Here is a 123,108-nt window from a genome sequence, read left to right on the forward strand (position 1 = left end):
GGTGGGGCCAGAGGAGTCATGCCAACTAACACTGTGGCAGACATGGCTGAGTTCATGTTGGGGTGCTTTACAACCGACAAGCGTATTGTCAAAATCATGGAGGACAACCAGTACTGGATCTTTGCTATCCTTGACCCCCGGTATAAAAACAACATCTCGTCTTTTATTCCGGTAGAGGGGAGGGCCAATCGCATCAATGCTTGCCACAGGCAATTGGTGCAGAATATGATGGAGATGTTTCCAGCATGTGACGTTGGCGGCAGGGAGGGCAGTTCCTCCAGTAGGCAACCAAGTTCTCACCGGTCCACACAAACGAGGGGCACACTGTCTAAGGTCTGGGACACCTTGATGGCACCCCCTCGCCAAAGTGCCGCCACGGAGGGTCCTAGTGTCACCAGGCGTGAGAAGTATAGGCGCATGTTGCGGGAATACCTTTCCGACCACAGCCCTGTCCTCTCCGACCCCTCTGCGCCCTACACGTATTGGGTGTCGAAGTTGGACCTGTGGCTTGAACTTGCCCTATATGCCTTGGAGGTGCTGTCCTGTCCTGCCGCCAGCGTCCTATCTGAGAGGGTGTTCAGTGCAGCCGGTGGCATCATCACTGACAAGCGCACCCGTCTGTCAGCTGAGAGTGCCGACCGGCTCACTTTGATAAAAATGAACCACCACTGGGTAGAGCCGTCATTTTTGTGCCCACCTGTGTAAAGCACCCCAACATGAAACTCCATGTCTGTACTCAACCTCTCCAATTCCTCCGCATCCTCATACTCATCCACCATAAGCGTTGCACAATTCTGCTAATACTAGGCTCCCTCCACCCTGATTTCCCCCAACTCTGCTGGTTAGAGGCTCCCTCCACCATGAATTTGCCCAAACTGGGCTGTTTAGAGGCTCCCTCCACCATGAATTGGTCCAAACTGGGGTGGTTAGAGGCTCCCTCCACCATGAATTGGTCCAAACTGGGGTGGTTAGAGGCTCCCTCCACCATTAATTGGTCCAAACTGGGCTGGTTAGAGGCTCCCTCCACAATTAATTGGTCCAAACTGGGCTAATTAGAGGCTCCCTCCACCATGAATTGGTCCAAACTGGGTTTTTTAGAGGCTCCCTCCACCATTAATTGGTCCAAACTGGGCTGGTTAGAGGCTCCCTCCACAATTAATTGGTCCAAACTGGGCTAATTAGAGGCTCCCTCCACCATGAATTGGTCCAAACTGGGTTTTTTAGAGGCTCCCTCCACCATTAATTGGTCCAAACTGGGCTGGTTAGAGGCTCCCTCCACAATTAATTGGTCCAAACTGGGCTAATTAGAGGCTCCCTCCACCATGAATTGGTCCAAACTGGGTTTTTTAGAGGCTCCCTCCACCATGAATTTGCCCAAACTGGGCTGTTTAGAGGCTCCCTCCACCATGAATTGGTCCAAACTGGGCTGGTTAGAGGCTCCCTCCACCATGAATTTCCCAAAACTTGGCTGTTTAGAGGCTCCCTCCACCATGAATTTGCCCAAACTGGGCTGTTTAGAGGCTCCCTCCACCATTAATTGGTCCAAACTGGGCTGGTTAGAGGCTCCCTCCACCATGAATTTGCCCAAACTGGGGTGGTTAGAGGCTCCCTCCACCATTAATTGGTCCAAACTGGGCTGGTTAGAGGCTCCCTCCACCATGAATTTCCCAAAACTTGGCTGTTTAGAGGCTCCCTCCACCATTAATTGGTCCAAACTGGGCTGGTTAGAGGCTCCCTCCACCATGAATTTGCCCAAACTGGGCTGTTTAGAGGCTCCCTCCACCATTAATTGGTCCAAACTGGGCTGGTTAGAGGCTCCCTCCACCATGAATTTGCCCAAACTGGGCTGTTTAGAGGCTCCCTCCACCATGAATTGGTCCAAACTGGGGTGGTTAGAGGCTCCCTCCACCATGAATTGGTCCAAACTGGGGTGGTTAGAGGCTCCCTCCACCATTAATTGGTCCAAACTGGGCTGGTTAGAGGCTCCCTCCACAATTAATTTGTCCAAACTGGGCTAATTAGAGGCTCCCTCCACCATGAATTGGTCCAAACTGGGTTTTTTAGAGGCTCCCTCCACCATTAATTGGTCCAAACTGGGCTGGTTAGAGGCTCCCTCCACAATTAATTGGTCCAAACTGGGCTAATTAGAGGCTCCCTCCACCATGAATTGGTCCAAACTGGGTTTTTTAGAGGCTCCCTCCACCATGAATTTGCCCAAACTGGGCTGTTTAGAGGCTCCCTCCACCATGAATTGGTCCAAACTGGGCTGGTTAGAGGCTCCCTCCACCATGAATTTCCCAAAACTTGGCTGTTTAGAGGCTCCCTCCACCATTAATTGGTCCAAACTGGGCTGGTTAGAGGCTCCCTCCACCATTAATTGGTCCAAACTGGGCTGGTTAGAGGCTCCCTCCACCATTAATTGGTCCAAACTGGGCTGGTTAGAGGCTCCCTCCACCATGAATTTCCCAAAACTTGGCTGTTTAGAGGCTCCCTCCACCATTAATTGGTCCAAACTGGGCTGGTTAGAGGCTCCCTCCACCATGAATTTGCCCAAACTGGGCTGTTTAGAGGCTCCCTCCACCATGAATTTGCCCAAACTGGGCTGTTTAGAGGCTCCCTCCACCATGAATTGGTCCAAACTGGGCTGGTTAGAGGCTCCCTCCACCATGAATTTCCCAAAACTTGGCTGTTTAGAGGCTCCCTCCACCATTAATTGGTCCAAACTGGGCTGGTTAGAGGCTCCCTCCACCATGAATTTGCCCAAACTGGGGTGGTTAGAGGCTCCCTCCACCATTAATTGGTCCAAACTGGGCTGGTTAGAGGCTCCCTCCACAATTAATTGGTCCAAACTGGGCTAATTAGAGGCTCCCTCCACCATGAATTGGTCCAAACTGGGTTTTTTAGAGGCTCCCTCCACCATGAATTTCCCAAAACTTGGCTGTTTAGAGGCTCCCTCCACCATGAATTGGTCCAAACTGGGCTGGTTAGAGGCTCCCTCCACCATGAATTTCCCAAAACTTGGCTGTTTAGAGGCTCCCTCCACCATTAATTGGTCCAAACTGGGCTGGTTAGAGGCTCCCTCCACCATGAATTTGCCCAAACTGGGCTGTTTAGAGGCTCCCTCCACCATGAATTGGTCCAAACTGGGCTGGTTAGAGGCTCCCTCCACCATGAATTTCCCAAAACTTGGCTGTTTAGAGGCTCCCTCCACCATTAATTGGTCCAAACTGGGCTGGTTAGAGGCTCCCTCCACCATGAATTGGTCCAAACTGGGGTGGTTAGAGGCTCCCTCCACCATTAATTGGTCCAAACTGGGCTGGTTAGAGGCTCCCTCCACCATTAATTGGTCCAAACTGGGCTGGTTAGAGGCTCCCTCCACCATTAATTGGTCCAAACTGGGCTGGTTAGAGGCTCCCTCCACCATGAATTTCCCAAAACTTGGCTGTTTAGAGGCTCCCTCCACCATTAATTGGTCCAAACTGGGCTGGTTAGAGGCTCCCTCCACCATGAATTTGCCCAAACTGGGCTGTTTAGAGGCTCCCTCCACCATGAATTTGCCCAAACTGGGCTGTTTAGAGGCTCCCTCCACCATGAATTGGTCCAAACTGGGCTGGTTAGAGGCTCCCTCCACCATGAATTTCCCAAAACTTGGCTGTTTAGAGGCTCCCTCCACCATTAATTGGTCCAAACTGGGCTGGTTAGAGGCTCCCTCCACCATGAATTTGCCCAAACTGGGGTGGTTAGAGGCTCCCTCCACCATTAATTGGTCCAAACTGGGCTGGTTAGAGGCTCCCTCCACAATTAATTGGTCCAAACTGGGCTAATTAGAGGCTCCCTCCACCATGAATTGGTCCAAACTGGGTTTTTTAGAGGCTCCCTCCACCATGAATTTCCCAAAACTTGGCTGTTTAGAGGCTCCCTCCACCATGAATTGGTCCAAACTGGGCTGGTTAGAGGCTCCCTCCACCATGAATTTCCCAAAACTTGGCTGTTTAGAGGCTCCCTCCACCATTAATTGGTCCAAACTGGGCTGGTTAGAGGCTCCCTCCACCATGAATTTGCCCAAACTGGGCTGTTTAGAGGCTCCCTCCACCATGAATTGGTCCAAACTGGGCTGGTTAGAGGCTCCCTCCACCATGAATTTCCCAAAACTTGGCTGTTTAGAGGCTCCCTCCACCATGAATTGGTCCAAACTGGGCTGGTTAGAGGCTCCCTCCACCATGAATTGGTCCAAACTGGGGTGGTTAGAGGCTCCCTCCACCATTAATTGGTCCAAACTGGGCTGGTTAGAGGCTCCCTCCACCATTAATTGGTCCAAACTGGGCTGGTTAGAGGCTCCCTCCACCATGAATTTGCCCAAACTGGGGTGGTTAGAGGCTCCCTCCACCATTAATTGGTCCAAACTGGGCTGGTTAGAGGCTCCCTCCACAATTAATTGGTCCAAACTGGGCTAATTAGAGGCTCCCTCCACCATGAATTGGTCCAAACTGGGTTTTTTAGAGGCTCCCTCCACCATGAATTTGCCCAAACTGGGCTGTTTAGAGGCTCCCTCCACCATGAATTGGTCCAAACTGGGCTGGTTAGAGGCTCCCTCCACCATGAATTTCCCAAAACTTGGCTGTTTAGAGGCTCCCTCCACCATTAATTGGTCCAAACTGGGCTGGTTAGAGGCTCCCTCCACCATTAATTGGTCCAAACTGGGCTGGTTAGAGGCTCCCTCCACCATTAATTGGTCCAAACTGGGCTGGTTAGAGGCTCCCTCCACCATTAATTGGTCCAAACTGGGCTGTTTAGAGGCTCCCTCCACCATTAATTGGTCCAAACTGGGCTGGTTAGAGGCTCCCTCCACCATGAATTTGCCCAAACTGGGCTGTTTAGAGGCTCCCTCCACCATGAATTGGTCCAAACTGGGCTGGTTAGAGGCTCCCTCCACCATGAATTTCCCAAAACTTGGCTGTTTAGAGGCTCCCTCCACCATTAATTGGTCCAAACTGGGCTGGTTAGAGGCTCCCTCCACCATGAATTGGTCCAAACTGGGGTTTTTAGAGGCTCCCTCCACCATGAATTGGTCCAAACTGGGGTTTTTAGAGTCTCCCTCCACCATGAATTGGTCCAAACTGGGGTTTTTAGAGTCTCCCTCCACCATGAATTGGTCCAAACTGGGGTTTTTAGAGGCTCCCTCCACCATGAATTTGCCCAAACTCTGCTGGTTAGAGGCTCAATCCACCCTGATTTTCAAAACAAATGTTGGTGCCAACCTCAACTTACTACAAGGGCCAAATTCACTGCTGGTGACAAGCTCTCCTCACTGCAAGTGCCAAATACACATGTTTCAAGGTGTTTTCCTACTGTCAGAGAGGTGGTATTGAGTGTGTAAAGTGTGTAGTTGTTAGGCTGTGATGTTGGGGTAATAGAGGGTCTTTGGTGTGTTAGATGCCCCCAGACATGCTTCCCCTGCTGTCCCAGTGTCATTCCAGAGGTGTTGGCATCATTTCCTGGGGTGTCATAGTGGACTTGGTGACCCTCCAGACACGGATTTGGGTTTCCCCCTTAACGAGTATCTGTTCCCCATAGACTATAATGGGGTTCGAAACCCGTTCGAACACACGAACATTGAGCGGCTGTTCGAATCGAATTTCGAACCTCGAACATTTTAGTGTTCGCTCATCTCTAATATTAATTAATTAATAGGATGTGGGGGCCACTGTGAAGCATATAATACTGTGTGAGGGCCACAGTGGAGTATATAATATTGTACTACTATTGTTACCTTGCTGGTCGCTATGCTGCTAACTCACCGTATTCTTGATAACTACAGTCGTGGGTACCTCTGTATCTTTTTCAAGTATCTGAGAAATACCGCTGCAGCACCTATAACCATCATTATCGAGAATTTGCTCTAAGGAGGGGGTAGGGCGCCCCGGACAAAAGTTTGCAACAGAACCCACAAGGCTTTAGTTACGCCACTGGTAACATGGTTGTGTGAATAAGGCCTAAGGAAGCAAGAATCTCTGGTTTACTTGTGTAGTTTATGGAAGGCATACTTCCATAATCTCCACCTACTATCTCAGGAAAAACTGAGACTTCTAGGATTTATTCAGTTTAAGCACATAAATGTTAGTACTTGTATAATGAAAAGTTTTACTATTTTCCAATATACTTAATGTATCAATTTCTCATAGTTTTCTAGATCTCTGCTTGCTGTCATTTACTCAGCTTACTTCCAGTGGATAAAAGTCAGTCCATAGCCATGACCATGGACTGATTTTTATCAACTGGAAGGAAATAGAATGAATGACAGCAAGCAGAGGTCTAGAAAACCGTTAGAAATTGATTCAGAAAGTATATTGGAAAATCGTATTCAGCTATCATTGTACAAACAATTACATTTATTTGCTATGACTGGACAAGCCCTTTAATGGGATCCTATCATTTAAAAACTTTTTTTTCTAGCTGACACATCGGAATAGCCTTAAGAAAGGCTATTCATCTCCTACCTTTATCAATCGCCTCCGGCCAGCTGTTCAGTAGAAATACCGGTTTTTACCAGTATGCAAATGAGTTCTTTCGCAGCACTGGGGGAGGGCCCCAGCGCTCAGACAGCACTGGGGGCGTCCCCAATGCTGCCAGAGAACTCTCTCCAGCGACGCCTCCATCTTCAACAGCAACCGCCTCTTCTGCGTCTTCTTCCGGCTGGGGTCACACTCGGGCAACTGCGCAGTTGGCTCTGCCATCGGGACGCAGGCAAGAGCCGACTGCACAGGCCAGCCGGCAGCCATTTTTTTTGGAGGCTGCTTATAGGCGAATACGCAGTACGCTCCTGTTCTCCATAGGACTACAGGAGCGTACTACACATGCGCGCTTAGCGTGCTCCAAAAAAAATGGCCACCGACCTGTGCACTCAGCTCTTGTTTTTAAATGATAGGATCCCTTTAAATTAGAGACAGAAAGTAATTACTACTATTACTATTATTACTAGAGATGAGCGAACAGTGTTCTATCGAACACATGTTCGATCGGATATCAGGGTGTTCGCCATGTTCGAATCGAATCGAACACCACGTGGTAAAGTGCGCCAAAATTCGATTCCCCTCCCACCTTCCCTGGCGCCTTTTTTGCACCAATAACAGCGCAGGGGAGGTGGGACAGGAACTACGACACTGGGGGCATTGAAAAAAATTGGAAAAAGTCATTGGCTGCCGAAATCAGGTGACCTCCATTTTAGACGAATAGTGGATTTCAAATCCGGGTCATATGAGAATGTGAACTTTGTGACTATGAGACAGGGATAGCTGTACAGGCAGGGATAGCTAGGGATAACCTTTATTTAGGGGGGAATGTTATTAAAAATAACTTTTTGGGGCTCTATCGGGTGTGTAATTGTGATTTTTGTGAGATAAACTTTTTCCCATAGGGATGCATTGGCCAGCGCTGATTGGCCGAATTCCGTACTCTGGCCAATCAGTGCTGGCCAATGCATTCTATTAGCTTGATGAAGCAGAGTGTGCACAAGGGTTCAAGCGCACCCTCGGCTCTGATGTAGCAGAGCCGAGGCTGCACAAGGGTTCAAGCGCACCCTCGGCTCTGATGTAGGAGAGCCGAGGGTGCACTTGAACCCTTGTGCACCCTCAGCTCTGCTACATCAGAGCCGAGGGTGCGCTTGAACCCTTGTGCACACTCTGCTTCATCAAGCTAATAGAATGCATTGGCCAGCGCTGATTGGCCAATGTATTCTATTAGCCTGATGAAGTAGAGCTGAATGTGTGTGCTAAGCACACACATTCAGCTCTACTTCATCGGGCTAATAGAATGCATTGGCCAGCGCTGATTGGCCAGAGTACGGAACTCGACCAATCAGCGCTGGCTCTGCTGGAGGAGGCGGAGTCTAAGATCGCTCCACACCAGTCTCCATTCAGGTCCGACCTTAGACTCCGCCTCCTCCGGCAGAGCCAGCGCTGATTGGCCGAAGGCTGGCCAATGCATTCCTATGCGAATGCAGAGACTTAGCAGTGCTGAGTCAGTTTTGCTCAACTACACATCTGATGCACACTCGGCACTGCTACATCAGATGTAGCAATCTGATGTAGCAGAGCCGAGGGTGCACTAGAACCCCTGTGCAAACTCAGTTCACGCTAATAGAATGCATTGGCCAGCGCTGATTGGCCAATGCATTCTATTAGCCCGATGAAGTAGAGCTGAATGTGTGTGCTAAGCACACACATTCAGCACTGCTTCATCACGCCAATACAATGCATTAGCCAGTGCTGATTGGCCAGAGTACGGAATTTGGCCAATCAGCGCTGGCTCTGCTGGAGGAGGCGGAGTCTAAGATCGCTCCACACCAGTCTCCATTCAGGTCCGACCTTAGACTCCGCCTCCTCCAGCAGAGCCAGCGCTGATTGGCCGAATTCCGTACTCTGGCCAATCAGCACTGGCTAATGCATTGTATTGGCTTGATGAAGCAGTGCTGAATGTGTGTGCTTAGCACACACATTCAGCTCTACTTCATCGGGCTAATAGAATGCATTGGCCAGCGCTGATTGGCCGAATTCCGTACTCTGGCCAATCAGCACTGGCTAATGCATTGTATTGGCTTGATGAAGCAGTGCTGAATGTGTGTGCTTAGCACACACATTCAGCTCTACTTCATCGGGCTAATAGAATGCATTGGCCAATCAGCGCTGGCCAATGCATTCTATTAGCGTGAACTGAGTTTGCACAGGGGTTCTAGTGCACCCTCGGCTCTGCTACATCAGATTGCTACATCTGATGTAGCAGTGCCGAGTGTGCATCAGATGTGTAGTTGAGCAAAACTGACTCAGCACTGCTAAGTCTGCATTCGCATAGGAATGCATTGGCCAGCCTTCGGCCAATCAGCGCTGGCTCTGCCGGAGGAGGCGGAGTCTAAGGTCGGACCTGAATGGAGACTGGTGTGGAGCGATCTTAGACTCCGCCTCCTCCAGCAGAGCCAGCGCTGATTGGCCGAGTTCCGTACTCTGGCCAATCAGCACTGGCTAATGCATTGTATTGGCTTGATGAAGCAGTGCTGAATGTGTGTGCTTAGCACACACATTCAGCTCTACTTCATCGGGCTAATAGAATGCATTGGCCAGCGCTGATTGGCCGAATTCCGTACTCTGGCCAATCAGCACTGGCTAATGCATTGTATTGGCGTGATGAAGCAGTGCTGAATGTGTGTGCTTAGCACACACATTCAGCTCTACTTCATCGGGCTAATAGAATGCATTGGCCAGCGCTGATTGGCCGAATTCCGTACTCTGGCCAATCAGCACTGGCTAATGCATTGTATTGGCGTGATGAAGCAGTGCTGAATGAGTGTGCTTAGCACACACATTCAGCTCTACTTCATCGGGCTAATAGAATGCATTGGCCAATCAGCGCTGGCCAATGCATTCTATTAGCGTGAACTGAGTTTGCACAGGGGTTCTAGTGCACCCTCGGCTCTGCTACATCAGATTGCTACATCTGATGTAGCAGTGCCGAGTGTGCATCAGATGTGTAGTTGAGCAAAACTGACTCAGCACTGCTAAGTCTGCATTCGCATAGGAATGCATTGGCCAGCCTTCGGCCAATCAGCGCTGGCTCTGCCGGAGGAGGCGGAGTCTAAGGTCGGACCTGAATGGAGACTGGTGTGGAGCTATCTTAGACTCCGCCTCCTCCAGCAGAGCCAGCGCTGATTGGTCGAGTTCCGTACTCTGGCCAATCAGCACTGGCCAATGCATTTCTATGGGGAAAAGTTAGCTTGCGAAAATCGCAAACTGACAGGGATTTCCATGAAATAAAGTGACTTTTATGCCCCCAGACATGCTTCCCCTGCTGTCCCAGTGTCATTCCAGGGTGTTGGTATCATTTCCTGGGGTGTCATAGTGGACTTGGTGACCCTCCAGACACGAATTTGGGTTTCCCCCTTAACGAGTTTATGTTCCCCATAGACTATAATGGGGTTCGAAACCCATTCGAACACTCGAACAGTGAGCGGCTGTTCGAATCGAATTTCGAACCTCGAACATTTTAGTGTTCGCTCATCTCTAATTATTACTAAGGATTACATTGTGCTGCATATTCTGAGTTTATTCTGCTAATCAGATGCAGAGAATTCCACGGGTCAGGGGGATTTGATGAATCTAACTTAACCTCTTTTTTTATTTTTGTAATGAATATGAATTGAACCACCCACTGGAGATACAGTTGAAAACATTTATTTTCTAATGGTTCTATGTGTTCTGTAGCAATGTAATATTATACAGTAGCTGAATTCTTGTCTGGCAACTTTGTTCTAGTGAACAGGGGTGCAGGTAGGGAGTAAGAACTGCCTGAATTCTCCAGAGAACATGAAATAAGAATAAAATCTATGTATGTAATACTACAGACAGTTACATAACATCATTGTATAGGAAATACATATAGAATCAGGCAGGGGAGAGGGACGTTTCATCACAAGACACCGGTATTCAAGGCTCTGACCATTAGACCAGAGCATAGCCCCTCCTATGTGGGATTGTATATAGAGTTGTGATGGTTAGTCAAGTGGCTCTGCTATTCAGTTTCTACTTGGGCATGTGGTTGTAAGGCAGCTCTTTACCTACTAGGATCATTATTGTCATGTCTCTTCCATACCCTAGAAGCAAAGCACGAAGAGGAAGCTATGATGGAATTCTACACAACAAAACCCAAGTGAGTACATCTAGTTTCTGTTATTTCTGTAGTCTCATTCAATTGTTATACTAAACTGTGTTAAGTTGTTTCTGTTGCTAAGTATAGGAACATTAGGTGAGAAGAAATGCCACCGTAGTATTGTGTATCTGCTCCATTATAGATCAAGTAGCCAGTTACTTATAAGTTGGCACAGAGGATACCTTTTATGCTTCGAGCAGAGCTGCTAGATATAATTGTTACATTATTACTTTGCTATTAAATTGGTTTTGATAATTTTTTGAGCTCTATTCTTCAGCATAATTATAATAAATGAATGCTCTAGCAATCCTTCAGGCTGTATTTCCTAATAGGACCAATATGTAATATCTGACAAGTAATAATTCTTATGTGCACTCATTTATAATTAATGTTTTACTTAGAAAGTATTCACTCAAAGTATTAAGTCCTTGAAAATGAACTTCCTAAAAGGTAATAAAGTTACAGTCGCTGGGAGCAATTGTGTGTATATAAATGAAATAAAGGTAAAATAAAATAAAAAATGTAAGTTTTGCTAATAATTTTACTGAATTTTTTCCCCCAAAATTTTCATCACGTCCTTTGCACATACACTATTGTTTAGCAGTACTTTCAGAGTGCTCTGAGATGTATACTATACATATTAGTGGAAATTGGGTTTTGTCTTACTATTATTATTTGTTTAATTGGTATGATTTTATACTCCAATAATATAATGATTAGAGATGAGCGAACAGTGTTCTATCGAACTCATGTTCGATCGGATATTAGGCTGTTCGGCATGTTCGAATCGAATCGAACACCGCGTGGTAAAGTGCGCCATTACTCGATTCCCCTCCCACCTTCCCTGGCGCCTTTTTTGCTCCAATAACAGCGCAGGGGAGGTGGGACAGGAACTACGACACCGGTGACGTTGAAAAAAGTAGGCAAAACCCATTGGCTGCCGAAAACATGTGACCTCTAATTTAAAAGAACAGCGACGCCCAGCTTCGCGTCATTCTGAGCTTGCAATTCACCGAGGACGGAGGTTTCCGTCCAGCTAGCTAGGGCTTAGATTCTGGGTAGGCAGGGACAGGCTAGGATAGGAAGGAGAAGACAACCAACAGCTCTTATAAGAGCTAAATTCCAGGGAGAAGCTTGTCAGTGTAACGTGGCACTGACGGGCTCAATCGCCGCAACCCAGCTTTCCCAGGATCCTGAATGGAATACACTGTCAGTGTATTCCCGTATACCCGATATATACCCCGATACCCGTTCCAACGGTGTGCCCCCCCACCTTCACCCCAGAAATACCCTGCAAGTCCCCTAGCAATAGAATTGGGGCTATATACACCCACAATTTTTACTACTGGTATACAGTGCCATTGTCTGACTGGGAATTCAAAGAATATATTGGGAATACAAATACCCTCATTTCTTGCTACTGCCATATAGTGCCAGTGTCTGACTGGGAATTCAAAGAATATATTGGGGTTACGTGCACCCACAATTTTTACTACTGGTATACAGTGCCATTGTCTGACTGGGAATTCAAAGAATATATTGGGAATACAAATACCCTCATTTCTTGCTACTGCCATATAGTGCCAGTGTCTGACTGGGAATTCAAAGAATATATTGGGGTTACGTGCACCCACAATTTTTACTACTGGTATACAGTGCCATTGTCTGACTGGGAATTCAAAGAATATATTGGGAATACAAATACCCTCATTTCTTGCTACTGCCATATAGTGCCAGTGTCTGACTGGGAATTCAAAGAATATATTGGGGTTACGTGCACCCACAATTTTTACTACTGGTATACAGTGCCATTGTCTGACTGGGAATTCAAAGAATATATTGGGGTTATAAATACCCTCATTTCTTGCTACTGCCATATAGTGCCAGTTTCTGACTGGTAATTCAAAGAATATATTGGGGTTACGTGCACCCACAATTTTTACTACTGGTATACAGTGCCATTGTCTGACTGGGAATTCAAAGAATATATTGGGGTTATAAATACCCTCATTTCTTGCTACTGCCATATAGTGCCAGTTTCTGACTGGTAATTCAAAGAATATATTGGGGTTACGTGCACCCACAATTTTTACTACTGGTATACAGTGCCATTGTCTGACTGGGAATTCAAAGAGTATATTGGGAATACAAATACCCTCATTTCTTGCTACTGCCATATAGTGCCAGTTTCTGACTGGGAATTCAAAGAATATATTGGGGTTACGTGCACCCACAATTTTTACTACTGGTATACAGTGCCATTGTCTGACTGGGAATTCAAAGAGTATATTGGGAATACAAATACCCTCATTTCTTGCTACTGCCATATAGTGCCAGTTTCTGACTGGTAATTCAAAGAATATATTGGGGTTACGTGCACCCACAATTTTTACTACTGGTATACAGTGCCATTGTCTGACTGGGAATTCAAAGAGTATATTGGGAATACAAATACCCTCATTTCTTGCTACTGCCATATAGTGCCAGTTTCTGACTGGGAATTCAAAGAATATATTGGGGTTACGTGCACCCACAATTTTTACTACTGGTATACAGTGCCATTGTCTGACTGGGAATTCAAAGAATATATTGGGGTTACGTGCACCCACAATTTTTACTACTGGTATACAGTGCCATTGTCTGACTGGGAATTCAAAGAGTATATTGGGAATACAAATACCCTCATTTCTTGCTACTGCCATATAGTGCCAGTGTCTGACTGGTAATTCAAAGAATATATTGGGGTTACGTGCACCCACAATTTTTACTACTGGTATACAGTGCCATTGTCTGACTGGGAATTCAAAGAGTATATTGGGAATACAAATACCCTCATTTCTTGCTACTGCCATATAGTGCCAGTTTCTGACTGGTAATTCAAAGAATATATTGGGGTTACGTGCACCCACAATTTTTACTACTGGTATACAGTGCCATTGTCTGACTGGGAATTCAAAGAATATATTGGGGTTATAAATACCCTCATTTCTTGCTACTGCCATATAGTGCCAGTTTCTGACTGGTAATTCAAAGAATATATTGGGGTTACGTGCACCCACAATTTTTACTACTGGTATACAGTGCCATTGTCTGACTGGGAATTCAAAGAATATATTGGGGTTATAAATACCCTCATTTCTTGCTACTGCCATATAGTGCCAGTTTCTGACTGGTAATTCAAAGAATATATTGGGGTTACGTGCACCCACAATTTTTACTACTGGTATACAGTGCCATTGTCTGACTGGGAATTCAAAGAGTATATTGGGAATACAAATACCCTCATTTCTTGCTACTGCCATATAGTGCCAGTTTCTGACTGGGAATTCAAAGAATATATTGGGGTTACGTGCACCCACAATTTTTACTACTGGTATACAGTGCCATTGTCTGACTGGGAATTCAAAGAGTATATTGGGAATACAAATACCCTCATTTCTTGCTACTGCCATATAGTGCCAGTTTCTGACTGGGAATTCAAAGAATATATTGGGGTTACGTGCACCCACAATTTTTACTACTGGTATACAGTGCCATTGTCTGACTGGGAATTCAAAGAATATATTGGGGTTACGTGCACCCACAATTTTTACTACTGGTATACAGTGCCATTGTCTGACTGGGAATTCAAAGAGTATATTGGGAATACAAATACCCTCATTTCTTGCTACTGCCATATAGTGCCAGTGTCTGACTGGTAATTCAAAGAATATATTGGGGTTACGTGCACCCACAATTTTTACTACTGGTATACAGTGCCATTGTCTGACTGGGAATTCAAAGAGTATATTGGGAATACAAATACCCTCATTTCTTGCTACTGCCATATAGTGCCAGTTTCTGACTGGTAATTCAAAGAATATATTGGGGTTACGTGCACCCACAATTTTTACTACTGGTATACAGTGCCATTGTCTGACTGGGAATTCAAAGAGTATATTGGGAATACAAATACCCTCATTTCTTGCTACTGCCATATAGTGCCAGTTTCTGACTGGGAATTCAAAGAATATATTGGGGTTACGTGCACCCACAATTTTTACTACTGGTATACAGTGCCATTGTCTGACTGGGAATTCAAAGAATATATTGGGGTTACGTGCACCCACAATTTTTACTACTGTTATACAGTGCCATTGTCTGACTGGGAATTCAAAGAGTATATTGGGAATACAAATACCCTCATTTCTTGCTACTGCCATATAGTGCCAGTGTCTGACTGGTAATTCAAAGAATATATTGGGGTTACGTGCACCCACAATTTTTACTACTGGTATACAGTGCCATTGTCTGACTGGGAATTCAAAGAGTATATTGGGAATACAAATACCCTCATTTCTTGCTACTGCCATATAGTGCCAGTTTCTGACTGGTAATTCAAAGAATATATTGGGGTTACGTGCACCCACAATTTTTACTACTGGTATACAGTGCCATTGTCTGACTGGGAATTCAAAGAATATATTGGGGTTATAAATACCCTCATTTCTTGCTACTGCCATATAGTGCCAGTTTCTGACTGGTAATTCAAAGAATATATTGGGGTTACGTGCACCCACAATTTTTACTACTGGTATACAGTGCCATTGTCTGACTGGGAATTCAAAGAATATATTGGGGTTACGTGCACCCACAATTTTTACTACTGGTATACAGTGCCATTGTCTGACTGGGAATTCAAAGAATATATTGGGGTTATAAATACCCTCATTTCTTGCTACTGCCATATAGTGCCAGTTTCTGACTGGTAATTCAAAGAATATATTGGGGTTACGTGCACCCACAATTTTTACTACTGGTATACAGTGCCATTGTCTGACTGGGAATTCAAAGAGTATATTGGGAATACAAATACCCTCATTTCTTGCTACTGCCATATAGTGCCAGTTTCTGACTGGGAATTCAAAGAATATATTGGGGTTACGTGCACCCACAATTTTTACTACTGGTATACAGTGCCATTGTCTGACTGGGAATTCAAAGAGTATATTGGGAATACAAATACCCTCATTTCTTGCTACTGCCATATAGTGCCAGTGTCTGACTGGGAATTCAAAGAATATATTGGGGTTACGTGCACCCACAATTTTTACTACTGGTATACAGTGCCAATTTCTAACTAGGAATTCAAAATGCGCAAGGCTCCCGGAAAGGGACGTGGACGAGGCCGTGGGCGAGGTCGGGGGAATGGTTCTGGGGAGCAAGGTAGCAGTGAAGCCACAGGGCGTCCCGTGCCTACTCCTGTGGGGCAGCAAGCATTGCGCCACTCCACAGTGCCAGGGTTGCTTGCCACATTAACTAAACTGCAGGGTACAAACCTTAGTAGGCCCGAGAACCAGGAACAGGTCTTGCAATGGCTGTCAGAGAACGCTTACAGCACATTGTCCAGCAGCCAGTCAGACTCTGCCTCCTCTCCTCCTATTACCCAACAGTCTTGTCTTCCTTCCTCCCAAAATTCCGAAGCTTTACAGAACAATAACCCAAACTGTCCCTGCTCCCCAGAGCTGTTCTCCGCTCCTTTCATTGTCCCTCAACCTGCCTCTCCACGTCACGATTCCACGAACCTAACAGAGGAGCATCTGTGTCCAGATGCTCAAACACTAGAGTCTCCTCCATCTCCGTTCGATTTGGTGGTGGATGACCAGCAACCCACCCTCATCGACGATGATGTGACGCAGTTGCCGTCAGGGCATCCAGTTGACCGGCGCATTGTGCGGGAGGAGGAGATGAGACAGGAGTTGGAAGAGGAAGTGGTGGATGATGAGGACACTGACCCGACCTGGACAGGGGGGATGTCAAGCGGGGAAAGTAGTGTGGATGTTGAGGCAGGTGCAGCACCAAAAAGGGTAGCTAGAGGCAGAGGCAGAGGTCAGCAGCTTAGGCGAAGCCAGGCCACACCCGGAATCTCCCAAGATGTTCCAGTTCGTACCCAGCCCCGAAAAACTCCCACCTCGAGGGCACGTTTCTCGAAGGTGTGGAGTTTTTTCAAGGAATGCGCCGAGGACAGATATAGTGTTGTCTGCACAATTTGCCTCTCGAAATTGATTAGGGGCTCTGAGAAGAGCAACCTGTCCACCACTTCAATGCGCCGTCATTTGGAATCCAAGCACTGGAATCAGTGGCAGGCAGCAACGGCAGGACAAAGGCCGCCTGCCGTTCACGCCACTGCCACTGCCTCTGCCACTGCCTCTGCCTCTGCCACTGCTGACTGTGCTGGCGATGCACTCCAGAGGACGAGCCAGGACACCACTTCATCTGCCTCCGCCACTTTGTTGACTTCTACCTCATCCTCCCCTGGTCCTGTCTTATCTCCTTCTCCTGCACCATCAAAGGCACCATCAGGCATTTCTTTACAACAACCCACCATCTCTCAGACATTGGAGCGGCGGCAGAAATACACTGCTAACCACCCACACGCGCAAGCCTTGAACGCCAACATCGCTAAACTGCTGGCCCAGGAGATGTTGGCGTTCCGGCTTGTTGAAACTCCCGCCTTCCTGGACCTGATGGCAACTGCGGCACCTCGCTATGCCGTCCCTAGCCGTCACTACTTCTCCCGGTGTGCCGTCCCCGCCTTGCACCAGCACGTGTCACTCAACATCAGGCGGGCCCTTAGTTCCGCGCTTTGCACAAAGGTCCACTTGACCACCGACGCGTGGACAAGTGCATGCGGACAGGGACGCTACATTTCACTGACGGCACACTGGGTGAATGTAGTTGAGGCTGGGACTGCTTCCCAAACTGGCCCAGTGTACCTCGTCTCCCCGCCTAACATTCCTGGCAGGGACACGAGAAGAACACCCCCCTCCTCCTCCTCCTCTACCGCCTCCTCCTCCACCACCGCCTCCTCCTCCGCCACCGCCTCCTCCTCCGCTGTTAGATTGACCCCAGCTACAAGTTGGAAACGTTGCAGCACTGGCGTTGGTAGACGTCAGCAGGCTGTGCTGAAGCTGATCAGCTTGGGGGACAGACAGCACACTGCCTCCGAGGTGAGGGATGCCCTCCTCGATGAGACGGCAATATGGTTTGAGCCGCTGCACCTGGGCCCAGGCATGGTCGTTTGTGATAACGGCCGGAACCTGGTAGCAGCTCTGGAGCTTGCCGGACTCCAACATGTTCCATGCCTGGCCCACGTCTTCAACCTAGTGGTGCAACGTTTCCTAAAGAGCTACCCCAATGTTCCAGAGCTACTGGTGAAAGTGCGGCGCATGTGCGCCCACTTTCGCAAGTCGACAGTAGCCGCTGCTAGCTTAAAATCTCTCCAGCAACGCCTGCATGTGCCACAACACCGGCTTTTGTGCGACGTCCCCACACGCTGGAACTCAACGTTTCAGATGTTGAATAGAGTGGTTGAGCAGCAGAGACCTTTGATGGAATACCAGCTACAAAACCCTAGGGTGCCACAAAGTCAGCTGCCTCAGTTTCACATCCATGAGTGGCCATGGATGAGAGACCTTTGTGACATCCTACGGGTCTTTGAGGAGTCCACAAGGAGGGTGAGCTCTGAGGATGCGATGGTGAGCCTTACAATCCCGCTCTTGTGTGTTCTGAGAGAATCCCTGATTGACATCAGGGATAACTCAGATCACACAGAGGAGTTAGGGATAGCATCCGATCCGTCACAGCTGGAGAGTAGGTCCACACATCTGTCCGCTTCACTGCGTTTAATGGAGGAGGAGGAGGAGGAGGAGGAGGAAGAAGAGTTGTCCGATGATGTGATGGTGATACAGGAGGCTTCCGGGCAACTTCGAATCGTCCCATTGTTGCAGCGCGGATGGGTAGACATGGAGGATGAGGAGGAAATGGAGATTGAACTTTCCGGTGGGGCCAGAGGAGTCATGCCAACTAACACTGTGGCAGACATGGCTGAGTTCATGTTGGGGTGCTTTACAACCGACAAGCGTATTGTCAAAATCATGGAGGACAACCAGTACTGGATCTTTGCTATCCTTGACCCCCGGTATAAAAACAACATCTCGTCTTTTATTCCGGTAGAGGGGAGGGCCAATCGCATCAATGCTTGCCACAGGCAATTGGTGCAGAATATGATGGAGATGTTTCCAGCATGTGACGTTGGCGGCAGGGAGGGCAGTTCCTCCAGTAGGCAACCAAGTTCTCACCGGTCCACACAAACGAGGGGCACACTGTCTAAGGTCTGGGACACCTTGATGGCACCCCCTCGCCAAAGTGCCGCCACGGAGGGTCCTAGTGTCACCAGGCGTGAGAAGTATAGGCGCATGTTGCGGGAATACCTTTCCGACCACAGCCCTGTCCTCTCCGACCCCTCTGCGCCCTACACGTATTGGGTGTCGAAGTTGGACCTGTGGCTTGAACTTGCCCTATATGCCTTGGAGGTGCTGTCCTGTCCTGCCGCCAGCGTCCTATCTGAGAGGGTGTTCAGTGCAGCCGGTGGCATCATCACTGACAAGCGCACCCGTCTGTCAGCTGAGAGTGCCGACCGGCTCACTTTGATAAAAATGAACCACCACTGGGTAGAGCCGTCATTTTTGTGCCCACCTGTGTAAAGCACCCCAACATGAAACTCCATGTCTGTACTCAACCTCTCCAATTCCTCCGCATCCTCATACTCATCCACCATAAGCGTTGCACAATTCTGCTAATACTAGGCTCCCTCCACCCTGATTTCCCCCAACTCTGCTGGTTAGAGGCTCCCTCCACCCTGATTTCCACCAACTCTGCTGGTTAGAGGCTCCCTCCACCATGAATTTGCCCAAACTGGGCTGTTTAGAGGCTCCCTCCACCATGAATTTGCCCAAACTGGGCTGTTTAGAGGCTCCCTCCACCATGAATTGGTCCAAACTGGGTTTTTTAGAGGCTCCCTCCACCATGAATTGGTCCAAACTGGGCTGGTTAGAGGCTCCCTCCACCATGAATTTGCCCAAACTGGGCTGTTTAGAGGCTCCCTCCACCATGAATTGGTCCAAACTGGGCTGGTTAGAGGCTCCCTCCACCATTAATTGGTCCAAACTGGGCTGGTTAGAGGCTCCCTCCACCATTAATTGGTCCAAACTGGGCTGGTTAGAGGCTCCCTCCACCATGAATTGGTCCAAACTGGGTTTTTTAGAGGCTCCCTCCACCATGAATTGGTCCAAACTTGGCTGTTTAGAGGCTCCCTCCACCATGAATTGGTCCAAACTGGGCTGGTTAGAGGCTCCCTCCACCATTAATTGGTCCAAACTGGGCTGGTTAGAGGCTCCCTCCACCATGAATTTGCCCAAACTGGGCTGTTTAGAGGCTCCCTCCACCATGAATTTGCCCAAACTGGGCTGTTTAGAGGCTCCCTCCACCATGAATTGGTCCAAACTGGGTTTTTTAGAGGCTCCCTCCACCATGAATTGGTCCAAACTGGGCTGGTTAGAGGCTCCCTCCACCATTAATTGGTCCAAACTGGGGTGGTTAGAGGCTCCCTCCACCATTAATTGGTCCAAACTGGGCTGGTTAGAGGCTCCCTCCACCATTAATTGGTCCAAACTGGGCTGGTTAGAGGCTCCCTCCACCATTAATTGGTCCAAACTGGGCTGTTTAGAGGCTCCCTCCACCATAATTGGTCCAAACTGGGCTGGTTAGAGGCTCCCTCCACCATGAATTTGCCCAAACTGGGCTGTTTAGAGGCTCCCTCCACCATGAATTGGTCCAAACTGGGTTTTTTAGAGGCTCCCTCCACCATGAATTTGCCCAAACTGGGCTGGTTAGAGGCTCCCTCCACCATGAATTGGTCCAAGCTGGGTTTTTTAGAGGCTCCCTCCACCATGAATTTGCCCAAACTGGGCTGGTTAGAGGCTCCCTCCACCATGAATTGGTCCAAACTGGGCTGGTTAGAGGCTCCCTCCACCCTGATTTCCACCAACTCTGCTGGTTAGAGGCTCCCTCCACCATGAATTTGCCCAAACTGGGCTGTTTAGAGGCTCCCTCCACCATGAATTTGCCCAAACTGGGCTGTTTAGAGGCTCCCTCCACCATGAATTGGTCCAAACTGGGTTTTTTAGAGGCTCCCTCCACCATGAATTGGTCCAAACTGGGCTGGTTAGAGGCTCCCTCCACCATGAATTTGCCCAAACTGGGCTGTTTAGAGGCTCCCTCCACCATGAATTGGTCCAAACTGGGCTGGTTAGAGGCTCCCTCCACCATTAATTGGTCCAAACTGGGCTGGTTAGAGGCTCCCTCCACCATTAATTGGTCCAAACTGGGCTGGTTAGAGGCTCCCTCCACCATGAATTGGTCCAAACTGGGTTTTTTAGAGGCTCCCTCCACCATGAATTGGTCCAAACTTGGCTGTTTAGAGGCTCCCTCCACCATGAATTGGTCCAAACTGGGCTGGTTAGAGGCTCCCTCCACCATTAATTGAGTCCAAACTGGGCTGGTTAGAGGCTCCCTCCACCATGAATTTGCCCAAACTGAGCTGTTTAGAGGCTCCCTCCACCATGAATTTGCCCAAACTGGGCTGTTTAGAGGCTCCCTCCACCATGAATTGGTCCAAACTGGGTTTTTTAGAGGCTCCCTCCACCATGAATTGGTCCAAACTGGGCTGGTTAGAGGCTCCCTCCACCATTAATTGGTCCAAACTGGGGTGGTTAGAGGCTCCCTCCACCATTAATTGGTCCAAACTGGGCTGGTTAGAGGCTCCCTCCACCATTAATTGGTCCAAACTGGGCTGGTTAGAGGCTCCCTCCACCATTAATTGGTCCAAACTGGGCTGTTTAGAGGCTCCCTCCACCATTAATTGGTCCAAACTGGGCTGGTTAGAGGCTCCCTCCACCATGAATTTGCCCAAACTGGGCTGTTTAGAGGCTCCCTCCACCATGAATTGGTCCAAACTGGGTTTTTTAGAGGCTCCCTCCACCATGAATTTGCCCAAACTGGGCTGGTTAGAGGCTCCCTCCACCATGAATTGGTCCAAACTGGGCTGGTTAGAGGCTCCCTCCACCCTGATTTCCACCAACTCTGCTGGTTAGAGGCTCCCTCCACCATGAATTTGCCCAAACTGGGCTGTTTAGAGGCTCCCTCCACCATGAATTTGCCCAAACTGGGCTGTTTAGAGGCTCCCTCCACCATGAATTTGCCCAAACTGGGCTGTTTAGAGGCTCCCTCCACCATGAATTGGTCCAAACTGGGCTGGTTAGAGGCTCCCTCCACCATGAATTTGCCCAAACTGGGCTGTTTAGAGGCTCCCTCCACCATGAATTGGTCCAAACTGGGCTGGTTAGAGGCTCCCTCCACCATTAATTGGTCCAAACTGGGCTGGTTAGAGGCTCCCTCCACCATTAATTGGTCCAAACTGGGCTGGTTAGAGGCTCCCTCCACCATGAATTGGTCCAAACTGGGTTTTTTAGAGGCTCCCTCCACCATGAATTGGTCCAAACTTGGCTGTTTAGAGGCTCCCTCCACCATGAATTGGTCCAAACTGGGCTGGTTAGAGGCTCCCTCCACCATTAATTGGTCCAAACTGGGCTGGTTAGAGGCTCCCTCCACCATGAATTTGCCCAAACTGGGCTGTTTAGAGGCTCCCTCCACCATGAATTTGCCCAAACTGGGCTGTTTAGAGGCTCCCTCCACCATGAATTGGTCCAAACTGGGTTTTTTAGAGGCTCCCTCCACCATGAATTGGTCCAAACTGGGCTGGTTAGAGGCTCCCTCCACCATTAATTGGTCCAAACTGGGGTGGTTAGAGGCTCCCTCCACCATTAATTGGTCCAAACTGGGCTGGTTAGAGGCTCCCTCCACCATTAATTGGTCCAAACTGGGCTGGTTAGAGGCTCCCTCCACCATTAATTGGTCCAAACTGGGCTGTTTAGAGGCTCCCTCCACCATTAATTGGTCCAAACTGGGCTGGTTAGAGGCTCCCTCCACCATGAATTTGCCCAAACTGGGCTGTTTAGAGGCTCCCTCCACCATGAATTGGTCCAAACTGGGTTTTTTAGAGGCTCCCTCCACCATGAATTTGCCCAAACTGGGCTGGTTAGAGGCTCCCTCCACCATGAATTGGTCCAAGCTGGGTTTTTTAGAGGCTCCCTCCACCATGAATTTGCCCAAACTGGGCTGGTTAGAGGCTCCCTCCACCATGAATTGGTCCAAACTGGGCTGGTTAGAGGCTCCCTCCACCATGAATTTGCCCAAACTGGGCTGTTTAGAGGCTCCCTCCACCATTAATTGGTCCAAACTGGGCTGGTTAGAGGCTTCCTCCACCATGAATTTGCCCAAACTGGGCTGTTTAGAGGCTCCCTCCACCATGAATTGGTCCAAACTGGGTTTTTTAGAGGCTCCCTCCACCATGAATTGGTCCAAACTGGGTTTTTTAGAGGCTCCCTCCACCATGAATTGGTCCAAATTGGGCTGGTTAGAGGCTCCCTCCACCATGAATTTCCCAAAACTTGGCTGTTTAGAGGCTCCCTCCACCATGAATTGGTCCAAACTGGGCTGGTTAGAGGCTCCCTCCACCATGAATTTCCCAAAACTTGGCTGTTTAGAGGCTCCCTCCACCATGAATTGGTCTAAACTGGGCTGGTTAGAGGCTCCCTCCACCATTAATTGGTCCAAACTGGGCTGGTTAGAGGCTCCCTCCACCATGAATTGGTCCAAACTGGGTTTTTTAGAGGCTCCCTCCACCATGAATTTGCCCAAACTGGGCTGTTTAGAGGCTCCCTCCACCATGAATTGGTCCAAACTGGGCTGGTTAGAGGCTCCCTCCACCATGAATTGGTCCAAACTGGGCTGGTTAGAGGCTCCCTCCACCATTAATTGGTCCAAACTGGGCTGGTTAGAGGCTCCCTCCACCATGAATTTCCCAAAACTTGGCTGTTTAGAGGCTCCCTCCACCATGAATTGGTCTAAACTGGGCTGGTTAGAGGCTCCCTCCACCATTAATTGGTCCAAACTGGGCTGGTTAGAGGCTCCCTCCACCATGAATTGGTCCAAACTGGGTTTTTTAGAGGCTCCCTCCACCATGAATTTGCCCAAACTGGGCTGTTTAGAGGCTCCCTCCACCATGAATTGGTCCAAACTGGGCTGGTTAGAGGCTCCCTCCACCATGAATTGGTCCAAACTGGGCTGGTTAGAGGCTCCCTCCACCATTAATTGGTCCAAACTGGGCTGGTTAGAGGCTCCCTCCACCATGAATTGGTCCAAACTGGGTTTTTTAGAGGCTCCCTCCACCATGAATTTGCCCAAACTGGGCTGTTTAGAGGCTCCCTCCACCATGAATTGGTCCAAACTGGGCTGGTTAGAGGCTCCCTCCACCATGAATTGGTCCAAACTGGGCTGGTTAGAGGCTCCCTCCACCATGAATTTGCCCAAACTGGGCTGTTTAGAGGCTCCCTCCACCATGAATTGGTCCAAACTGGGCTGTTTAGAGTCTCCCTCCACCATTAATTGGTCCAAACTGGGCTGGTTAGAGGCTCCCTCCACCATGAATTTGCCCAAACTGGGCTGTTTAGAGGCTCCCTCCACCATGAATTGGTCCAAACTGGGTTTTTTAGAGGCTCCCTCCACCATGAATTGGTCCAAACTGGGCTGGTTAGAGGCTCCCTCCACCATGAATTTCCCAAAACTTGGCTGTTTAGAGGCTCCCTCCACCATGAATTGGTCCAAACTGGGCTGGTTAGAGGCTCCCTCCACCATTAATTGGTCCAAACTGGGCTGGTTAGAGGCTCCCTCCACCATGAATTGGTCCAAACTGGGTTTTTTAGAGGCTCCCTCCACCATGAATTTGCCCAAACTGGGCTGTTTAGAGGCTCCCTCCACCATGAATTGGTCCAAACTGGGCTGGTTAGAGGCTCCCTCCACCATTAATTGGTCCAAACTGGGCTGGTTAGAGGCTCCCTCCACCATTAATTGGTCCAAACTGGGCTGGTTAGAGGCTCCCTCCACCATGAATTTGCCCAAACTGGGCTGGTTAGAGGCTCCCTCCACCATGAATTGGTCCAAACTGGGGTTTTTAGAGGCTCCCTCCACCATGAATTTGCCCAAACTGGGGTGTTTAGAGGCTCCCTCCACCATGAATTTGCCCAAACTCTGCTGGTTAGAGGCTCAATCCACCCTGATTTTCAAAACAAATGTTGGTGCCAACCTCAACTTACTACAAGGGCCAAATTCACTGCTGGTGACAAGCTCTCCTCACTGCAAGTGCCAAATACACATGTTTCAAGGTGTTTTCCTACTGTCAGAGAGGTGGTATTGAGTGTGTAAAGTGTGTAGTTGTTAGGCTGTGATGTTGGGGTAATAGAGGGTCTTTGGTGTGTTAGATGCCCCCAGACATGCTTCCCCTGCTGTCCCAGTGTCATTCCAGAGGTGTTGGCATCATTTCCTGGGGTGTCATAGTGGACTTGGTGACCCTCCAGACACGGATTTGGGTTTCCCCCTTAACGAGTATCTGTTCCCCATAGACTATAATGGGGTTCGAAACCCGTTCGAACACACGAACATTGAGCGGCTGTTCGAATCGAATTTCGAACCTCGAACATTTTAGTGTTCGCTCATCTCTAATAATGATATTTCTATCCACACAAATACTTAAAAATATAGAGACTTTTTTTTATTACACTTTTGTAGGAAGTACACGACCACCAAAATCTCTTAATAAACCACATATGTGGTAGGATGCCTAAAAAAAATCTACTTTAAGGCTAGAGGCCAACGTTACGGAAGAAGCACCAGTTTAAGGCAACGGCTGACGTAGCTATAGAAAAAACACTGCGAAAATGTGCTGAATTTTTCATTGAGTTTTTGTTTTGTTTAATTGAGTTTTTTTCTTCCTCTATTAAATGTATATGGTAACTGCTCACGATTCCACAGCTAAAATTACTATGCTGCATATTTCAAAACGATGTGTTATTGAAAAGCAGCTTTTCACATCTCTTTTTTTCCTGCAAGGTGTGGATGAGATTAATGAAATCTCATTTACTTTGCTGGTATTGTAAAATGCAATGTTTTTTTTTCTTTCCTGCTGCAGTTCAGCAGCAGCCAAAAACACTGCATTTCTGATAGCATGGGGCTTTACCCTTAATCTGATTATACAATTTTAACTATGCCTCTGTTATTTAGCTTTGGAGTCCCATTTTAATGTAAACTACCGTTGCATTCGCATGCAGAGGTGAGGAAAGTGCTTTGGAGATTTTGGACCGTGTCTTAACCCCTTCTCGACATTCACTGTGGATGTCGGGAAAGAGTTTGGCATTCATTTGTATGACCGGCTGCTCTATGCAGCCTGTCATACAAATTTTGCCAAGAATTAACATTTTAATGTTTTAATTGTATTAGTGATCAGACCCAGGGGGTTCAAGACCCCTGGGGGGGGGGTCTAATAATTACTATATATATATATATATATATATATATATATATATATATATATATATATATACTGAAAAAGAGTTAAAACTTCAAATCACCCCTCTCCCTAGCATTCATATTAAACTAAAAAATTACTATGAAAAACATACACATTAGACATCCCTGTGTCTGAAAATGCCTGATCTACAAAAGTATAAAAATATTTTCACCCTATAGTAAACACTGTAGTGGGGGAAAAAAAATCAATAGTGCCGAACCACCGTTTTTTTACTGCTTCACCTTTGATCAAAAATTTGAAAACAAAGTGAACAATCACATTCCCCATAATGGTTTAACTAAAAAGCGCACCTGCCCCCAAGAAAATGACACCCAAGTTATGGGGTTTGAAAGACTGAGAGTAAAAAAACAAAAATCAAAAAATACCTCTAGTGGGAAGGGGTTAAAGAGTGTTGTAGGGGACATTACAGTGATAAACAACATATCTTTGGTATGTATGTATGTATGTATGTATGCATGTATGTATGCATGTATATATGACACTTTTGTATATTTGGAGAAAAGCAACTTGAAGTTGTATGCAAATGAGGCAGTTGGTGAACTTGGGAGGAACGGTCTTTAGCCAGGGAAGCACTAATCTTGCTCTTCAAGTAGGATAGGAAATGTGGGAGGATCAACTCTCACTGTCTTGGGTTGTGCAGGTGGGAGATGGTACCTATCTCAGTTGCAAGATCAGTGCTCCCGATAGCTGAAGGTCCTTGCTTGGTGTACCAACTGCCTCATTTACATAAGACCTTAAATGTATTTTTCACAAAATCTGCAGAAGTGACATACATAACAAAGATATAAGGTTTATCACTGTAATGTGCTCTGTAACACGCAGGGGTGAACCTGCCCCTTTCGCCGCCCGAGGAGAAGTACAGAAAGCCCCCCCCCCCCCCGCCGGGGGAGGGGGCGGAACGGGGGCGTGTCTTAGCGTAGGGGCGTGGGAAATCAAAGGGGGCGGGGCTTAGCGCCGTTCGCCGGCAGAGAGCAGGCCTGGAAACTGCCTGCGCTCTGCCTGAGCGTGAGGGGAGGCTGCTGAAGCAGCGCTGCCCCAGTGGCCTCCCCAAACCACCGCTCCGTGCTAAGCCAGTCCAGGACAGCTTGTCCTGGACTGGCTTAGGTTAGCAAAAATGCCGCCCTCCCTGAGGCCCTGGCATAGTGCCGCCTGAAGCGTTCGCTTCAGGTCACCTCATGGGAGGTGCAGCGCTGGTAACATGATGGTGACAATTGACTATGCTTGGGAAGGTGACAAACTCCTTTTAACTTTGCTGGGCTTTGGCTCTACATTCTCAAGCAAGACCCTTTTTGTACCCTATTACATCTTTCACTGTATATTTTGTTTTATTGAAGTGCACAGTGAGCTGATATCTGTACACGACCCTGTATAGTAACTACTGTATATAGCAGCCATGTTGGGCTGCTGCTGCTCAGCTCTTTTCCAATTGACTAGAAGCTGAGCTCCAGTAACTAATCTCAGCCACTCTACAGTGTACAGAGCAGTGTATTTCTGGCTCTGTACGCTGTAGGGGAGATTTACTAAGCATGTAGCTTATCTAAAAAGCGCAGAGTTCAAGATGTGACACTATGCGCCAAAAAATAGATGAAAAAGATTTTGGCACATTTTTTGACCTAAACTAAGCCAACAAGAATGTGGTGTAATGGTCGACTAGACAGTCTGAACATATGCCATATTTATCAAACAGCATCTTTGACAGATCTGGAAGAGCATAAGACCATCTGGTTCAAGTTTGCATGGTCTAAAACTTAGACACCATAAGTAATTGTACTCCTGTATTTTTGCGGGGGACTGAAGCTGCTAATATCATCTGATTGGTGAGTTGTATTTCATTGATCTGATATTGTTAACCTAAGGATAGGTGATTATTATCAAGTCCTGAAAGATGTGAAAAGAAGTAACCAGGGCCGGCTCCAGGTTTTTATGGGCCCTTGGGGGACAGAGCCTCAGTGGGCCCCCTTGTTGAGGAGGCAGGAGTCGGGACACTGTGCGCCGCTGCAGGTGGACAAAGTGAGTGACGTCACGCAGGAGCGCAGCGTCACCTACGCCATACCTCCCAACTTTTGAAGAGTAGAAAGAGGGTCAAAGAGGGGCAAATTTAGCTCTGCCCACTTTTATGTTGACTCCGCCCATTCTCATTCATTTTTCATTTGTTCCCACACAGTATAATCCTCCTACAGTCACTCATAAATTATATGCCCCCCCTCCATCTCTCCCCCAGTTTCAAATACACCCTTCCTCTGCCCCCAGTTTCATGTCCCCCCCTCCATCTCTGTCCCCAGTTTCATGCCGTTCCCCCCTTCATCTGCCCCAGTCTCATGCCGTTCTCTCCCCCTTCGTCTGCCCCAGTGTCATGCCATTCTCCCCCCCCCTTCATCTGCCCCAATGTCATGGCGATTCCCCCCCCTTCATCTGCCCCAGTGTCATGCCATCCCCCCCCTTCATCTGCCCCAGTGTCATGCCGTTCTCCCCCCCTTTATCTGCCCCAGTGTCATGCCGTTCTCCCCCCCTTTATCTGCCCCAGTGTCATGCCGTTCTCCCCCACTTCATCTGCCCCAGTGTCATGCCATTCCCCCCCTTCATCTGCCCCAGTGTCATGTTGTTCTCCCCCCCCTTCATCTTCCCCAGTGTCATGCCGTTCTTCTCCCCCTTCATTTGCCCCCAGTTTCATAGGCCCCCTACATTATGTTCCACCTTAATATTTAACACAAACACTTACACTCTCCTTCCAACGCTCCCCCGCCACTCTCACTCCACTCGCATAGTTGTAGGCCCTATGTGCCTTCATCACATCGCGTCTACAAATGCAGAAGCCGGACCACAGCGTTAAAGCAGGAGCTGAGCTGTGACAGCTCCTGCTTTAATCGCCTATGTATTCAGCTCATCGGTGTCCGACGGACGCCGATGAGCTGAAAACGGGACAGGCAAGTGCTGGGGCGGGCACTTGCCCGACTATGCCATGCACTGACATCGGCCCTGGAAGTAACCCTTCCTCAAGTTGTAATGTACCAGGCTGCATATAAGATTCATGCTCAAGGGAGCATGTTGGGTTTTGCTGTCCGCTTGAAAAGTCGGACATCTTTGGGAACGGACAGTTAAGGACAGGCACAGATTGTAAAAGAACGCACCCGATCTCCATTTAAATGAATGAAAAATGTCACAGCTAGTATCCGCTGCTAATGTCTGCACAAGATTTTGAACAAACATTAGCAGCGGACACTAGCTGTCGGACACCGACGGTAGTGTGAACACCCCCTAAACAAATTATCTGAGAAACCAGTAACAATACAGTGCCACTATCACATCTTAGAAAGCAGGTAAATGGCACAAATCATGGAACAGTAACCATCCCAAAAAGTCCAAATAGCTAGAAACTTGCCTATGGCGCCATGTATGGAAGCTGTAAGATATTCCAATGAGTGCATATGTTTAATTCTAGAATATAGATCCATGGTAGGAGCTGTCCTTTTCTAAAAGAAAGCTATAAAGCATTTATTTGGAGTTAAAATATGGAGGATCAGCCTGGCAGCCACCCTTCTCATGGATTTAGGGAGGGGATTAAGAAGATATAACTTCAGGTGCAAGGGGAGATCTGTATTAAAAAGCTCCCAGGACAGGTAGCAGACTTCCATCCAGAACATGGTAATGAAAAGACGTGTCCAGTAAATGTGCTTTATGGAACCGGCACATCTCCAAATTAAATTCCATGGGGTTCAATCTGTGGAGGACTTCTGGGGTATGGACCACAGCATCAATAGTGACGAGATGATTGACCCTAGGGGAGGTGCAAATTCTCGTCCAGTCTATTGCTCTTACCTGGTCACATAAGCATGTTTAGGGGTGAGGGAGGTGAAATGTTTCAATAGGATACTGTGGATATCAGATTTGAGGCCCGGGTTACCCAGACCATTGATACAGAAACGTTCTAAGAGTGAAAGCCAGGTAGAAGGTCCATGCACAAAAGTGTAGGATTTGATATTAGCTATAGGCTGCTGTTAATGGTAAAAGTGAGAATGTGGTGAGTTATCGAATCTGCCATGTCCCCTAGATGGAAAAGGGTTCAGGTCCTCACCATACCCACTTGTGTGCATTAGGCTAATTTAAAATAACAGTGTCCAGACTAAGACAATCAGTGAACTGGCCTGATCATAGCTTGACTAAACTGAACTGACCTGCTAGGTATTTTTTGACCCAAACTTGAATGGTCCTTGAAGGGTATAATGGAAGGAAGATTTAAAAGCTGCTATACTGAGAGGTGACTATATTAGTCAATGGCTTTGTGAAGATTGGGAGAAGATCATTGGTGAATAAGGAGATTTGAAATTGTTTGTCTCTAACTGATATACTTATTTTCCCCTGATATTTGGGTGGCTGTGTTCTCTAGTCTTGTCTGAGTGCCAGCAGTGTAACATTGAGCTGACCTAAGTGGAGATTGTATTAGAAAATCCTGCAACATACACATGGATTTCTTCAGCTTTGAAGATCCCTTCAAGTCTCTAGCTTGTCATCACTAGTAATTGCACATGATAATCTGATAATTTAAGTGAAGTACAATCTAAGTAAATTAGTAGCCCAAAGACATTTGTACTGTTCATGTCTTTTATTGAGTAAACTCTTTAATTCAATAGCCTTTAGCAGAAGTCATTTCTACTAAATATTTCCTAAAACTATAAATAAAATTTATATAACCTCTTCATGTCACAATACCATTTCAATAGCGTTAAAATCAGGGTTCTGACTTTACCAGTCCACAGCACACTTTTTTTTCAGGCATTTCATGGCTTATTTACTCATGTGCTTTGAGTACTGAACAGAATTGAACGGAAACTAAAGGGTACAAGGCTCAGCTATTACAACTGTGTTACTATCATATGTCAAAGGTTTGTCAAAATAATGGGTTGTCCAGAATAAATACATTTTTATATAAGGCCAGGGAAGGTGAAAAAAAACCCAAACAAAACAAAAAAACCATACTCGTCTATGCCTGGTGCTCTGGTGTCTCCCAGTACGGTCCAGTACTGCTGCTTTGGTGTTTTATTCTGGAAGAAGTGATTGCTGAGGCCAGTCAGCAGCCTAAGGAAAGGACCCAGACTGACATAGGTAGTGACAGGTAGGGACTTTTGACAGGAGCAACAGGTCTGGATTGCTCTGGGAGACACCAGAGAACTAAGGACAGGAGAGTATGTTTTTTTTCCCCACTTTCCCCAGCCTCAATAGGGAAATAATAGTACAACAGTTGCTGCATCTTTAGATATGGTATCCATCAGGACTTGAGTCAGCACAATAGCTGTTGGGTCCCCATTGTTTTATACAAACATAAAGAAGAGCATTTTGGCCCCCTTTTGACCCATTTGTGCTATCCCCGTGCCTTCTGCTTTCTTTGATACGGCTGACTGGGAGACCTCAATAGTATGATCTAATTTTCACATAGTGATTTTCACATAGACTGTACATAAAAATACATATAAAAATAAACAAGCAAAAATAAATATGTGCATTAGACATCCCTGCATCGGTAACCCTGCGCTTTTTACAAGTCTATACAAAATACAGGAACGCAAGATTTCAGCGCCCAGCTACTTTAAGAGCTGTAGATAATGCAGCCCTGAAGATGGTGAAGGGCACGGATTCCAGCGATGGATGGATGCACTTGGCAATAACGCAGCTGTGCTCTGGGAGGAAAGTGAATGCTCCCTGTCCTCCTGGAACATCATTTTCATAATTGTATAAATGATTATTACGAGAAACCTGACAGGATAATCTGCTAATAAAAGGTATGCCTGGGCTTGTATTTTGAATGCCTACTTTACTGTGGCAGTAGTTTAAGATGGATGGCATAGGTGATAGACTCCCTTTAAGCAGCAGGGGGAGACATTTGCATGGCTCAGAGCTCACAGCACAGCTGTTACATCATAGCAGGGTATACGTTTTTGCTTTTTTTTTTTTTTTGCAATAACTACGCTATAAGGTCATTTCAAATAACTGTCCCAGTCCGGACACTATCTGTGAACTGGCCTGATTATGGATTGACTGAACTAAACTGACCTGCTAAGTTTTTTTTGACCCGGACATGACTGCCTTAAATGGTTCTTTTGAAATTGAAATATATGCTTGTCTTGTTTAGCAGTCTGTTCTATGACTATACAAGTCTATATATGATATCCTATCAGTTTATATGCTGCTAATAATCAAACTGTAGCTAGTACACAGCGCCACACCTCCCATGAGGCAACCTGAAGCGACCGCTTCAGGCGGCGCTATGCCAGGGCCCCAGGGAGGGCGGCATTTTTGCTTACCTAAGCCAGTCCAGGACAAGCTGTCCTGGACTGGCTTAGCACCGAGCGGTGGATTGGGAAGGCCGCTGGAGCAGCACTGCTCCAGCGGCCTCCCCTCACGCTCAGGCAGAGAGCAGGTCCTCTCCCTGCCTGCAAATGCTGCTAAGCCCCACTCCCTTCACTCCGCCCCACCCCCTTTGCTCCGCCACGCCCCCTCCGCTCTGCCCCCTCCTCCCGGGGGGGGGGGGCGACTTTCTGTCCTTCGCCTCGGGCGGCGAAAGGGGCAGGTTCACCCCTGCTAGTACACAGTTTAGATTTCTTTCTAAGGCTGTGGGCATGTACAATAAGGAGTAGGCTCCCCCATCCATTGCTGATAATGCTCTGCCACTCCGCCAGGAATAAATCCCAAGTGACCAATTTTTAGGAGATCTATGGACACTGAATTGTAAATAAAGGGCAAATACACACAACCAAGCAGGTAAAACATATGAGATATAAATCTATGAGTAAGTAAAGAAGCTTCTTTTCTGTGAATAGTATCCTATCTGTAATCACACAAGCAGCTAGAAGCGAGATAAGATAATCCTTTTATAGTATCACCATGGGGAAATTCAGTGTGTAACAGCAGCATGGATAATACAGTAATATATTGCAAGAAAAGAACACATACAAGATCAGAATAGCAGATAGAAAAAGATACTAGGAGTCATAGCAACTAAGAAGGAAAAACAGAAAGACTTCAGGATCATTTAGTTCTCGGTGCGGAGTGATCTTCGCTTAGCCTAATGTTGATTATACAGCCTGTCCGCGGTTGGGAGGAAGGACCTCTGAAAGCACTCCTTCTCACACTTGGGGTGAAGCAGTCAGTCACTGACAGTACTGCTCAGTGTTATCATGGTCTCTTACATGGGATGGGAGTTGTTCTCCAGCCTGGAGCTCACCACGAACAGTATCCTTCTGTGACAGGTAGAGACAGACTGCAGGTAGAGACAGACTGCAGGTAGAGACAGACTGCAGCCGTGATGTAAAATCATCCAGCACCTGTGGAGTTAAAGCTCTAACAAGAGACACAGGAAGTGGTCAGTGACACAGCAGGGTGTGCTGGGAGGGAGACAGTGATCCAGGGGAGTAATAGGAAAAGGGAAGAGAGACACCATGTTGGTCCTGAAGCAAAGCTAGAAACTCTGGACTGTAGAACAGAACAGTGAGAACAGAAGGGAGTTTAGCTGAGCAGCTGAAGGCCAGAACTGATTGAGACATCCATCTTTCCCCAGTGATAAGTACAACTGCCAGTATACAGTGATATCTGTTATGAAAGACTCATGCACTGTATGTGATAGCTGTGGAGACTGTGTGAAGAGAAGTAAAACCTTAACAACAACTGCTGTCTGGGATTGTCCCTTCGTCTAAGCTCTCTAATATCCAAGAACTCATATACACTATGTCCTACCTCGCCCCACTGTGAGACGGACATACGACATTGGTGGCCCGTACGGGGATATTTAGAGACAAGATCAGACTGCCAGCAGTGGGATTCTGGGTAAAGACTGCCACAACAATTAAAGACTCAGTATCAAACAGACAGCTATGGATGTTGAGACACGGCTTAACAGCATCAGTAAGTTGCTCCTTCAATTGACTTATGAGGAACTGGGTGCTGTAGCTGCACATGTGAAAGTGTCAGAAGAACAGGTCTCTAAGACATGCAACCACAGACAGCTCCTAACAGCCATCAACAAGCAGATGGATGAGCTAGGGGATAGTGAGGAGGAGGATGTCTTGTGCACATTCCTTAATGATTTAATGAAGTTCATCACCAGCTTGAGACCGGGGTATAAAGAGGCATTGCAGGACACTGAGAGGGAGAAATCCCTCCCACAGACTGAGCTGCAGGAATTGAAAGAGCAATTGGTAGCATTGAAGAGAGCTGTGCAAGAATCTACCAAAACCCCTGAACAAGCAGCAGAACCCAGCAGAACTTGTAGCCCACCCAGGTTAGGGAAGTCAAGACAACAGACCTCTCTAGCATCACAAATCACCATCAGGAAAGATTTCAAGATCCTGGGACAGATTGGAGAATGTGAACAAAAAGAGAAACTGTCTTACACAAACCTGATGCACCAGATAGAGGCAGGATTGCAGAAAGGCTATCTGCCGGAAGAAATTATCGAGGCAGTGGTAAAAGCTATCAGCCCAGGACTGAACTTGCGGAACATGCTAGAAATGAATAGTCACTTGACCTTACCACAACTGAAAATGATCTTAAAAGGGCACTACAAAGAAGAAAGCACCTCAGAGCTGTTCCATAGACTCATCAACATCTCTCAAGATACCAAGGAATCTCCTCAAAGCTTCTTGTTCAGAGCCATAGAACTCAAAGACAAGCTGTTGTTTGCATCCAGCGAAGTAGATGCAGAGGAAAGGTTTGATGCAGGACTAGTACAGAAGAAGTTTTTGAGATCTTTAGGAACCGGGTTAATAAGTAAAGACATAAAGTTGCAAATGAAGCAGTACCTGGAAGATCCTAACATTCCAGATGAAACCCTAATTGAGAAGATGAATGAGGCAGCTAGCTTGGAGTCTGAGAGTGAACAAAAATTAAAGAAGGGCTCTATAACTAAAATGACCAAGCTGGGCCAGCTGAAAATGAATATGCCTAGCGATCAGCCGGAAGGTAGGCGAGAAGATTCTCCTACACATCCACTTGCTGTGCACACCAAATCATCTTTGACAGAGAGAACAGCCGACACTAATTGGGAGAAAGCATTTGGGGAACTCCGAGCTGAATTAGCGGAAGTGAAAAAGTTGATTCGCGCTAAACCAGAGCCAAGACCAGTCAGATCTGGAGGGGGTTTTCAGAACAGAAGACGACCTGCTTGTGAAGCATGTCGAGTGTCAAATCGAAGTGCCGCCTGTGTCCATTGTTGGGGGTGTGGTGAAGAAGGGCATTATGCCAGTGGATGTCCAAAGTCACGACCCCAGAGTTTAAAAGACAAAAGGTTGCTGGTGCGGGGCGGCTGGTAACCTCTAAGCAGATGAAGTCCCAAACACAAACACCACCCCTCCCCAGAACAGCTTCAGATATACAGAAGTTGTATCAGTCTTATCCCCAGGTGTGTGATCGTCTTCAACAGTTACAGCAAGGCGGACAGGGGCATCAACCACTCGGCGATCAGTGTGATAGCCTGATCAAGCATCCCCAGGACCAAGGACATTTCTCAGGTAGTGAAGACAGACTCATTAGCCTAATTGGTGAGAAGTGCTTGATTCAATGTAAGCTAAATGGACTCCTAGTGAAAGCTTTGTGGGACACAGGAGCTCAAGCCAGCATTATAAATGAAGATTGGAGAAGGAGTCATTTGCCGCAAACTTGTCTTCATCCAGTTGCAGAACTCATGGGTCCGGTAGAACTCTGTGGTCGAGCCGTGAACCAAACTGAAATCCCTTTTCTAGGTTGGGTGGAAGTGATGTTTCAGCTGAAAGCTAAGAAGAACAACGCTATTGAGTTACTCGTACCCTTTCTAGTCACAAGTGATCCAAAGGTGGCTGAAGAACCGATCCTTGGGTACAATGTGATCAATGAGGTCATTCAGCGAACTAATTCCTTGACACCGTTAATAGATGCTATAGCCACCTCGTTTACCATATCTAGCAGGGAAGCGGAGAAGGTGGTCAGCAGGATAAAGGAAGCACAGAACACAGTGAGGTTGAAGGAAGTCAAGCTCGGCTCGCATCCAACCATCATTCCTGCGAATAGAACGGTGAGAGTGAAGTGTGGTGTACGAATGGAACCAGGAAGAAAACCACAAGAGAGACTGTTCGTACCGAAAGACTCTTCAGATCTTCCTGAGGGCATTATCCAAGGTGAGACTATACTGACTATACCTACTGGTGGTTTTGCTCGGGTGGCTGTGTTAGTGAGAAATGCGACAAAGCATGAAGTGAGGCTGAACCCCAAGACTGTGTTAGGCCATCTAGAAACCATTAAGACTGTGTATCCTGCCAATGTGAGACCAGTGAGACCAGCGCAGTTCTCTTCCATGAATTCGGTGGTACAACCCAGTAACAATGGTTGTCCAGTCAAAAGACCTGTACAAACTACACCGGAACTGTGGGAACCCCCAGTACCTCTGGAACAGCTGAGTGCTGAAGAACTGCTGGTAGTGAAACAGATGCTGAGGGAAGAATGCCATGCATTCTCTAAAGATGACTCTGACATAGGCTGTATACCCTCATTGAACCTGAAGATCAATTTGAGAGACACTACTCCAGTAACTAAAAGTTATATGTCTGTACCTAAACCATTACACCAAGAAGTGAAAGAATACCTGCAGGATCTAATCAACAGGGGATGGATCCAAAAGTCTAAATCATCCTATTCCTCCCCGATCGTATGTGTCAGGAAGAAAGATGGTACACTGAGACTCTGTTGTGACTACAGGGAACTGAATAGAAAGTCAATCCCTGACCGGCACCCAATCCCTAAAATTCAAGACATGCTGGATAATTTGTCAGGAAGTACCTGGTTCTCTGTTCTTGACCAAGGGAAGGCCTATCACCAAGGTTTTATGGAAGAATCCAGCCGACATTTAACAGCCTTCATAACACCATGGGGACTTACGAGTGGATCCGTATACCATTTGGACTTAGTTCTGCTCCTGCAGAATTCCAGAGAAGTATGGAAACATGTTTAGAAGGATTAAGAGATGACATTTGCCAGCCTTACTTAGACGATACGGTGGTACACAGCAAGACCTTTGCTGAACATGTCGAACATGTGAGATCAGTACTCCAACGTTACCAGCAACATGGAGTAAAGTTGACACCAAAGAAGTGTGAACTGTTCAAGAGACAGGTTCGATTTCTGGGAAAAATCGTGTCTGGAGATGGTTATACCATGGACCCAGCAGAGATCGCTCCAGTAATGTCATTGAAAGACAAGCCTCCATCTACAGTGGGGGAGTTGAGGAAGATCTTGGGATTCCTCTCCTACTACAGAACATATATCAAGAACTTTTCCCGGATTGCAGCTCCACTATATACCCTCTTGGGCACGCCAATCAGCTCACCCACATCAGTAAATAGGAAAAAGACCAGAGGCGGATCACACCCGAAGGAAAGAAACACTGTTTCTGCGCAGCAACCAATCAATTGGACTGCAGCACACCAGGAAGTACTAGAAGAACTAGTGAATTATCTTGTGAAACCGCCCATCATGGGATATCCAGATTTTAACCACCCTTTCGTCCTTCACTGTGATGCTTCTCAGGTGGGGCTTGGAGCTGCCCTGTATCAACGACAGAATGGCAAGCTAAGAGTCATCGGCTATGGTTCCAGAACACTGACAGCCGCAGAGAAAAACTATCATCTACATTCTGGGAAACTCGAGTTCCTTGCAATGAAGTGGGCTATCTGCGAACGATTTAGGGATTATCTGTATTACAGTCAAGAGTTTGAGGTCTACACTGATAATAATCCTTTGACCTATGTCCTCACGACAGCAAAACTGAACGCGACTAGTCAGAGGTGGGTAGCAGAACTGGCTGACTTCAACTTCAGTATTAAGTACAGGCCAGGAAGATGCAATGCTGACGCAGATGGATTGTCTAGGATGCCGTTAGAGCCTGAAGAATTTATGCAAGCTTGCTCAGAGGAAATCTGCCTGGGAACCATTAGGAGCACCACTCAGGCGATAGAAATTCAGAAGCAGGAATATACACCACTGTGGTGTCCATTGACAGTAGCAAGCGTTATGGAAGTGAGGGAACAAGATTATACCCCCATGTCCATCCAACAACTGTCAAAAGAATCTATCAGGAAAGCGCAACAAGAAGATGAAACAATTGGAAGAGTCCTCCAGTATATGGACCAGAACAGGGTTCCAGGAAGACGAGAGAGGGAGTCGGAATCACCAGAAGTAACTACTTTACTGAGAGAATGGTCAAAGTTATACTTCAGCTCAGACGATATCTTATACCGTCAGAGAGGACCGAACCAACAGTTAGTGTTACCCAGGGTATACCACAGATTGGTTTTCAAAGAACTCCATGAAGAGATGGGACACCTGGGGGTAGAAAGAACAGTGAACCTAATTCGTGAACGGTTCTTCTGGCCCTATATGCAAAGAGATATCGAAAGATATGTGACCAGAGAATGTGGGTGTTTGAAAGACAAACATCCTAACAAGGCGACCAGAGCGCCCATGGGCCACATCCAAACTACTTACCCGTTTGAAATGGTTTCAATAGACTTCCTACACCTGGAGCAGTGCAAGGGTGGATATGAATACATCCTAGTGGTAATGGACCATTTTACTCGATTTGCTCAAGCGTATGCCACTACTAATAAATCAGGCAGGACAGCAGCAGAAAAGATCTTCAATGATTTTGCTCTGAAGTTTGGATTTCCTACCAAGTTACATCATGACCAAGGAAGAGAGTTTGAGAACCAACTCTTTGCCAAGTTAGGGAAATACTGTAGAATCCAAAGATCGCACACTACGCCCTATCACCCAGAAGGAAACGGACAAGTAGAACGCTTCAATAGGACATTACTGTCAATGTTGAGGACTCTGACAACTGCTGAGAAAAGAGATTGGAAGAATTCCTTAACAAAAATGGTACATGCCTATAACTGCACCAAGAGTGAAGCAACAGGTTACTCGCCATTCTTCCTTTTGTTTGGTCGATCCCCAAGGCTACCCATTGATATTATGTTCGATACCCCAGTTTCAGAAACATACAAGACATATCCTGAGTATGTCCGGGTATGGAAGGAACGTATGAATGAAGCATACAACATAGCATCAAAAGTGAATACGGAAGAACAGAAAAAGAGCAAAGAATACTATGACAGAAGATGTCATGGAGCGGAATTGACACCGGGAAGTCGTGTGTTAGTCAGAAACCTACGAGAGAAAGGGGGTCCAGGAAAACTTCGATCATATTGGGAAGAGAAGGTTTATGTGGTTGTGAGGAGAAAATCTGATGACAGCCCTGTTTATGAAGTAAGAACAGAAATAGGAGATAATAAAACAAGAATATTGCACCGAAATCTACTCCTGCCATGTGATTACCTGCCACCACAGCAAGCTATTCAGGAAGTTGATAAACTTCGATCAAAACCTCTCAGACAACGACCAAGGAAGGAAGTTATTGATGGAAGTGATGACAGTGAGAGTTCAGATGAGGAAAATCAAACCCTTGTATTCCGTATACCGAACAGATGCGGAACCAACATTCCTCAACAAAGTGAGTTATGTCCTGAGGCTCCTGAGTTTGTACCTCAAAATGCACCCAATAATTGTATGGTCTCAGATGATCCGTCACCAGTTACTGAAGAAATGGTTGAAGAAGTAAGAGCAGAGGAACCCCTAGAGGATGCAGAAATAGGTTGTCCAATGGAAGAGCAAGGACCTAAAGATGCAGTTCCAAACACATCAGAGAATGAACTAACAAGCGACATGGAAGCAGAGACCATTGGAGCTGCTAGGACTGAATCATCAAGAGAACTACCCAGCAGGAAAGTATCAAGTAGAGAAGTAAGAAAACCGGTGATCCTGACGTATGACACTCTAGGAGAACCAAGAGAAGTACCAAGAACTGTTCAGTTCAGACAGGTGTGGACACCTAAGGATCAGGTAAACCAACCAGAGTGGTATTTACCCACAATCTACTTTACTGAGGACTTTAACTGTGATGAATAAACTAGTTTGGTTATCTTGAATAGAATCAACCTACTTTGAGGATAGTTATTCAGAGCTGGTTGAAGACGGAGGAAGAGCTCCAGCTGAAGAATGAAAAAAAGGTTATTGTTAATGTTATGTTTAGTCAGGATATGGTTATCATTGATGTGTTAATGTTAAAGGAAGTACTATAGACACTGTCTCACATCTCTTCACTAAGGACAGTAGAAGGGACAATGGAGACATCCACCAGTTAGATACTGGGATCCTGGATGTGGGAGACGTCCTACAATCGGGAAAAATGGGTGTTGACCTTTGATTAAGGACAGTTCCAATTGGGTCCAAATTAACCATACGTAGGCCATATTTATGGGCCAATGTCAGGGACGACATGAAATTAGCGGGGGAGAGTGTGACAGGTAGAGACAGACTGCAGGTAGAGACAGACTGCAGGTAGAGACAGACTGCAGCCGTGATGTAAAATCATCCAGCACCTGTGGAGTTAAAGCTCTAACAAGAGACACAGGAAGTGGTCAGTGACACAGCAGGGTGTGCTGGGAGGGAGACAGTGATCCAGGGGAGTAATAGGAAAAGGGAAGAGAGACACCATGTTGGTCCTGAAGCAAAGCTAGAAACTCTGGACTGTAGAACAGAACAGTGAGAACAGAAGGGAGTTTAGCTGAGCAGCTGAAGGCCAGAACTGATTGAGACATCCATCTTTCCCCAGTGATAAGTACAACTGCCAGTATACAGTGATATCTGTTATGAAAGACTCATGCACTGTATGTGATAGCTGTGGAGACTGTGTGAAGAGAAGTAAAACCTTAACAACAACTGCTGTCTGGGATTGTCCCTTCGTCTAAGCTCTCTAATATCCAAGAACTCATATACACTATGTCCTACCTCGCCCCACTGTGAGACGGACATACGACACTTCTGTCACCCACCACCTGTACTGGGTCCAGGGGGCTCCCAGAACAGAGCTGGCCCTTCTGATCAGCATGTCAAGCCTACTTCTGTCCCTGGCTGGTATGCTACGCCCCAAGCAGGCCACTCCAAAGAAGATGGCTGATGCTACCACATAGTTGAAAAAGACCTTAAGAAGTGTCCCCCTGGACTCCAAAAGCCCTCAGCCTCCTGAGCAGTTAGAGCCTGCTGTGACCTTTTCTGTGCAGCACCTCCAGGTGATCAGCCCAGTCCAGTTTATTATTGAGGAGCACACACAGGTACCTACAGGTCTTGACTATCTCAATGCCTGTCCCCTGGATGTCCACCAGATTTGAAGCACTTTTCTACTTACTAAAGTCCAACACCATCTCCTTGGTCTTCCCAGCATTAATCCTGAGGTGGTTCCGCTGACACCATTCCAACAAATCCTGGTTTAAGTCACTGTACTCCGTGCCATCTCCGTATGTGATCTGGTCTATTATTGCAGAGTCATTGGTGTACTTCTGTAAGTAACAGCTAGATGAGTTGAACCATAAGGGCCCCTTCACACTACGGAAACGCTGACTGATTCTGAACGTTAAAACACGTTCAGAATAAGCGGCGTATAAAGCAGATCCCATTCATTTCAATGGGAGCCGGCATACGAGCGCTCCCCATTGAAATGAATGGGCTGCTTTTTTCTCTACGAGCGCCCCCATTGAAGTGAATGGGAAGCGCTCACGTGTACGGCCGAGCGAGCCCACTAACAGCCAGAGTACATTAGTGCTACTAGTGTATTCTGTCAGGTATCAGAAAATCTGATAGTTTAGTCCCCTAATGAGACTAGAGTAAATAAAAAAAAATAGCATGTACTGTATAGTTACATGCTGTTTTTATTGTTCACTTTTGTGCACCAAAATTGAATAAAAAATGGATCAAAAACTTTTTTTTTTGTTTTTTAAAAAGTGTGCTTATTGTGTAAAATGGGTAAACCATCAAAGAGCCTATATAAGTTTGGTATCACCATAACCATAACAAACATTGGATAAGAATAATGTGCTATTTATGCTGTATGGTGAACAGCTTAAACTTGAAAGCTAATTTGACTAGTTTTTTTTTTCTTATCTTTCCAACTCTCCCAGAAAGAGTTAAAGGGATTCTATCATTAAAATCACTTTTTTTTTTCTCGATCACACGTACGAATAGCCTTAAGAAAGGCTATTCTTCTCCTACCTTTAAATGTCTTCTCTGCGCTGCCATTCAGTAGAAATCCCAGTTTTCTTCTGTATACAAATGAGTTCTCTTGCAGCACTGGTGCAGTCCTAGCGCTCAAACAGCACTGGGAGCATCCCCAATGCTGTGAGAGAAATTTCCAGCACCGCCTCTATCGTCTTCAGGAACAGCCTCTCTGCGCGTCTTCTTCTGGAGCTGGGTTCAAACTTCTACGCATGTGCAGTCGGCTCTGCCATCAGGCCTCGGGCAGAGCCGACTGCGCATGCCCGTCTGGTGTAAGCAGCCATTTTCTTGTGGCCACTTACACATTAAGCTGGGGTAAGCAGCCACAAAAAAATGGTCGCGCGCATGTGCAGTCGGCTCTGCCTGAGTCCCGATGGCAGAGCCGACTACGCATGTGTAAAAGTTTGAACCCAGCTCCGGAAGAAGACACGCAGAGAGGCTGTTCCTGAAGACGATGGAGGCGGTGCTGGAAATTTCTCTCACAGCATTGGGGATGCCCCCAGTGCTGTTTGAGCGCTGGGGACCGTCCCCAGTGCTGTGAGAGAACTCATTTGCATACAGACCAAAACCAGGATTTCTACCAAACAGCACTGTGGAGAAGACATCTAAAGGTAGGAGAAGAATAACCTTTCTTAAGAGTAAAAATGTAATTTTTAATGATAGAATCCCTTTAATAAAATTTAGCCAAAAAGTTATAGGCGTAAAAAGAGTACCACATAAAAAAAAAAAAAAATACAACATATCTCACAAAATACAATCTAACAGACAGCTACATTGATGTGATTGAATGTTATGGCTTCCTGCATTCTGCCAACATAAAAAAAATGGAAAAAAAAAACCAGCCTTCAGATCAAAACTGGGTGTGTCTTTAAAGGGGTTGTCCGATTTAAAATGATGTTAGTAATCTAAGCCACCCTCCTCCCCCCACCTACCTTCTAAATTACTTAGGTTACCAAAAATCTATATTTACCTAGATTGCAGGGGTGTGGCATATCCTCCATCTCTGAGTGAAGCACAAGGTATCATGGTAGTTGTAGGAAAACAGAACAGAAAGCGACCCATTCAAACAAATGCAGAAGATGCCAAGAGCTCCTAGGGATAATCAATCAAAATACTGTTAAAGGGGTTGTCCCATCACAAGGATCCTATCTATACTGCTTGTTAATGTGGATGTAAGACTTTTCCTAAATACACTGCTTCAGCAAAACTGCTTTGTTTGTCCACTATCTTACTTTATTCAATTCTTTGTGGCCACAGCCCTGACTTATCTGTTCAGAAGTCACGTGATGTATCTGCTGCTCTCAGGGGGAGGGAGGAGGGGCTAAGTGCAGGGGAGCGAGCCTGTGTATCTAGCTATTCCTGTGTCTACACCACGTGACCTAGCTCTCTGCTATCAGATAGGGGAGAGGAGCTGCTTTCATTTCTGAACTCGTCTTCTGTTCTCCCAGTTATCAGGCTAGCTAATTCAATTGTGTTCATTATGGCAGAGACAGGCAGTCTCTGTATGTAACACAGAATGGAGTTGCTCCTGCCTGTACTTCATAGTCCAATATTGTGCATATAGTGTTGTTTGAGGACCTTTGATGACATCATAGGCCCTTCAACCGCCCCATAGGATCACGCTATGTTGTGGGCAGAGCTACACACTAATTTTGGGGCGGAGCTAAACGGCAGGTTGCATATGAAACCCCGCCCACCAAATGATGCAAGAAACCAGGAAGAAAGAAGATTTTACAGCAGTGAAGACTGGTGAGTATGCGAGGTGGGAATACCCCTTTAAAGGTATTTGGTTGCACTTATTAACCTATTAAGAGCACTTACAGACCTTTTTGAAAAATTATTATTTTCGGTTTTGGAAATCGCAGCATATCAATTATACCCTATAGATATAATTGAAGCAGAAAGTCCGCAGAGTAAACTTATTTCTAATTTCCCTTCTTAATTATATATACCCACATGTATATATGCACTTTTTACCTTTTAAAGGACACAGGGTAGTTTGTGCTTTAATGCTCAGCAACTTTTTCCATATTTTCCTTCCCCGTCTTCCAAAATTCCTAACTTTTTTTATTTTTCTATTGACGTAGCTATGTAAGGGCTTATTCTGTGGATGATGAGTTGTACTTTAATTTGGCACCATTTCGGGGTACATATAATGTTTTGATTAGCTTATATATTTTTGGGAGGAGGTTCATGTTAAAAAAAAACCCCACAATTGTATCATATTTTTTTGCAATTTGTTTTCAGCATTCACTCTGCATTAAAAATTACATGACAGATTACACCAATACCATATTTCAATTGGTTTGAGTATGTTTTACCGCTTTTACAAATAAAATGTCACTTTTTGAATGAACAGTTTTCCTGTGGTCTCCACCTATAACTCTATTACTATTTTGTTGATGGAGATATGTAAAGGCTGTGGGGCAACCTTTTATTGATTTGATTTGTATAGTTTTTTTGATCACTTTTTATTGGGAAAGTGAAATTCTTTGAGGTTTTTTTTTTCCATCGCTCACCATATGAAACCTGTACATAAGCAGTCAGGAGGCCGTCGCTCAGGCCTCTTTCTTGCCATGGCAACTTCTCGGACCCCGCAATCTTATTACAGGGGATCCGAGGGCTGGCGATCTTGCCCCAGGACTATTGATCACAGTATCCATGGGTTAATCCGCTAGGCTTGGAGCATCTGACTCCGACAGTTGGTCCCTGCCCTCTGCTGTGTAACACAGCCTATTGGCAGAGGTAATGCAGCAATAGGCTGTGCCCGTGGCGTACAGTACGGCACTATTACGGTACTCAGCGTTAACAATATGCTCAGGGTGGAATGGAGTTAAAAGATTTTTTTACCTAATTGAGAGATATCTGAATTACAGCATTGAGGCATGTGATTCCACTCTGTCATGCTACTTAGCTTTGCACTGTATTATTGTAAGTTAAGTCTGTTATTTTTCAGAAGTCTCATGACGGAATTTTTGTCAGTTTGCACTCATCCATCGTTTCGTTGAAGTATACATAATTCAGTCAGGTGGCTCTAAATTCCAAAGGCTTAGAAGACTCTTCAACCTTGCAGATGTATTAACCCACTCTTCAGACATAGTATGACCTTCTATTTTCACATCATTGGATTTGATCCTAACTTTTGTAAGGGAGGTAATAATTTTCCAATATACCCTTCCCAACAAATAAAATTGCAACTACCCACCCAGCAAGCAATAAAACGTGTAATAACTGTAAACTGTGATTATGCTAGTTGTTCTAATTTCTGATTTACTAATAGAATAATTTACTAATAATCATGGGAAACAGACCAGAAATACACGAGATTCATCACCAGTGTCTGATACTGGGTGATATATCTGGCGTTATCTTTAGACTGTCTAGTCTACATATATCGCCTTTTGGTTAGTTTACGTTTAGGCAGAATTTTAATTTTAATCTAAATTAGACGCACCACATTGTATCAGAGATTCACCATATTTATGCAAATTTATCAGTAACTGCTTAACACCATAGCAACCAATCTACTTTTGATCTAAATTTCCAAGTAATTAATTTTTTTTTTTGTTTTAAACTTTAAAACATAGACAGTAGTTGTATGTGTCAAGTGACCCACTTTGGAGAGTGTTCGTTCTTATGCAGGATCAGTGGACAGCTTCCTTGGTATATATAATTTTTTTTTTTTTTTTTTTTTAAAGTGATGATTTTTCATGTGCAGGATTAAGTACCGTAATTCCCTTTCCATTGCTGCTCCTATGTAATCTTTCTGTTACAGCAAAGTGAAATTATACATGTTTTTAAAAAGGTATAAAAAGTTATACGCAAATTTACCGAAGTAGTCACGCTGGGCAGGGAGAAGCTTTAGACTGTTCATTTGCTAATCCCCCCTCCTGGTTGTGATTGACATCAGGGAGTGAGCGGACTGTTGATGGAGATGTCATTCACAACCATTTGTTTGTGAATCAGTGAAGCACAAGTGCGGCCCTTTCACTGTCTGATTTGTAGTGATTGTGTGATGTAAAGTAATTACAGTCTCTCCAATTCACTTTTCTGGAACAAAACTGTAATTCTGCTGCACGTCAGCTGTGAATCAGACAGCATGTGATGTAAAACAGTAAAGGGGTCACATCACTTGCACAAGCATTGTGGCCCCTTCAAAATGGTGATCTTTTATTGATGACTTCTCCTAAGGATAGTTTATTAATAAAAAAGAACTGGTGTGACCCGCTAGACTTGCAACCACAATACAGTCTGGAAAATATAGATACGTTATGGCAGTAAACAGAATGTCTAAGATTAAGTTCACATTGCATAGCAGTGTTAGGCTGAGTTCACACGGGGGATTTTGATCAGGATTTTGAGGCCAAATCTGCCTCAAAATCCTGACCAAAAAAACAGCTCCCATTGAAATAAATAGGAGACGGTCAGTTCTTTTTTTCCGGGAGCTGTTTGATAATACTGTGTGCAGGGGCCACTATGGGGGATAATACTGGGTGCAGGGGCTACTATGGGGCATAATACTGTGTGCATGGGCCACTATGTGGAATAATACTGTGTGCATGGGCCACTATGGGGGATAATACTGTGTATAGGGACCACTATGGGGGATAATACCGTGTGCAGGGGCCACTATGGGACATAATACTGTGTGCAGGGGCCACTATGGGGGATTATACTGTGTGACACACATAACTGTTTATCTTGAAAAGTCAAATGAAATGACTAGTGTGCTTTACAATAAGAATGAAAAATGGCAAGGGATAACATGTAAGGTACACCTTATTATTTCAGTTACCACTCAGAACAATATGTACCGTACTTCTGTAAATTCTTCAACATGTATTCTAGAAGGCTGTTCTCTTTATAATAAAATGCCTGTCTTTATATTGGTCACAAGGTATTAAACTTTGATGGATCAGGTAGCAGTTTGCTAAAAAAAACACTCTGGGAAACAATACTGTATTCATTGTAATGAAATAGTGATATTATTATTACTGATATCGGAGACACAGAAACAATAAATTATTTTTATTTAAGACAAGTTACTCCAGGAACGTTTAGATGTAAAGAGCTATCTTACCAGCAGTATTCTGGCTCTTTAGATAGTTTTATTCCACCGCAGTTGTGTCATGTGATCCCAAGTATGACTATCAGTTCAGGGATTGCTCTCTAGTATAGATGAGATGACAGTCTTTCTTGTGCAGGGGTGTACACAAGGGGGCAGTATGCCGGTTAAACCACCCCCTTGCTGACCCTGGCCAACACCGCACTCCTTAATAATGAGCTGTGGCCTGGTAACCAATGAGTGCTTTCATCAGCCATTACCCATTGGATTATTCTAACAGATAATAGCCAATATTTATTTTTCACTGATCCTTACTACTGCCCAATCCCATCTATACTTAAGATTCCAGGTAGCACCACACAATATATCCTGATGCTAAGCAACATCTAGACATCTTGACCTGGCATTGTTTGGCTTCCAGATGTATTGTGTAGTGGTAAGCTGGAGTAGGGGCTGGGGTATACGTTGTGAAACCCAATAAAAGCTGGTGTGAGTATGATTCAACAGGGCTGCACAGAGACCATCACTCACATCAGTTCATGTCTCCGATGGACCTTCACAATTGAATTTCCCTACCTCAAGCACACACTAGAGCTAAATTCATAACCAGCCAATAAACTTTTAGGTTAAGACCCCACATTGCGGAAAAGCAGCTTTTTTGTTGCCATTTTTGGAGCCAAAGCCAGGCATGGATTGAGTATAAGGTAGAAGTATCAGCTTTCCATATGTTTCCCATTCCTTTTGTAGCCATTCTTGGTTTTGGCTCAAAAAAACGCAATAAATTTTGCAACAAAAATAGCTGTGTTTCTGCAACGTGGAGTAGAAGTGTATGGAGCAGTTAAACTATCTCTCCATTTAAAACTGAGGACTTGGGAAATCCTGTTCTTGTTATTTTCTTCTCTTTGTAGATTGTGAGCCCCACATAGGGCTCACAATGTACATTTTTTCCCCTATCAGTATGTCTTTGGAATATGGGATGGAAATCCACGCAAACACGGGGAGAACATACAAACTCCTTGCAGATGTTTTTTTTGCCCTTGGCGGGATTTGAACACCAGGACTTCAGCGCTGCAAGGCTGCAGTACTAACCACTGAGCCACCGTGTGGCCCCTCCTGTTCTTGTGATTTATTGGTGTCCCAGTTGACAAACCCTCATCATGTACACATTTATGCCCTATGATGTAAAAAGGAAATAAGTGTTGCTACTGGGAATCCACATCATTATAATGTATCGGTTTTATATATTATATTATTATTATTGTTATGCATCAATGTACTACAGGCTGGTAACGCAGTAGAACAATGAATATGTATGGATCCTTTAATCTAGATACAGATATATTCTGCTGTCATCAGCTGGCCCTGCTTAATATAGAAACCTGGTGTACTGGGGACCACAGCTTGCTCCTTTCATGGTTATTAACTTTCACCGAGTAATTACAGAAAATCTCTAAGTTGTGTGAAATCAGAGCAACAGCTTTTTTGGCTCGGTGGTCTTATTGTTTCTACTTAGGCAGTCAATGGCTCCATTGTTGATATACTTCATTTGTGACAGAGCAGAGGTTGTAAGATGAGAAAAGCCTCATGGTCCAGTGGGCACATCAGAGGAAGGAAATTAACTTGTTGCCCCCAAATAAAAACTCTTTCAGTAAACGACAGTCAAATCCTAATCTTAAAATTAGCTTTTGTCACTGTTTTCCCTCTGATACCAGAATAAATGAGAATGTAAAGCTAAGGATTATGTTTTACATTTGGATGTGTCTTTAATTTCCTGTTGGGAGACATTTCCTGCGTTACTATTGAACTTGCCGAGACAATGGCAGATTCCTGTAAAGATCTCAATATATCGTTCTAAGTTAGTCTATTACAAAATGTCATGCGGATTTCTTTATAGTATAGAAGGGAAGATGCAGGGGCTTCTCAAGGGAGGGGCATCACAGGTACGGCTGCGCATACAAATATCTTATATAACTCTTGCTTTATAACACCAACATATTTTGCTGGCATGTTTTGAATTGTTAGAAGAAACCAGAGAATCCAATGGAGAACGCACAAGCTCCTTGTAGATGATGACCTTGGTCAGGTTTGACTCAGGATGCCATTGGTGCAAGGCAACAGTGCTAAGCACTCAACCACTATGATAGTCAGTGCTCTCATTATAAAGTGAATAATTTCATCAAACAGCATACTTACTATTCATATGCCAGTTCACTGTGCAAATAAATCATGCCACTACTATACACACAGATAATATATCCAATATATCAGCCAGAAGGCCACTTTTAGCACCATCACAAGCTATAGTAGCAAGCACAGTTCCCTCAACAATGCACTACTTGGCCCACCCACAAATATTAGTTCCACCAGATTGTAGTGGTATGGTGTAATAAACGAGATTTTATAATTTTGCTTTATTTAAATTATAACTACTTTTTCTTCATAAATCCATAATGCAGGTGAAAAACTTTTAATATAGTTTATTAATAACAATTCATTGTTTCTTCTCTTGCCACTGATCAAAAACAATACAATAGAAGTCTATGGAGGGGGAGGGAGAAAGAGAATAGTTTCTCAACTCAGACATACCTGCACTTTGTGATAGACAGTTTAGTCTTATTCCTTCATTCTTTGATCTTTTCATCCGACAGTTTTTGTTTTGTTTTTTTTTTGTTCTTATAGAGACATTTTTCTTTAGCAATGCAGTTCGGTTATCAGGATTCTAATTCTTCTGACATTACAAGGAGTCATTTCTATGTAGACTATCTCATATCTCTGACTGTCTCCTACTCCACCTCCCCCTCACCTCTCCATAGACTTGATTGTAAACTGAAACTGATGGTGTACTAGTGGAAATTCATTTCATAATGTAGCTTTGTAGGATCAGAGTCCAAATTTTCTGATATTGAACTTCCTTTGACACATAGAGAGTTAAAGGGGTTAGCCAGGAGTAATAAATCTTACCAGTGCATCCCTTGAACTGGATAAACTTTCTTACTTATATGCAGATCCCCATGAGCTCAGATTAAATTAATTTCAACATGTACCAAGAATAATAAATTAATACACAGGGTATGAATATAGTCTAAGATTCTTTTCTACTTTTTTTGTCACAGAAATGATGAATAAAGTGCATACTACTTTATCATATGAAGGTTTTCCTAGTTTTCCTTGTAGATCTTGTATCTGCCTAGATTGTTTCTTGTAGTTCTGCTTTGGTCTTCCCTAAGTCAACATGGCTTACAATAGGGTTGAATGGTGTAACTGAGATCCAGGAGACCATGTTAGTATGCAGGAAAGGCAACTGCTATAGACAATGTCCAATTCTGCTCAAGACCCAGGTTGCATATGTGGATCAACGTGCCAGAAACAGGTTCACTTGCAGGCTATGAACCAAACCAGACAACCTATGGTAGTCTGAGAGAGTAATACAATCAAAGGGATCAAAAAAGCGGGAAAGTACAGGAATTGCCAAAATGAAAGCAGAGTAATACAGCAGGAGTCAGATAAAGCTAAATCAACAAGAGAGGGATAAACCAGGAAGACAAGTCAAAAATCATAAACCAGAAGATCAGCAGTTAAACTGAGGTAGTAGGAGTCTGTTAACAGGACACAGACAGTCTAATTACATGACACACTCACAGGCAACAAGCAATGTCAATGTCAGATTTAAAAAAACCCACCTCTGCCCTTTATTGTATGCTAAACTATAGCTCTGATTGGTTGAGAAGATCCAGCTAGAGCAACCGTGATGTAATGTCTTTGTGATTAATGCATATGCCGTGCAGAATCTCCTCCAGTAATCCTGCACAGAAGGGAACAACAGTTGCTTGGTGGAAAAGTAAGAACCTATAACCAGGACCTTTCTATAAGTCTCAACCCATGTTTATTAAAAATGCCTCTAAGTACACACTTGAGAGCTTCCATCGCAACGGTAGGGATATTTGGTCGTGGGCATGAGTCAACTCAAACTCATGGAGCTAACATTGTCCCTGCAAGTAGCATCCTTAAAGATGCAACACATGAAAGGTCATGATGTGAGGCCTGGAATGTCAAGTGAAAAAAACACTGGGACATGGTTAGACCAAATGGCTGAACCAATCTGGGCAACTGGGGACCAGAAGAGGGTGTGATGGCTAATTAGGAAATAGTCTATGTGACCACAGGAGCCATGAGCTGGTGAGTGGTAAGTGTAATCTCATTCTTGAGGATGCATATTTCCAAACATATTTTTCAATTTGTGCAGTTGGGAGGGGAAGGGGGTGGAAGAATCAACAGATGTATTTAACACTAAGTTAAAGTGTCGCCCAAGTATCAGAACACCCTCACTAATCTCTGCAAGCTCACCAATTACGGTCTTACAATAAGCAAATCTGTTGCTAATTGAGAAGGTAGGAACTCGCTATGGTGACCACTGTGTCCCCAATGCACAGCTTTGAAAAACAAACATGCCCTGAGTGTCAAGCATCATGTCCAGTACCTGGTGATGGAGAAATTTTTGCAAAGCAGGTGGGTCGGTCAGGTTGACACTGTGAAACCAGGATACCTGTAAGGGTGCGATCACAGGGAGTAACGTGCCGCGTGATGTGGCACGTATACGGCGTGTGAGATTTTGCGGGCCGTATACACTCCCATTGATTTCAATGGAAGCGTGGATCGTAAACGCCGCGTTATTTTGCGGCCGTGATTTTGCGGCCGCAAAATAACCCGGCGTTTACAATCCTGGCTCACATTGAAATCAATGGGAGCGTATACGGCGCTCAAAGTCTCACACGCCGTATACGTGCCACATCACCGGCACGTTACTCCATGTAAACTCCCCCTAACATGGTTTTCCTTGAAGAGGACTAGTTCTAAAATCAAAACATGTGAGCTTTTTATGCATTTGGTACAATATTTGGCTCCTTTTCAAATGTTAGGGGAACGGATATTTACTGAAGCCATTTCTAAAAGTGAGGGGAAGAAAACACTGGGAAAAGAACAAATAAAACAAACAGAGATGAGGGAGGACAAAGGTTAAAACAGGAAACAAGAACCACTAAGTGTGGAGGGGGGGTTCATCACCAAGAAAAGGTGGAGAAATAGGCTAATGCATCCAAATATACTGTACATTATATGGTAGCACAAAGTCTCCGATGGGAGTAAAGCTTTCTAATGACTGATCCATCTCCACCCAGGGCTCCTGGACTATATTAGTGAAGAGACAACTGCAGCAAAACAAAAAGCAGCTAACCAGCCTGAAACATAAAAACACTTAGGTACAGTGGCATGGAAAAGCTAGGACACCCCTGGTAAAAATGACTGTTATTGTTGAAGATGAAATGATATTTAAAAGGCATAAAGTTAGAGATTGAACACACTTGTCTAGAATTTTTTTTTAGCAATATCAGTGTATTATTATGTTTGAGTACAATTTTAGAGTGAAAAAGGGAAAAGAATACCTAACAAAAGTTTGGAAACCCTTGTAGATTTATGTGCTCAGATAACTTTGACCAAGGTCTCAGACCTGAATTAGCCAGTTGGGGTTATGGCTTGTTCACTTTCATCATTAGGAAAGGCCAAGTGATGCAAATTGTACAGCTTTATAAATACCTGCCCCCCCCCCCCCCAACCTTGTGCCAAAAAAACAGCAGCCATGGATTCTTCTAAGCACTCTGGAAATGAAAATGGTGGAGGCCCGCAAAGCAGGAGAAGGCTATAAGAAGATAGCAAAGTGTTTTCAAGTTGCCCTTTCCTCAGTACCAGAAAGGACGCAGTATGGAAGTCAAGCATGGAGTCTCTTTCGTGGCGCCTGGTGCTGCTGAAATGTTTTTGTAATGCCTGATTGTGGGACAACATGGGAAGGAGTAGAAGGGGGGGGGGGGGGTCACTTTTTCGCTTTCTCCATTATTGGGCAGTAAGTTGATGCTGCTTATCTGCCAGGAACACAGACACAGAGGCAGTCCAAGGAAGCATCTGTGAAACATACTGCCCCACTCTGCCATAGCCAGGCCATGCCTCCTGGCTTGCTGCTTTAGATTCTTTGCATGCATAGTATTGGGAGTCCTGTATGCAGTCTTTTCATAGTATGCACTCTAAATGTTGAATTATTTATCAGCAGCCCAAAATGATGAAATGATCAGCCATTTTACTAATGTAAATGACAGGGTTAAAGCTGGGGGGCTTTCGCCTCAGATGCTGAGTGCCAAAGGGAGCACCAAAAAGCCACTTTGCCTTGGTCAATTTACTTAAATATAGGGCTAGAGTGAGAAACAACCTTTGCCCTGGGTGCAAGAAAGTCTAGCTCCAGCTCTGCAAATGAGGGGAAAAGTGCTTTGGCCAGGAATGTAGAACTTAAGCCCAAGTAAGCTAAGACACAGTCCCCTCAGTTACGTATGAATAAAATGACAGTTTAGATTAAATCCTTCAAGGACTTGTCCATCTCCTACTATTGCTGTCTAAAATCATTTACTATTTACTATCATAAATAATACTGAGATAGACATTGCGGGTATGTTCACACAAACGTCGTGTCAGGGACAGCTAATACATGAATTTAGCAGAATATATTCATTTGTTCTGCTGCTTCCTACACTAGGAACATTGTGTAGGTGACAAACTTAATGTAAAGACACGCAGTACTTTATGAAAAAGATTTAGTCACTGATTATTTCTAATTTGAGACTGTGGTAAATGTAAGGACACTGACATCATTGCTTATTGGCGACTTGTATTACACATTTTCCAGAATTAATAATTACTGCAATGGATTTAATATCTGTTAAACCAACATCTAATTAGAAACTTCATTCAAAGAGCTTTAAAGGGATCCTATCATTCAGAAGTAATTTTTTGTCCCTAACATGTCGGAATATCCTTAAGAAAGGCTATTCGTCTCCTACCTTTCGTTGTCTTCTTCGTGCTGCCGTTCGCCCAAAATCCCGGTTTTTGCTGGTATGCAAATGAGTTCTCTCGCAGCACTAGGGGCGGGCCCCAGCGCTCAAACCGCACTGGGTGTGTCCCCAATGCTGCCAGAGAACTCTCCAGCACCACCTCCATCTTCTTCAGGAATATCCTCTTCCTGTGTCTTCTTCCGGCACAGGCTTTGGAATTTGTAGGCCTCGGGCCTCGGACAGAGCCTCCTGCGCATGCCCGCAGCCACAAGAAAAATGGCCGCTTCCACAGTATTGTAAGCGGCCATTTTCTCGTGGTTGGTGGGCATGCACAGTTGGCTTGCCCTAAGCCCAAGGTCTAGAAGACCGGAAGAAGACACGGTGAAAACCCCATTCCGGACGAAGATGGAGGCGGAGCTGGAGAGTTCTCTGGCAGCATTTAGGACGCCCCCAGTGCTGTTTGAGCGCTGGGGCCCGCCTTCAGAGAGAACTCATTTACATACCGACCAAAATGGAATATCAGGCGAACGGCGGAGTGGAGAAGACAACAAAAGGTAGGAGACGAATAGTCTTTCTTAAGGCTATTCCGAGATGTTAATGAGAAAAAATTGTGAATGATAGGATTGCTTTAAGGTAAATTTTTCTGATCCAGTGACAGATCAGGACAATGGACATATGAAGGCAGTGTGAATGTACCCTAAGGAATTTGAGGTTCATCCATTTTTTTCGTTTTGTGCATTTCTAGAGAACCCTTTAAATCTAGATTCATTTTCATACAAATATACTATACTATTTGTATGCCTTTATGTTACATAAGATTTCTTTATAGAATAACATTATATAAGAAAATAAAAATGGTCGGTGTTTGATAATTGTGAAAATCAAGGCAGATGCAACGTCATAGATAAAGCTATACATTCCTTGATATGTGGCTTAAATATTTAAAGTATGGTATGGTATTTGAGGTGGTACGACAGTGTTACAGACTCATTCATGTTTTTTTCTTTCAGCATAAATCTCTGGCCCAGCGGCGATGCTCAGCACCTTCCCTTGTGTTTCCCAAGACTCTCAGCAAACCATGGGCAACAGGAAGGTACTGTCTTTTGTATCATCTGTGTCATTTGTATTATGCTTAATGGATTTTAATTGTATTTAAAAGTTCAATTTTTAAAGAAAACAAATCTTTCTCCTTTGTGCAGCATTGGTTTCAGTCAGGGGTGAACCTACCCCTTTCGCCGCCCGAGGCGAACGACAGAAAGCCGCCCCCCCCCCCCAGGAGGAGGGGGCGAAGCGGAAGGGGCGTGGCCGAGCGGAGGGGCGGGGTTTAGCGCCGTTTGCAGGCAGAGAGCAGGCACGGAGAGGACTTGCTCTCTGCCTGAGTGTGAGGGGAGGCTGCTGGAGCAGTGCTGCTCCAGTGGCCTCCCCAATCCACCGCTCGGTGCTATGCCAGTCCAGGACAGCTTGTCCTGGACTGACTTAGGAAAGGAAAAATGCCGCCCTCCCTGGGGCCCTGACATAGCGCCGCCTGACGCGGTCGCTTCAGGTCGCCTCATGGGAGGTGCGGCGCTGGTTTCAGTCTAATACCACACAAGGTAAGAAGGAGGATGCTTGAGGAGCCATATTTGCTCACAGTTTTGATTGATTAAAGAGCAATGGTTCCATTCAAAAGATCAGAAAAAGGAAAATAATTCCTACACATCTTTACATCATTATATAAGGGCGTTACATGTGATCAGACATGAATTCTATAGGAAGCTAAAAGGAGTTTCCTGTCAGTTAAATATTGATGACATTTCCCTGGTGGTCTGATACCTGGGACCCCCATAGATTTGTGCACATTGGTGCTTGGGTGAATGCTACTTCCACTTCCATGCCAGTGATGTTCACGTTTTTTCTCATGTACTTGGTATGCAGTGAAGAGGCCATAACTGCTTTAAGCTTTGGGGCACCTGCAGAAGCCCCAAAGCTGAGGACCCCCCTCTCCCCACTCAGACATACTGGATCTAACAGGACAGTCCTGCATTTCAGGTGCTGTTTCAGGCAGTAGGTTCTGATTTAAATCCTCTTTGTACCTTCAGGATGCAGATGGAGTGGAGTACAATGGTGGGGGCACAGAGCCATCAGCTTAGTGCTCCACTATACAGGCTTTGACTAATGCAGTCTGTGGCAAGAAGGTGTAATGGGAGCAGTGCGAGAGAGCGAACAGAGCTTGACCACCTCTGTGAGAACGGGGTTAAGTGAACATTTTTTTATTTTTTGTATTTGTATGTATTGTATGGACCATAACAGTCATTTTACTGTGTTATGAACAACTGAGGGAGCATTGTATTATATTGGGACCAATAGGGCGGCATTATACTGTGTGAGTGCCTTAAGAGACCATTATACTATGTGTGGGCAACTAAGGGAACATTATATAGTGTGCAGTCACTTAGATGGATTATATTGAGTTGGGTCCCTTAGGGGGCATTATACAGTAGAAAATCTATAGATTTTGCAATCTCTTCCCAGCGCTCACCAGTAATCTACCAAATTTTTAGGTAAGTATATTTACTCCAAAAAAAATAACAGGCCAAATAATAAAAGGCAATGCGTTTCAACATTGAATTGAAGTCTTTCTAAGGCCTCAACAAACTACAAACAAAATATATCTAGATATTCACACATTTAAAATTTGCAATAAATTATAAAAATTAAATGTCAATGGAAGTAAAACCATATCAGCAAGCAATAAAGACATGTATACAGCACCATAAGTAAACTAGTATCAATAGTGGGTGAACCTCACAAGATTTATTTCAGTGTATATTTGTGAAGTATGTGTATCGGATTCAGGCCTAACTTGCTCAGCACAAACTGTACGTGCTATCATTATGCTCTGCGGTCTCTTAAAACCCCAAAGTATAGTAAGTGGAGACCCAGCGGAGGTGCAGTAAAATAAAAAACAACTATACTCACCTCGCTTCACCTTTCCAGAGCTCTGTGTCATGCGGCTGTCCTTCTGCATCCTCTTGTGGCCTCTTGGCTGATGTTATGCACTTTAAATAACCAAATAAAGGTCTAAAGAGTGGGACAAATTACTGGTAGTTGACGGATTTTTACAGACAATCGTTTGCTTTCTTAGTTTTTAATGGATTTTTATGTATCTTGGGTTAATGGTAAAAAATAAGGTTTGACAGGAAAATGTCTAATATGAAAAACTTTCTCCTGTTTGGTTAAAATTCTGAACTTTTCTGATTTAGAAATCATTGATAGAAGTCTACTTTCCATTTTGGGAAATACTTCTCAGGTAGATTTCTCTCTGCACCAATTCTGCACCCTACTTCCATTTCCCTTATCTGCTGCCCTGCCTCTGTAAATACGCCAGAGCCCTCCTATCTCCTGATATCAGTTTCCTATTCACTTGTGGCTGACAAGAGAACTGAATCATGAAAACTTTGTATGAAAAACCCCTGATCTTTAACAGGATAGAACTAGCGTTGGGGTTTCTCATCATGATGAATAACTTTTGTAACATGATTAACTAATGGGGTTGTCCCCCCAGATCATCAGTTCTGGGACAGCACGTCTCCCAGTAAGGTTTACTATCACAGTAGAAAGTGTAGTGGCGGTCTTAGATACTGTGGTACTGTCCCATAGACTTCAGTGGGGCAGCATTGCAGTACCTGACGTCGTAGCCACAGTTTGTACAGCGGGTGAGCAGCCATCTCCTAACATTTAAGTATTGTCAGGAGTCACGATATTCTGGAGCAGGAGACTTGCAGGAGTCTGGGGTGTCAGACAATACAATAAAGATTGTGTGGGCAGCACTCTATTGATTCCGGTATTTTATCAGGTGCACGTTCAGGATGGGACTGACCACTTTCCCAAAGAAATCTTTGTGTTTGTCGTAATGTGTGGCAAGAGCTAGAGACTTCATTACTTTTATTCACATCATCAATCTATTACTGTGTTGAGATACAACATATTGACAAGGTCATTGAGGACATGGTTTAACACAACATTTTTTTTCCTTCTCCACCATTGTTCTTCTTTGTGTATTGAAACAGCCCTGTCAACACAATGCTGATTGATTTTCATAGCCTATTCTAAGGATTGATCATGAATATACATCTTCCAGAAAACCCCTTTAATAAAATTAGTACTGTTTTTGGAGCATAGGAAAAAAAAACAGAGTATCTGAAAAAAAACTCTGTCCAGTTGTTGGTCTTGGTCAAATTTCAATACAGGACTCCAACGCTGCAAGGTGCTAACCATCAAGTCATCATGTCCATTATTGTTAGTCTACCCAGTGTGACCCTAGCAAAAGGGCTTTTATGATTCATGTTTTAGTAAGCTCAGGCCAGCAATAAACAAATTCTTCTCTGCTCTGTTTTCCACTTTGATATTTAGCATAACCTTCAAATCTTACGCCCCAACACTTCCTTTTAATATATTTTAAATCCACTACCTAACCACAAAAGCCAGACTTTCACTACTATATTTCCTACAGGGTCACATTAAGCTGCAAGGTTTCTTCTACATGTAAAATTTCTGGTAGTCCAGCAGACTTGCATTTGTCTCTAAAGACCCTTTAGAAAACCATGGAAAAAATGGATTTTAGTTTGCGTCACAGATACTCTTGAACAAGAGTCTTTTTTTCTTGAATATTATTCTACTTGAAGAAATCAGAGAATTAAAAAAAGAAGTGTCAGAACAGGTTATTGCCTGTAGCTAAGTCACAGCAACCCCATAGGGTGCCAATCCACCAGTCAGACATAACTTATGTGACAATAAGTGAAAGCTTATGTTCTCATGTTGATGCTAAGTACAGAGTACCATAGAAGCTAACCACTGTATGGCTCTTTATGAAATCTGAAGCCACTTACACCTCTATGCATATCTATAGAAGAGCTATGACTGTACACTTGCGCCCCTGTGCGCTCTCTCATTCCACCACATTTCCATCCTAAGCCCCAGAGAAACTGGACAGGGGATGGCTTCCCGGCAGTCAGTTTTACAACCCATTCATTTGAATGTTTTTTTTTGTTTTTTTTTTAGATGTAGATCTTGAGCCCCATATAGGGATCACAATGTACATTTTTTTTCCTATCAGTATGTCTTTGTAGAATGGGAGGAAATCCACGCAGACACGGGGAGAACATACAAACTCCTTGCAGATGTTGTTTCTGGCGGGATTTGAACCCAGGACTCCAGCGCTGCAAGGCTGCATCACTAAGCCACCGTGCTGCCCCCATTTGAATGGGTTTTAAAAGCAAACCACCGGAGTCCGTATACAGCCTTTCCATGGGAAAACAGGGTTTTTTTGGCCAGACACAAAGTCCTGCATATCCAACAAAAAATGGTTTCCCCGCAGAGAGGCTGCATGCAGACACTGGCGGTTTGCTTTTAAAACCCATTCAAATGAGGGGTCCGAAGCTTTATGGGAAAGCTCTACAGAATAAGTCTTTACAGATTGCATTTGCAAAATGTTGTTGAAAGTATGGAAATGTGTGGTCAGATGAAACAAATATGTTACTTTTTTGTCATACACATCATTGTCAGATTTAACAGAAAAGAAAACAAACAAATATAATAGAAATACAAAGAACGTCACCTGCTGTCAGATATAGGGTAGGTCTTCACTGCTTTCTGCTGTTTTGTTGCTAATTGTCTAGGGCTTTTGTGCAATTTAATAATGAATCCTATGAAGAACTATGTATAGATAATACTACCTAGTTGTGAATTTTATTCATTGTTATGACTGAGTGTAGTTTTCCTTCATTGTAGTGGTTATGACTTTTTGCCTAATGTATATGTTAATTCCAAATTCACAGCCCAGGAGGCAGATGATCAATTAAGCAGGATGGTAATTCATGGCAAATGATGAACTAATCCCAGGCTAGACAGGCTGGCTGCTGCTGCTCTAAACCCGGTGCCTTGAAAATCTATATTGAAAAATGGAACATTAAAAGTCATATAGGTCAAAATTTATGTTTCATAATCATCTGTATACAGAAATATCGTTGGAGAACCTGGGATCATTTCTGATGTCAAGTATCTGGACCTTTAATGGTAATAACTATTAAACCATGCTAGATATCTGTGGAAGGGATGATGATTGTATGTACATGTTTGGTATGCCTTTGACCACTTGACATCTTGTGCCAGGTATATCATCCCTGTATGTGGTACCCAACCAGAGTTGTGGCATTTTCCCAAAATTGGTCATAAACCTATGGATTTGGGGCATGAAATTATCCAGCACAGGTGGGAGGCTCCAAGAACGTTAGGAGTCCTACAAATTGGAAATGAACAGGGTCAATCTTGGTCAAATACCTCAAGATATAGTCTGTCCAAACTCCCTGCCGAGCTCCGTGGCCTGGCTTGTAAAAGGTCTGTTGTTTATTTTACTCCTTTATTTTGGTATACTGTTTGCCTTTTTATTACATCTTTTTTTTCTGCAGGCATTGCATTTATTAAATCTAAAAATGTATTCTGATTGTCATTGGCTCTAACTGTCTCCACAATTCTGAAAAGGAAAAATACAGCTTAGCTTTACTACATTTGTAAGTCAGTGTTCTAGAGTTTCACTCTCTGATGCTAGGGGGTGTAGATGTAAGTAGTCTGGGTATATTGGTGTCTCATCTACCATAAGTAGTAGGTGGTGGCAGAAATTTGTAAGGATGTGAGGATGTTGGGGTCACATCACTGCTTTGTAGCCTAGTTTGATAGGTGAGTGTGGAAGTGGAGTCCCTCTTTAAGGTCACATCAAGGGTCACATGTGGGTGGTCGGATCCCTAACAAATCCTACTACACAACAAAAGGTTTTAGCCCAAAATCTATCTCAGTCTTCTCAAACATGACCATAATTTAGCTTTCAATATGATAATGATCCCAAACACAAATCAAAATCTACACATAAACGGAATCAAAACAAAACCTGAAAAGGTTGAAGCAGGAGCTTGATATATAGCCTCAAACTGGGGAATGTGATTTAAAAAAAGCAAAAAAAATAATACAAAAAAACAACAAATGGCATAAATTATCTGGTAAATCCCCTGGTGGTTCTGATGGTTTTTGTTAAAGGGGCTTTCCCACTACAATAAACATATTTCAATTTTTAGACAATTAAAAGCTAATCAGTTTTGTAAATACAGATAATTAAAGTTTTCTGAATTTTAAAGATTTCCTCCAACTATCAAAGTGGTTACAGTCTGCTGTCTTGATTAGAGATGAGCGAGTACTGTTCAGATCAGCCGATCCGAACAGCACGCTCTATAGAAATGAATGGATGCACCTGGTACTTCCGCTTTGACAGCGGCCAGCCGCTTATCCCCCGTGTGCCGGCTATGTCCATTCATTTCTAGGCGAGCATGCTGTTCAGATTGGCTGATCCGAACAGTACTTGCTCATCTCTAGTCTTGATCACTTTTCGATAGATACAATCATGAATGCAGAACTTTCAGTCATCTGGGACTTGTCAGAAATCCCGCTGTGAGTTCCTTGATGTGGACTGTTTTTCAGGCATGGCAGAGGTGTAATTAGCAAAAACCCATAGCAAACGTTTGACTTTGGACCCCCACCCATGGCATAACTCCCCCTTTCTTAGCTTCCACACAGTATATTGCCCCATTTATATTCACTATAATGTCCCAAAATGGCCTCCAAACAGTATAATATCTCATACTCAGACCCCAGAGTATAATGATCAAAGATCCAGAGGAGGTGAAAAACATAAAAACCAGTGTTACCCACCTCTCCAGCGCAGCTTCCTGTTTATGACCATCTTTAATGATGTCACAAATGTGGGTTAAGCCAGTGTCATGCGATGCGATGCAACGCTAGCCTGACCCACAACTGTAGAGCCTGATATCTCTACAGAGGCTGACGACAGCATGGATTCGCGTTGGAGAAGTGACACTGATCTTTATGTTCACTTACCTCCCCTGGGCCTCCGCTCATTATTCTCTGGGGTCTGAAGAGAGCAGGTACAGGGATCAGTAAGTAAATAGGGCCCGTTAACTTCTGGGATTACTCCAGCAGCTAACGGCCTATTTAAAAAAATAAAAAAAGAAGAAAAAGAAAAAGCAACAGTGGCCCACCGGTCCCCCTAACCTCAAGGGCCTGTGGCAGCTGCTCTGGCAATGTTTACGCCACTGAGGCAGGGATACTACTCCACCAAATACGGTTACTGTTGTGAAAACGAATAGAAGGATTGCTTAAAGACCAAAAGTTCTGAGATAAGTAAAAAAAAAAAAAAAAAAAAGAACATAATGTGCAACTTTGTTTAATAAAAAGTAATTAGAAAAATATCAGAGCTTTTTCAGAGATGCTGATCTAGATTGTTATTTAGAAGTACAGTGAACTAACCTGGATTCTTCTGCCATGTCATTTGCAGATTACTTAGATTTTTAATTGTCTCAAATCTAAATATGGTTAAATACTAAAAAGAAAAAAAACACTTTTATTGTTCTAAAACAAAATAAAATTGTCCAGTTTACCTTAGAATATCACTCACTGCACGTGTGCTCTATTTATTTTTGATTTTAGCCCATTTCTGTGAAAACTACAGATAATTCTGATGTTCACTACTGAATTGCTTACTACTAGTATATTTGTAAAATTGAATTATATGTCTGACTTACATTATTTTGCATTCCTATGCAGTATTAGGGTGCATTCACACTGAGTAAACGCTAGCTTATTTTGTAGAGTAAAATTACACTTGTAAATTTTGCTATCCCATTGACTTCAATGATATTTTTTTACAAGTGTAAAAATACGCCTGTAAAAAATACGCCTGTAAAAAATACGCCTGTAAAAATACGCCTGTAAAATGTCATTGAAGTCAATGGGATAGCAAAATTTACAAGTGTAATTTTACTCTACAAAATAAGCTAGCGTTTAATCAGTGTGAATGCACCCTTATGCTGCAGTCTCACTGTTCTGACATAGTTTTCTCACTAGTACTTGCCTTGGGTTGTTTCTGTTCTGTGGGCCTCTCAGTAGTCTGCTGACTGGCTCTTGCCTTGAGCCAGCCCTATGAGACATGGGTACCTGTTCACCCAATAGCAGACCTCAGGCAGAGGCAAGATGCTGCAATTAGTTTGGTGATGAGGGTCCTCACAGCGATGAAGAAGAGATCCTGGTCAGCCTGTCTGAAGACATGTCAACGCAAACAGCTTTCCAGGGACTCTCCCAGTTTCAGAACCTTTTACCTTGTCACCTAATAAGCATTGACTTTCACCCAGCTACTGTGATGTCACCTCAGTGTATTGAATACTAATGGGGAGTTTGCTGGGGTATCTCCCAATCTATTTTAAAGTTTTATTAAAGTTACATTTTTTTAGTAATAATAAAAACTTGAACATTAGATGTGTATTACCAAGGTCTAGTAAAAGAAAAACCTTGTATTGTCAACCATGTAGACACTGGCTCAAGCAGTAGTGTATGTATGATCCTGCGTTCAAAATCCACACCACACCTAATGAAAAAGTACACAGAGTAAGACTTTTACTAGATTGACTTTTGCTGTATCGCTTTCTTTTATTTGAAAGGGTACATAGGTAGAAATACTGTATGCTATATTCTGCCTGTAACCACTAGGTGTCTCACTACTTCTTCACAGTAGAAGACAGTAAGACTAGTATTTGAAAGCAAGAGTGCACATGGAGTGTGTCAGAGTTTCCTCATATTTGTTTCAATTCCCATAGTGGCTCCTGTACACAGTATTATGTCCCATAGCAACCCCTCCAAATAGTGTAATATTCCAGCTTTTATAATAATCCAATTTTCGCCACTCACTAGCTATTATTATACCGTGGGGTCTCTTCAGACCCCAGAGAATAAGTGGTGGGCCAAGAGAGGTGACAAACATAAAACACAATGTTACTCACCTTCTCTGCTCTCTGAAGCTGCTTTGTTCTCTTCAGTGCTCCTCCCTGACGTAGGCAACCGATGATTGGGTCGTAGGGCCATGTCGGCATCATTATTCGTAATGACGCTGGAAATGACCCCTGAGGCCCTAACAGTGGTCTCTTACTTCAGGCAGAAGCCACTGCAGAGCACAGAGCCACCATGGAGTGCAGGGAAGTTGAGTAACATTATTTTTTATTTTTCATCACCTCCCCTGGAGCTCTGCTTATTATACTCTGGAGTCTGAAGAGACCCCACAATATAATAATAGCTGTTTTGTTTCGGCCGTGTTTGGTTCGATCGAAACAGATCAGCGAGGATTCGGGTTGCCTGTGCCAGAGAAATAAGGCATGCATGCCAACCCCTGCTCTAGGTAGTATATTATATTGTGTGGGGCCACTGTTGAGCATTATACTAGGGGACCCTCTGATCAGTATATTATACTGTGTGGGGCCACTATGAGGAGCATATAATACTAGGGGCCCCTCTGGGAACCATATTGTTTTGTGTGTGGCCACTGTGGAGCTTTATATACGGGGGAAATGTATGGAGCCTATTATACTGTGCTTGGCCACTGTGGAGTATATTATATTGTGTATGGCTTCTCAGAATCATAATATACTCTGTGGAGCATTATACTGGGGGGTTCTGGGGAGCATATTATATTGTGGGGGACACTATGGAGCATTATACTGTAGTGGGGTCAGGATTTGGGGAGCATATTAGACTGTGTGGGGCAACTGTGATGCATTATATTGGGGGGGGGCGCTGTGAGGAGCCTTTTATACTGTGTGGGGTATTATATACCATGTAAGGCCACTGTCTGTGGGGGGCTCATGGGAGCATTTTATACTTTGAAGAGCACCATGGAGCATTATATACTATGCAGAGCATTATAAACCATGTTTAGTATTAGGCTGTATTCACACAGAGTAACGCCAGGCGTTTTTTGTGTGTTTTTTTAGCGCCGCGTTTACGCCACGTAGCGCCGCGTTAACGCCGCGTATACGCAGCGTTAACGCCGCGCTATTTAGCGGTGGCGTTGCCCGGCGTTAACGCGGCGTATACGCGGCGTTAACGCGGCGCTACGCGGCGTTAACGCGGCGCTATGTGCAAAAAACACACAAAAAACGCCTGGCGTTACTCTGTGTGAATACAGCCTTATACTGTCGGGGGGCTCAAAAATCTTGCTGGCAGCTTTGTATGCCCTGCTTGCATCACAGCTTGTTCATTATAAACTTGCACATACGTATATATGTCGGGGTCATTCCCCATATAGTACTGTGTATGAGCTGGTCATGGAGCTATTAGGGCCTGCACATACTGGAAACATATTCAGTAACGCCAAATAGTCAGCACATACGTCTAGGCTATTAGCAGGAAGCTTTTGGGTGGAGTCCTTACAAACAATTCCACTAGTGGGCGCTATGCATTCCAGACCAACAGTGTATGAGAGAAGTTGTGAGACTTGGAGAACTGCTCGGCAGGAGCCGATTTTGTTTCTGGAGAACTGCTTAAAGAGTGGTGTTTGAGAAAGGAATTTTCTCTCATGTCCACTTTATTAGCAGAACACATGAAACTTCGTTCAAGTATCCAACTCCTGGAGGTTTAGCAAGACCTAAATTAGTGATGTTACTGTCTTCAAGAAATAAAATATATAAATTGTATAGAAGTGGTATAGATGCTAAGTGGAACAGATAAGTAAGTAATTTCCAACTTTTTCTGTACAAATCCAGAAAGATAGGAGCTCCGTTAACCCCTTCCCGCAGCAGGCATTTTTTGATTTTGGTTTTTAATTCCTGTCTTCAAAACTCCATAACGTTGTTGTTTTTCTGTTCAAAAACCTTTTGAGGGCTTATTGTTTGCCCAACAAATTATACTTTGTAATGGTGCCATTTAGTATTCTGTATGATGTACTGTGAAGCTGGCTTTGTTTGTATGGCATTCACTTTGCAATCAAAATGACAGGTCACCTGTATTCTATGGGTCTGTACATTCCAGGGATATCAAATTTAGGCCTGCTATGAAAAAGCATAATGGTTTTGGAAATTGCAGCATTTCCACTGCACATATTATTCTGCAATATGTTGATGGGATTCGCTAGCCACTTTGCAGTGACTGTTCACGCCATGGTCACGCCATTTTATACATGTAAAATGGAACCCATTGAAGTCAGTGGGAGTCTTTTTTTCAGCGCAAAATTACGAGCGCAAAATAACGCGGCATATACGCTCAGATCTCCCATTGAAATCAATGGGATCTTTTTGAGCGTGCAAACTGCTGACACGCGTAGACGTGCCAGATCATGCTCCATTTTACATCGTGTGAACGCACCCTTTTATTTACTTTCTCTATCAGTGAGTGCATCCCTCTAATGGTTATGGCCATATCTTTTGGTTACTTCTTTGAGAAGAATATATAATACATAGATTCTGTTCACACTTTTTGTAATGACCTGATTCTCGGGTTTTTCCCTTATACCATATTACAAATAAAAGTAAATGTTTCTTATTTGCTTTCAAGCTTGGTTTCACACCTAAGAACTGTGGGAGGACTTTAAAGGTGAATACTAAAAGTAAAGTGTGCAAGCTATAATCTTTCCATATAAAGGGTTGCACAAGGACTCTGTTAAAAAATAAACAAAATACACAATACGTACATGTGTGCAGTCCATAATGTGTGTTTAATAGTCTAGGAGTATGTTAGAAAAGAAAAGCTTTGTTTGCCTGCAAAAGAATCATCAGCAACTATTATATATCTCCAGAACTGGTCTACTTCTATAATCCAAGAGACAAGCACCAACCTTGTTCACTGAAGATAGACCCAATTCATATGGGGCTTGGGTTGTTCTGAAGAAGGGTACTGAAGTTTATTATAGATCAGTAATTTCCTAAAATATTAACTCTGTGGCACGTTTACTAATATTGTCTAAGGGCCAGTTCACACGGAGTTAACGGGCTCGCATTCTGGCACGTATACACGTGTCAGAATTTGAGCGCTCAAAACAGATCCCATTCATTTCAATAGGTTGTTACAGGCGTATAACACGTGTAATTGGGCGCACGTAATTTTGTGGCCGCAAAATTATGCGCGTTATATGCCCATAACGACCCATTGAAATGAATGGGATCTGTTTTGAGCGCTCAAATTCTGACACGTGTATACGTGCCAGAATGCGAGCCCGTTAACTCCGTGTGAACTGGCCCTAAGGCAGGTTTTGCTTTTGAGTTAAAGCCACAAGTGGATTGAGCAGAAGGTAGAAGCACAAATACTTCCTCTATATTTCCAAATCCTTTTGTAGCCATTATTGACTTTGGCTCAAAAAACACACAACACAAGAAGAGGAAGAAGAGACTGAAGAGGATGCTGCTGACGAAGATGGAGGCAGTGCTGGAGAGAGTTCTCTCGTAGCATTGGGGAAGCCTCCAGTGCTGTTTCAGCTCTGGAGCCCACCCCCAGTGCTGCGAGATAGCTAATTTGCATACCGAGAAAAACCGGGATTGTAGGCGAACGGCGGCGCAGAGAAGACGACGAAAGCTAGGAGAAGAATAGCCTTTCTTAAGGCTATTCCGACGTGGTACATAGAAAAAATTGTGTCTGAGTGCCCTGTCACCAATTAACAGTTTGTAAACTCTGTTCTCTTCCTGGTTTTCTCTGTACATTGGTGGGCGGGGTTTCACTTGCTGTCTCACATGTAAAGCCAGCGGTTAGTCTCTTCTATGCTGCTGGCCTTGCATGCCTTTTTGCTCCCTTATCAACAAAATTCAATTAACAGAGCTGATAACTGGAAGAGCAGGGAGATAAACAGCTCAGAAATACAAGCTCGCTCCGAGCACTCAGCACCTCCTCCCTCCTTTCAGTCATCTGTCCTGGATGGAGAGATAAGACCATCCCCAAGTCATGGTTATGGAAACACAGTGTAAACAATGAAGTGAATAAATGAAGATAGCATTCAAACAAAACAGTTTTGCTGAAGCAATGTATTTAGGAAAAGTCTTGAATCAACATAAGCTAGCAGTATAGATAGGATCCTTGAGATGGGACAACCTGTTTAAGGGACATAGCAAGCGAACTGAATTACCCAAAATTAACAGTGGCCTATGTGATTACGAAATGGAAGGTGAACAGTAATTGTCGGAATGTGCCCCGAGTCGGCAGACCCCCGAAACTGGGAGATAGAGACCACCAAGTGCTGGCCAGAGAAATTTGGAAGAACTGCACCCAACTGATGGCTCATATACACCAGTTTCAACAAGCATCTGGGAGTATTGTGTCGATCAATGCCATCTGTAAGGAAGCATCAGCTGGGTTCTACCAACTATTGAATATGAATAAATGTTGTTTTTCTGTTTTACTGCAGGTGGCCAAATGCTTATTGGTAGACAGTGTATTTGTTTCTCCTCAAATACAGTCAAACTTGCATCCGTAAATCTGCCCCATCTGCCATTTTTACCATTGAGTCATTGTCAGCCAGCTATAAAAATACAATGCTTTTATTTATTGATGTTTCACTTATAGATTCCCTTACTATTAGACATTTTTATTGCATACATTTAGACTTTTGGTTGTTTGTGAGAAAATATTTTTCCTGTTTACATTTTAAGTTTTATCTAAAAAAAAAATAAATTTTAATGTCGGAACATTTCCAAAGATCTGTAAGGGTGTAAATGTAAGAAGGTCAGTAATGTTTTCAGTCAACGTCACAGACAGGAAGCTTATAAATAGTAGAAAGCTGAAACTGATCTCATGACTTGGAGTTCCCCTTCACAATACATCACATTATTAAAATGTTTGTAGTGTAGCAAGAAAAATACCTGAACTGTAAATGCCAAAATTGTATTTTAGCATTTACAACATGTATCATAAGAAAATTACTTTTTTGTTTTCAGTGCTGGAAAAATCTGTTCTCATATTGCCCTTCCATAGCTAACTGTCTTAAAACTATGGCCACGTTATCCATTTTACATAGTGATGACACATTGCAAAAAATCAGCACTTTAGGGCCAACAATTGTGCCTGCTCCATAGGATTACTCATACCGCTGATGTCCATATGGCTGACATGGCTTATATCTGAGACAACCAATGTCAGAGCCACACTCTGACATTAAACATCATTTTTAGCTACACTATTATAATATCTTGTTACAGTACAATTATGTGTATATAGAACTGAAAATCCATTATTTTGAAGTATGTACTTTTTTTTATTTGAACAATTCAGTATTTGAAGGCCACAAGAAAAATGTACTGTATGCTGATATTCTAAATTAGTATTGACTAACCCATGAGTCTCAATCACACAGCCCCTATGGCTGCCATCTGCAGCCCGTGGGGCACTGGGTGTCCATTAATACTTTAAGGTCCCCTGTATGAGGTGACAGATAAACCGTATAAAACAAACTGGTTTATTTAGGCATGCAAAATTAACACAAGCAGACAAAATAAGTGAACAGCATACTAGGCAGGGGGCTAACTATCCCTATCACTTGCAATAACTACGCCTGCCTAGTGCCAGAATTTTCCTCTGATAAGAGGACACCTCACGGGATATGTAATTAGTGACCCTCGGAATTTGCTCTACCAGAGACTCAGGGACCCAGTACACAAACACCAACACATAGGCACACTAACAGTAGGCAAGAGAGTAGTCAGACTGAGCCAGAGGTCGTAAACCAGGATAGGGAGATAGAGCCAAATAAAGTAATAGGAAAAGAACCAAAGACTAGAGGTCAGTAAGAGGAGGTAAATAGACTTGACTGAATCAGCAGACAAAAGGGAAGCCAAGTTTCAGAATCAATCAGTAGAAGTACAGGTCACCTCGCAGAAGTATAACCAGCAAAGGACTGGAAAACCCCCCAGTTTATACAGAATACAAGAGGGTGGAGCAGAACATCAGGAAAAAAACCCTACCAAACCACAGACTCCAGACAGACAAAAGTACCCTTGCCATCCTGGACAAGCTAAACACTCTTTAGAAGGGGAGTGCTGTGGACCTTCCAGCCAAAGGCAGAACAAACATAGGGGTCACAGCGGTCACTCTTGTGATGTTGCCCCTAAACCATGGGCCTCATATGCTCCCTCACCATACTACTGCAAATCGCTTATGTGGCAGCGGGCTGTGCTTTTCGGCTATGCTGTGTCCTGCTCTATGGTACCAGCTTGTGGTACCATAGTGCATGTGACAGGGTAGATGAGAGGACAATAGAAGAGGTGCACAGCTAGGCGTCACATCAGCACTTTGCAGGAAAATTCACTCCTCACTATTCAGCATCATCGCTGGGCAGTAAGGAACGCCCCCTCTGATAGTACAGCGCTATGGACTCTACTGACAGGAGGAGCGTTCCTTACAGACTGATAGAACTGCCCAGCTGACACTGAAGAGCACCGATAGCTCTTCACTAGGGGCACATAATGGGAAAGACTATAGTGCACTGAATTCAGTGCACTGTCAGCTTTCTAGCAGTATATAAAACCACATGTGCCCGAGAACATGAAAGGTCCTCTTTAGTGTGGACACAGTAAAGGTTTTTTTTTAAGATTTACCTTCAACTTAGAAAATTTCCCTAAGCTTGGTTCTGTGTTTGTATCTATCTAATCTTATCATATCTTTTCAGTAAGCTAGGTTCTATATATAAGTATGCTTGCTTCTGTTATGGTATCTATCTAGTAACCCTTCTTCTATTTTTGTACTTATGCAGGAATCTTGCTTTTGGGTACTGTGTCTATGTAGTAAGTGTGGCTTACTTTATTTAGACAGTAAGTTTGGTTCAGGTACCGTATCAGTGTAGTAAACTTGGTACTTTCACTGCATCTGCAATAAGGCACCGTATCTATGTGCCGTATCTATGTGGTAAGTGCCGCCTGAGTCTGTCCTGCAATACTGAGACTGGTGAGACCTAACTGTGTTATCTGTTTGTTGGTGTAGCTGGTAGTAAGCCACATGTATAGTTAGTTTTGTTGTGTTTAGTTAGTGCTTGTCTGAGCAGGTTTTTGTTTTTGAATGAAAAAAGTTGAAATGAAAGTTTTATTTTGTTTTACTATTTTTTTTAAAATAAATCTGTTTGCACCAGATATTGTGTCCATGTGTCTGACTGGTTGGGTCCGCACCATTGCTACTACTGAGCTACCTTCCCCACAATATATGTATATATAATTCTATATAATTTCTTATCATTTATATACATATTATGTATTCACTTTGGGTGTGCTGAATGGGGTTTTATCTACTATTTGCAATTGAAATGTTATAGGTTGGGGAGTGTCTTATATAAATTTCTCATTCCCCCAACTAAATATATGGGTGCACAACCAGATACTAAAGACAGACAGAAGGACTGATGGATATATAGATACATGAGAGATAGGTTTGGAAGATAACATACATTTTCCATGTTTCCACTCTGCTCCTTCCTTTTCTTAGAATCAAAAAATAGAAATAAAGTAGTGGCTCACCAGATTACCGTATGATGGTCCGATCTTCAGGGTGCACGGCCAGAAAAATCCCGGACTCCTGGGGCAATCGACAACATGTATAACACAAAATATATTCCAGTCCGCACTCCTGAGATGTCCTTTTTCTTAAAATTTAACTTTTAATTTTCCATATGTAAAATGGGTAAATATAATATATACAAGACAACGTGACAGTGAAGACACAAAAAGTGTTTTAAAATCCCATTTTCAAGACCTGGCTGACGCGTTTCCGGGTACGCTTTACCCCTTAGTCATAGCCTTCCGTTCCACTAACCTACTAGGTTTTAAATACACAGCTAAATCCCTGACTACACCTGAACCACATCAATATGTTAATCACTTATTGCCTTATGCTTAACCATAGAACCAGACAAAACATAGTACATAATACTAGACAGACTTATCCGTAACAATCCTTATATAATACCCCTGCATAAATATATATAACCAATGTTGCACTTTAGATCTCATACCTCTATAGGCTCTTTTATTAGGGCACAGCCTTCCCGTCATGTTCTCTTAATCTTAATGAGTATTCGTAATACTCTGTAGTTTCTTTTTCCATGAATGAAACGATCACGTGATATCAAAGATCCAATGAAAAGCCACCTCCATTCATTGGTTGCCTAGGTCACGTGATGCAAATTGACCAATGGAATATCCCTTTTGCCAATCTCATACAACTATATTTTAACACAACCCGAGCTAGACATAATAGCATCTGATGACTAACCTTAGTACAAAAAGTGCCTTGTTCTTTCTATACCAGTCCTCCAATTCAATGAAGGCCATAGGATATTACAATTACAAAACATTCAATAAATGAACATTAAATCTGATCTTAAATTGAGTCCATACGGGCTCCGGCTATTGAATTTAAAAATATAGAAAGCCTCCTTTTCCAGTAGGACTTTTCTATTATTACCTCCCCTAACTGATTCTGTAACTTTATCCAATGCAAAAAAACGCAGTGATTCTAGACTGCCCTTGTGAATTGACACAAAATGCTGAGCTGCTCCTGATACATTTTCCGTCCCTACTTTAGTACTATCTCTCAGGTGTTCTGCTATACGAACCTTCAACTTACGGGTTGTACACCCAATGTAGTCTTTAATACATGTAGTGCATCGGATACAATATATGACATTTTCACTGGTACAATTTAGGTGTGCCTTCACTTTAACTTTAAAATCCGAAGCACTACTGTTAAATTCACCTGAGAATAGTGCATACTTGCAAACTCTACACTTCGGGTTCCCGCAGCCCCTTCCTTTTCTGTCTGTTGGGAAGCTACATAGAGGAAATGCATTGCCTGTTGCTAATGACTGTAGTTCACATACTAAGACTATGTTCAAACTATGTGGGGGGCAAAATGACTGTGGAAAACATCCATCTTTCATGGCCATCTTACACCCAAGAGGTACCCATTAGCCCCATCCACTGACATTGAATTTAATGCTGCCGTGTGATGTCTGTTGAAAAACTCTTGTGTGACTATAGCCTAAAGAATACTGCAGAGACTGCACAAAAAATGCAGAAATAGGAGCAGCTTTGTTGGAGATAGTTGCATGGTTTAATCTTACCTCCTCCTCTGGATACCCAGTTGATATTAAGGATCATAATTAAAAGAAAGCAGAATTGTGACCAGATGATGACTTAGGCTCGATGTGACTTGCAACAACCTTTGTTTTCAAAGTTCATATGTTTTCCACACCTTAAAATAAAATGATGAATATATTGCCATCTTTGTTTCTCCAGAAATACTAATGACCAGACATTCTGTAGTATAGCAATTGCTGAGAATGAGTACAGATTCTTAAATGGAGTCTGTCAATAGTAAATTGATTATAGACCTAACCACAGTACCTTGTAGAGGTGATTCTACAGTTATTGAATATCCTCCGTTGTTCAGCTTTGGAAACCCAATTTCATTTAAATCATTGTTGAAACACATTTGGAAACTTTAGAATCACCTCTACAGGGTACTGAGATTATAACAAATTTACTGCTGACAGACTCCTATGTTGATTTGAGTCTGCCACAATTGGATTTTCCTTGAAATGGTTTTCCTCTTTGGTGGAGTTTAGCTAAAATAAATAAATGTCATGAGTCAATCAGCTGTCATTAATACAGAAAATAGTCAACGGCTGAGATCTCACACAGATGTTTACTATGATTTTCTTGGCCTTTTGGTTTTCTTTGGAACAGAAACAATGTAAGGGCCTGTTCTGACGAAGTAACGTGCTGCTTATTCTGACACATAAACACGTGTCAGAGTGAGCGCTTCAAAACAGAATCCCATTGACTTCAATGGGTGCCGTCTTACACGCGCTACCCATTGAAATCAATGGGTAAAAAGCCTCCCATTGATTCCAATGTGTAGCGCGCGTAAGATGGCACCCATTGAAGTCAATGGGATTCTGTTTTGAAGGGCTCAGTCTGTCATGTGTTTACATGTCAGAATGAGCGGCGCGTTACTTCGTAAGAACAGACCCTAAATGGATGTTACTTTAAAGAATATACAGTGTATATACTTAAAAGTTTACATGCATACAGTGTTTTGTTTTTTGGTGGTTTGGGGAGAAATAGTAGTTTGCAAAAAGTAGCATGTTCAGGTAACCCTAAAGCATGACTTTTCTCTCTACATTTTTTGTGCAGAATCACAATGGTTTATAGTTCATTATAGTCTACGGGGTCCATGGATTTCCATGGGTAACCACTTTTTAAAGGGGTTGTCCCATCACAAGGATCCTATCTATACTGCTAGTTTATGTGGATTTAAGACTATTCCTAAATGCATTGCTTTATCAAAACTGCTTTGTTTGGCCGCTATCTTAATTTATTCACTGAACTTTACACTCCGTTTCTATGGCCCTTGGGATTATCTACTCATTTGTCAAGTGATGTAGCTGCCTGCTCTCAGGGGGGAGGGAGGGGCTGGGAGCAGCTCTGAGCTGCTCTGCTACTTAAATGACACAGATAGGGGTGGTGAGAGCTCCAGGATTTCTCAGCTCTTATCAGTCGGTTTGATTGAATTTGGCTGATAAGGGCTGAGATAGGGAGTCCGTTATCTCTGTATGTAATGCAAACTGACTCAAATCCAGCTCTGCTACATCAGTTTCACACTGTGGTAATTCATTTACAACCAATCCCGTGCAAGTGAAACCCCGCCCACCTATGTGCCGAGAGAAGCAGGAAGTGAATAGAGCACAACAGCCTGCAGGTTAGTGAACAGGAGTCATGGGAATACCCCTTTAAGGGGATTGGGTTTCTGCAGGTGTGAATCGAGCATAAAGAGAGGGAGAGGGGAGAAGGATGATGCTGAAAAAAAGAGACATAAAGAACTGCTGCTGCTTAACTCTGCTATACCGTGATAGAGTGAACACAAGACTTTACCACTTTAAAGAATGGTGCAAGACATCTGCCAGCATGCAGACTTGACCTCCTGTGCTAGAAATGCCTTGCAACAAAAAAGTGAAATACAATAAGAAAAGATAATCCTTTAATGCAAATCTTCCAGCAGTGAGGAGTAATTTAGTCTATTTAAGGGGAAATACAAAATATGAGTTTGGGGGCATTCACACAATGGGAGCGCTCGTAACAGTGGCGTTTACGAGCGCTCCCATTGAAGTGAGTGGGAAGTCTTCGGCAGTCTGAAGTAACGCCGGCGTGTATGGCTGTGATACACGCCCGGCGTTACTCCGTGTGAATGCCCCCTTAGAGTGGAACCCTCCATGATAATGTTGTGGTAAGCATTCTGTGGATGTAGGGGTCAAAGGGACAGATCAAAAAACAAGTTATAAGATGGCACCTTGCTGTAGTGCTGCACATTTTAGTGTTTTGTAAAGAATAGGAAAAGTAATATCACATGTTTCTACTTTCCTAGAATCAGAATGTTGTTACAGGTGAAAATCACCCAATGCTGCTATCAGTGACATGGTATAAACCACAAGGCAACCACAGTATGACATTACAGATAACATGGTGCATTGCTACAGATTTTATCTTGATTTTGTATTGTAGCTGATAGCAAACGTTAAGTAAACCTAGTTTGAAACTTTTAAGAAAAATTTATAGACTTACTTCCCTCTCACTAAATATCAATCTTAATGTCATTAGACATACTGTAAGATAAATGTATACTTTATTGCATGCTTTTATGTTTTTTTCTAAGGAAGAAAATCAGAATTCTATTGTAATGCCTAGACTGGACATTGCACCATAAATTCCCAGCCTAAATTCCCTGGGGTGGCCTTTTGAAAGCCAACTACTTCACTTAAGATACTAAGAATAGGAGTATCACTGAGGGTCCTTGAGAAGATTAGGGGATTATAGATGCCTATTCAGTCACTTCCATTTTAGCCTTATCCAGGGACATAACTAACAAAGACCAGACTCTATAGCATACATGTGACTTGGACCCCCCACACAACACAATATCCATTTTCCAGGCCCCCCACTGTATAATACTTCATTTACACATGCTATAATATCCCAAAGTGGCAATAATGTCCCATAGCGGGTCTTCCACACATTATAATGTCCCATAGTGGCCCCTCCATAAAGTATAATGTCTCATAGTAGTAACCTTGCATATATTATGTCCCATAGTGGCCTCTACTATGTTCATTACAGATATATGCAAAATCCAAAATTTTGGGGGTACACCACCCAACAACTATTATTATACTCTGGGTTCTCTTCAGACTCCAGAGTATAATGATTGGAGGCCCAGGAGAGGTGACAAACATAAAAACCTGAGTTACTCAACTCTCCTGGGCTCTAGTGCGACTCCTCTTCGATGACATCACAGATGTGGGTTACTCCAGTGTCATTATGCTTCGTGACACTGGCCTGACCCACATGATGTCTGTCATGCCATTAAAGAGGCCCAAAGACAGCAGGGAGTTCTGCTGAAGCCCAGGAGAGTTAAGTAACAGTGTTTTTTTGTATGTTTGTTTACCTCCCCTGGGCCTCCAATCATTATACTCTGTTGTCTAACAGGGATCGCCAAACAAGTCCCCATGCCATGGGCCTGTGGCCTTATTTATCGAACTGCACTACTGGTCACATCTGCCTCCACTTTACTCTCTGCCCTTCAGGAGGCCACTTTCGTCTTATTTCAGTTATTTGATATGGTACACATTGTGCCTCCTGGAGGGCAAAATTGAAAGCAGAGGCGGCCGTGAACAGGAATGGGGAATGGTAAGTAAATAGGCTCCATTACCCGTAATGGCCTATTAAAAGAGTTGTGCCGGTGGCCTTATCCCACTAGACTACATCAGACTTGACCTGAGTTCCCACACTCCAGCCATTCCATTGCCTGAGGGCTCCCAGGCATGCCAATACTAGGTTTTTATTGAACTTTACCACAGGCAAAATTCAATACAAGTCTAGCAACTTTCCCATAGACTGAAGTATGGTATTATTGTAGTCTATGGTGTAACAATATGGCATGAACTATATATAAAAATTAAAATAACCCCCTTTCTCTAGATTACATGTAAAAATATACAACTAAAACATATTAGGTATCACTGTGTGAAATGCCCAGACTAATGTATGGAATATGAAATGGTATTATTAGGAAGTGAAATTTGATCCAAAAAAGACATTTTCAAATGACATGAAATTGCTGCCAATTGATTTTCCATTGATTGAAATATAACACTTTCTATAAACTCTAGTTACTAATACAAAGTACAAGGTACAATAAAGAACCTTGTTCAGACCTCGCTTTACATTTCCACTTGCAGTACAACCTCTTTTGTTTTCTATCCTTTTAACAAATATTTTATTTTACCAGTTTCCCTTATTCCACTTTGTTCCTATAACTTTCATACTAGATTACTGCAAGCATGAAGTTAATTGGTCACTAATGCAAAAAGAAAAGTACAAGCAAATCTAAGAAACTTTATAATTAGAGATGAGCGAACACTATTCGAAACAGTCTTTTCGAATAACACGCTCCCATAGAAATGAATGGAAGCGGTCGGCACGCTGACTTTCCCGGTGGCCGGCCGCTCAACCCCCCGCGTGCCGGCTACGTCCATTCATTTAATTATAATATATCTCATGAGAGAAAAATGCTGGTTTCTTCATGTACCTGGCTCTCCTCCTACCCCTTCTTGCCTGTCCTGAAATTCAGTCTGAAATTTCTGCTGAATCCTTTGTAGCAAGATGGACTGTTAGCTCACGAGATATCATATTACTACTCTCTATGGAGGGTGAAGGAAACTGAGTGATTGTTGAAGATAAATGGGAGATTCTATCTTCCCCCAACTTCTTTATTCACATCAATACGGGTCAATAATTCTATATAATGTCCTATATAGTGCTTCTGTAGCTTCTAGATGAGAGAGACTAAGATGAGTATTCTTCTCTATTCTTTGATTGAAGTGTGCGGGAGACATCATAGCAGATAGAAAGAATATCAGGAAGAACTGACATTAGAAAATGAGCAAGCAATGGGGGAAAAGTAGTAAAAATGTATACAACTATACTATGTATATAAGTTATATTATGGCCAGAAATAGTGATACTCCCCATGTATCCACGCTGTTCTAGGTTAAAGTAGTTCATAGTTAAAGATTTTGTCCATGATTTTCTTTATGTCCTATGCTGATAGCCAGCCACCTCATGGATCAGTTGTTTGGGTGACCAGTTTGTATACTATACAGTGCACAGACCTGGAAACAAATGACCCCATGTCCTGTAGAGTGGCTGGGCCACTGGTATGGCAACTCCCATCGAAGACTTTGGAACAAACTGCTCCATGCACTGTATAGTAGACAGACCGGGAAGGCCTCTGAACAGTTGATCAGTATGAGGCCTGCTGCGCGCCCCCACTGATCATATATTTATGGCCAATTCTAAGAAAAGATTTTAAATAACTAAAAAACAAAACATGGACAACATCTTTAAGTGGTCCTCAAAATACTTGATATCATCATTTATATTTCATATTGGTTACATTTCTTTTTTATTCTAGGGAGAACAGTGCTTGTTCCATATCAATTGAGCAATGTCCCTTTGTTTTGGGACTATCGAATGAAGATTCGGAGTTGATTTTGCATGAATGTATACAGTTGACACAGGATTTCAAGACTAAGGAAAGACACCTCTTCCTCTTCAGCGATATGATCATAATTGCCAAACTGAAGTAAGATTTACATCCCTTATTGTGTAGATTGATAGTACAATTACAAGATCCAAATCGCATGAAATGCTTGTATACAATATTTTTTGTTTTTGCTTTTATGAAAAAAAGTATTCTGGTTTTCATGACTTAATTTACTTGTGTAGAGGATATCATACACTTTTCTTATATACATTTTTAAACTTGTAAACACATCTTTATCTTATCAGTGCTGTCATCTGTATCTAAAGAAGAAATGACACCCTTATATTCCCCCCTAATGTCCCTCACAGCATAATTGTTTCTGTACTGTAGGACAGTCAGTGGATCTAGTACAACCAATATCTACTGGTAATAAAGAAGCACTCCACTTCCTTCCCTGCTGCCATTCAGGCTTCTTTCATGTGTTCTTTCATGTATTCTGCCCTCATATCTCTAAAGTCTAGATTTTCTGCAGTTCCAGATCAGACACCATGTTGGCATTTATAGTTCTTTTTTCGTTGTTCTGCTATTAATCCCAAGATGTATCAGCACATCATGACATGGACAGCTGAAGACTGTATTAGGCTAAGGCCCCACAGACCGTATCTGCAGCGCTAAAGCGTGAACGCATTGCGGTTCTTTCCGCAGCGCTTTTAAGAGAAAGTTCATAGAGTTTTCCTCTGCGGACTTTCTCTTAACTCTTATATCTACAGGAAAGCCACTGGCGTTTCCGTAGATATAATTGACAGGCTGCAATTTGCAAAGCCTCAACGGCTTTGCAAATCACAGCGTGTCCGTGCTGCAATCTTTTCTGCAAAGTGGGGATAGGATTCGCATGAATCCCATCCACTTTGCCTGCACTGTACAATGCCGCCATTTTTCCCGCAGCATCTCCGCTGCGGTCAAATCGTGGCGTTTACGTCCCGTGGGGCCCCGGCCTTACATTTACCTAATGGGGGAGGGGTGTGATGATCCTTCTCTATTTAGTCTCCTAAATAACCTAAGACACTTTGAGTATATATTTAGGGACACTCAGCTGTAAAGTCCTTCATTATAGCTGTGTGACAGAAACTCTCGGCTGTTAGTGACAGAAGTTTCCCTACATAAATGAGGCATACCCTCCGACAGGTTGTGCACCTGCAGGGGAAATCTATGTCAGTTCATAACTGATATAGATTTTCAGCATTATTTATGCTAGCTTTTTGGTGTAAATTATGATAAATCTGGCAGGATTGATTGTCCTGTCCCCTGCACACCCTCATTACACCTCTTATTTGGGAAAGAGGTGAAATGGCTGTAACGTCTCTGCCTGTTCGGGTCTCTGTGCCACCCTCTGCTCGCACACTGAGGAGCAGGAAGCAAGTTCAGTTTGATTCCTTTCTTAGGGTCCATTCACATGGAGGAAAATGGTGAGGAATTTGGTGTGCAATTTTCCACACTGAAAAAAAAAGCCTCCTATTGATTTCAATGGGTTCTGCTAGCTTTTTTTTCCACTAAAAAAATTCCACTAGTGGTAAAAAAAAGCTAGCAGAACCCATTGAAATCAATGGGTGTTTTTTTTTTCAGTGTGGAAATTTCCACACCAAATTCCTCACTATTTTCCTCCATGTGAATGGACCCTTAGTTTTTTGGCGAGGATTTTGGCGTAGAGTTCTATGGGTTCCGCTACCTTTTTTTTCCACTAGCTGAAAAAAGCTTCCTTCAGGCGGATTCCAACGCAGTAAATGGGAGGCAGAAAATCCATGTGGAGTTGCCAAAAACCACATGGAAAAAACACTAGCAGTTTTTTCAAGGTGCATACACTGTGCTGGAGGAAAAAACATTTCCTAATTCCTCATCAAAAAACTCTGTGTTAATGGACTTGGTGTTTTTCGTTGTACTGTGTGAACACTGCTCTATCACTGTAATTGAATTTCCACCACACCCATATCCTGCTCCTTGTTCCCTATGTCCATCAAATAGTTAATTCTACCATTCTGTGATTGACAGTCTGTCTTCCAATCAAGCCTAGAGCGGGTGTTGTGCTTCCTATATATTCGAGATCAGCCCACATAGAAGTGCTGGCTATTGGACTCTGTCCTTAGACATTGTCCCTGCTAAGCTCCTCTGTCTACTACTATTGTATTACTGACCTCTGACCTCTGGCTTCCCTTTGGACTATTTCTTGGATTTGATTCTGTACTGTGTTGCTCGACTGTTACTGTACCCTTGGCTAGCTGACCTCCTTTTGTTGTTATTTGTCTTGTCTTTATCCTGTGTTGTCACTTATATAGGAAGGGCCTGTCGCCCAATTGCCACCTATTGCTTAGGATAGGACCGGCAAGCAGGAAGGGACAGTGGGGGGAAATTCAGCTTAGGGCTCACTGTCTATTGTGCCCTCCCCCCAGGGCTCACCATCAACTACTGGGGAATTGCTCCAATTGTAATTCCGTTACAATGGCACAGAATTTAAAAAGTTGCAATTTTTACACAACTCAGATTTGTTAAAAAAAAAACCCTGCTACTCTTTATACCTTGTATGCCTTGTATGGTGTACATGGCATAATAAATCTGCCCCAGTATTTCTAAATTTGCCCCAGTGTATCACTAAAACACAAAAATTATTTAAACAACCAAAGTAAAAGACCAGCTTATGTCTTTCAAAACAGCATTTACAAAGAGAACTTCAAAATGTGCCTGGCCATGGATAAGGAATAATAGCCCTTGTCTGGTTTCAAAGGAATATGTCACCACAGACCTTTTTTACACCATTTTTTTTATTTTCCTTCTCAGGAGCTATATTTTTTTTAATAGTATTAAATCCTGTAATCTTCACTTTGGGCACTAAGATTAATAAAAAGATAGGCACTTACCAATTCTGTAAGCAGTCATCTCATTTACATTACAGACAAGACAACCAGGATAACAATATAAGATAACTTCTCTATGATAACAACACCACTGACCCATCACTGCATCCACTACTGACCATAGATGATGGAACAGCTGAACTACTCCCCCTCCCTAGATTTCAATGAGATGACTCCAGTCTACCGCTGTCTATGGCCATTAGTCTTCTATAAAGCATATCACTATATTGCTGTTAAAAGAACAGAGAAGCTCAGGTATAATGGCAGCCCCCATAGCCATATAGGCAGCCCCCATAGTCATATAGGCAGCCCTCATAGTCATATAGGCAGCTCCCATAGTCATATAGGCAGCTCCCATAGTCATATAGGCAGCTCCCATAGTCAATCAGAAAACAGATTCGTTTTAATAAACATTCCTTTGTTTTGGTACCATAGAAAAACTAAATCTATTCTGCAAAAAAATAAATGATCAAATTAAAAAATACTTACCCTTAGAATATATTGTTTTGTAAAGATGAAAGTTCAAGTTGACATAAACATCAAAAAGTCTTGATCATGATAAGGATGATATGAAACTATTGTGAAAAGAGAAAAGTGGATTTCCTTTATGGTGCAAAGAGCATGACATTGAAGTTCCTCATTTATAAGCGGTTATGTAATGGCTATTAAGGGGAATCCGATACTGACAGGAAAGTGAAACTAGAATAGTAAAAACCCCATTAAACTGTCTGATAGTAAGATCAATTAATGGGAACAAGGGGGTTTCTTGGAATGCTTGCTACAATAACTGTTGTTGTAAGGATATTTGAACACATCCAGATTCTTGCATGCAATTTTTGAAGATACAACAAAGGAACAGGCTGATAATAAACGTATATAACAACATAGGGAATCTACTGAATAAAGAAAAACAACGCCAATAGGGCAAATTCGAGACTACTATTATATAAAAATATAAATTTATTGAGAAAAATACATAAAAAATACATAAGACTGACAAAAAAGGGACCAATCCATCTACGGTAAAAAAAAGACACACATGGGGAGACACAATAATAAATCAATAATGCATGCTGGCAATGTGTAATGACATACAAAGAATAATCACTAAAACCACATAATATATATAAAGTGATGCAATAAAATGCAAAGTACACACAATGAATAAATAAAAATAAATGTGGGAATAATGAATAATAATGAAAGGAGGGAATGCCTACGCAACACTGACAGGATACATATAAAAATAATACAAAGTGTCTCACCCAAGTGTGAACATGCCCCGATGCACGTTTCACTAGCAAACAACCGACTTCACACGTCTTTACACCTATAGGGAAACCGCCAGCGCTCTGTAGGTATAATTGACATGCTGCGATTTCCAAAACTGAGACCTTTGCACATCATTTTCTGCAGGGTGAAGATGGGATTCGCTAGAATCCCACCAATTTGCTGTGACTGTAAAACGCCATATTTTTTTTCAGTGGCATTTTTGCTGCGGTGAAACCATAGCATTTACGCCACGTGGAGCCAAATAAAGTTTTTTTTACTGAGAGGACTGACTGGCAGTAAAAACTATGTTTAGGCTAAGGCCCCACATTGAAGAAAAGCTGCTTTTTTGTTATAGATTTTGCAGCATTTTTTTTAGCCACACCTAGGAGTGACTACAGAAAAAATAAGGAAAATGTTTGTTTTTGTACCGTTTTAGCCAGTGGGTAGGAAATATTAAAAAAAACAAAAAACTTGAAAGTCTTCAGTATGTGATACCTTTTTTAATGGCTGACTCATAATGATGACAGAATATAACGTTTCGAAGCTCCCGGCTTCTTCTTCAGATATAACTAAAAACAATTACAGAACAACTACAGAAATCACTGAACTTAGCCATAACGATAAGAACCTGGGAACTGTTTCCGTGTATATACTAATAAGCCTCTTCCCCCTTCCCTCCTAAAATCCTATCCCTATGTGTCCTGTTGTACATAAATATGCATCCTTAAGAAATTGTTTTTAGTTATATCTGAATAAGAAGCCGGGAGCTTCGAAAAGTTATATTCTGTCATCATTATGAGTTAGCCATTAAAAAAGTTATCATCTACTGAAGACTTTCAAGTTTTTTTGGGTTTTTTTTATACAGAAAGAATGCAAAATAAATAGGAAGCTTTCATACTTCTACCTTCTGCTCAATCCAAAATCTGCAACAAAAACAGCTTTTCAGCAACGTGGGGCATTAGCCTGAGAGACACGTGTCTCTTCTGTATTTTACCTGAGCAAAGCATGTGGTCGTGGCCATTTCAGTTCATCCCAAAGAAATCAGCATTTCGGAATGTTTGGGTTGAGCCTGGCTTTTGACAAATCACTTCACCCATCTCTACATACTACTACATACCTCCCAACTTTTGAACAACAGAAAGAGGGACAAAATGGCAAATTTAACTCCGTTCACTTTTATGTTGACTCCGCGCATTCTCATTCCTTTTTCATGTCCCCCGACACAGTATAATCCTCCTACAGTCACCCGTACATTATATGCCCCCATATTGTAATGTTCCCTCCCACTGCCCCACAGTATTAAGTCCCTCTCTTGGTGCCCCAGTTTAAACATGAAACTGGAGCAGCTGGAGGGGGACATTAGCAATGGGGGTAGTTGTAAAGGGCAATAAATGGCAGATGAAGTGGGACATTAAACGGGGGGCAACTAGAAGCAGACATTAAACCGTAGGGGTAGCTGGAGGGGGACATTAAATTGGGGGCAACTAAAGGCAGATAGGTCCCCCTCCAGCTACTCCCACAATTTAATACTTCCCTCCAGTTGTCCCCAGTTTAATGTCCCCCAGTTTAAGTGCCCCCTTCATTTGCTCCATTTCATGTCCCCTCCTCCATCTCTGCCCCCAGTTTCATCTCCCCCCCTCCATTTCTCCCTCAGTTTCAAAACCCCTTTCATCTGCCCCCAGTTTCATGTCCCCCCTCCATCTCTGCCCCCAGTATAATGACAAGCACAAACAGACAGACACACACACACACACTTGCTCTCTCTCTCTACCCTGCATCTCACATCCCCCTTCCCCCTCCCTTCTCAGTACCTTACATGGATATCTTCATCTCTTCACTGCACAGGACAATGACACGCCCACCTAGTCACGTGACCGTGTTATGTCACACAAGCTCCTTGAACCATAGTCAAGCGTTCGTCCGATCACCACAGCCTCTTATCTGTTATAAGTGAAGGCAGTGATTGGAGGAATGATTGATCACCAAATCATTAAAGGGACATAGCGGGACATGTAGGGAGCTGTGCGGGACCGCGGGACAGGGGTAGGAAAGCGTGAGTGTCCCGCGGAAAAAGGGACGGTTGGGAGGTATGCTACTATGACCTTTTAAAGTTACTTTTTTTTTTTGGTAGAGTTGGAAGGGACCTCAAGGGCCATCGGGTCCAACCCCCTGCGAGTGCAGGTTTTCCTAAATCATCCCAGCTATATGTTTATCCAGATTCCGCTTGAAGATTTCCATTGATGGAGCGCCCACCACCTCCCGTGGCAGCCTATTCCACTCTCTCACTACCCTCATTGTCAGAAAGTTTTTCCTAATGTCTAATCTGTATCTCTTTCCCTTTAGTTTCATCCCATTGCTTCTTGTACTTCCTTGTGCTAATGAGAATAGGGCAGATCCCTCTGCACTGTGACTACCTTTCAGATATTTTTAGACTGCTATTAAATCTCCCCTCAGCCTTCTCTTCTGCAAACTAAACAATCCCAATTCTTTTAGCCGCTCCTCATAGGACATGGTTTGCAGACCTTCCACCATTTTGGTTGCTCTTCTCTGGACTTGCTCCAATATATCGATGTCTTTCTTGAATTGAGGCGCCCAGAACTGTACACAGTATTCCAGGTGTGGTCTGACCAGGGAAGAGTACAGCGGAATAATGACCTCTCTTGATCTAGATTCAATGCTTGTCTTAATACATCCCAGAATTTTATTAGCCTTTTTTGCAGCAGCACCGCACTGTTGGCTCATGTTGAATTTGTGATCTACTATTATGCCCAAGTCCTTTTCACCTATGCTATCACTTAGTTCTATTCCTCCCATACTATATTTGTTTTTTACATTTCTGTTACCCAGATGTAGAACTTTGCATTTGTCCCTGTTAAATACCATTTTGTTCGCCTCAGCCCATTGTTCCAGTGTGTCTAAGTCCTTTTGAATACACTCTCTCTCCTCTCTAGTGTTGGCTATTCCTCCTATCTTCGTATCATCTGCAAATTTTATGAGTTCCCCAATAATTCCATCGTCCAGATCATTTATAAAGATATTAAAAAGTACTGGGCCCAGAACAGAGCCCTGCGGCACCCCGCTTTTGACTTTCTTCCAGTTCGATGTGTAGCCATTTAGTATTACTCGTTGTGCCCGATCATTAAGCCAGTTGTGAATCCACCTAACTGATTTTTTGTCAAAGCCATACTTAATCATTTTTTCAATAAGAAGGTTATGTGATACTTTATCAAATGCCTTACTGAAGTCAAGATATACTATGTCCACGGCATTCCCTTGGTCCAACCATTCAGTGATTTTGTTGTAGAAGGAAATCAGGTTAGTCTGACAAGATTTATTGGTCATAAAGCCGTGCTGGCTCTGGATAATTAATGCCTTCCCATCCAGGTACCGAAGTAAATGTTCCTTGACAATTTGCTCAAAGATTTTTCCTGCTATCGAGGTCAGACTTACCGGCCTGTAATTTCCTGGATCGTCCCTTTTCCCCTTTTTGTAGATGGGGACAACATTTGCCCTTTTCCAATCTAAAGGGACCACTCCTGTTTCCCATGACTTACCGAAGATTATAGCAAGGGGTTCTGTTATTTCCTCTGCTATCTCTTCAGATTTGTGACAATTCTTATTACTATAATTACTCTACACGAGCTGTCACCTATCACCCAGCTTTTCTAGGATCCTGCATGTAAATGTAATCTGGTCTTATAACTAGACAGATATACAATTGAGAATGCTGGGAAGTCTGAATGACATGAACTTCATGGGCTGTAGAGATGTTTTTTCCAGGATAAGAAAAACATGGAAGATTTCTTCCATAAATAGCGATATACCTCATTGTTAGTATCTGGGATTGCAGCTCAGATCCATTGATGTTAATGAGTTTGTGTTGCAATACCAAACACATCCTGAGAACATATGTGGCACTGTCTTTTGAACAATCCCTTTAAAAAATAATGTACGGCTTTCCACCTCCTTGTGCTGATTCCTCTCTGTGCTACTGATTGGCCAAGAGGGACCATAAAACTTGCTGGCACAAGGTGGAGTGGAGAAGTCTCCTAAAGGTATGTTAATACATGGTGAAATTGCTGCAACAGTCGCATATATGTATTTGGGGTTTGGAGGAACCACGCACATACTGCAGAAACAAACACATTAAATGTATGGAATGTATGTTCAGTTACGGGAATTTCTACAACAAATCTGCCATTTCTGAACATGCCCTATTTTGCAACAATTTACTAATCCTTGCAGTACAAGTGGTTATTAAGTGAATTTATCAGCTTAATGTCAGTAAACCTACTATTAATACTGAAGACAGCAAATGTTAGCAACTGAGAACTGAACTGTCACCCACCATACCCTGTGTTTGATATTTGACTTTCTCACTTCCCTCCTACTTATACCCAGCACAGTGGGTGGTCGGCTCCCGAGTCACAGCACTAGATTCTGATCAAAATGACAGTGTGGAAAGTACATTTCTATGTAGTGTCCTAAAGTGATACCTGAAAAATCTATTATTTTATATGACTAATGTAGACGTTACTGTATTGAGCTACTGATTATAGAAATATGACTAATGTTATGTGCAAGTAAAATGAAAAACAGTAAGTAGTCTACTTTTTACATTAGAAATGTTCATGGCGTAGGACCTATAACTTAGATCTATTGTGTTCGATCTATCTTTATCTTCCTTTCCAGCAACATTTCTGCTACTGCATAAGTCACCCTATGTATATTTTACATTTTACTTCAGATGATGGTTCATTTGTAAAGTCTTGTTAGGGCTAGTTCACACGGGCATAGAGGGGGCGGATTACAGCGCGTAATCCAACATCATAATCCGCCCCTTCACAATGGTGGTCTATGGAGACCACTAGGTTACTTTTTTACGTGAGCGGCATGTTGCCACTCACAGAAAAAAAAAGCAGGCTGCCCTTTCTTCAGGCAGATTCCGCGGCTCATTGAGCTGTGGCGTCCGCCTCGCGGCGGCAACCTCCGGTCTCGGCTCATTCATTTGAGCCTACTCCAGAGGGGGAAGCCGCGACTGTCGGAAGCCACGACAATCGTGGCAGGCAGATTTTGACCAGAGAGTGACGCGGCTCCCCACATCACTCTCGGTGCCAAAATTCACACTTCCGCTCCCTGTGTGAACTAACCCTAAGGTCCAATTCAACAGCAAAGTTCCCCAAAAAATAAATCTGTTCCACTCCTATATACTGTATCTATTCCAAAAATCACATGGTAGCATAGGTCCCAATTTGCATAATTAATTAATAAATCAGAACTTAATTAAAATATATAAATACTTAACACTAAAAATAAAGACAAGACAACCAAAATTCATTTGTGGATGTTATTTGGCCACGGTGTTTATTTAAGGTAACGATAACAATCAATAATTAATTAATCAATCAATCAATCAATAAATAAATAATTAAATAAGTAAATAATAATAAATTAATTAATAAAATAATCATAAATACTTTAATAAAACCAAAACCATCAAATAAACTTCTCAATAAAAGTAAAGTCCAATCAGCCTAAGCTGATCGACTAACCACCTTCAAATAAACACCATGACGTCGTTCTTGAAACAATCACCAGCTTATCTGGGGTGGGCGGGCGGGGGCTTGATTGAAGAGGTTCTTTCCGAATGACCCGAACAGCTGATTTCCCAGGTATTTATATTCAAATTTTCCCGCCACAAAATTGACAGGCTCCAATCAGCTGACGAGACCGAACAGCTGATCACTTGAACACGCCCCCTTTAGAAACATCTGGAAGGTCTCGCCAGCTGACCGGAGTGACCTTTCCCCTACATTTCACTACCTGAGGTGACTTGAAAATAGGCGGGAACATTACCCCTTACACTGCCAGGTAAACAAAACCACAGATTCCTGAGGAGAAATACTACATTTTATTAAATGGTTACCACAGGTTATGCTGTGACCATGTGAGTCGCCCCAGCTCGGCCTATGTAGATTCACGGTGCGAGCAGGCCCGACACCGGGGGCGGCAGCGCCTTGAAAAAGGGGAGTTTTAAGCAAAAATGGATTAAAGAAAAATAAAAGTTTGTCGTGACGCCAGCTGGGGTTTCGGCTTGAGGTGAAGCCGGGCACTGTAGATAGGGCCTCTGGGAATAGGTGGTGATGCAGTGCCAGATGTTATACCCTCCCCAACCAGGGCAGGTCCCAGGGCCAGATGATATAGGTGAGGAAGGGATGATTTCCAGGAGGAGTAACAGAGGATCGATGAAAGAATACAGTCCAGACAGGGGTTAACCAAACACTTACAGTTTACTTCTGTAGTCAGCAGGAGATAACAGATGTTACAGGAGGATTCACCTTGCTTCAGTATAGTGAGATGCCAGTCTTCCCTTTTACCACCAGTATGATTCAGCCTTCCATTGCTGCTCAAACTCTCTAATAGATTTCCTCTGGTCCTGGGTTCCAGGAGCTCAGAGGTTAAGTACAACTGGGTATATCCCCCTTCTGGACAGCAGGTAACGCGAGTTCTTTGGGATGCTGGATACACTCACCCCAACTCTGTATGTTACTGAGCCTCCAGGAATCTTGCATTCACTAGGCCTCAGTCCAGTGAATCTCTCAATGTTCTTAGTGTTTCTCACACTAGTTAGGAATTGATGGTCCTATAACTGCAGCTCCGTGCCTGTGAGGTCTCATCTCACCTCTGCAGGTCTCCGGCCTCCTGTGCTGTTCTATCACACCATGAGGCTTGCAGCACACACTGCACCTCCACACACCTCTCCTCTCTCTTGCACACTCCTGCACCCTCTGAACTGGAACTGAAAAAAAGAGAGACCCTCTTTCAGTCTGTAGCTCCACCCCTTTTCCTAAAGGGACAGTGTCTGTGGAACTTTGTGTGTGCTAACAGGTTGACTGGATCTCACTATACCTTCACAGTACACAGTATAGATCACATAAGATGACATTTGTAGTGACCCACTCTGTGGGGCGCTACATTCCCCCCTTGTTAAAAGTAGCACGTCTCGGGCTACCCTTCCGATGAACTAAGAAGAGGGTTGGTAGATGGTAACATGAACACCATAGTGTTTGAAGAACATTACATACAAGTGTAAACTTCATATGTAAGTAAATTCCCTAAGGAGAAAAGTGCAACTTATTTAAGACCATTTTAAACTGTCACAAAAATGTTCAAGGAAACACAATTTCTGTAACAGTCTCTGGTTGTGTATTCCTTACAACCCAGCAACATTCACGGTTGCTTTCCTTGCGGATTACAGCCCCAAACCGCTTAGTCCACCTCCTTAACTCCGAGTGCAGCTGCGGAGTATTTTGGAACATTCAAAATTCTTCACTGCACAGGCTGTTTTGATGGCTCCTATCCGACAGGCCGCCATATTTGAAACATCCCCCAACCCCCGGGAGCGTTGGTGCACCTGCATAAATTGCATTCCATGCACTTGAAGAGGTTGGTAGGCAAATGGAAGTTTTAAAAGTTTCAGTACCACAAGAAAGTTATTGTGGCAGGAACCCTGAAAAACTAAACATGTTAAACACTGGCACAGTTCCTTTAGTCCATTCTCTCTTGGTAATGCCATGCTCAGGAGAGTAAGTATTAATGCACAGTTCATATTTCTGACTCACCTATTAGTGCAATCCGTTTGGGAGCCAGCACTTAAATTAAACCTTTAACGTTGCATAAACTGAATTGAACATATACAAATACAACACAACTATCTGTAAACATATTGGGTTAGTATGCCTCTACTTATTGTCCCTGTAACGTATGGGGAGTTGTCCCTGTGTATTGCGCTGAGATCTACGCAAAAATGGGATTCCTGGCAGTCTTCTCCTACTTACTGGAGTCACCAGGGAAACGGTAGACATACTTTCACTAGGAATCGGGCTTACTGGAATTTGCGCTGGTACATCATCAGGAACTGGGATTGGCTGTTCTTGAGAATCCGTTATCTCCTGAGAGGATGTTTGTGGGAACAGCATTACTGGTACTACTAAAGCACCTTCAATTTGCGGCCAAGAACTAGGAAACGGCCCAAGTATGGTCTGAACTTCTGTCTCAGATTTTCCTGATTGTTGAGGATTTTCTTCCACTTTGCTTCCTGCTTCCTCACGTAATTGAGACGGACATAGTTTCAGATTGTCTCTGGATACAGTTATACAAGTCTTTCCGCCATCTTTGGAAATCTTACATACTTTGCTGTTATCGCTATTAGATGGTTGGACAGTATAGGGTTCAGATTCCCATTGATCATCTAGTTTGTGGTGCCTTCTCTTTCTTTTCAATACTTGCTCACCAACTGGTAAAGGGGAAGCTGGGGCATGTTGGTTGTAGCTTTTCTCTTGTCTTTGCCTAGCTTGGTCAAGGCTTTGCTCTACACACTGCTGAACCTTTGTATACTGCAACTGTCTTTCAGCAATCCAATCAAGATGAGGTGAGTTGGGCACTTCCTCAGGATTTAGGACTCCCATCTCCAAGTCAATAGGAAGTTTACCTGGTCTGGCACGCATTAGGTATGCTGGAGAATACCCTGTGGAGCTAGTCGGGACATGGTTGTACATTTCAATTAAGTCAGGCAATTTTTCAGGCCATTGGTTTCTCTCTTCCAAAGGCAAGGTCTGCAACAAACTGATGACCAGGTGATTCATTTTCTCACAAAGTCCGTTCCCTTGAGGGTGGTATGGGGTTGTTCTGATCTTCTTACATCCATAGAGGAAGCAGAACTCTTTGAATACCTCCGCTTCAAATGCTGGACCTCTGTCAGTCAAGACTTGGTCAGGATAACCATGGGGCCGACAGAAATGCTCTTGGAATGCTTTTGCAGCTGTTTTTGCAGTCTGGTCCTTAACTGGAACAACAACCAGGAAGCGGGAGTAATGATCCACAATGGTAAGAGCATAGGTGTATCCTGATCTACTGGGAGTCAGCTGCATGTGGTCTAAGGCCACTATCTCCAAGGGTTGCTTTGTCTGGATAGGTTGCAGGGGGGCCTTTTGAGTAGTAGTGTCTTTCCTCCTGAGATTGCACGTACCACATTCTCTGCACCACTGCTCAATGGATTTTCTCATACCCGTCCAGAAGAAACGGTCTCGGATCACCACTTCTAGTTTCTTCCACCCAAAGTGTCCTGCTTGGTTGTGATAAGCTCCTAGCACCATAGGTATGTCCTTTTGGGGCACTACAATCTGCCAGAGTAGTTCATGGGTCCTTGGGTTGATAGCTCTTCGAACCAACTTCCCTTCAAAAACAAAGAGCTTCTTCCTCTCTTTCCAGAGCTGTTGAGCTTCTGGTGGTGCATCCACAGGTAAAGAGGTGTTTTCTACTCCAAGAAGTTCTTTGACAAGGTGCACAGCTGGATCACTCTCTTGTGTTTCGGCCCAGCCATGATGAGGTAATGGATTCAGGGAGATCTCTTGAGTTGCTAGACTTCTTCCAGTCATACAGCCAGAGTTATGGACCATTCGATTGTTGTAGAAGGCTGGCATTTCTACCTCCTCTAAGTCATCAGATTCCTCTGGATCAGGAGGGTTGGGCATGCGGGACAAGGCATCTGCATTCAGGTTCTTCTTGCCAGCTCGGTACTTGATGACAAATTCAAAATTGGATAGGCGGGCAAGCCATCTCTGCTCCAGAGCTCCAAGCTTAGCAGTGTCCAGGTGTGTCAAGGGATTGTTATCGGTGTAGATTGTGAATCTTGAAGAAGCCAGGTAATGCTTGAACCTCTCTGTCACTGCCCATACTATTGCTAGAAGTTCCAACTTGAAGGAGCTATAGTTGACTGGATTCCTCTCAGAAGGACGAAGCTTCCTACTTGCATAAGCAATGACTTTCTCTTTGCCTTGCTGTTCTTGAGAGAGGACAGCTCCAAGTCCATTGTTGCTTGCATCTGTGTACAGTATGAAGGGCTGACTGTAGTCAGGATAGGCTAGGATCTCTTCTCCAGTGAGGGCTTGCTTTAGCTTCTGGAAAGAGTCTTCCAATTGGGGGTTCCACTCCACTAGGGGGCTCTTGCCTTTAGACTTGTTGGATTGGCCGACAAGGAGATCCTGCAAGGGGGCTGCTAGGGTAGTGAAGTCCTTGATAAATCGTCTGTAGTAGCCAACTAACCCTAGAAATTGGCGGATCTCTCTGATGGTAGTTGGGGCTTTCCAGTCCTTGATCACAGTCACCTTGTCTGGGTCTGGGGCAACTCCTTCTGCACTGACCACATGTCCTAGGTACTGTACCTTTGGTTTCAGGAGGTGGCATTTGGAAGGCTTGACCTTCAGGCCAAAGTTGGACAAGGCCTCAAAGACTTCAGCCAGGTGTTGCAAGTGATCCTCATATGTTCCGGAATAAACAATCACATCGTCTAGGTACAATAAGACTGTCTCAAAATTCTTGTGTCCTAGGCAGCACTCCATCAGCCTTTGAAAGGTTCCTGGCGCATTGCATAGGCCGAAGGGCATGACATTAAATTCGTAAAGACCCATGGGAGTCGTAAAGGCAGTCTTCTCCTTATCAGCCTCTGCTACAGGAACCTGCCAATACCCGCTGGTTAGGTCCAGGGTAGAAAAGTACTTAGCCGTCCTGAGCGCTGCTAGTGACTCCTCTATGCGCGGCAAAGGGTAAGCATCCTTGTGCGTGATATTATTAATTTTTCTATAATCCACACACATGCGCATTGTCCCATCTTTCTTGCGAACTAACACTAAGGGTGCTGCCCAGGGGCTATGGCTTTCCCTGATTACCCCAGCACTCTTCATGTCCTTAATCATGTCCTTAGTACACTGATAATGTGCGGGTGGAATGGGCCTATACCTTTCTTTAATTGGTGGATGGTCTCCTGTGGGGATGGTATGTTGTATTACCTTCACCTGCCCAAAGTCCAAGGGAGTCTTACTGAATACCCTTGCATACTCTTGTGCTAACCGCACAACCCCATTCCTTTGGTATTGAGGAGTGCTGTCAGTGCCAATGTGTATTGCTTGACACCAGTCCTCTAACTGTTTTGGGGAATCATTAACATCTGTCTGATCAGAGGAAGCCAAGGGCTCTGTTGGCTGGATGTCATTGTTACTGACAGTGAACAGTTTAGCTACTGTGGCATACCTGGGTAAGCAAGCCTCCTCCTCCCCACAGTTCAATATGCGCACTGGTACTCTGCCCTTCTTCACATTAACTATCCCTCTAGCTATCATAACAGTGGGTCTACAGTCAGAATAGACAGGTTCCATCAGGGCCTGGTAGTCTTGCCCTTTGATGCCTATTGCTGCTCTGCACCAGACAATGATTTCACTCCTGGGGGGAAGCATGATGGAATTGGGGTCACTTACCCTCACACTGCCAATCTCTCCACCTGCTAACTCCACTTGTTGACGCTGGACAAGGGCTTTAATCTCCTTATTCAGAGCATATCTTTCTTGGTAGGGGGTAGATCTCAATGCGTCCTGTAAGATGGCAATTACCTCATCTAGACAATTCTCCAACACATTAGTCCCCAATGTTAACATATTAGCAAATTCCCCTTCATCCACATCAACAATTATTAGACCTTGGGATTTAAGATCCGTGCCACCCACTCTCATGGTGACCTCTTTATATCCCACCTGGGCCAGGGGCTGACCATTACTAGCAATTAGTACTAAGTCCCCATTTGGATGTTGGGTAATATCAGCATCAGTCCAGTACCTGCGAAACAAAGTCTGAGGAATAGTGGTTACCTGTGAACCAGTGTCCAGTAGCGCTGTGAAAGGGACACCATCAATTGTAACTGGAATTATGGGACGTCCACCTACATACCTGCTTTTCCAGCTAGTTGGACCAAATCGTCTTACTCCTGAAGGTTGGTCCTCTACTCCAGGAGTTGCCCATTTAAAGGACACTCTCTCTCAACATGACCAACCTTATCACACCGTCTGCAGATGGGTCGGCCAGAGGGGTCAAACTTGTCAGTGGTCCTCCTGCCGTTGCGCGTCAGTCGCTGTTGAGGAAACAATGTTCTTCTTGAACGTCTCCAAGGTAGATCCTCTGGGCTGGAAGCAAGCTGGATCTTTGCTGGAGAAGAAACTTGGAGATCTTGAACAGTTTTGGTTAATGCAGCTACATGTTTAGTTAGCTCAGTCATTTGTAACCGCAGCTCTGCAGCATCATCAGATTGGATCTGTGCACACTGTACAGTAGATGGAAAAGGTGCAGCATTTGCAGGGCTCACAGGTGTTTGCCTGTGGAGAGCAACTTGTTGCTCCTCCATCTGTCCGCATGGATAGACAGGTTCCCTCAGGATACGGATGGATCTGTCCTTGAATTCAATAAAGCTCATATCAGGATTCTGCAGCGCCATCATGCGCAGTTGGGCCTTACCGGATTCTGACAATAGGTCTTCTACAAACTGTTCTTTTAGCATCCTGTCCTCATCCTGAATACTATCTGGATCTACTTGTTTAATAGCCCATAAGGCTTCTTGTAGATTAAGGGCAAAATCTCTCACAGTGTCCTGCGGTTTTTGCTTACAGCTGAAAAACCGCATCTTTATCTCTGATGTGGTGCGGGTGTCAAAGGTGATCCTGAGTTTGGTAAAAATGTCCTTTACAGATCTTTTATCATTCAATGGCCAGGATTTCACTTCCCTTTGTGCTGCACCACCAAGTTGACTTATTAATATTGCGACCTTTTGCTCCTCTGTCATAGGGTATAGGTCAAACAGGCTACTCAGCTTTTCTTTAAAGTCTCTGAGGCTATGGGACTCGCCTGTATACTGGGGCAGCCAGGATGCACCTGGAATGTACGGCATTGTTAACGGTAATATAGGTGCCATAGTTACTTGGTTGTGACCACGGTTAGAGTCTATGGGGGATTCAGAGGGGCCTGGGGATGAGGATCCACTTGCTTGATACATCACCCCCCCTTGTTAACCCCAGCAAGGCCACACTCACCGGACTTGATACTGTAAGGCGTTGATCCGGATGGATGGATGGATTTATCACTGCAGGGGATGCTGGTCCGGCTGCTACAGAGACTCCTACAGTTGTCAGGGGTAGACTGCAATTGAGGATGATGCAATCTGTATCTTTCACTGCTCCTTGCACAGGCATGTCACATGTTTTGCACTCAGCATGGCTTGCAAGAAAAAGACACCAACCCTGCGGCTCAGTGTAACTTGAATCATGCAACTGCTGCTGGTGGCTATTTTGGAAAGCAGGACAAATTTTGAAAAATGCAAGTCTTTTTCAACAAAAATAAAAGTTTTGCGCACTTTCGCTATCCTGTTCGTGACGCCAAAAAGGTGAGTCGCCCCAGCTCGGCCTATGTAGATTCACGGTGCGAGCAGGCCCGACACCGGGGGCGGCAGCGCCTTGAAAAAGGGGAGTTTTAAGCAAAAATGGATTAAAGAAAAATAAAAGTTTGTCGTGACGCCAGCTGGGGTTTCGGCTTGAGGTGAAGCCGGGCACTGTAGATAGGGCCTCTGGGAATAGGTGGTGATGCAGTGCCAGATGTTATACCCTCCCCAACCAGGGCAGGTCCCAGGGCCAGATGATATAGGTGAGGAAGGGATGATTTCCAGGAGGAGTAACAGAGGATCGATGAAAGAATACAGTCCAGACAGGGGTTAACCAAACACTTACAGTTTACTTCTGTAGTCAGCAGGAGATAACAGATGTTACAGGAGGATTCACCTTGCTTCAGTATAGTGAGATGCCAGTCTTCCCTTTTACCACCAGTATGATTCAGCCTTCCATTGCTGCTCAAACTCTCTAATAGATTTCCTCTGGTCCTGGGTTCCAGGAGCTCAGAGGTTAAGTACAACTGGGTATATCCCCCTTCTGGACAGCAGGTAACGCGAGTTCTTTGGGATGCTGGATACACTCACCCCAACTCTGTATGTTACTGAGCCTCCAGGAATCTTGCATTCACTAGGCCTCAGTCCAGTGAATCTCTCAATGTTCTTAGTGTTTCTCACACTAGTTAGGAATTGATGGTCCTATAACTGCAGCTCCGTGCCTGTGAGGTCTCATCTCACCTCTGCAGGTCTCCGGCCTCCTGTGCTGTTCTATCACACCATGAGGCTTGCAGCACACACTGCACCTCCACACACCTCTCCTCTCTCTTGCACACTCCTGCACCCTCTGAACTGGAACTGAAAAAAAGAGAGACCCTCTTTCAGTCTGTAGCTCCACCCCTTTTCCTAAAGGGACAGTGTCTGTGGAACTTTGTGTGTGCTAACAGGTTGACTGGATCTCACTATACCTTCACAGTACACAGTATAGATCACATAAGATGACATTTGTAGTGACCCACTCTGTGGGGCGCTACACATGCCACCATGAGTCCCCCAGAGCTATGCAGCTCTGTGGGGCCCCCCCAGGACATGTCATTGTTGTGTCACCTGCGGTAGATTTCTGTTGATTCTGCACCCATTGGTTAAAGATCGCTGGCATTGATTTCAGCACTGCTTGCCCACCCATGTCACTCATGCTTTACCACATGTTGGCATAGTTTTAGGATGAGATTACGGGTCTATGAAATAAATTAAAATTTTCGTGAAATGTACATTTTGGCTAAACGTTACTCTGAAAATAAATGAAGGTAATGCACTGAATAAACCTGTGTCAACAATGCATAGTATTACAATATAACTTTTTATTATCCAGATCAGGCACTAGCTTTAGACTAAAGCACAGAGTGGAGCTGTCTCAGATGATGGTGTTGTCATGTGATGAAGATGATGAAGATACCTGTGCCTTCCACTGTTCTCCAAAGAACGCCCTAATATTTATATGGCCTTACAATGGCTGCATTGCATCTTTTCGGTAGGTGGAATCTCATTTCATCAAAATAAAGATCTTTAACCCTGTAAAGGCTGTTAGTGAATCATGGATGTGAGCTGTCCATTATCTTCTTGGACAACACACAGATCTACTAACTTCAGTTGCCTCATCTAGGGTCTAGAGAGTCATGCTCTACTTTGTTCCATTTTCTGATCCAAAAACACCAACAGAAGTCTATGTCTAGCTAACACAGATCACACAGATCAAGTAACTGGTGAGTTGCTGACTGGCCATTTTATGACTGAGAGTAGAGATGAGCGAGTAGTATTTGATCGAGTAGGTATTCGATCGAATACTACGGTATTCGAAATACTCGTAATCGATCGAGTACCACTCGCTATTTGAATGGAAAAGTTTGATGCAGAACCAGCATTGACTGGCCGAATGCTATACAGTCGGCCAATCAACGCTGGTTCTTCTCCTACCTTTAGAAGTCTTCTCCGTGCAGCTTCCCCGCGGCGTCTTCCGGCTCTGAATTCACTCTGCCAGGCATCAGACCTGGGCAGAGCCGACTGCGCATGCCCGCTTGTAGTGCGGACATGCGCAATTGGCTCTGCCCAGGCCCGATGCCTGGCAGAGTTAATTCAGAGCCGGAAAATGCCGCGGGGACGCTGCACTGATTAGACTTCTCGGAGGATCCAGCCTGACCCTCACTCGTGGACTTGGTAAGTATAATTTGATCGAATGTTGCCTACCCCTGAAACGAGTATTTTCCCCCCATAGACTATAATAGGGTTCGATATTCGATTCGAGTAGTCGAATATTGAGGGGCTACTCGAAGCGAATATCGAATCTCGAACATTTTACTGTTCGGTCATCTCTAGTTGAGAGACATCAGGAAGAAGATACCATCAAGGGTTGGGCAGTATCAGAATGGGTTAGTGGAGGATTGGTGAGATGAACATTACTTTTTGTTTTTAATTATTGGCCAAATAACCCCTTCAATGGAATAATCACTTTCTATGAGATATATCATGTACAATATTTAGATAGATTATTGTAAAATATACTGGTCTGGATGAATTCCTTGGTCTCTTTTAGGTCTGTTTTAATGGACCGGAAAAAAAATAGAACCTGTCCTATCTTTGCCCATTTTGACACACAAGCCCAATGAAAGTCAAAGAGTCCATTTTTAATAACCTTCAAAGCATATTTTATCTGAGTGACAGCTGTTTAAAATGGATTGTGTGCTGGGTTAAAAAAAGAAAAAAAAAGGCCAATGAAATTCATTTGTTTTCTTAAAGGAGTTGTCCTGTTGTCAGGAGGATGAGGGACTGTAAGTCCCCCTAAGGCCTCCTTGGGAATGGAGCGACAGTGCACTTGTGTGACCAGCATTCCATTCTCTCCTATGGGGCTGCTGGAAAGGTAATCTTCATCAGAGCCCACAGCCCCAAAGAAGTGAATTAAACAATGGGCATGCCAACACACTGTCGCTCCATTCCCAAGGATACTGTACCGTAATGGGACTTTGAGTTCCCCATCCTCCTGGTCACTGAAGGACCCAGTGATCAGACAGTTATCCACTGCCCTACAGACAATAAGTGAAGATAAATGGTCAGACCACTGTGAAATGGATGCAAAATATAAGACATACCGATGCAAAATGGCCATATAAAATTACCGTTTCTTCTGTTTTCCACACCGGTTTTTTACCACAATTGTGTGAATATAGGTTTTATACACACATTTCTGACCAATCAGACTGATCTTACAAATATTGAAAGTGGTGTAAGTTGGCCATTGATCCACACAAATATGTTGTTAGGATAGAACCAATTCTCTTCTGCCTCATCTGTTATGATCTTCCTAAAACAAAACATTCCCATTCTCCATAGTGGAGTTATCTTTCAGATGCTGTTTACACACCGCAGATATTGTGATTGGCAACCAAATTTTTACACACACTAGTCAGTCTTGCTGCAGATGAGACAGGTGCTGTCAGATCATTTGGCCATTAATATACACCAATTCATCTTAATGTTGGTCAGTTTGAAAAGTAATTGGTATCTGTACGTGGATAACTTCTTGACCTTTTTTTTTTTTTTTACATCATCCATAGATGACCACTATGTGCAAATCCAACTAGGTTAAATGCATTATGATTGACTTATATCACATGTTCTCACATGGTTCTCAGACGTCTACGAACTGTACTATGAATCAGTCAGATGCATATGCATCATACATAAGCTATATCTCTACTGTAGTCTCTACTTCTCCTCATTTCATTTTCTTTGAAATTATATTGTGACACCTTCCTTCTAGCCAACGGTTATGTATGTTTCATAACTAGATTTCTCAACCAGATATTAATCTAGCAAGTACCTCCACTTTCTATACAGACTGAAGTATAAGTGTGTGTGGGTATATATATATATATATATATATATATATATATATATATATATATACAGTCCTATGAAAAAGTTTGGGCACCCCTATTAATCTTAATCATTTTTAGTTCTAAATATTTTGGTGTTTATAACAGCCATTTCAGTTTGATATATCTAATAACTGATGGACACAGTAATATTTCAGGATTGAAATGAGGTTTATTGTACTAACAGAAAATGTGCAATATGCATTAAACCAAAATTTGACCGGTGCAAAAGTATGGGCACCTCAACAGAAAAGTGACATTAATATTTAGTAGATCTTCCTTTTGCAAAGATAACAGCCTCTAGTCGCTTCCTGTAGCTTTTAATCAGTTCCTGGATCCTGGATAAAGGTATTTTGGACAAACAATTCAAGTTCAGTTAAGTTAGATGGTCGCCGAGCATGGACAGCCCGCTTCAAATCATCCCACAGATGTTCAATGATATTCAGGTCTGGGGACTGGGATGGCCATTCCAGAACATTGTAATTGTTCCTCTGCATGAATGCCTGAGGATTTGGAGCGGTGTTTTGGATCATTGTCTTGCTGAAATATCCATCCCCGGCGTAACTTCAACTTCGTCACTGATTCTTGAACATTATTCTCAAGAATCTGCTGATACTGAGTGGAATCCATGCGACTCTCAACTTTAACAAGATTCCCGATGCCGGCATTGGCCACACAGCCCCAAAGCATGATGGAACCTCCACCAAATTTTACAGTGGGTAGCATGTGTTTTTCTTGGAATGCTGTTTCTGTTTGGACGCCATGCATAACGCCTTTTTTTATAACCAAACAACTCAATTTTTGTTTCCAAAATGAAGCTGCCTTGTCCAAATGTGCTTTTTCATACCTCAGGCAACTCTATTTGTGGCGTACGTGCAGAAACGGCTTCTTTCTCATCACTCTCCCATACAGCTTCTATTTGTGCAAAGTGCGCTGTATAGTTGACCGATGCACAGTGACACCATCTGCAGCAAGATGATGCTGCAGCTCTTTGGAGGTGGTCTGTGGATTGTCCTTGACTGTTCTCACCATTCTTCTTCTCTGCCTTTCTGATATTTTTCTTGGCCTGCCACTTCTGGGCTTAACAAGAACTGTCCCTGTGGTCTTCCATTTCCTTACTATGTTCCTCACAGTGGAAACTGACAGGTTAAATCTCTGAGACAACTTTTTGTATCCTTCCCCTGAACAACTATGTTGAACAATCTTTGTTTTCAGATCATTTGAGAGTTGTTTTGAGTAGCCCATGATGCCACTCTTCAGAGGAGATTCAAATAGGAGATCAACTTGCAATTGGCCACCTTAAATACCTTTTCTTATGATTGGATACATCTGGCTATGAAGTTCAAAGCTCACTGAGGTTACAAAACCAATTTTGTGCTTCAGTAAGTCAGTAAAAAGTAGTTAGGGGAATTCAAATCAATAAAATGATAAGGGTGCCCATACTTTTGCACCGGTCAAATTTTGGTTTAATGCATATTGCACATTTTCTGTTAGTACAATAAACCTCATTTCAATCCTGAAATATTACTGTGTCCATCAGTTATTAGATATATCAAACTGAAATGGCTGTTGCAAACACCAAAATATTTAGAACAAAAAATGATTAAGATTAATAGGGGTGCCCAAACTTTTTCATAGGACTGTATATATGTTTTTTTTTTAAGATGGTTGGTATTCTCATAGAAGAAGCAGAATGTTGGCTCCCTGAAAATCTATCAAAGATAAATCTGGTCTTAAATGGGCTGTCGAGCCCCCAAGTTTTCAAACTGATGATCTATATACAGGATAGGTCATTAGTATGTGATCTGTGGTGGTCCAACACCCAGACCCCGTTCCTGTTCCTGCTGTTAGTGGACAGGGAGAGCAGCAGTGTCAGAGGTGCCAAGTGCTGCTCTTCGCATCTGCCCTTTCTCCTGGCGTTCTCTCTCTCTCTATATATATATCTCCACTCCGCCACCACCCTTTTTCTGACTGCTATTGGCAATATTGCGGGCCTCATACCAGGGTGTCCACGGAGCTTGGAACTGTCATACCTACCCATCCATTGCGACAATACTTCAATCTGTACAAAAAACAAGAGTCTGATGAAGGTCGTTGTATGTCCAAAAAACATTTTACTCTGCTCTACCATACACACTATTGGTGTTCAATAAACGTCTTCATTGGCACATCCAAGTGTAACGTCTGCCTTCGTTACCTGCTGGACTTACTTCAGCAGGTAATGGACTATTAAAAAAACATATATCCACAGCGGTAGCGGCTGCCACCAGGTTCCCTAATGTCCCAGGCTCTGTGGCAGCCACTACCGCTACTACCCCGGTAGTTACACCCCTGGTTACAAAAAATATACAAACAAAATTATAATGGAAAGTGAATGAGAAATAATTCCAATGAAGGTGAAAAATGAAAGAAAGGACTCAAAAATGGGCTGAAAAATCTTAAAGTCTTAATCACTGCCCACAAGTGAATTTACAGTAACATGAGTTTGTCAGTCATACACTGTATAATATGGGATGGAGAAGGTCAAATTCATTTAACCAATTAAATACAAGAGTAAAGGCTATTCTGACTCACCAGCCAGCTATGAACCACCGGAACTGAAGGGAAACCTGTGATCAAGTCGTAGATCATGGAAAAGCTTTTCACACAGAAATAGACTGATCTGAAGAATAAAACTCAACAACCTAAAGAAACTGGCCATAAGTGGCGAATACATGGAAGTACAAAAGAATGGCCATAATAATAAATTCTTACGAAACAAAGAGTTGACAAAATAGATAAATGAACTTAACAAGAAAAAACTGGCACTTTAAAGCAGAACGTAACTTATATTGGGTCCCGATTTCAACTGTCTGTGTTGCAGATTCATTTGAATACAATGGTGGAGCACAGACATATCAGCTCTAGCAGCTCAGTACTCCACCATTTAGGCCTCAATTGGTGCTGAATGAGGTGCGATGAACATTGAGAGACAGTGATAGAATCAGAACTTGCAAGCAGCTTCCGGCTAGATAAGTATTGTCTGAAGGGCGACTGGAGGACAGCATAATGTGTCATCGCCGGGGGACATTTTAATGGATTATGAGCCAGTGGGGGACAGTTTAATGTGTGGTGGGTCATTGGAGGGAATGCTTAATGTGTATAAGGCCACTGGGGTGATAGAAGCCTTAGGCTTCCTCCCGTACCATTGTACAATTTATAGGCTGCAGACCATATATTGTAAGGCTTGGGGCCTACCAGCTGTGTGGCAATAAGAGGTGTCTGTACGTACCTCTCTGCTCTCTTTTCCATATAGTCCCTGACACACGTGATGTCTCAGCACAGTGTCCTGAGCAGAGAGAATGCATAGATGGGTAGCAGACAGGTACAGTGTTGGCCAAAAGTATTGGCACCCCTGCAATTCTGTCAGATAATACTCTTGTTCTTCCAGAAAATAATTGCAAGCACAAACTCTTTGGTATTAATATCTTCATTTATTTTGCTTGCAATGAAAAAACACAAAAGAGAATGAAGAAAAAAGTCAAATCATTTATCATTTTACACAAAACTCCAAAAATGAGCCGGACAAAAGTATTGGCACCCTCAGCCTAATACTTGGTAGCACAACCTTTAGACAAAATAACTGCGAACAACCGCTTCCGGTAACCATCAATGAGTTTCTTACAATGCTCTGCTGGAATTTTAGACCATTCTTCTTTGGCAAACTGCTCCAGATCCCTGAGATTTGAAGGGGGCCTTCTCCAAACTGCCATCAAGAGATCTCTCCACAGGTGTTCTATGGGATTCAGGTCTGGACTCATTGCTGGCCACTTTAGAAGTCTCCAGTGCTTTCTCTCAAACCATTTCTAGTGCTTTTTGAAGTGTGTTTTGGGTCATTGTCCTGCTAGAAGACCCATGAGGGAGACCCAGCTTTCTCACACTGGGCCCTACATTATGCTGCGAAATTTGTTGGTAGTCTTCAGACTTCATAATGCCATGCACATGGTCAAGCAGTCCAGTGCCAGAGGCAGCAAAGCAACCCCAAAACATTAGGGAACCTCCACCATGTTTGACTGTAGGGACCGTGTTCTTTTCTTTGAAGGCCTCTTTTTTTTTCCCTGTAAACTCTATGTTGATGCCTTTTCCCAAAAAGCTCTACTTTTGTCTCATCTGACCAGAGAACATTCTTCCAAAAGTTTTTGGCTTTCTTGGGTAAGTTTTGGCAAACTCCAGCCTGGCTTTTTTATGTCTCTGGGTAAGAAGTGGGGTCTTCCTGAGTATTCTACCATACAGTCCCTTTTCATTCAGACGCCGACGGATAGTACGGGTTGACACTGTTGTACCCTCAGACTGCAGGACAGCTTGAACTTGTTTGGATGTTAGTCGAGGTTCTTTATCCACCATCTGCACAATGTTTTGTTGAAATCTCTCGTCAATTTTTCCTTTCCGTCCACATCTAGGGAGGTTAGCCACAGTGCCATGGGCTTTAAACTTCTTGATGACACTGCGCACGGTAGACACAGGAACATTCAGGTCTTTGGAGATGGACTTGTAGCCTTGAGATTGCTCATGATTCCTCACAATTTTGCTTCTCAAGTCCTCAGACAGTTCTTTGGTCTTCTTTCTTTCCTCCATGCTCAATGTGATTTTTCAAACAATGCCAATACTTTTGTCCACCCCATTTTTATGTTTGGTGTGGAATTATATCCAATTTGGCTTTTTGACAATTCTTTTTTGTGGTTTTCCATTGAAGACAAATTAAATGAAGATAATAATACCAAAGAATTTGTGATTACAATTATTTTCTGGAAGAAAATGAGTATTATCTGACAGAATTGCAGGGGTGCCAATACTTTTGGCCAACACTGTAGGTACTGAGGTAATACCACTGTGATAATTATTAAGCACCTGTGTGCTCATCGCATGGACCGTACATCACATGACTATGGACTGATTTTTATCTATCGGAAGTAAGCAGAATGAATGAGAGCAAGCAGAGATCTAGAAAACCGTGAGGAATTGATACAGAAAGTATATGGGAACATTTTACAGCAATAACATTGGTCTCTCAATATTGGTCTGAAAGTAGCTAACCCCTTTAACCTCTTGCAGCTCAAAAGTACCTTAAAGGGGCTCTTTCAGCAAAATTATGCTGATAGAGCCCCACAAATGCGTGAATAGCCTTTAAAAAGGCTATTCAGGCACCGCAAAAGTTATATTAAAGAGGACCTTTCACCATATCTGGGCACATGCAGTGTTATATACTGCCAGAAAGCTGACAGTGCGCTGAATTCAGCGCACTGTCGGCTTTCCCGATCCGTGCCCGGTGTAAAGCGCTATCGGTCCCGGTACCGTAGCGCTTTACAGTCAGAAGGGCGTTTCTGACCATTAGCCAGGAACGTCCTTCTGCCTCGCGGCGCCAATCGCGCTGTGCTGTGGAGCCGGGAGGAACGCCCCCTCCCTCTCCTGATAATGCTCGTCTACGGACAAGCTGTGTGAGCAGAGGGAGGGGGGAGTTCCTCCCGGCTCCACGGCACAGCGCGATTGGCGCCGCGAGGCAGAAGGACGTTCCTGGCTAATGGTCAGAAACGCCCTTCTGACCATAGAAGAGCTACGGTACCGGGCCGTAAGCTCTTCACACCGGGCACAGATCGGGAAAGCCGACAGTGCGCTGAATTCAGCGCACTGTCAGCTTTCTGGCAGTATATAACACTGCCTGTGCCCAAAAGTGGTGAAAGGTCCTCTTTAAACAACCCCCCGTTTTAAAATAAAACCCTAAAAAAGAATGTTAAACTTATCTATCGTGCACGGTGGGTGGGCATTCAGGGTCCGACGTCATCTTCAGCCACGCCTCCTCTTCCAGCGATGTCTTCGGGTCCCGTCTTCATTCCTTCCGGGTTCAGCACACAGTCAGCTCTGCTGCATCTGAGATGCAGCAGGGTTCAGTACACAGTCAGCTCTGCTGCATCTCAGGTGTAGCAGGGTTCAGCACACGGTCAGCTCTGCTGCATCTCAGGTGTAGTAGGGTTCAGCACACAGTCAGCTCTGCTGCATCTCAGGTGTAGCAAAGCTGTGTCAACTCTGCTATACCTGAGATCAGACCACAATGGAGACTGCTGTGGAGCGATCTTAGACTCCGCCTCCTCACAGACGAGCCTCCGGCAGAACCAGCGTTGATTGGCCCGAATGCTGTACTCTGTATGGCATTCGGCCAATCAACGCTGGTCAATGCATTCCTATGGGAAAAAGTCAGCTCCCGCTCAACTCTTATTGTCGCATTATTAGTGGCGTAATACAGGGACTTGGGCCTGTTAGATGCCCACAGCCATGCTTCTCCTGCTGTTCCAGTTGCATTCCAGAGGCGTTGTCCTCATTTGCTGAGGTGTCATAGTGGACTTGGTGACTCTCCTGAGTCAAATAGTGGGATCCCCTGAAACGAAGCATTTTTCCCCATAGACTATAATGGGGTTCGATATTCGTTCGAATAGTCGAGTATTGAGGCTATTCGAAACGAATATCGAATATTTCACTGTTTGCTCTTCTCTAGATGTAAACTGATGTATGGACACAGTAGGGTAAAGAACAGAAGGAGCGCTATTCGGATTTTGGAGGCCAGATTTAGCTGGAATCTATTTCACGTATCATGTTGCAGAGTCCCTGAAGTGCCGAAGCAGTGGAACTTTCCCCTTCCACCTTCCTTCCTAAGTTATCCATTTTGGAAACTAGACCCCATAAGGAATTTATCAAGGGGTATAGTGAGTAGAGATGAGCGAGTACTGTTCGGATCAGCCGATCCAAACAGCATGCTCCATAGAAATGAATGGATGCACCTGGTACTTCCGCTTTGATGGCGGCTGGCCGTATAACTCCCCGCGTGCCAGCTACGTCCATTCATTTCTATGCGAGCGTGCTGTTCGGATCGGCTGATCTGAACAGTACTCGCTCATCTCTAATAGTGAGTACTTTAATCTTTCATGTTTTACGCAGAACTGGGCTGAGAAGATGGAAAGTGTCTTTTTTTTCTAGAAAATGTTCCTTTAACCCCAATTTTTGCATCTTCACAAGGGGTTAAAAGAGAAAATGGCAGATTTTGCTGGATTTTATTTCAGCTACCACGTTGCATTTGCAGAGCCCCTGAAGTTTCAGAACAGTGAACTCCCCCCCCCCCCAAAAAAAAAAAAAAAAAAAAATGACCCACTTTGTAAACTAGACCCCTCAAGGGCTATAGTGAGTACTTGACCCTACAGGTGTTTCAAAGATTCTATTGTATGCCAGGATAGAGTCAGGCTTGGGGGTAAGGGTGCAGCTGTTGCCATGAATTGTGATCAGAACGACGACACCCCTCTTGTCCTTCTACTTGACCAACAGCATATTCTCATTGCAGACTGCCGTATTCTCACCCCTTATGAGGCGCTGCACGCCCCGTGATCCTCAGCAATGATTGGTGCCATGTACTCAGGTGTTGAGTGGTGAAGGCTTCAATTCTGGCACATGGGCATGCAACTGATTTACTAAGAGGCCAAAAGCTCTTGATAATTCAGTTGTGCCTTACACAAATTGGGACCTTTATAAGACTATCATATGGAAGGTCAGTCGTAATGAATCTGTCCATAGCATTTTTGGATAAAACGCCAAATTTTTGTGACAGCGACAGCCAAGAGTAGCATTCAAAAAAAAATAATTATTTAATCAAAGTTATTCCAGTACCTTATAGTGTTCTTTATTCACTTTCCAAATATGTCTTTGTTATTCAGCATTGCAGGTCCATTATTGAAAAATCCCTGTTTTATTAATATGCAAATCAGCTGAAATGGGCGTTTGGGGTGTTTCTTATCTTCCACAAGCTTTGCGCTGTACTGTAGCCTCCCCTAACTTCTTCATTAGACTTCTTAGTCTAGGTTTATACCATTCATTAGCTGTCTGACTTTGTGACAGAATTATGTGCCACAATTTTGGCACACTTCGGTAGCATGTGTTGCATATTACGCCCCATTCCTTTTTGTCGTACTTGACAAATAAGTGTATAAGGTTAGGTTCACATCTGCATCAGAGTCTCTGGTGGAAACTGCAGAAACTGGCGGAGAGAAAAGTCCTGCACGTGACCTCTGAAGGGAAGGGAACTGGGGTGCAACAGCCGGAGAGAAATTCATCAGCAAGATGGCAGCCGACTGGACCACCTTGAGAGGACACCAGAGTATCGGGGCCAGGTAAGTATGTTTTGGGGGTATTTTTTACCTCCCCCCAGCCTAATGATAAAATATTGTTTAGCCTGGACAACTTCTTTAACTAACCACACCTGGGAAATCCTATGCTTTGTCATCTATGATGTTCTAACTGTTAGTACTTATTTCACACCCACCACCTTTGACGGCATTCACTAGATATTGTATTCTACTATTAGTTGTTATTATAGCTAATGATAATAATACCTGTAATGGTAAGGGAGACTTTGATGAAAGTGCTTTTGGTTACAGGATGTATGCGTAAAGGTTTTGGTGGCAGTTGAGTGCGGGCTGTGATGTCATGGGTGATTCTACCTGTGTCTAATATCATGATTTCCACTAGAAGAGTCACCTTCCACTAGCAGCAAGACAAGAGGAAGCAGGCGTGTTTGCAAAACAGTGACTTTAGCAGAGCAACCCATGATGATGCTTCTTCCTGTCTCCGTGACTCTTGTGAATTTCCACCTGCCCCCTACACAAAATAGGAAAGCGTGGAGATCACTGTTGTAGACTCTCGCTTGGTACTGGATGGTCATGCACCTTGTCTCTTCTTTGTTACAGTTCCTGTGAAGTGAAGGAACTCTGGCTGGACACACTTGTGTGGTAAGTGGCATCTATCATGTATGAGAATAAATCCTATAGAGTGTTATATGAAAAATGAATGGGGGAAAATAAGATTTAATATTGCAAAACAATCTATAGCAGCAAAGCTTTATCAAAATGACAGTCTCTACATAGTTAGGTGATTGATTTTATCACAGTGATAATTGTTATATATAACACCTATATATTTTACAGTCCTGCATATAGAATGTTTGCTCTATACAGCAAAGTACTGATATATATGTAAGGTAAACATTCATATCTTTTACGTTCTACGTTCTATGTTTAATATTCATCCACAGCAATGACTGTCTTATAGCTTTCTAGTAAGGGCATGTCAATAAGCTGCTATTACTTGCTTGTGCTGCATGTACAACATGTGCTCATTCTTCACGCTAAGTGCCCTTATGTCCCTTTGGGTCATAATTTAGAGTATTGAGGATTTTGCATGAGACATCTGGTGTTACAGAAGACTGTGTGCAATATCACCCGCTCAATCTTAGTTTTTTGATCTGTTATTTTGATCGTGGTATCGCCATGGGAGTTACCTTGTGGCTTAAGTAATTCACAACAACTCTTTTCACATGCAGCTACTGAAGCGACACCCTTGTAGATAACAACATGTTTTTCAGACCACAGTGCTATACACTTAGTAAGCTGCACTGTACACATTGGGGGTTGTTTATCATCTGCCCCTTTTTTGGCCATACTTTTAACAGGTGCATCTTTTTTTTAGACTATTTTTCCTGAGGCACTTATTTATGATGTCGGCGTACATGTTAGTTCAGATGTGCCTTTTTTGGCCATGTGCACTTTGTCCCTTTTTTGTTCCAAAAGACGCAATTGCTAAACAATTGCGCAATTGCCCCTTTTAATGCTTTCTGATGTGATAGGTCCTCTTACACTTCTCATGGACCGGAGGGCCTTTGCACTTTTTTGTCCCTTTTGAAAAAGTCCCAAGTCATAAACACAGCCTGAAAAGCATCCTCTCCCCATTTCTTGACAAAAAGCAAAAGTGGCATGGGCAGTGTAATTTGGGCAACATGACGAGCTTTCTTCCATGTATGTAACCCAAACTAAATTGACCACGTATTTCAATTTATGCCCATGCATTGACTTATGTCTGCACAACCATCCTTAGTAACCCTAGTTTCCTTTTTATATCATTTTGTTACATTTGTTGAGATAAATAGCTGACAAAAAATAGAATAAAAAATAGAAAGTTGCAAAATTAAACATACCAAAAAATATGACAGAATCGACCTATTGCAGAGGACAATTTCCAGATTTGTTCTTTCTTACCCTTACTCTTGACTGTACTTTTCAGATACTTGTGTCATAAGATGAGCAGCCTTCTATCTAGGCTGTCTATTTTATATTCATCTATGTCCTGACACCCAATGGCTGTGCTGAGAATTGCAGCTTTTCAATGGTTTTGTTAGTATAATATAATATTGTATTGAATTAGTTTTATGAGAAATTGGAGTCCTTTAGGCCCCTTCCCTACATTGAGAAAACAGGGTTTTGTTTTGGGTTTTTTTTTTTCCAGTGATTTACTTCATGGGGTCTTAGCCTAAAGGGTTTTTTCAGGTTGGGGACCATTCTTGATACTGGTGAACTATCCTCAGGATATAGCCACCATATCAGATTGGTGGGGGTCCTACACACAGACCCTGAACTGATCAGCTATTGGTCAGGCTTTCATTTCAGTGGGATCACTTATCCCCAGCACTGCCATTAAATAAATGTCTAAGTGTGTGTGCTGCTCTACCACCTCTCCATACAGAATGAAAACAAAAAAAGTACACACCGAGCAAACTTATAGTGTAGATTAACGTAGAGTTTCAATGGAAGGTATATAAGAGAATGGTAGTATTGACCCAATTGGCCTCTCACCTGGTGTGGTTGTGACACTGCTCACAACCACGTATAAAAGTTTATATACAGGCAGAGGGAGCAGCACGTCTCATGGACACCGATTGGGGACCAACTGGGAAGGGATAGGATTCAAGAGAGGCAACACACAGCGCTCACAGGTGACAGTAGATTTATTGGTTAAAGGAACTGCACAAAATGGGGAACAAAAGTCCCCTGTTCTCCTAATCAGTGGGGGTCTGTGCGTTTGGACCTCCAGTGAGTGCAAGTTATCCCCTATTCTATAACAAAATCCCTCTGGACTAAGGCCACAGGTTATGGAATTTTTTTTTGTTGCACAACTTTTTTGCTGTGTTTTTGAGCCAAAGCCAAGATTGTCTATAAAATATATGGGAAATATATAGGAAGTTCTTATATTTTTCCCTTCTGCTCAATCCATTCCTGGATTTAACTAAAAAAAAATGCACCATCTTGCAGGTTTACACTTGTAGTGCCACTTAACATAAAGGCTACTTTACCATAATAAGGATTGAGCAGTGTTTAGTTTTTATATTTGGTTGTAAGATTTTCCTTCCTCTGCTCTGTCATTTTTATAAAGTGTTACTAGGACTAAACTAAAAGAAGATGCTTTTGTTGGTGTAAGTTGTTATTTGGGGATTGTCTTCTGCAAATGCCCAGAATCCTTTAAATAGACCCAGGGCCATCTCATGTACAGAATGTACAGTCCATAGCGTGATCTTTCTGACAGCTAACCACACAATTTCTGTTTATAGGCAGATAAGAGAAGTTGGTGGCATTGAAGGAACTACTATCCCTTGTGCAGGATTACTGATGAAGGTTCTCACAGGCTGCAATGCTGTAAGTATATGACTTTATGATTTTAACTTGTATACCTTATTCAGACATCAGCGTCATCATCAAATAATTCTTATTCATTTCATTATAGTCTAAAGCTCTTGTTGCCAACAACATGGATACCTTAATAGAACGTCATACAGAGGTGAGTCATTGATGTTTTTAATCTGTTGTGAATGGAGGAAGCGACTATGAATGTTTCCTCTTAAAAAAGAACAAAGTAATGGCAGCTACTAGAGATGAGCGAACACTAAAATGTTCGAGGTTCGAAATTCGATTCGAACATCCGCTCACTGTTCGAGTGTTCGAATGGGTTTCGAACCCCATTATAGTCTATGGGGAACATAAACTCGTTAAGGGGGAAACCCAAATTCGTGTCTGGAGGGTCACCAAGTCCACTATGACACCCCAGGAAATGATACCAACACCCTGGAATGACACTGGGACAGCAGGGGAAGCATGTCTGGGGGCATAAAAGTCACTTTATTTCATGGAAATCCCTGTCAGTTTGCGATTTTCGCAAGCTAACTTTTCCCCATAGAAATGCATTGGCCAGTGCTGATTGGCCAGAGTACGGAACTCGACCAATCAGCGCTGGCTCTGCTGGAGGAGGCGGAGTCTAAGATAGCTCCACACCAGTCTCCATTCAGGTCCGACCTTAGACTCCGCCTCCTCCGGCAGAGCCAGCGCTGATTGGCCGAAGGCTGGCCAATGCATTCCTATGCGAATGCAGACTTAGCAGTGCTGAGTCAGTTTTGCTCAACTACACATCTGATGCACACTCGGCACTGCTACATCAGATGTAGCAATCTGATGTAGCAGAGCCGAGGGTGCACTAGAACCCCTGTGCAAACTCAGTTCACGCTAATAGAATGCATTGGCCAGCGCTGATTGGCCAATGCATTCTATTAGCCCGATGAAGTAGAGCTGAATGTGTGTGCTAAGCACACACATTCAGCACTGCTTCATCACGCCAATACAATGCATTAGCCAGTGCTGATTGGCCAGAGTATGGAATTCGGCCAATCAGCGCTGGCTCTGCTGGAGGAGGCGGAGTCTAAGATCGCTCCACACCAGTCTCCATTCAGGTCCGACCTTAGACTCCGCCTCCTCCGGCAGAGCCAGCGCTGATTGGCCGAAGGCTGGCCAATGCATTCCTATGCGAATGCAGACTTAGCAGTGCTGAGTCAGTTTTGCTCAACTACACATCTGATGCACACTCGGCACTGCTACATCAGATGTAGCAATCTGATGTAGCAGAGCCGAGGGTGCACTAGAACCCCTGTGCAAACTCAGTTCACGCTAATAGAATGCATTGGCCAGCGCTGATTGGCCAATGCATTCTATTAGCCCGATGAAGTAGAGCTGAATGTGTGTGCTAAGCACACACATTCAGCTCTACTTCATCGGGCTAATAGAATGCATTGGCCAGCGCTGATTGGCCAGAGTACGGAACTCGACCAATCAGCGCTGGCTCTGCTGGAGGAGGCGGAGTCTAAGATCGCTCCACACCAGTCTCCATTCAGGTCGGACCTTAGACTCCGCCTCCTCCAGCAGAGCCAGCGCTGATTGGCTGAATTCCGTACTCTGGCCAATCAGCACTGGCTAATGCATTGTATTGGCGTGATGAAGCAGTGCTGAATGTGTGTGCTTAGCACACACATTCAGCTCTACTTCATCGGGCTAATAGAATGCATTGGCCAATCAGCGCTGGCCAATGCATTCTATTAGCGTGAACTGAGTTTGCACAGGGGTTCTAGTGCACCCTCGGCTCTGCTACATCAGATTGCTACATCTGATGTAGCAGTGCCGAGTGTGCATCAGATGTGTAGTTGAGCAAAACTGACTCAGCACTGCTAAGTCTGCATTCGCATAGGAATGCATTGGCCAGCCTTCGGCCAATCAGCGCTGGCTCTGCCGGAGGAGGCGGAGTCTAAGGTCGGACCTGAATGGAGACTGGTGTGGAGCGATCTTAGACTCCGCCTCCTCCAGCAGAGCCAGCGCTGATTGGCCGAATTCCGTACTCTGGCCAATCAGCACTGGCTAATGCATTGTATTGGCGTGATGAAGCAGTGCTGAATGTGTGTGCTTAGCACACACATTCAGCTCTACTTCATCGGGCTAATAGAATGCATTGGCCAATCAGCGCTGGCCAATGCATTCTATTAGCGTGAACTGAGTTTGCACAGGGGTTCTAGTGCACCCTCGGCTCTGCTACATCAGATTGCTACATCTGATGTAGCAGTGCCGAGTGTGCATCAGATGTGTAGTTGAGCAAAACTGACTCAGCACTGCTAAGTCTGAATTCGCATAGGAATGCATTGACCAGCCTTCGGCCAATCAGCGCTGGCTCTGCCGGAGGAGGCGGAGTCTAAGGTCGGACCTGAATGGAGACTGGTGTGGAGCGATCTTAGACTCCGCCTCCTCCAGCAGAGCCAGCGCTGATTGGTCGAGTTCCGTACTCTGGCCAATCAGCGCTGGCCAATGCATTCTATTAGCCCGATGAAGTAGAGCTGAATGTGTGTGCTTAGCACACACATTCAGCTCTACTTCATCAGGCTAATAGAATACATTGGCCAATCAGCGCTGGCCAATGCATTCTATTAGCTTGATGAAGCAGAGTGTGCACAAGGGTTCAAGCGCACCCTCGGCTCTGATGTAGCAGAGCTGAGGGTGCACAAGGGTTCAAGTGCACCCTCGGCTCTCCTACATCAGAGCCGAGGGTGCGCTTGAACCCTTGTGCAGCCTCGGCTCTGCTACATCAGAGCCGAGGGTGCGCTTGAACCCTTGTGCACACTCTGCTTCATCAAGCTAATAGAATGCATTGGCCAGCACTGATTGGCCAGAGTACGGAATTCGGCCAATCAGCGCTGGCCAATGCATCCCTATGGGAAAAAGTTTATCTCACAAAAATCACAATTACACACCCGATAGAGCCCCAAAAAGTTATTTTTAATAACATTCCCCCCTAAATAAAGGTTATCCCTAGCTATCCCTGCCTGTACAGCTATCCCTGTCTCATAGTCACAAAGTTCACATTCTCATATGACCCGGATTTGAAATCCACTATTCGTCTAAAAAGGAGGTCACCTGATTTCGGCAGCCAATGACTTTTTCCAATTTTTTTCAATGCCCCCGGTGTCGTAGTTCCTGTCCCACCTCCCCTGCGCTGTTATTGGTGCAAAAAAGGCGCCAGGGAAGGTGGGAGGGGAATCGAATTTTGGCGCACTTTACCACGTGGTGTTCGATTCGATTCGAACATGGCGAACACCCTGATATCCGATCGAACATGTGTTCGATAGAACACTGTTCGCTCATCTCTAGCAGCTACATCTCCTCTAGTCATTTATTGTGCTGAATTGTACATGAGTGGAAGAAAACAGGGGGCAAGTCATGTTAAACAAGGTGGCACAGTGGGAAATATTCATAGCTGCATGGTGGTAGCACCAGGGGGGAAGATTAACATTACAAAATATGCACAAAGATCCCCCACCGTATCAGTATCTAATACATTACAGTGCATTGTATATCAGTTCTCCACTGGTTTTAGAATCAGTCCTTTACTGTCAATGAATGAAAGCATACTTGCTCACATCTTGTACATGAATGAGATGTTAACATTCATTGACTTCAACAGAATTTGTGACAACTGTTCCTTCTCTTTCACAGGTAGATGCCAAGAAATACCAGTTATTGGCAGACATGATCAGTGAAGAGGGCATCTGCCATGTCATTGGTGAGTAAAATCACAGCTTACAGTATGTGAATGCTGTGCGGGTCATGTCATAGTTCAGCGAATCAGTGGAAATATCTAACTATTTTACTATGACTACTTTAGTGAATTGCAATACATTATAGAGTTCCTTAGCATATATGTACATGTAAAAAAATGGTGATGTTAAACAAGCAGTTGAAAAGTGTCACATCGGTTGACGTATTGTCAGTGAAGTGCCCATGCTGAAAAAAGACAGAACTTTACCAAATTTAAGGAGAATATTTCTTCTATGATTTACCACAAAAATTCATTTAATATGTGTCTTTTCCTTGGACTGCACAGAAAGTAACAAGAAGAGAAAAGCTGTCATCTCCTGGCCCTTTACATTCAGGCGAAGTTCTACACTGTCAGAATCTTCAAGTTCACCAGAGCTAAAGACTACTTTATTTGACCAACCTTTGTCCATTATCTGTGAGGAGGACAACCTTCCTAAACCAATACTTGTAAGTAAGAATTTACAGGTATTTCTTCCAAAAAGCAGTGCCACACTTATTCATGGGCTATGTCTGGCTTAGAGAGATCACGCGATATACAATGTTGCAATGTAATTCTACAAACCCAGAAAATTCTTTCTTTTTGTCCTAATGTTTGGTGCTATTACTGGGTGTAGTATGTATTAGTAACCTGGCATCGCCACAATTCAGCAACTGATACATCGAGAATAGAGCAGGAAGCAGACGGCTTTGCTCTCTAGTGGCCATTAGACTACTGCAGATCATTTCTCATTCACTTGTATGTGAGCTAAACTGCAGTAACCTGGTCTGGCCACCACATAGAGAACACTTCCATCTGCCTCCTGCTACATTGTCTGTGTATGATCTACTGAAATCTGATTAGTGACAATACCTGATGTCAGACCCCGCCAATTTGATATTGATGACCTGTCCTTAGGATTGGTCATCAATATTTTTAGCCTGGAAAACGCCTTTAACTCCCTCGGGTAAATGTACCACAGATTGTGAACCCAGGTTATAGAATTTAATAGCTGACTTGAGCAATTTCTGTAAATCTTGAATTACAAATGTCTTGAAGTGCATTAACAACTACTATTTTATTTCTCCTTAGGACATATTAAGAATCCTGAGAATTCAAGGTCCACAGACAGAGGGAATTTTTCGCAAAGCGGCAAATGAGAGAGCTCGCAAAGAACTCAAAGACGATCTGAACTATGGAAAAAACTTGGACTTGAAAAGCAAACCTGTGCACTTACTGGCTGTTGTATTTAAGGTAAATTGGACAAGTATGCACTTTACCATAATCTACTTTATATAGCCTATATATAATAATGCTGCTTGTGGAAACATAGCAGAGTTGTACTAGGGTTTCTGTTATCTGGTGCAAATAATTCATTTCCTGCCATAGCTCTGCTTCTAAGTAACCTGGCCAAGGCAGAGTTTATTGTGGGCGCTTGTCTTGCACACAGCACCTTGGTCATATGCACTGCATGACCTCTAGTATTCCAAGTAATAAATCAAAGAATACAGGTTTGTTGCTGATAAATCTGTTTGCTTTTCTTTACTCAAATACTACTTTCTAATAATATTTTCTCAATGTCAGGATTTCTTACGAGGCATCCCAAACCAACTACTGTCCTCTGAACTCTACAACAAGTGGATGTGTGCACTGGAGAAGCCAAGTTTGGAAGAAAAAATTGAGGAGATAAAATGGTAGGTACAATTGTAACCTTATTTTATGTCACTATATTTGCTTAGCATATTGTAGCAGCATGTACAGCTGTGGTTCTCAAGGCAGGGTATGTGTACCCCTGAGGGTACATCCAGCTGTCCCTAGGTCTACACTTCACAGAGAGAGCCCCCCATCCCTAATGTTAGTTTATACGGTTCACCATCACCAAACTATTATAATAATATAGTATAACTAGCAGAGGCTCAGCAAAGGTGAATAAGCATTACAGACAGTGTTATTCACCTTTCCTGGGCTCCAGCGCTGCCCCCTGCGCTCTTCCGGCCTCCAGACAGGACATCAGGGACCACTAAGATCTGTGGGTCAAGTGTCATAAAGATGCCACCTTTGAAGGACAGAAGATCATGGGGGTCTTTCTTAACATCCTTGGGCCCATAATCTGCCCCAGTGGTAAGTAAATGAAGCAGTTTACCACTAGCTCCTCAAACAACCCTGAGTCTGGGAGCCATTATATGTGGGGGCCGTTTTGTTATATGTGGGGAGCACTGTGTTTTCTCACTAGGAGGTACTTTGCTTGAACAGGTTGAGAAAAACTGATGCTGAGTGTTATTATATTCAGAATGTTGTCAAGTCATGTGATGTGTGAATAATCATGGATGTGGTTACCAGTAAAATATGCATTATAGATTACTTAGTTATTCCTTGCAATTGCCCGAACAGAGCCACAGTTGCAGATATTGTAATTTGAGACAACCGTAACCTTACAGTGGGTTTGTGCTGTAAAGATCCTTTATTCTTTGCTACTTCAGCAAGCACATTTTGAGGATAAAAGTCTGTCTCAGTCTGAATGGGAGTTTTTGATCAAAAATTTTACATTCTAGTTCCTCTTTCGGAAGGAAGTCTTTAGTTTTGTACTTGAGTTGGAATTTTTAGAATGGTTGAAGTAAATTGCATAAATTCTAACTTCTTTCTCTTTCTCTATTTTATAGTGCTGCAGAGAAACTACCAAAACCAAATTTGATTTTGCTGCAACATTTGATCTGCGTTCTCCATCATATTAGTAACGCTTCCAACATTAACAAGATGGACTCCAGAAACCTAGCCGTCTGCATTGCTCCAACCATGCTTATCGCTCAGTTTGATAAAAACCTCCCTCTTGAAACTCAAAAAGAATTGAATGAAAAGGTAAAAAAAGAGTTTTGTTTTAACAATGAATGTTAAAGTCTATGTCAAAATGACAGGATCACTTATAGATAAAAAATGTAATATTTTATTGAAATACATAAAAACATGATATGACAAAAATAATATTGTAATAAATATGGGAAGGACCAAAAGAAACCAATAATGACCATAATATGGGAGGCTCAATGTTGTACCATGTAAATAGTAAAGCAGGCAAGGTCATAAATGTGAAAAATGTGCAACCACAGCTAATTCACTCAATTCAATAACATATAATAAAAGTTACATAGTAACATATAATAACAATTGTGAAGTGAACCACAGTGACATAGATATGAATAAATGTAAACCCACAATAAGGTGAATGCTTATAAAGACCAAGCACAGAGCACTGATATAAAAATAATAGCGAGCCTACCCAGATTTGGTGCGCCCGACGCGCGTTTCTCCACTTCCTGGCTTGATTTCCTCTACTTACTTCTCTTAGGATATGTTCACGCGGACATTTTTGCAGGCGGATTTTGACGCGGAATCCGCCTCAAAATCCGCCTGCAAAAACGACTCCCATTGACTTAATTGGGAGCCGCACGCTTTTTTTTCCACTAGCTGGTACTGGAAAAAAGAACCATCATGCCCTATCTTGCCATGAATTCAGCCGCGGTGTCAGCAGTTCGGTACACACTCTTGTATAGGCTCATTTATTTGGGCCTAATCAGGAGCGGGATACACTGCATCGGCCTCCCGTCGCGCTAGCTGTGCGGAAGTTTGCATACCGTTACTTTTCTCTCTTGGCCTACCCTCTCTCTCCGTTTCTGTGTTTTGATTCCCTGTAGACTTACATCCATGTGCATTTATTTTCCCAGGTCACAGCTCTGGTTGAGTTCTTTATAGATCACTGCTCTGAATTGTTCGGTGACAACGTATGCCAGCTAATAAGCACTTTGGAAGAGGATTCTCTGGAAAACATTACTAGTCCAGGTGTGTAAAGATGGCGATATTGTACAACCATCTTCTAATATGTGAATAATATTATATTAAACTATAGGCCTTATTGAAGTTTTACCACTTTGAAGGTACTGAGGCAATCTTGTTTAATCTCAATTAATTGCAGAATTTTTAGCAGCAAAGTGGATGAGCTTTTACTAAATGTCAAAGACATGCTATATAGAAATCTGTAGGGTAAATGGACCTGCAAAGCAGATTTTACATCCACAGCAAGTCAGTTTGCGGTGCTGATTTTCATAGTGGATTTCAGCCCTTGCAATTCATGGAGAAAATGTGCATTGAACCTGCAGCAATTTTTGCAGCAAATTCTTTACATTTTGTAAAATTCTAAACTGCCTGTAGATGAAGCTGAAATACAGCAAATGGCATGAAATAAAAACTAGGATATCAATAATATCTGAAAATATACATATACAAGAAGTAAGCAATATACTTTCTCTTTTGCAGAATTATCCTTTCATCACAATGACTCTGCCTATGATAGCAATGACCCAGACCACGAGGGTCATGCCATCACCGGATACCAGTATGGGCAGCGAGGACACAGCATAACTGAAAATCAGGATGGCTCAATACCCTATGATATGCCTCTCTCAGATTTGCCAATAGCCCACTTTAGGAACAAAATCTGTAGTATGGACAGAAGATGTTCGGAGCCTTTCATTTTCCCTTCACAGAATGATATGCCAATGTCAGAAACAAAGCTAACCAGAAGTCATGATGATGTTGCCATCCGGAAACAAAGTCTACATTCTCATGATGAAAAGCTGCCCACTATTCCTCCTGAGAAATACTCTGATCGAGCTATGTATAAGAGGAATATGCCAAAAGGTCTGAGAATTAATACCAACTATGACCCAAATATCACTAATGACCTTTTAGTCAATGCATCCTCAAGCTGTTCTCTTGACAGCTCTTTTTCAGACTCCTCTGTTTTTACTAGTTCTCCACTTGTATCCCCCTCAAGTCCAAAGAAAAATGATTTGTCAAGGCACAAGTCTTTATCTACTAAGTGCAATGTCATCAATGTTGGTCGAGAAATGAAAAAACACTCAAATTCTTTTTCTTATGTAAACCACAAAAAATTGGTAACCAAGACACAAAGCTGGGGCCCTGATAGAGACAATGCTGGTGGATTACAAAAAAATGCATTCAGCCGGAGTTTTCGATATAGGAGCAAAGGTGAGTGTGATGGTTCTTGGGACACAACTGTCCAACAGCCACATGCTATAAGAAAAAGGCAATCTGCTCGGAAATTATCTGTAGATGAAGTATTCAGGATGGTAGACCAAAGAAATCCTGGAAAGCCTCCCTCGTATGAAGAAGCTGTCTACAAAAATGTAACCTCTTATAGTCATAGCATGACTGTGCAAACCATGAGAGACAGTGTTTCAAACAATGACTGCCTTACACCTTCCATTTCTAATGGACCTTCAGCAGATTCCACACAGAATGCTTCTCATGAGGACAATAGATCAAGCTCTGTTATTGATGTAAAAATGGACTGTGCTTCTGAACGAATCCAGACCGACTGCCAGCCTGAAAAGATGAACTCAGTCCTTGTCAGGACCAAGTCAGAATCGTGTCACAGGAGCAAGCACGAATGTATAAGTCGAAGGTGCAGTCAGCCAATCTTTGAGATATATGATCAGATACAGTATGCAAAGGAGTCTTATGTTTAAACAATTACATTGCTATGTTGTAAATACTGTAAAATAGTACATACTGTAAAAGGGTATTTCACGTGGTGTTGCTTTGTGATTTTGTGTGTAGTCTTTAATATATTTAGAAATTGGCACCAGAGATTTGTTGCATAGAATATTACTTTATTATTATGCAACATTGTGTAAAAAAATCTTTGTCAAGAGGATATTTCCATAGAACAGTTAACACCAAGGGTGTAACTTGAGGGGGTGCAGAGGATGCAGATGCACCCAGGGCCAGGAGCCTTAGGGGGCTCATAAGGGGTCTCCTCCCTTTATTAGATCAGCAATATAAATGATACATCATTGTTGGAAGGCATTTACCACAAGAGCCTCAATATATGCCTCTGTTTGTCACTTTATTCAATGTTCTCAAGCTAAGTGTCGTGATGATATTTATGTCTTTATGTATCCATGTTTAACCTGATCACTATCCCACATTAGATTTTAATGTGAAACTTTAGATAGAAGTCAACCTATGGTTTGATATATTGACACTACATTAAAGCACTTTCGTTCAATTCTATGAATTTTGTTTCTTATTGTAATTTTAAGCAGATTTATTAAAAGAAGATTTTTAAAGCAACTCTTCAGTTCTTTTGCTTGAAGTTGATTAGATACAGGGTACATAGTAAAATATTCAATGCATTGCTAGAACACTTTATTCATTGTAATATGATGGTGGGGACAAGGAGTCTAGCAAATTTTCTATTTTTTGGTGAGGATTTTGGTGCTGAAAATCCACATGGAAAAAATTCCTTCGCATAGAGTTCTATGGGTTCCACTAGCTTTTTTTTTCCGCTAGAGGATTTTCTCCGCTAGTGGAAAAAAAAGCTTCCTTCAGGCGGATTCCGCCTGCATAAACCAACGCAGTCAATGGGAGGCAGAAAATCCACGCGGAGTTGGCAAAAACCACGTGGAAAAACAGCTAGCTGTTTTTTCATGGTCCATACACTGTGCTGGAGGAAAAAAACATTTCTTAATTCCTGAAGCAAATTTTGTCCTTGTCAAAATCCTCACTAAAAAACTCTGTGTGAATGGACCCAAACAGTTACACTTGTCATTTGCCATCATTATATTTAGCACATACCTCAAGTTATAAACACATTTTTATAACATTTCATGAATGGTACAGGTGAAAGCAAGACACATTGTAATATATCTTATTAAAGAGATATGTTTTCTTCTCCACATTTCAGTCAGAATTGCTTTCCACATATTAAAAGGGAGGCAAGAAGATGCTGCTACAAAAGATATAAAAGACACTGAAATAATTGCTGCTCCTGCACTCAGCTACTCTCTGCTATGTTGAAGATAAGAGACTTCCAAGTATCAGAATGAGGCAATAAATCAATTAGCTAGCTGACTGCAACATCCCAAACTATCTATCTCCATAGATGTCTATGCATGAGGCTGAATATATTAAGTAAACAAGCAGTAAGATTGAAGATAAGGAGCAGGGAAATAGCTTAATAAGTGGAGAAGTAAACAGATATTGTTAAAGATTCTTATATTGATATGCATTAATGGCAGTTGAAACTTCTGAGTCTCTGGAGCAGATGCCAATTCAGCCATATTTCTTACTCAGATATAATGAAATACTATCAGGGTTCCCTTGGACAATACATTTTTACATTACTATTTTGGGGAGGATCGCCAACATTGTGAGCTTGTAGCAGGCGATTATCCCAGCTTGTCGCACAGGAAAACAAATTTATATGGAATTTTCTACACGTTTAAGCCAGTTGCACACAACTGTATGCTAACCGGCTGCCGTGAATGAACGGCTTGGGTGGCGCACAGGAGACATGCGGATGTCTTCCCTTCATTCAATGAATAACAGCCGCAGAAGCAGTGCTGCAAAATCCGACAGGAATAGTACCTGTTCCATACTTTGTGGCCCGGATTGTCGGCTTGCACACATGACCCTGTCACTCACAGCCATGTGTATGGGCCTATAGAAATGAAAAGAAAAACCTGCATAACACACTGACCAGTCATATGGTCGTCTGCAAGGGGGCTAATACAATATTTTTTTCTTGAACCAGTTTTGTATTAGACTTATTAAAAAAATTTGTAACTTTAAATCATTTTTCTTTTAGCACTTCTCTAACTGAGCATTACTAAAGGAAATCCACATTCAGTATCTATGGTGAACATGGCTTCTGTGGATTTTGAAGATTATTAATGATTTAGTGACAGGGTTGAGGTTGAGGACTTATGAGCTTTTACTTCTGTGTTGATGTGTTGCTTTGGTATTGATCACAACACAAGATGTAGTTCCAACACAGCAACTAATTGGAAGCTGTGTTGAGAATAACTGAAGGCACCAATAAGTTTTACTTAACAT

At 43.5% G+C, this 123,108-nt stretch overlaps 1 protein-coding gene across 1 annotated transcript; it reads left to right on the plus strand.

Moving 5' to 3' along the window:
- Nucleotides 1-10,564: 10,564 nt before the first annotated feature.
- On the plus strand, nt 10,565-120,977 carry TAGAP (T cell activation RhoGTPase activating protein). The gene is made up of 14 exons (XM_075267872.1): nt 10,565-10,695; nt 55,126-55,208; nt 78,479-78,649; nt 97,356-97,514; nt 108,675-108,716; nt 111,365-111,449; nt 111,538-111,591; nt 115,116-115,182; nt 115,504-115,664; nt 116,287-116,448; nt 116,779-116,888; nt 117,855-118,050; nt 118,914-119,028; nt 119,503-120,977. Exons 1-14 carry the CDS (start codon nt 10,624-10,626, stop codon nt 120,735-120,737), a joined length of 2,712 nt encoding a protein of 903 aa, XP_075123973.1. The 5' UTR covers nt 10,565-10,623; the 3' UTR covers nt 120,738-120,977.
- The last annotated feature ends 2,131 nt before the right edge of the window (nt 120,978-123,108 follow it).

This window comes from Leptodactylus fuscus, chromosome 3 (genome assembly GCF_031893055.1).
Source record: "Leptodactylus fuscus isolate aLepFus1 chromosome 3, aLepFus1.hap2, whole genome shotgun sequence".
NCBI classification, from domain to species: Eukaryota; Metazoa; Chordata; class Amphibia; order Anura; family Leptodactylidae; genus Leptodactylus; species Leptodactylus fuscus.

Excerpts from the sequence above, each read along its gene's own strand:
- TAGAP (XM_075267872.1), top strand. The coding sequence starts at position 10,624 with ATGTCTCTTCCATACCCTAGAAGCAAAGCACGAAGAGGAAGCTATGAT. Across the intron at positions 10,696-55,125 it reads TTCTACACAACAAAACCCAA|CATAAATCTCTGGCCCAGCG; the intron begins GTGAGTACATCT and ends TTTTTCTTTCAG. Across the intron at positions 55,209-78,478 it reads AAACCATGGGCAACAGGAAG|GGAGAACAGTGCTTGTTCCA; the intron begins GTACTGTCTTTT and ends TTTTTATTCTAG.